This window comes from Eumetopias jubatus, unplaced genomic scaffold (genome assembly GCF_037043125.1).
Source record: "Eumetopias jubatus isolate StellerSeaLion01/CBP00866 unplaced genomic scaffold, mEumJub1_p1.0 scaffold_10, whole genome shotgun sequence".
Classification (NCBI taxonomy): Eukaryota; Metazoa; Chordata; class Mammalia; order Carnivora; family Otariidae; genus Eumetopias; species Eumetopias jubatus.
The window spans coordinates 100,710,057-100,848,717 of record NW_028274816.1 but is presented as its reverse complement, the minus strand read 5'-3'; the positions used below and the strand labels follow the sequence as shown (position 1 = coordinate 100,848,717).

General features: G+C 51.9%; 7 protein-coding genes and 1 non-coding gene across 12 annotated transcripts; 3 read left to right on the top strand and 5 right to left on the bottom strand.

Annotated features, from left to right (window-relative positions):
• Positions 1 to 6,824: 6,824 nt before the first annotated feature.
• On the bottom strand, positions 6,825 to 26,979 carry MPP2 (MAGUK p55 scaffold protein 2). Of its 2 annotated transcripts, none has more exons than XM_088028249.1 (12): positions 26,919 to 26,979; positions 21,832 to 21,950; positions 11,997 to 12,149; positions 11,727 to 11,876; positions 11,223 to 11,450; positions 10,351 to 10,482; positions 10,142 to 10,247; positions 9,988 to 10,056; positions 9,597 to 9,758; positions 8,727 to 8,929; positions 8,234 to 8,362; positions 6,825 to 7,001 (listed from the first exon to the last, which is right to left on the bottom strand). In XM_088028249.1, the coding sequence occupies exons 1-12, from the start codon at positions 26,947 to 26,949 to the stop codon at positions 6,825 to 6,827; spliced, it is 1,659 nt and encodes a 552-aa protein (XP_087884375.1). In that variant the 5' UTR covers positions 26,950 to 26,979. The 2 variants fall into 2 exon arrangements, with proteins under 2 accessions (XP_087884375.1, XP_027948594.1); XM_028092793.2 differs by lacking the exon at positions 26,919 to 26,979 and adding an exon at positions 23,510 to 23,591.
• An 18,260-nt stretch (positions 26,980 to 45,239) lies between these two features.
• Positions 45,240 to 46,779, bottom strand: PPY (pancreatic polypeptide). Its single transcript, XM_028092717.2, has 4 exons — positions 46,678 to 46,779; positions 45,737 to 45,927; positions 45,417 to 45,488; positions 45,240 to 45,264 (listed from the first exon to the last, which is right to left on the bottom strand). Exons 1-4 carry the CDS (start codon positions 46,777 to 46,779, stop codon positions 45,240 to 45,242), a joined length of 390 nt encoding a protein of 129 aa, XP_027948518.2.
• Positions 46,780 to 53,457: 6,678 nt separating this feature from the next.
• Positions 53,458 to 59,171, bottom strand: PYY (peptide YY). The gene is made up of 5 exons (XM_028092828.2): positions 59,085 to 59,171; positions 54,602 to 54,729; positions 54,061 to 54,248; positions 53,879 to 53,959; positions 53,458 to 53,701 (listed from the first exon to the last, which is right to left on the bottom strand). Exons 3-5 carry the CDS (start codon positions 54,246 to 54,248, stop codon positions 53,677 to 53,679), a joined length of 294 nt encoding a protein of 97 aa, XP_027948629.1. The 5' UTR covers positions 54,602 to 54,729; positions 59,085 to 59,171; the 3' UTR covers positions 53,458 to 53,676.
• Positions 59,172 to 88,602: 29,431 nt separating this feature from the next.
• LOC114200622 (small nucleolar RNA SNORA61) lies at positions 88,603 to 88,750 on the top strand. The gene has a single exon (XR_003607489.1). It is a non-coding gene; the product is annotated as a small nucleolar RNA SNORA61 (small nucleolar RNA).
• Positions 88,751 to 89,397: 647 nt separating this feature from the next.
• On the top strand, positions 89,398 to 93,013 carry NAGS (N-acetylglutamate synthase). Its single transcript, XM_028092712.2, has 7 exons — positions 89,398 to 89,823; positions 90,384 to 90,658; positions 90,771 to 90,984; positions 91,256 to 91,436; positions 91,773 to 91,944; positions 92,043 to 92,225; positions 92,860 to 93,013. The coding sequence occupies exons 1-7, from the start codon at positions 89,398 to 89,400 to the stop codon at positions 93,011 to 93,013; spliced, it is 1,605 nt and encodes a 534-aa protein (XP_027948513.1).
• A 1,423-nt stretch (positions 93,014 to 94,436) lies between these two features.
• On the bottom strand, positions 94,437 to 98,098 carry TMEM101 (transmembrane protein 101). The gene is made up of 4 exons (XM_028092815.2): positions 97,720 to 98,098; positions 97,239 to 97,419; positions 96,230 to 96,376; positions 94,437 to 95,453 (listed from the first exon to the last, which is right to left on the bottom strand). The coding sequence occupies exons 1-4, from the start codon at positions 97,854 to 97,856 to the stop codon at positions 95,145 to 95,147; spliced, it is 774 nt and encodes a 257-aa protein (XP_027948616.1). The 5' UTR covers positions 97,857 to 98,098; the 3' UTR covers positions 94,437 to 95,144.
• Positions 98,099 to 109,612: 11,514 nt separating this feature from the next.
• LSM12 (LSM12 homolog) lies at positions 109,613 to 131,159 on the bottom strand. The gene is made up of 5 exons (XM_028092764.2): positions 130,949 to 131,159; positions 129,003 to 129,136; positions 113,521 to 113,630; positions 111,988 to 112,114; positions 109,613 to 111,200 (listed from the first exon to the last, which is right to left on the bottom strand). The coding sequence occupies exons 1-5, from the start codon at positions 131,070 to 131,072 to the stop codon at positions 111,108 to 111,110; spliced, it is 588 nt and encodes a 195-aa protein (XP_027948565.1). The 5' UTR covers positions 131,073 to 131,159; the 3' UTR covers positions 109,613 to 111,107.
• A 2,383-nt stretch (positions 131,160 to 133,542) lies between these two features.
• On the top strand, positions 133,543 to 138,081 carry G6PC3 (glucose-6-phosphatase catalytic subunit 3). Of its 4 annotated transcripts, none has more exons than XM_088028244.1 (6): positions 133,543 to 133,632; positions 135,968 to 136,074; positions 136,425 to 136,515; positions 136,714 to 136,832; positions 137,022 to 137,163; positions 137,397 to 138,081. In XM_088028244.1, the coding sequence occupies exons 3-6, from the start codon at positions 136,445 to 136,447 to the stop codon at positions 137,758 to 137,760; spliced, it is 696 nt and encodes a 231-aa protein (XP_087884370.1). In that variant the 5' UTR covers positions 133,543 to 133,632; positions 135,968 to 136,074; positions 136,425 to 136,444; the 3' UTR covers positions 137,761 to 138,081. The 4 variants fall into 4 exon arrangements, with proteins under 4 accessions (XP_087884370.1, XP_027948562.1, XP_027948564.1 ...); XM_028092761.2 differs by lacking the exon at positions 133,543 to 133,632 and adding an exon at positions 133,719 to 134,057; XM_088028243.1 differs by lacking the exon at positions 133,543 to 133,632 and adding an exon at positions 134,497 to 134,702.
• Positions 138,082 to 138,661: the final 580 nt, after the last annotated feature.

Genomic DNA, 138,661 nt, shown 5'->3' with positions numbered 1-138,661 from the left:
AAAATGGGTGGGGTGGGACCTTACACACTTAGATAATTTGTGGAACTGTCAGGCACTGTGCCAAGACTTGTGAAAGTGAAAAAAGAGGGAAGACAAATATAAGCCACATCCAGATGCTGCCTACACTGCCCTTTCTCCTTCCTGGGCGGGGATGATGGTCAGAGAGGCATACTCATGCCTCACACCTGCCACATCTGGTTCTCACTGTGGCTCCAGCATGGTCTTTTTTGAGGACATCTGGCTGCTCCCATGAGCTGGGGTTAGATCTCTCAGTGGGTTTAATTACACAGATGCCTTGCGTTTTGTACTGGGGTTGTTATTGTGAACAGGGGTCTTTTTTTTTTTTTCCTATTACGTCTTCTCATAAATCATCCAGTTCCTTAAAAAATAATGGCATGGTACCTTAAGTATTAATTCAACACCATCTTCTGAGCACCGTTGAGTGGGGCACGGTCCCTACATCCAGAGGCCCAGAGTCTGAGGGAGCAGAGAGGACAACAGTCCCCAACAGGACGCTGTGATAAGCTGTTTCAGGAGCGCCAAGAAGAGGCTCCTTGATCAGATCAGCCCGTGGAGGAGTCACAAAGCATTTCCAAGAGGTGATGATGCTGGAGTAAATTCTCAAAAATAAGGTAATGTTTGATAAGCGAATGAATGAATGCTTGTTGCACACTGAAAAACTATTGGTATTTTGGCTATTGAATTTGCTTGCCTACTACTGAATCCTCATCTGAGTGTGTGTGCGCATGTGTGAGGTGATGGCAGGGAACTGGAGCTTCTGCTTAAGGCACAGATCACCTAATTCTCGTCTACCTTCCATTCACAAATTTTTAAGTTAGTAAGGGAACACCCATCACCCTTAGTCTATCAGCCTACTTTGGCTTTGGGCCAGACTTAAGACACTTAAAATTGCCGGGATAGACTAGGGCCCGTATTTTGGCTGACCTGGGGGCTAAGGTGTGTCTTCATATACTTACTTAATGCAGAGAATGAAACTGTGCTCTCCAAAGTGGGGCAAGAGACCAGGAGGGAATGAGAATCTACGAAGCCAATCTCAGCTGTGTTGTGCCTTCTTCAGCTCTTGTTTCTTCTCTGCGAAATGGACTCTCGGACCAGCGCATGTGTGGTCTCAACTCCTAGGCATTGAGACTCTGAAACCCTGTTCAAAACACAGGGCATCTGTGGAATTAAACCCACTGAGAGATTTAACCCAAAATTTGAGATTTCACAGATCAGTAACACTTCCAAAATATATTTTGTCAATTTATACATCTAGAAACAAGCAAAAAAAATTTAAATATCTCATCCCTTTTATAAAAAGAAGACCATTTTTGTGGGGCGCCTGGGTGGCTCAGTTGGTTAAGCAACTGCCTTCAGCTCAGATCATGATCCTGGAGTCCCAGGATCGAGTCCCACATCGGGCTCCCTGCTCAGCAGGGAGTCTGCTTCTCCCTCTGACCTTCCCCCCTCTCATGTACTCTCTCTCTCTCATTCTCTCTCTCAAATAAATAAAATCTTTTAAAAAAAATGAAAAATAAATAAAATAAAGAAGACCATTTTCACCCCAAAGAGTAGGGGTTGGGGGGGAGAATCTCGGGATAAAGGGCAGTCCTTTCAAAGGAAAGAATTTTGCTTTATGAGAAAGTCAGTGTTCTTCTTGGTATCAGGCTGCTGCTGACTGGAGACCGTGCCAGTCTGACCAGCTCTGCTTGGCAGACAGGTGGGTGGGGGCCCTGGGCTGGAAGGAGACCCGAGTACAGGGGAGACAGACTATGGTCCTGCAGGAAAAGACTGAAGAGTAAGAATCCTCCCCAATTAATGTCCCAATTTCATGCAATTCCAATTAGGATCCCCATAGCAAAAGGGTGTACTCTGACCAAATGATCCTAGAGTTCTCTTTCTAGGAGAAATAAGAAAGTATTACTAAGAAAAATATCACTGATCAAAGGAGTAATTGGAAAGTTTTTTCACCAGATAGTAAAACATAGAGGTTTCTAAATAATGAAAACCTTGATAATAGCAATTAGATTAGATAAATAGATCAATGGGACAAGCTAGATAGTCCTCCCTGCTCCCTTGCACAGCCTGCTCAGTCTCTCCCAGAGCTGTGGGGTCACCACGCAAACCCAGTCCTGAGGGAGGAGGGGCCAGAGCTGTGTGGGCTTTAGGCTGTTGACGCCCTCAACCACCTGGAACGCCTGGATCGCTCAAAGAGTTGAATCTGGGGATGACAAGGTAGCCCACACTTCCCCTCATGGTTCCCTTTCTTAACCCACATTCCTCCTCCAACAGTGCCTTCCTCCGCTAAGTGCGCCCCACCCCGGACTCTATCAATCCCCCTCCATCTTTGGAGGCAGCACACAGGGAGAAAACCCCAGCCTGAGAACCAGGAGTCCAGGGGTCTGTTCCAGCTCTGCCAATGACTTTCTGTGTGACATTGGACAAAAGCCCATCACCTCTGTAGGTCAGTTTCCCAATTATAATATGATAAGAATCCATCTGGCCCTACTAACCATATGCTACTGTGCCAGGAAGGAAAAGGAATTAAAAAAAAAAAAAACTGGTAGCAGAATTCCTCTTAGAAATTCAAATATCTTTAGTAGGAAACTACCTTGATGCTAATTTGGGGCTAAAAGGAGAGTTCCTCCACTCCCAAGGGTATGACGAAAATGGATGAGCAGTGGTTGGCAAACTTGGCTACACATTAGAATCACTTGAGGAACTTTTAAAACATATAGCTTCCCAGACTCCAATCCTGGCTTGGCAGAGGTTGGCTAGATCCCGTTTCCTCTTCCTGAGCACCAAGGAAGACTACATTTCCCAGGCTCCTTTGCAATAACCCAGGGCCACATGACTAGATTCTGGCCAATGGATGTGGGCCGACTGTCCTAGCCCATAATATCCGTGAGCAATTGCCTGCACGCTACTCCTCTTCCAGGACACCTGTGGAGCCTTTTCTGAAAAATGGTGGTGTCAAAAATGGAAAGAGGCTGGAACCCTGAGTCACTGCTAGGAGTGCAACCCAATTCCCATCAGATATGATGTGAGCAAGAAATTCATAATAAAACTGTGTTGGGGGCGCCCAGCCGGCTCAGTTGAAGAGCATGTGACTCTTGATCTTGGGGTTGTGAGTTCGAACCCCATGTTGGGTGTAGAGATTACTTGAAAATAAAGATCTTAAAACAATAATAACAATAACAATAATAATAAACAACTGTGTTAGTTATAGTAGTCAGCCTTTCCAGAACTTCTGATTTAACTGATCTGGAGGAGAATCCAGGCAATTGTTTTTTCGTTTGTTTTTCAATCACTCAGGCAATTCTAAAGTGCAGCCAAGATTGAGAACCACTGAATTAGAACAGAAATACAAGTGCGGAGTTGCTAGGCGTAGTCATGAAATATTCCTTTTTCCAAGGACACCCCAGAGATGGGAAGAAGGTGGTTCAAAAATGAGAAGAAGAGGGGCACCTGGGTGGCTCCGTTGGTTCAGTGACCAACTTTTGGTCTCAGCTCAGGTCTTGATCTCCGGGTCATGAGTTCAGGCCCCACATTGGGCTCCACACTGGTTGTGGAGCCTACTTAAAAAAAAAAAAAAAAAAAAAAAAGATGAGAGGAAGAGGGTGCAGCAACAACGGAGGGAAGCAGGGCACCCCAAAGGGAAAGGTTGACCAGAAAAATATTCTATGTGCTGGGAATAATCAGGGAATATTTCAGAGTTGGGGTAGTTAATATTCAATGCTAAATTCTCATCAGACCTGTTAGGTGGGAGACATAAGTCCTTACGTTGTCTCCAAATCACCAGTGAAGTCTGCCCCACGCTCATCCCCATGTGAGTGGTTGCTTTGGGGGAAATCAAAGGAAGAAAGCCTGTTCCTTATTTGGTTGTTGCAGGGAGAAGAGAAGGGCTAAAGCCCCCTGCTGAGAATCCTCAGTGAACATTCTGGGGTCCCCTGAAGAATTCAAGGTGGGAAAGAAGGCTGATGCCTTACCCGTGAGGGATTTGACACACACACAGCCCCATGGTGACATCTGGGTGACATTTCAATGAGCTTTCTATGGCATGTATTGTTGAACGCCTAGAACCAATCCCAACATTAGCACCGGGAGAGTCCATGACATTTTTATAGAGGATGAACCTAAGCAGTACAGGGACCTGCTGAAGGCCACACAGCAAGTTCTGGGCGAAGTGGAGTGGATTAGCCTTGGAGTCTCTGAATCCCCTGGCCCCCACGAGTGCTCACAGACTCCTGGATACTAGCACTTAGAATGAGCATCTTCTGGGGACGGGGCATGTGGCATGGTGCGATGGGAAATTTTGGAAGACATCACTGGACACAAGACAAGTCACTCTGACTTCCATTCCAGAATCATCTGTGCTGGGTTCCCCACTCTCACCCCGTACCAGAGCCATCCACTGGGCCCCAACCAAAGACAAACAGAGCCCAGAAGCCTTTGTTTTCACATTTAATCAAAGGAAAAGAAAGAAAATCAGTCAGAGCAAAAGCTCAAGAATTGGCTGAGGGAGAGGAGAGGGGAAGGGCAACAGGGCCGGCACTGAGTGTGGGCAGAGTCCTCATTATCCCGAGGTGCCTCAAATACAAGCGTCCAGGGAAGGAGGATAGGGTCAGAGAGGTAATATGGTGGGCACACACCCGTTCCAACCCAGCCGTGGGCCAGGGAGTGAGTGGGGCTTGTGTAGGGGAGGTAGGACGCAGTTGAAGGGATGAAGACAGGAGAGGAGGGGCCCAGCCCTGCCCCCCAGGCATCACTAGAGGTGAAGGTGCCAGAACAGCATCCACACAGGAGATCTGCCCTACAGGGTCAGGTGCCAACTCCTCAGCAAGGTGCGCAGCACCCTAAGCCAGGCTCCCTCCACCTCCATCAGAGGATGCTCTTTCCTTCAGGGGATTTTGGAGGTTAACCAAGGGTAGGGGGGCTGCACCTGCAGATCCTCACTGCTTCTACTCCCAAGTGCCCCAGGTGAGGTGGGAACTGGCAAAGGAAACCACTGCCTCAGGCAGCAGGAGAGCAGCTCTTCCTCCCACTCCTGGGCCCCCTGGGCTGTGGATAAGGGTGATGCAAGGAAGAGCTGGATTGAGGATAAAAAGAACGCTGAGGAAAGGGAAAAGAGGAGTATAAAGGTGACTGCATAGTGGATGCAGAGCTATGCAAATGAGATGGGAGCAGGCTTGACCTTAACATCTCATTTGCATATCCTAGGCCAATGCAAATGAGATCCCTAATATAATAAATATATTTCTAACTTTGTAATAAATATTCTGTTTCTTCTCCCTCCCCTTCCCTAGGAAATGGGCACACAGTGGTTCAGGGGCCAGCTCGGGCTGAACCTGCAGCGAAGACTGATCAGACACTCAGAGAACTGGGAAGGACAGGGGCTGGCTGGTGGGGGGGGGGGGGCGACGGGGTGGTCCCTGCAAGAACAGCTTCAGCCCAGACGAGATCACAGAGAGGGACGAGGGCCAGATGCCTGGGGAAGTCTACGACGGCATTCTTAAAAGGGAGCCTCCTGTCTTACACAGTTGCCCTCCCCGAGGACTCGAGGGTGTCATATAGGATAGGGGGACACTAGGAGATGGGGAGAAAGACATCGGGGGAGGGTCAAGGCTCTGGAATCTGGGATAAGGGTCTCATAAGAAATGGGGACTAACGGGGAACCCCCAAAAAAGGGCCCCAAATAGTGACCTCCAAAGCAAAACTGCCCTTTCCTTCTCTTCTCCCAAAACCAAGACTGACACACACAACACCAACGGTACAAACACAGACCAGGTGCCCCAGCCTGCGGACCCTAAGCTGCGCAGGCAGAAACAGTGTGGATGGCGCCCCCTGGAGTTGTACAACAGGGAGCCGGCTAGAGCACAGATGTCCTCTGCCAAGCCCCTGTTCCATGGCCAGCTCACAGACTCCTCTCTGCACCCATCCTCAGCCCCCCAGGCAGACCTGATGCGAGTGAGCCACCTGGACCCCGCCGGAGAGACCAAGATGGACCGTGGTCCCCAACAGGGAGCCCAGACGTGCCTCCCCCCCCCCACCGCCCCAGGGACCATGGTCAGTAGTCGCAGGCTCCCGGTCACACGGCTCAGCCTTCAGCTCATCCCTCCCTGCGCTGAGCCCCGGCTGGCCCTGCCCTGCGGGGAGCTGAGCAGCCCTGTCAGGGGCACATCAGAGAAGTCCGTGGAGAGACTTCGGCAGTGAAAAGCTGTGCGTGAGGGAAGGACAGGGCGCAGTCCACTTGCGGGACTCCGCCTCATTCCAAGGGAGCTAGGACCGTACTGCCCCCTGGCGGCGGCAGCTGGCTTAAGCTTTGGCTCCCCCAGCCTTCAGGGGGGCCCCAGGCCTGCTCCTGGGCCCCAGGGGTGAGAGGTGGGAGGAGCCCCGGAATGGAGTGGGCGTGGCCAGTCCAAGGGGAAAAGGCGGCTGGAGAGAGGTGGCAGGGGGCCAGTGTACCTACTGGCCACAGGGCCCCAGAGCAGCTTTCCTCTTCTCTGGACTGACCATTATGGAGGTGACTCTGACACACTCCTGGGCACAGCCTGGCCCTCAGAGAGGGACATCTGGTGGCCAGTGGGCATCGGGAGTGGGCAGCACCTGGGCACAGAGGTGCCCCATGAACACCCACCTCCTCGGCAGTGCACACGCCTGTGCTGAAGCCAGATTAGAGCCCGCTAGGAGCCGTCCTCACCCAGGGAGAGCCAGACGGCCAGGGATGAGAGCTAAGGATCAGGGCTGGGGGTCATGGCTGGGGGAGGGGATGGATTCAGGGTTCTGGGTCACAGCCCGGAGGGGTGCGGTCCACATGAACAGTCTCAGTACACCCAGCTGACAGGCACCCACTGGGGCTCTGTCCGCAGCTTCTCCATGGCAGCCTGGAGCTCACGAAAGGTCCTCTCCAGGTTGGTGTTGACCAGGCTGAGGTCGAAGTAGTGCCCGTAGCCCCTCTGGATGCGGCTGCTCTCCTCCACGGTCCTCCTCAGGTCAGCCTCCTGCCGGCATAAGGGGACGTCCTGGCCATCAGTGTCTCCCCCATCACCCCCATCATCAGGGGGAATCTGCAGCCCCCCCATCTATCCCCCTCCCCAGAACCCAGCCATATCAGGTACAGACTCCCTCACTCCATCAGGTACAGGCTCACCCGCAACCCTGGACAGACACATGGGTGAAAGAAGGAAGAAAGGAAATAACTTTAGTGAGTGCCAAGCAGGGCACTAACCGCTTTGCAACCCACATAATCTTCCCTACGTCTCTGCAAGGCGGGACTCATTATTCCCCATTTCCAATAGAGAAAACTGAGGTACAGAGAGGTCGCCCGGCCAGCAGCTGCACAGGGTCTGCCTGACTCCAAAGTCAATGCTCCCTCCACTCTGACCAGGCGCCCTTACCTCCGCAGCCTGAGATACACCTCCCAAGCATGCCGCCAGGAGGGCAATCCGGGGTGCCCCCAGCAACCGCCACCCCTACCTACTCAAAGCTGGCCAGGCAGGGGTGAGAAGGGAACTTTGAATACTGACTTAAATAAGTTCAAGGTGGAAGTTCTAGGGCTGGCCCCACTATGTGCCCAATGGCCCCAGTTGGCTATGTTTGTGACCAGGGGACTTCAACCGGGAGCCCAGCCCAGGCAGCCTTTCCCGGGCCTGAGAACTGAAGTACCAGGTGTGGCCAGCAGATGGACCCCTGAGCTCAGAGTTCTGCAAACCCTACATCTGGAGAAGGCTGCTCCAAGGGGTACCTGGTGGGGAGGTAGGTGCCCTGGGGTTCTGGAACACCTGACTTGAAGCCTCTCCTCCCAGCGCTGCCTCCTCCCTCCAGCCAGCCTTCCAGCCTCCAGCTTCCTCTTTCCCTTCAGCCTTTCCCTCCAGCTGTAAACGCCCTCAGCCCACCTGGCCCATTCTGCCCACAGATCTCCCCCTGGCCCTCTGGACTCCCTTTGGTAAGCACTCTGTCCCCACAGAATGGACGGAGCTGTGGGCCTGGCAAAAGCTCCTGCACCCCAGGCTAGCCGCATCCCTGACTCTGTGAGACTTTGGGCACTTCACTTCCTTGCCCAGACCTCTGTTTCCACACCTATAAAGCAGGAATCACAAGTTCAACCTCACTGAGACCTTGGGTGGGCCCCTCTCCCCTTCCCCAACACCACCTTCTTCCCCTCCTCAGCCCCAGCCTGCCCTCTCTCCCAGGCAGTCACCAGACCCCTTCCACTGCATGTCAGAGCCCTCACCGTGAGCTGCTTGGTGGACACCCCACTCTCCAGGGCAGCCCGGTTCATGGCCCGCAGGGTCTCAAAGTCAGGGGCCTCGATGAACACCACATAAGGGACAAACTCAGCTGTCCTCAGTACTTTCACTGCCTGCAGGAAGAGAAGGGGATGGGGGAGTCTATCCCCCACAGACATCCTAGAAGGTGGGGGGAAGGATAGCTGGGGGGGCAGGTACTTGGAAATGGTGGGGAAATGGTACCTGGGGCCCCAGAACCTGAGTCCTGGGGATGAATGGTGGAGGGACACTGGAGGTGGCTAGAGGAGTGGGGGGCCTGGGAGGCTGAGAAAAAAATTCTAGGTGGGTTGGGTCCCTAGCAGTAGTTGGAGGGTTAGAGGGGGGCTGCTTGGGAGACCAGTGCCTGGAAACATATGGGGAGTGTGGGGGGGGGGGGAGGGTAGCAGAGCGCCCAGAGGGGATATGGGCAGGCTGGGAACAAGCAGGCTGGGGCAGTACCTGGGGGTTGACATCCAGCACGCACACCTTGCCGGCGGCGACCACACCCCGGATGGAGTCGACACGTGTGCCATACAGGTTGCCCTCGTATTCGCCATGTTCCAGGTAGCGCCCCGCGCGGATGTCGGCCTCCATCTCCCCGCGGGACACAAAGCTGTAGCCCTGGCCTTCCCGCTCCGAGTCCTTGGGCCGCCGGGACGTGTCTAGGGGGAAGGAGGGGCTGACTGAGCACAGGCAGGCCGTGTCCCACCTCAGACACGCGTGCACGTGTCCTACAGGGGCCGTGCAGCCCAGCAGGTGCAGCCCCTCTCCACCTTCACAGTACTGCTGCCTTCCCACGTTCCGTGCCCTCACCCTCACCACTGACACACACGGATCCGAGACATCCATATTGAGGGGACCTTCAGAGTCCACTGTTCCAGCCCAGCGCTCACAGATGGGGGGCTGAGGCCCAGAGAGGGTGATGTGCTCCTCAAAGCCACCCACCAAGGTCAAGCAGATCTGGGGTCAGCCCTCAGGTTCCTGCCTCCAGGAACCAGGAGCTCTCACCATCCCTGCTGGTTCTGTCACCACACGCGGGCCTGTTTCACATGGGCTCCCAACTGGGTTTTTAGCAAGTGAAACATGAGAGAAGACGAGGCAAGGCTTGTCCAGCCCACCCAGGCCACAGGTTCAAAGGACAGCTTCCCGAACACTCTCCAGCCTGCAGTTCCCCCATCAGCCGCAGAGGGCGCACCCCCCACACCTCCCCCCAAAGTACCACTTGACTTGATGCCCATGCAGATACCCACTCATCGGATGTGGCCCTGGCCCCCAGGGCAGCCCCGGCTCCTGGCTCCTCCCCCCCAGCAGGGCCCGGCTCCCACTCACAGGGCACTGTGGTGCCGTATCGATCTGGATCCCACATGATGAGCTTGTTCTTCAGGCTGCGCCGGCCCACACCCTGGGCTCCGATCAGCACCAGGGTTTTCCGGCGGAAGGGAGGCATGCGGGCCACCTCCTCATAAATGAGCAGCTCATGGCGGTCAAACTCTGAACACAGGGAGAGGGTACTCATCGGGCTACTCAAGTGGCACGGGCGAGGCCAGGGGCCAAGGATAAGAGGGCTGGGGCCAGGGGCAGCGGAGAGCGAGTAGGCAGGACCTAGGGACAAGACTGCAGCACCAGCACTGGGAGAGCATGCGCACAAGTCACTAGCGGGTGGAGGGAAGGGGCATGCCATGCCGTGTTAGAGGACAAGGAGGGGGCCTCCAACACCCACCTGCATTCTTGGTAGTCAAGTACATCATTCGCTTCTTTTTCTTTCCTGAAAGACTGCCACACAGGGTCCCTGGCCACAGAGAGATGGGCGAGTGAGGCCAGGCAGGCTTGCGTCAGATCCCAGATTAGGCGTTCCATCAGGGGGACCCTCATACCTGAGGTGGGTGTCAGCTCCAGATCCCGTTTGACAAAGGCTTTCCGCTTCTCCTCCAGCAGCTGGCTGGGGATGAGCCCAGCGCTGCCCCCTTCCACATGGCATGCCTGAAATGGGCAGTAGTTGAGGGGTGAATGCCTGAGTGAGAAGGCACCTCCTCAGCCCTCGCCTCCCCCACACCACACCTGGAGGCACCCACCGATTGCTCACCTGCCACCAGTTAGCGTCGTCCTGGTTTACAATCTGCAGTAAGTCCCCCGCATTGAAGCGCAGGCCCGCTTCCTTGCAGGGGATGAGGCTGTCTCTTGCAGGGTCATAGTCAAAGTGGCATTTCACAAATACCTGGCCCGAGGATCACAAAGGGTCAAGGGAAGAAGGGAAGGCTGGAGGGCAGTAGCCTTCTCAGAACAGCCCCCACCCCACTTCCCCCTCCTGAGGGTATGGGGGGTTGTCACACAGGCCACCGTCTTCCCCCTACCCTCACAAAGATGCAAGAGGCCCGGTCATGCCCCTCTCAAGGCACGCTGCCCCAGACCTGCCCAACTGCCTCCTGGTACCAGCCTCCCTTTGCATCTAGAACAAAAGGACTCAGAGTGCTGGGGCCCCTGCTCAGGCCTGGGGCCATGGACCCATCCACTGAGAAGGCGGGATCACTGGGTAAGGGACACAATCCTGACACCTAACGCAGGATCCCTCGGTCCACCCACACCCTCCGCTTGGCACAGGGGGCTCCGGCAGATGCAGGAAAGCCGGTAGGAGAAGGTGGACAGAGCAGCCAGACCCCCCACAGTCCGCCAACCAGGTGGCCTCCGTACCGGACACGCGGCACGCCGACGTTGCGCATGCGCGCACCCAGTACACGTAGGCAGGTGCGGGGGCTGCATGGATATCGGCCCTCATTGCGGTACCCCGGGCCTTAAATGTGCGCATGTCCCTTGCACATGTGTATGAGTGCCCACGACTAGGTCCAATGCACGAGCATGCGGGAGATGGGGGACTCCTACCCCCGGGCCTGTCACCCCGGCGGCAGCCCCTTGGGCCTCGGGCTGGGGTTGGGGGGGAAGCTTGGCGGAGGGACCCACCTGGCGGGGCAGGTGGGGCTCCTGGTAGCTGGGTAGGATCTTGAGGATGACGCTGCCGCTGGCACTGCGCAGGAGCTCCTGCAGCGCGCGGGGGTCACTGCCCACCGGCTGCCCGTTCACCTCCTTGATGATGTCGCCCACATGCAGCAGGCCTTGCTGAGCCACCATGCCCCCGTGCAGAATGCGCGCGATCACCAGTTCGCCGCCCTCCACACGGAACGTCACGCCCTGGGGCGATAGAGGGCGGGTATGATGAGGGCCCAGCTGCTCCAAGCCAGAATCTTCAAATGGGTCTCCTAAGAGACCCTCCATTCCCATCCTCCTGGCACAGTCTGCAGCTCAGATGCACAGTGCCTGTGGTCTCCTGGGGCTGCTTGGGCCCGTCCCGGGGCAAAGCTGGTCCCATCTTCGTCTTCAGCCCTCTCCTGACCAGATTTGGTCCCCGCTGGTTATTCTCAACGCCCCCTCCAGATCCCACCCCCCAGTCCTGCCTGGCGGCCTCACCAGATGCTCTCCAGCAGTCTTGCGGATGCCCACCATGCGCACTGCGTCGGGAGGCACCGGCTGGTTGCTGAAGGTGGGGTCCAGGCCAGGGCTGGGGGGTGGTGTCTCATAGGTCTTTGAGGCCACAGAGTCGTGTGTCTCCAGGAGGGACTGGGGCGGTAATGGAAAAAGGAAGGACCATGAGACAGTGTCCCATGGTCTCCTCCCATCCCGGCGCTAACGTCCTGCCAGCCCCGCTCCCAGCGGCCTGCCCCAGCCCAGGGCCGAAACCTGGAAATGGGGCTCCTGGAGGATGCGGGCCAGCTCTGCGGCGGTGCTGCTCTGCTCCGCCAGCTGGGCCAGGTCCCGGAGGATCTCCTGCACCAGCTCCAGGTTGTTGTCCCGCACAGCCTCCAGCTTGGTCTCCTCCAGCCGCTCATGGGCCTGGTGGGGGCGGAACAGGTGACACCTGAGGCTCCCCAAGAACCCTGGGGTACCGTACACTGTCCCCTACCCGCTCAGATCCCGACTTCAGACCCCACCCTTAGCATTGCTTCTGATACCAGCTTCAGATCCTCACTCACCCAGACACAAGCACCTCACACACCTGCACACACACCTTGTTTCCCCCTTTCTCCCTCCAAACGATGATTAGGACCCAGTTTCCAGAAGGGAGAATACAAAGGACAAACCTGCATTCCCATCCTCTTGTCACAAAGGGCCATTAAAATTATCAAGCTGTCCCCAGCCCCCCAGGACCTTATAAGCATGTGACTTCAAGGACAGCTTCTCCCACCTGACGGCATGGTCTTGGACATCCTGTAGCCCAGGATGAGGAAGCCAGGGAGGTGGAGTAACTTGCTCAAGGTCACAGGGACCCGAACTTGGGTCTCCAGACCTTCAGGCCAGTGCTCCCAGGGAGGGAGGGGACAAGAAATCAGTACAATTGACCCTTGAACCACATGAGGGTTAGACACACCAATCCTGCACCGTCAAAAATCCATATGTAAATTTTGACTCCACAAAAACGTCTACTGTTGACTGAAAGCCTTATGGATAACATAAAAAGCTGGTTGACCATATCTTCTATGTTACATGATTATATACTGTATTCTTACAATAAAGTAAGCTAGGAAAAAAAATGTTAAGAAAATCATAAGGAAGAGAAACATATTTGCAGCACTGAACTTTATTGAGAAAAAGCCACACATAAGTGAACTCACACAGTTCAAACCCATGTTGTTCAAGGGTCAACTGCCCACAGTACCAGAAGAGGGCCCTGTACCTACTTGTTGCTTCACTGACCCTGGGCTCCATGACAAGGTGCTCTGAAAGAAGGGAAAGGCAGCTTTCACCAGTGACCAGCCCAGCAGGGAGAGTCATGTAAGTAAGTAAGGAGTGCCATTTCAGGGATATACATGAAGACTTTTCTCTCTGAGTCATTTGAAAAATAAGTCACCTCACCCCAGAGTAGTTCAGCATACATCACCTAAAAACAAATAGGAGGTCTGCCACATAAACTACAATACCATTATCATACGCAGGAAGTTCAACATTGACACACTGATAGAATATCATCTAATAGACAGTCTCTATTTAAATGTTCACTGTTGTCCCAAAAATATCCCCCTTAGAGATTAGTTTTTGTTTTTTCCCTGATGGACAATCTCATCAAGGACCACATGTTACATTTGGTTGTCACATCGTTTTATTCCCCTTTAATCTAGACCAGATTCCAGTAACTTTTGGTCTTTCACGACATTTTTGAGTTCAGGCAAGTCGTTTGTAAAATGCCCCACAACTGGATTTTCCTGATTGTTTCCCCTTGATTAGACTCAGGTTAATCATTTTGGCAAGAGGTCTACATAAGCGATCTTGTGTCTTTCCCATGCCTCGAGACCCTGTGACTATTCTGTTCCCCCAACAATCTTTCTCTGATGAATTTCGCATTCATTTATGACTCAGTTCTTTTTTTTAAGTGGGGTGGGGGAGAAGGGGCAGAGGGAGAGAGAGAATCACAAGCAGGCTCCCATGCCCAGCACAGAGCTGGACGCGGGACTGGATCTCATGACCCTGAGATCATGACCTGAGCTAAAATCAAGAGTCAGACACTTAACCAACTGAACCACCCAGGTGCCCCCGTCAATTTTTAAAATTGGGGGTTGCAAAATGGTGATTTTCTAACTCCATTTTTCCTTCTACATTTATTAGCTGGCATTCTACTATAAAACAGAGCTTGTTCTTTTCCCCACCCCTCCTCCCTCTCCCCCACACCCCCTCTCTGTATCACTGTGGATTCTTTTTACCCTGTGTTCTAAACCATCACCATCACTATCTTCATTGTCTCAATTTATCCCAAACTTGTGCAGTGGGATCCCCAAACACGCCTGTGTCCTTTTGACATGTTCCCATCAGTCCTTGAGCACCTTCTTCCTTCTGCCACTACTTTCCCTACCCCAGGTCTGGGCTCAGCAATTTCTCCAAGTAACTCAGATTCCTTTTGGCAGGGAATGGTATTTAGAAACCAAGATCTGGGCAGTTGGTGCTCATTGCTTCTGGGGTGTCACTTATAGCCATCAGTCAATACTGATTGTTCCAATTAAAATCTAACTCTGCAAGCAATGTCCACAATAGCCAAGCTGTGGAAAGAGCCAAGATGTCCATCGACAGATGAACGGATAAAGAAGATGTGGCATATATGCACAATGGAATATTATGCAGCCATCAAAAGGAATGAGATCTTGCCATTTGCAACGACGTGGATGGAACTGGAGGGTGTTATGCTGAGTGAAATAAGTCAATCAGAGAAAGACATGTATCATATGACCTCACTGATATGAGGAATTCTTAATCTCAGGAAACAAACTGAGAGTTGCTGGAGTGGTCGGGGGTGGGAGGGATGGGGTGTCTGGGTGATAGACATTGGGGAGGGTATGTGCTATGGTGAGCGCTGTGAATTGTGCAAGATTGTTGAATCACAGATCTGTCCTTCTGAAACAAATAATGCAATATATGTTAAGAAAAAAAGAAGAAGATAGCAGGAGGGGAAGAATGAAGGGGAGTAAGTCGGAGGGGGAGACGACCCATGAGAGACGACGGACTCTGAAAAACAAACTGAGGGTTCTAGAGGGGAGGGGGGTGGGGGGATGGGTTAGCCTGGTGATGGGTAGTAAAGAGGGCACGTTCTGCATGGAGCACTGGGTGTTATGCACATACAATGAATCATGGAACACTACATCCAAAACTAATGATGTAATGTATGGTGATTAACATAACAATAAAAAAATTTTTAAAAATCTAACTCTGCAAGATTTTCCTCATCTTCTCTCATTCTGTATTTGTACCCCCCTTCTCCCTCAGTGATAATTTATTTCCCAAGAACATTAATACATTTATTTATTTGTCCTGTCCTCTATTATTAAAAAATATTTCAAAATTGCTAAACAACCGCTGCTACCTATCACAAACTTCAGTAAAAGTCAAGATTCATCTGCAGTTCTTTTTATCCTCCGAATAGTCTAAAAGCACTTACAGCATTTACGGAAATGTTCAACAACTGTGCTGCCCAATGTGGTAGCCACATGTGGCCACTGAGCAATATGACAACTACGACTGAGAAACTGAACTTTTAATTTTATATCAGCATTTTGGTTTACTTCGGTATTTTCATTTTAAGTATTTAAATAAATACTCACATGTGGCTTGTGGCCACTGTATTAAACAGTACAGCCTTAGAATATATCTCACATAGGGTATACAGTCAGAATATTGTGAGCAAAAGTAACTAGAATTAATTCCCTTTTCTGTATGCTTATGCTAACAATTTAATATGTGGATAGATTCACTTATCTGCACTTAGTTTCAGAGTTCGCTTTTCTCATTCTTTTTAATTTATTTGTATTGTTGGAATATGTACAACATTTACATGGTTCACATTTTAAATCTATACAAAAAGTAAATTGAAGGAAGTCTCCTTTCCATCCTCATATCTTCTACCCTATTCACACCCACACTAGAGGTAATCATTTTCATTAGTTTTGGTTTATTCTGTTTCTTTTCACAAAAATAAGTAAATATTTCTCTTTTTTACATAAAAAATAGAACACAATACACACTCTTTGATTCCTTGGGTTTTTGGTTTATTTGTTTAATTGGCTTGGTTTGTTGTTTGGTTTTTTTACTTAACAATATGCCCTGGAAATCACTCTAAGCTGCTACATGGAGATCTTCCATTATTATTATTATTATTATTATTATTATTATTATATTTTAATTACTACATTTGACTCACTTCATGACTGGAGGGCCATAATTTATTCAACCAATCTCATGGGTATTTACGTTGTTTCTAATATTTTACTATTGCAAATAAAGCTGCAGTGAATAACCTGGTACAGCTGTTGTCTATCTGTAGAGAAGTCTTCCCCGTAAGTTCCTGGATCAAGCAGGAGATACAGGTGTGGTTTTGTTAGATATTGACAACCCCCCTCCATGGGGATTGGGCCGCTTTGTCCTCTCACCAGCATTGGCTGAGAGACTTTCCTGAAGCCTTGCCTGGACCAAGTATACAGCTAGCTAATGGTGCAGCCGGTACTTGAATCCCGATCTGTCAGCTCCTGATCCACAGCCAGAAGCAGACTGCAAAAGCAGAAACACCACAGAGCCATTTCTTAGAGAGCTTTTCCCTCTGCCTTCCCATGCCAACCTCTCTGATCTTGGCAGAAGACAGGGAATTCTCATTTGAAGTCTAGGCTCATAATTAAATAGCTCAAACACTGAAAGGAGTCCCAGAGAATGGTGTGCCAGAGGGTAAAATCACTCTTACATCTGGAACTGACAATGTGATTTGTTTTGGTCAGTGGGACATTAGCAAATGTGATGCAAGCAGAGGCCTGGAAAGTGCTTGGGACTTGGGGCTTGTCCTCCCTTGCTGCTGGGACTGCCTTGGGGAGAACCCTGGGCCCCCTCCTAGAGGACAAGAGAGGATGCCATCCTAGACATTGCAGCCTTCCCAGCTGGGACACCAGTCATGTGAAGGAGAATGTCCTAGGCCACCCTGCCTGAAATGAGCAGCCCAGACCAGAAAAACCACCCAAATGATCAAAAAGATCATGAGAAATGAAACATGGTTGTTTTAAGCCACTAAACTGTGGAATGGTTTGTTACACAGCAGAAGCTGGCTGATACACTGAGCTCCCCACCACTGTAGCTTCCACTTGTCATGTCCCTTGGTCAGAGTCTCTATTTCAGTGACACCCCACCCACGCCATCCTTCATTCTTCTAGGACCCTGTCTTGCTTTGTCAATTGTCTCACCCCAGCCCTATCACAGGAGTGGAGTCTTCCCAGTGAACTCTAGCCCAATGGCCAAGACTGCATTGTAACAATTCCTTATGGTTTGAAAAGCACTTCTGCATCCAAGACTTTCCCCATGCCCACCATGACTCTGAAAGAGAGACATCATTATCCCCACTTTTCAGAAGAAATAACTAAAGGTCAGAGAGGTTGTTAGACAAAATAAAATCACACAGCCAGCCAGTGACTCTTCCATGTTCTTTCTATCTCATCTCATATGGATTAGATCACAGGCCTCCCAGCTGGCAGATGTCCCCACTGGTAACAGTTCACCTGAATTTCTGAATGTCACCTGACTTGGATTGCTCACCTTGGCTTTGCCTATTGTCGGAACACCTGCTGCTGGATCCAAGTCAGCCCTCCCAGATGTCACCCACCTGCTAGCGCTGCCACCTGTCGTCTGAGCCAACCCCCTGGATTTATGATCTGTTGGCCACATTTGACTTCCCTCCAGAGCCTTTACACTCTGGGTTTGTCCCCTCAGGCCCTGCCCCTCCCTGGTCCTATATCTACTCAGCCCAGCCCCTCCCACCCTGTCTGCACAGCCCCAGAGGGGAGAGGCAAGCTCCACTCCACAAGGGTAAGGGAAGGAGATTAATGGCTACCAAGGCAGTTCCAGTTTGACTATTCCTGAGTTTATGGGCCACTTCACCAAAAGAACCAAGTTTTTACAACTGGATCTTTGATCTGAGTACTTTTGTCTGTTAGGTTAGAAATGTATCTCTGTACACATAATCATTAAAATCGATGAGGCGTAAAAAGTAGGTCCCGTTGTCCAAAGCAAGTCATGTGGTCAAGCCCAGATTGAAGAATGGAGAAACTCTACCTTTTGATGAAGGAGTGACAAAGTTCCACTGCAAAGGGGCACACGTACAGGGATGGGAGGGATTCTTATGAGCTCAGAGGGGCGGTTAAGGAGATGCACTTCTTGCTTGTCTCACAGCTCGATGGAGAGAAGTCACAGGGTCCCCCTAGCCCACCAGCCTCTCACTGGGAGTCTCAGTATTGAAGAAAGGTCCGCACCGCCTTCTATTGTGCTTTATGCATCTGGAACCATCCTGGGAATCTCCTGGGAGGCAATTCCGACCAGCTTATCCCCAAGAACAATTCTGGAGAAGGGAGTTTATGTTTACAGTCTGATCTACCTCATCAGTAACTTCTCAGTTAGGCTGTACGGTGAGGTCCCAGCCCAACAGAGTTGGGTTCCCTCCAGAGAACAAACTCTCTGACAGCTCATTCCCACAGCCCCAGCACCACATCTGGTACTCAGTGAGCATGCCATAGATATTCGTCAAATTGAAGATGGATGACTGAGTGAGTGATAGTCATACAGGCAGCAATTCCCTCACTGGAGAGCTGTCGGGTGGATCAGACCAAGACACTGAAGAAGAACACTATCGAGGGCAATCATGCTTTGGAGGGGGCCCTCTAACCCCAAGATTCTGCCATCCTGAAAGCCCCCTCTTTCATTATCTGTCTCACTGTAGAAGCAACTGCTAACGTGACCCAGAGGTGATGTTAAATCCTGCTCCATCCAGAGGTCTAATAAATCCTACTCTGAAATCAGCTTTGGCAGGTTACAGGTGTGAAGGGTCAAAATGTGCATATTCAGCAATGCCACTGCCCAGTGTCCACCCTAGAGAGACTTTCACACATGTGCAGAAGCAGAGGAATTCAAGGACGCTCCCCGCAGCGCCATCCTGAATAGCGGAAAATCAACAACAACGTACCTGTCTCTCAGTAGGAGAACCAACAGACAAATACATCGGGCTCTATTTTGTATACTGGAACACCACACAACAGTTAAAATGAATCTCTCTGGGGCGCCTGGGTGGCTCAGTCAGTTAAGCGTCTGCCCTTGGCTCAGGTCATGATCCCAGGGTCCTGGGATCAAGCCCCGCGTCGGGCTCCCTGCTCAGCAAGGAGTCTGCTTCTCCCTCTCCCTCTGCCACTCCCCCTGCTTGTACTCGCTCTCTCTGTCAAATAAATAGATAAATAATCTTTAAAAAATAAAATAAAATGAATCTATCTGTATCTACATCTATACTTATGTCAATAATCATATTACTTATATGAACTAGAAATCTCACAAACCTAAGCAGCTTGCGCTATCTAATTCCATTAAGGAAAGTTTAAAATCCCATAGGCTAGCGGCAGATTGTGTACATCTAAACACATCCGTAGGCAAGACAGGCAAACATTCAGGGGTAGGACATCATCAACCTCAAGCCAGTGGTCACCTAAGGGGAGGGAAAGCTGGGGAAGTGGGACCAAGGAGGGGCACCAGCTGCATCACACTTCTTCTTTCTTACAAAGACATAGCAAGAACGCAAGACGCTGTGGCCAAGCATCCCCATCCTGGAGGTGATACTCACAGGGCTCTTAGGTTTTTTTCCTACACTGTTTGTATTCATTCATTGAGCAAATATTCCGTGAGCACCTACTGTGTGCAGGGCACTCTTCTCGGCCCCCAGGACACAGACAGACACACCTGCCCTGGTCGAGTTCACACTCTCTTTGTTTGAAACATGCTCGATTCCTTGTTTTTATTTTTAATCCATAAATACAATCCTTGACCACTGAATGGAAGCGTTCTGCCTTTCTCCAATCCCCCCCTCCCACCCCAGTCTGCTCAGTTTTCTCCTACCCAGAACATTCCACTTATACCCTCTGCCATTAGCAGCCTCCCTGGGGCTTCAGCCATTCTACACATGGAACGCTCCCCATGACCTGTGGGACACACAGGTGTCCCCGGGGACACAGCATCCCCGGCGCAGCTCTCTCCCGCCGGTGGGGCCTGTTGGCCCTCCACACCCCATGCTGGAGCCGGCCACAGCCGTCCTGTGACAGAGTCCCGACATCCCTACAGTGTGGAAAAGCTGCCACCTGGCTACCCTCTCCCACTGTCTCATCACCATCATCGCCAACTTCCTGGTCACCCCACCACCATTCCTGGAGACCCTGAGCCTGCCTCGGTCTTCTCCCACCCCGATGCCCACCGTACCCTAGATTCCAACGCCACCCCACATGCAAACCTTCCATTTCTGGGCCTCTTGAACATTGCTGACCACCCTGTCCACCGCAGCCACACCCTAAATTGTCATGTCACCCACCCCCCCACCGAGCTGTCCTCCTTGGAAACCTCCCACCTCCCTCTCTCTGACCTCTGCCTTCTCTTACAGCTCTCCACTCTCTCCCCAAACACTCTGCAACCCCAGAGAGCCCCCAGGCCTTCACCTCCGTTTTCTTCCTGCCTCTCTGTCTCCTCCTGGTCCCCTTCTCTGTCCCTCCCAGTCTGGGCCCCAGAGGTGATACTCTGAGACACCTCCTCTCCCCTGTCCCCTTCACACCAACCCGGCATCTCAGCCTCCACAGCCCACACCCGGCGCAAGACCTGGACCAAAGCCACCCCCCTTTACTCCCGGCATCCCGGGACTAAATCATCCCCACCCCAGAAAGTCAGGCACCTGCCACAGCCAGGCTGGGGCTCTGTCCATCCTGCTCCCTGGTTTTGGTGGGGTCCCTCTCCCCTCCCTTCAGCGATTGGTTGAGTCTTCATTTCCAAATCCACTGGTTCAACCCTGATCCCTAATTTCCAGCAGACAACTGCTCCCCTTCTCTGAAAAATCTGAGCAAGTAGACATGATTCCCTGCAACTCCACTGCCTCTACCCCAGGAAAGGGGGCGCCCTTCTACCCCACTCCCAAGCCCCAACCCTGCCTCTGAGCTGACGGTGGCACCAGCCTCTTACTTCCCCTGTACAGAATCCTGAGTGCCTTGCTACGCCCACCCCTCACCTTCCACACCCAAACACCAAGCATTGCCAATTCACTTCCTAAATACTTCTTTCATCCTCCCCTCCCTCAAGCCCTAGGTTACCACAGGTCTAGTTCAGGGTCATCCCCAATTCTGGCCTTCCCAGCTCCAGCCATGACCCTCCAACCATCCTCCATGTGGCTGCCAGAGGGATGCTCCTAAAACGTCCATGTCCCATCATCACGCCCCTGCTTAAAACCCACGAAAGTTTCCATGTCACTCACAGGACATCACAGGACAAGGCCCAAGCCCCCAGCACAGCCCCCTGTGCCCTCCACAACCTGTGAGCATGTCTGCAGCTTACACTCCCTGTCTCATACCTGAAGCTCCAGCCTCACACCCACACTTACAGTCCCCCCAAGACTTCTGGCTTTTTCTCACCTCTGTTTCTGCTCAAGCTCTTCCCTTGGCCCCAAATGCCCTCCCCCTCCTTCTCAGGCTTCCAGACTCAGCTCAAGCGGCCCTTCTTCCAGGAAGCCTTCCCTGGCTACCCCAGACCAGGTTAGGCATCTGTCCTTTACATTCCTAAAACACCTAGTGCATCTGCCTCTATCATGGCCATTACCAAATTGTTTAATAACTTTCTCTCTTAGTGAGTTTCTCCCCCACCTGAAGCATGGCAGGTGACCTTAAAAAGACATCTGCACAAAATGCCCAAAGGCAGAGGGGACAGGCAGGACGAACTCTTGGAGATTGCAATGCACAGGCACCAGTCCCACCCCCCACCAGCCGCAGTCACACGCATCTTCATGGGCATGTCCACACTCCCACCAGCCAGGCACGGGACAGCCGGCCACCTGCAGTCATGAAGACTCATCACCTGGGCACGGATATTCATGCAGAGCCTCTCCACGGGTATTCTGGGCCACATGCCCCATTCCCAGGCACCCTACCGCCAACACCCCATAAACTCCCTAGGCCAGTGCCCTTGTGCCCACCTCCCTAGAGCACTGTACCTTGGCCAGGGATCTCACTATGGGACTTTCCATAATGCCTCTAAGGAAGATCAGGTCCAGTTCTGCAGCCCCCGTGGCATTGGGGAGCGATCCGAGGTTGTCCAGGACTTGCTGCATGGCTGGGGAGAAGGGGCAGGCAGTGAGACACAGGAGCTAGCTGGGCACAGGAGACCAAAGCACACCAGAGCCATCCCACCCCTCCTACCCCGTGTCCCACAGAAGATGACCCCTCTCCAGCAGCACTTCCCCCCTGCCCAGCACAGGCACTCCCGGCCCCTGAATGTCTGAGGCAGGTGTCTAGGGGTGAGGGAGGGGGACAGTTTCCTCGACCTGTTCTCTAGGCCCTGGGTAATGCCAACCTGGCCAGGTGGGAGGGTCTAGGAAGCAGGAAATGGATTCTGAGGTGGGAGGAAGGGAGAAAGGGAAGCAGTTGTCAGGTTCCAGGTTCTGCCCTGAACTAGAGAGCCACAGACTCCTCGCTTGATCTCTGGATGGACTGAAGTCCCAGGACTCAGCCACCTGCACCTAGGGTGCTCAGGGATAGGAGAGAGAGTACTTGGAGCGTGTCCCTGAGTGTTGTCAAGCAGGCAGCCATGCAGGAGGCCAGAGCCTACACAGGATACCCAGTACAAATAGCACCACTAATTAATTCTGTGCGATTTTCCAAAAGTCATGGTCCCTCATTGGCCTCAGTTTTTCCCTCCTGTAAAATGGGTTAATGGAACTAGACAGGGTCTACAGGCCCTTCAGCTCTGACAGAGAGTGATCTATTATCATTGAGAAGTTAATATAGATCATAGGAAGCCAAAGCTGCAGCCCAGAACATTGACAGGAGCTGGGGAGACAGGCACCCTCGGGTGCTGTGGGCACCAAAGGGCAGAGGTTAGACCAAGTCAGCCCAAGGATCAGCAACCTCTCAGCCTGGCATGGGACATAACCAAGGACATGAGAACACCTGACACTGGGCTACAGCAGTGGCCGCTGAGGTCTGAGGTAGGGCTTGTCTGTACCCACCCACGGAGGTGGGAGCTCCTGGCTGTGGCAGGTTCTGGGGGGAGGAAGGAAGGAGCAGAGTGTGCCCAGCTGGGGGCAGAGATGGGCAGGGGGTATCATTACTCTGCCACCCAGCCACCCACGCCTGCATCTACATAACAGCGCTCAAGCCGTGGAGGGGGCCTGGGTACAGTCCCTGGCTCCTCTCACTACTCTTGTCAGTGCCCCCTCCTCCAGGAGGGAATAGGGATGAGGAGGAGGGGGCACTGAAACTGGAGAAGCAGACATGGCTTAGGGATCCCCTCTTCCCCACCTTCTCCAGAAACAAGATCTAAGCCTGCCCTCTAGACCCCTCCTGCCCAGGCCAGGGCTTGGTATTGATCAGACACCTGCAAGGCCCTTAGTGGCCTCGGAAAGAAGCCGGGGCAGGCACCCTTCCCACTCTGCCAGGGTATCCTGGGATCCACCCTCCCCAGCCATCCTCACCTACAGACTCACAAGCCTGTCAGCCTTGGAGGACAGAGCCCGGGCGGAGTTAGTGCCCCCTTGCCCAGGCCAGCTCCCTTAGGCTCCCGAGGGCCCGCTCCCGGGGCACCCTCTCCAGATGCCCAAACCCCGAGGAAGGACGGTAGATGAAGTGGCCAGTTCCCCCCGCCCCCCGCCCCCCCACCCCACCTTTCCCTACCTTCCCTCCGGAGATCAGCTTCCTCAGAAGAGCCCAGGGATACACCCTCCAGGGAGGCCCCGCTGCCTGGGCTGCCCGCCATGGCTGCCCCCCACCCCCGGCTCCGGGGCTCCTGGAGTAGCCTCCAGACAGCTGCCGCTGCCTTGGCAGCCCGAGGCGGGCAGCGCTCCAGGAGGCGGGACTCGGGGAGCGCCCTCTGCAGGATCAGCCAATAGCAAGGCTCAGTCTCCCTGACCGCCTTGCTGATTGGCCAAAGCCCCGACCGGAGCAGCCGGGTGGGGAGGGGGCGGTACAGGAGCTGAGAGGGGGGCGGTGGGAAAGAGAGTCCCGGTCCTCCCGGGGCCTGATCCCCCCCACCCCGTGTTCGCACCAGCGGGGGTCAGGAGGGGGCGGCTGAGGGGAGGTCTGCGGGGCAGGGGCTTAACCCCTGCTGCCCCTTCAGAACCGAGGCGGTGCTCAGAGACCCCCCCCCCCGTCACAGTCCAGGGGCGGGAAACCCAAGGCGGGGTGGGGTTTTGGCCCCAGCTTGTTCCCGCCCCACCCCTTCTGGAAGTCTCTCCTCTAAAACACGCATGCCACTTCCTCCTCTTGCCCTCGGACCTCTACGTTCCTTCTCCAGGCCCAGTTTCCTTTACAATGCCCTCCTCAGGATCAAAGGAAGCCCCCAAGAATGACTCTCAGTCCTGGGCCAGAAGCAGGGGCACCACTGTGGCACGGGGCAAATACCTCAAGTCCCAAATGTCTCCCCCTACCTGCTAGCCATGGGGGGGCGGAGGTTGGGGAGACAGGGAGGAAAAGGAGGGGAGGGGAGCGGCACCACCCTGGGCTCGGAGGGGTGCCTCACAGTCTGACCCCACATCTCAGCAGCGGCTCCCTCCCCTCCCCCATCTCGCACTAGCTCCTCCCCTTAGGTTGGTTAGGGACGGTGCCTGGCAGGCAAGTCTGGCATCTTGGAAGGGAAAAGGTGAGGGTGCATTCTCACATCAGGGACCGTGGGCAGGAGCAAAGGACTTGGCAGTTACCCCAGCCCAGGGCCTCCATTCCTCTGATACCCTGTACCATGAGGACACCATCAACTGCTGCTGCCTCCAGACAGCCATTCCCTGAGGAGTGACACCAGGTCAAAACGCACCCCTGGTTGCCATGGCAGCAGGAGGGCTTACACACCAGGACATTAACCCAGGGATGCAGGAGAGATTTAAAGGGACAGCTCCACCTCAAAACGGCCCACAACCCAGCCATGATTCAAGAAAAGAGGGAGTCAAGTAAAGAGGGCAGAGAGGGTAGCGCTCCAGGTCTGGAGACTCCTGGGGCAAGTTCTCTGAACACTGTCCATGCTATAGCCCACATATCCTTCAACCTGTCCTCAACCCTCAGGAAAGGGCCCCTGAGGGGTTTACTTCTACTTTACTAGAAGTAGACCTGGGTCTCTCTGCAAGAATACACTCATACCATCTCCCCTCCACAATGACAGTGGCATGTTGACCCATAGGGAAGAGAATTGTTGGCTTCACCCTGCAGATCCCAAGGCTGGAATCTCCCTGGGAAGGGAGCGGGGAGAGGGAGGGTAACCCTGACCTCAGAGGCGGGTGACCCTGACCACAGCTGTCTCTCCTATGGGGCCTGTAGGAAGTGTAATGGCCACCAAATGAGAAGAAGCAGGCCCATCATTAGATTTTTGATGCCAGGAGCCAATCCAGCCTAGGGTGGGAGCAGAGAGGGCCGCCTGCAGGAAGGGCCAAGAGACTCATAGCTTGGGTCGCACATCATCTTTTTACAGAAGAGGAAACTCAGGATCCTAGAGGTTAAGCAGCTAGTTCCTGTCCTCCTTCCTTTGGATATGGGAAGGCAGAAGTAGCCCAGGGCATAACACCCAGGGGCCCCAGGGGTCCTCAGAGTAAGCAGGCCCTGGCCTCCACTCCCTGCCTGGACCCCACTGCACCCCCACCATGCCCCCATCAAGTGGCCTACAGCAGGAAAGTCAAATTCTCCCCCCTCTACACCCCTGCCAGGCACTATTAATGGGTTTACTGGGCAGCCCCAGATAGAGAGGCCTTTAATCACAGGCTCAGAGATGGGCTTAATTAACCCCTAAGCAGCTTACAGTGGGGCCCAGGCAGCCTGGAGCAGAGGAAGAGCCCAGGGGGCTCAGCAGGCTGGACACAACGTGGGGGCACTGAGCCCTCCAAGGCTGCCAAAGCTGGGGGACATTAGTACAGTTCCTCTACTACACGGAGAAAAGGTCTTTCCTGGAGGGCAAGGGTATCACAGTTTAGGGTCTAGCCCACCCACAGCAGCCTTCACTGTCCTGGTTCACTTTCTCAGAGGGGAGGGACAGGAGAGACATACTAACCAAACTGGGAGGCCTGGAATGGCTTGCAGAGGCAGCAGCAGCCTTGGAGCAAGGGAAGGGGCTGCACGGGCAGGAGGCATCCAGGCAGGGGAATGTCAGACAAATCAGAGCAAACCCAGAGCTGATTGCAGTGTGAGGGCCCATAGCCTCTAGCATAGGGATCTGCACCTGGTAGGTCCCTGACAGCACACAGGGTGGAATTCCTGCATTCCCCAGAGTGGAATGCAGATGTTGTGCATAGAGAAGCATTTGTCTATGAGGAACGCCCACAGCTGTCATCAGATTCTCAAAAAGGGATCCAGGACCAAGAAAATTTAAGAACACTTCTCTTGTCCAATCACCTCATCTTACAGATGGGAAAACCTAGGTCCTAAAAAGGACCCAAAGTCACAGGCTAATTGAGGTAATAACCCAGCAGCACAGCATAACTGTGAATACTACTATCAGGAATATTCTTTCCGCCTCATGGCCTTAGAGTTTCACATCAACCTCTTTATAGAAGAGACACAGGCTCCAAGAGGTTAAGAAATTTGCTCCTGAGGCTTCCTAGCTCATCTGGGCGACCCGCTCCCTTGCCCTACAACCTCCCACAGAAGCAAGTGCAGGCTTCCTGAGCTGGCATTCTCCACGCACACAGCCACACGCCCATCTCTGGCACATGCTGCTTTAGTCTACCCATCTGGTGGCCCCAGGCTGTCCTCCACCCCCAAGCCATCCTCCAAGGGCCAGGTCCTAAGGGCCACCTCACCAACCAGCCTGGCCCCAGGCCATTGCCCTCTGGCAATACTGCGGATCATCTCTGGAGCGTACAGGCCTCTGCCCTCCACGGAGATGAGTTGAGCTGTGTCTCTGGCCCCACCCTGGAGCAGGTGCAGCGGGGGCCATAGAAGCTGCCTGCAGGAAAGGCTGAGTAGCAGGATGGAGCAGCGGTGGGGGAAGGGTTATTCTTACAGGTGGCTGCCAGAGTGCCTGATGGCTGCCGCTCTCCCCGCTCAAGTCCCTGCCTGGCACTGCAGGAACCACAGATACAAACGGACATCCTCAGCCCCTTCTTACCAGACTCAGAGTTGGTGGCAGCAACTGGCATGGTGAGGTCTGCAAGGGCCCTGAAATGTCTCTCCTGGAGGAGGGAAGAGAAAAGAATGAGAAAGCACAATGGCAAAGCAATGGGGGAAGGAATTAGGAAGGGCCTCTCCTCAGGATCAGGGCATTCCCCAGAGACTGCATGATCCCACAGTCCTGGGAGGCAGGAAGAGCAGATATTTCATGCCCCTTTCTCCCAGGAGGAGGAGATCGGAGGATCAGAGAGGTTAATTGCTTTGCCCAAGGTCACGAAGCTAATAAAGAGAGCTACATTGAACACCCAGGTTTTATGACTCTTTAAAAAAAAAAATGTGTTTCTGCCTGCCATTTGTCCTTTATTTATTTTGGGGGTGGTAGGAGTCCAGAATTTGAGTCAAAAGCAGGAAAGATGAGCATTCCTAGACTGTAAGCTCCATGAAGTCAAGAACTACATCTGTTTTGCTTCTGGATCCCAACCCTAGCCAGTGTAGATTCTCTACAAACATTTGTCTGTCTGGCTGACAGAAATGAAGTGATACTTTCCCAAGGCCTCCCTGACTTCCTCTTTCTCCCTTTGCCCCTTCTTAGTGCAGAGCTGAGACAAGGAAAGCACGGGGCTCCCTATTCTCCAGGGGAGGGTGCAGGGGGGCACCACTACCCTTCTTCCCCTTGCCTTCCGGGGTACTTACTGCTGGAGAAAACCCTAATTCTCAGTTGCCATGACAACTAGAGGCAGTGGCTCACAGCAGGAGTGAGGGGAGAAGAGGGAAGCAGCTGGCAGCGCCCACTTTAAGACTGAACGCCTGCTGGGCCCCGGGGATAGGGAGCCACAACTTCCCCTCACCCTAAGAAAGGATTCTACCCAGAGGGACCATCACCAGGTTTTAAGAAAACGCTCTCTAGCCCCATCCCTTCCGCCCCCAGGCCAGAGCTGGTCACCTGAGCTTAGGTAGCAGAAATTACAAAGGTTGGGGGATGACTCCCTTTCTTCCTGGGTCGTCCCCTAAAGACGTGGAAGAAAGGAGTTTTCAGGGAAAGAAGGGCACCCCCTGTCAGGCTAGCACCCACGCTGGGAGAAATGCCCAGGATCTCCTGTGCCAAGCCCTGCTGTGTCTATACCTTCCCTCCTCCCCCAGCCAAGGTCCCTACCACCTGGAACCTGGAGCCTTCTCCCGGCTGCTGCTGTTCTCCCTGACAGTTACTGGCAGGGGGGACTCCAGACATCCTCCTTCCTTAGAGACCGGAAGGTGAGAAGAGGCAGGGAGGATCCTGTCCCCTGGAGTCTTGCCCAGCCTGCCTGGGTTTTTCTCTGGGTAATCAGTTCCCACAGCGTCGGCTAGCTCTTCCCCACCCCCACCCCGTCCTCTGGGAGGGCGGGGCCTGGCTTGTGCCCACAGGAGAACGGCAGTGCCAGGCAAGCCAGCCTGGCTACGGGCCAAGGTCCAGGGCCCAGGCTTCTGGGAACGCGCACCTCGGCTTCCAAACGCCCGGGCCTCGGTGTCTTCTCACCCCTACCTCCAGACTATCCACACCACCCAGGGTCAGTTGGTGATGCGGACCAGGCGCGAAAGGGAGAGGTTTCCTCCAACCTCCCAGCCACCCATCCCTCCATTAATACACGTACAAAGAGATGTTGAAGAGAAAGGTCTGACAAAGGCACTTTGAAGACCGACAGGTCGTGGGGAGGGGTAGACAGACTGAGGGATGGCGGGGCGGGGGGTCTAGAGACGTGCGGACCTGCACGCACCGACAATCGGATAGCCCCCGCCCCACGAGCCGGGCCCTAACTGGCTGGGCGCTAGGACCTGGGGGAAGGGGGGCGTGTTGCGAGCCATCAAAGAAGGCTCTTTGCGAGCGCGCCCGCGGGAGACCAGGGGATGAGGTCACTGAATGGATGCACCCCCCGCCCCTGTCCTCACTCTCCCTCCCCCCCCCATAGTTGACCTAACTTTCTGACCCCGGCTCTACTCTCCTGGCACCGATCCGCCCTCAGGTCTCCAGACCCTAACCCTGGCCCCCGCCCCCGACCCGCCCTCCCTACAGCCTGGGAGGCGAAAGAAGCAGAGCGCCCCCCTTCCCAGGACCCCCTCCCAGGGAAGGTTGAGGTGTTGGCCTCCCAAGGGGGCCGGGAGGGTGCACCGGGACCCACACAACCTCTGTCGCGCGCCCCCACCCCCCGGAAGCGCTAACAGCGCGGTTCTTACGTAATGCCCGGCTCCAAAGTCCCCCGAATCCGCACAGCCCCCGAAGAGGCCTCGCGGATACCGGAGCCTCGCACAGCTCACCAGCTCTGTGCCCGATGTTACTCTGGAGCCCTAACCGCGCGGGCCAGCATCAAGAAGCAGCGGGGTTTGATTTCTCCCTAGGAGCCCCCGAGAAAGGAGGGAGGCGGGCGGTGGAGAGGGAGGGGACCGGCCTGAGGGAAGGGGCCGGGGGAGACCCGACCCGGAGAATAGGGCTGTGCCTGGACGAAGAGGAAACAAGGGCCCTAGGGTGGGCGCTGGCCCGGAGTCGGGGGGCGCCTACCTGCGCCCGGGGCAGCCCCTAGCTCGGTGCGGCTCCAGAGCAGCCCCGCGCTCCGCGTTTATTGCTTGTCAATCGCTACCCAGGCTCTTAAAGCGGCGAGGCCTCCTCTGCGCGAGGGGGCGGAGACCGAGAGGGGAGAAGAAGGGAGGGGGACCTGGATGCCGCACGAAAAGCCGGAGAAAGTCGTCTTTCCGTGCAGCTAGAGGGTAGGCGGGGAGGTAGTGGTTTGGGAGAAACCGCACAGCCCAAGACCCCGTGCTCGCGTTCCACTCGGGGAAGCAGGAGATAGGACCCGTACCCACTAGCGTCCCTCGGCGCCCCGCGATCCCTTAAAAGGGCGATGGTGAAAGATTACTCCGCTCCCTTCTCTCAGCTTAGAGCCATGGTTCAATTCCGGGCGTGCCTCACCTTTCCCCGTTATCCTGTTTCCCAACTGGGAAAAGGAACAAGAGGAGTTTAGGGAGATCCCCGAGGGGCAGGAGACCCATCCCCATAGGGTCTCGGGCTCAGAGGCAGCTTCGAAGGACTCGAATGGTGGATAGCTGGATCCCAGAGTCTCTGGAAGAATTTGCAAAGACGGGGGAAACGTCTTCCAGAGGGAGTTCAAGATCTTATTTTAAGTCTGGATGGGAGAGCTGGTCCATACCCCCTGCTTATGGAATACGGAAAGAAGTAACTCGCTATCCTTCTTCAGAGTCCCATCTCAAGAAGTAAATAAAGTATTAAACCCAGTTAGGTGTCTGCCTTCGCCAGCCTCCAGCTCCACCCCAGACCTGCTGGTAAAAGATAGTGTGTGGCCTTGGAATACTTGTAGGTTCAGCCTGGAGACCACCCTCCGCTCAGACAGCATATGGGGCCAGCCACGGTACTTCTCTGACCTCAGTGTCCCCCAGCTCCTCTAATTGTCTTCCAGAATATGCAGAGATCATCCGTCTTTCTTGCTAGCTGAACTCCTAAGACCAGAAATGGACCGCAGCGCCTGGCTGGCTCAGTCGGGGAAGCCCATGGCTTTTGATCTCAGGGCTGTGAGTTTGAGTCCCACTTTGGGTGTAGAGATTACTTTAAAATAAATTTATTATTATTATTATTTATTATTATTATTATTACGTAGGCTCCAGGCCCAACATGAGGGCTCGAACACACGACCCTGAGACCAAGAGTAGCATGCTGTACAGCCAGGCACCCCCAAAATAAAATCTTTTTTAAAAAAAGAAATAAAATGAAAGAAAGAAGGAAAGGAGGGAGGAAGGGAGGGAGGAAGGAAGAAAGGAAGGGAAGGAAATGGACCGCGTCTTGGAAACTTGCTTGGAAATCTCAGAAATGGGTTTTACTTGGGAATCCATCCAGGAAGCAGGAGACTGGTCCCCGGGACCCCAAGAGACTCAGTTCACCCCTGAGCTCTGGAGGGCATAAATTTGGGTATATAGATATAGGGAAAAGCCATAAAACCAGGCCAAACTCTGCTGAAAGGCCTGGCGCCTCTGAGCTCCCCCCACCCCCGTTACCGAGGGAGGAGAAGAAAGTTAGTTAGCGACCCCAGATGGTGGAGCCTGGAATTGCAGGTTTCTGTCTCCAACCTGAGGCTGGAGGGAGCACACTATTTCCAACCCTCTCCTCAGCCCTCAAACCAGAAGATCCTCCTAATTCAACTCAGAAAAAAAGTCCCCTTCCCATTATGAAGGCTACCCTCTACTGTCACCTGTCCACCTCTGGGCAGAGAATCACTCAACTAATTGCATTTGGTTGGGAAGTGGAAGGATCTTGAATCCCTCTGAAATATTAATTACTTCTTCTCAATCAGGCAACTATTATGCCACAGCAACCCACAGTAAACCTTCAATTCCATTCAGGATCCCCAAGACAAGGTGGAATCCCAGATTCTGGCCCACTAGGGAGGTGGAATCCAATTCATTATTCTTACAAACTGACTCCCCCACCCACACCCCCAGTAACTGTCAGTCGACGGGTATCAAGTATCTCTCTAAAAGGGCCTTACATAATGCCAGCCCTTCACATCTTTTCAGGACCTTACAGCTGATAAATTGTTTGATTCTCCCAACAGCCCAGTGAGGTTCCGGTGTGGCAAGAAGAATTTCTTGATGCAGAGTACCATGCTCCTATTTTGTTTCAGACAAGGTGCTAGCTTCAGTAGTACCAAGTCGGATACCAGGGTCAGTGGCTCCTGATCGCCTGGAGCTCCCAGTCTGGGGTGTTGGTCGAGGAAGGTGGGCAGTGTTAGACACAAAAAGGACTTTCTGGTCGGTAGTTGAATGTCCTACCAGAGGTGCAGTAAGTGGGCCCCAAGGAATGAGAGTGCTACTGGCGGGAAATAGAGTAGCTGAGAAGGGAAACAGGTTGGAAGGGTCCAAAATGCATCCCATGGCAGTTAGCGGCTGCCCCCTTGGGGTGGGGGGCCCGGGTGCAGGAGAGTGGGGGAGGCCGGTCGGGGGGGGGGGAGGGGGGATAGCGTCCTCTCCCTCTGTGGTCTGTAATTAGCTCAGTCTGCCTTCCTGCCTCCTCAGATCACAAGGGTGCAGTCAGTGTCTCTGCTTCCCCTAAAATCAAGGGTTTTCCTCGGGTGGATGTTCGTCGCAGGGCTTTGAGAGTCAGGACACGGAAAGAAATAAAACTCAAAGCGGCTGTTCTGAATTTCTAGCAGATCTGGCGCGGTATAGAGTGATGTTGCACTCGCGATAACGACCAGCAGGGGCCGCCAACAGCTATCGCAAGCCCACACCCTCACGTTCGCCCTGACCCCTGCACCTCGCCAGTCTTGTTCTGGAGACCTTTTCTCTTGGATGTACCTCTCAATGGGGAAAAAAAAAAAGTTTGAAACTCTCACTGCATATATATATATGTAGTCACATTACCTCTCTGAGCCTCAATTTTTTCATCTATACAATGGGGATAACCCCCGCCCCCCAAGGGAGAGGACCGATGTGGAGTGACTGCCACAATACAAGGCACACAGAAGGTGCTCCATAAATGCGCTCCCCTTTGGGTGTGGGTTGAACAGACTCTAGCTGGGTGCCATCTGGGCAGTGGGTGTTTAGTCTCTGTCTCTGGATATCTGGTGTGCCCATGACTGACCTCAGGTCCTCCTGGGGCAGGCAGGGGTGCATCCCAGGGCTGCTGGTTCCCCAGGTATCTGGTATGGGCAGTATGTCCTCTTCCCACTGCTCACACAACCATTAGTGGCATCTTGCCCGGTCCTATCTGTGCCACCCACTTTTATCCTCTCCTTCCTCCACTGCTCCCACCAAGTTGCCGAGGGCTTTGCTGTGGACACTGTATAACGGGGCCAGGAATAGGTAGCCCATCACCAGAGCAGGGATGAGCTTGCAAAAGGCAGTGCAGACCCTAAGAGTGAGAGGGAGTCTTGCTAGCGCCGCCCCCCCCCCCAGTAACCCAATATCCATTGCTGGAGACCCTCACAAGCCAGTGATGCCTCAGAGCCCTCTTGTAGACCCGGAGAGGGCAGGGGTGAGGGGTCAAAGGGAAGAGAGTGGAAGGAGGCTCTAGATGGTGGGAATACATGCCCTAAGGACTGTGTGAGGCACTCGGATTGTTGTCTGGAGACAGAAAGAAAGGAGAGAGAAGTGTCCCCACTAGGACTGGTGACCCGGAAGAGGGGCTGCGTGTGCAGGAGTGCACGCACACACGTACTCACACACGCCCTGTGCTGCTTCCCACCCCTGTGCTGCTTCCCACCCCTGTGCCCTGGGCCAAGGGAGCACTTGTAGAGTGTGTTGGGGCAGAGACGGAAGGGACAGGCACAGGGGCTATGGAAAGCATTAGGGCAGCTTGCTGGGTGACTTCAGGCAAGTCGTTTGGCCTGGACTGGGTCATATCCACCTCACAGACTCCGCATAGCCAGGAGGGGGTGACCCATATAAAAGTGCTTTGTGAGCCATGGCAGGAGAGCAGGGTTACCCAGGGCAGGCCCTGGCCATGTCCCCTTCCCAGGAAGGCAGGGAGGTCCCAGTCCCAGAGCCATTCTCTGCCCCTCCCCTGCCACACACAGCAAAATCTCTTTCCCCCTCCGCCCTGCTTGGTGCCAACTGATCAGCTCCAAGCCTCCCGGCCAGAATCTTCTCCAGTCCTATGCACTGGGGTTTAGCCACCGGGGCCCACGCTGTGCACCTCTCCTGTCTGAGGTGCCTGAGGGCAGAGTGGGGGACCTCCTACCCCTCCCACAGGGGCTCCAAGGCCTCTGGCTTTTCCATCTCCAGCTGCCTGCTCTGTGCTGCCATGGGGAGCGGGTGGGCCCTGAGAGGGGGAGAAGTCCGATCATCTTGGCCTCCCGCCACCACCATTGCCCTTCTCCAGGCCAGAGCCCTTGGGGGCAGGGCTGCCCTGTCACCTCCGATGCTACAGAGCGTGGGAGGGCTCACCATCCCCCAAAGCAGACTGTGAGTGTGTGGGTCCAGTGCAGCAGGCCTCAGGGTCTGTGTTGGAGGTGCAGGGAGTCGGGCACATGGTGAGTGCTTATGGCAGGAATACCCTGGGCATGCCCCTCTCCGTCATCCCCTGTCCCACTCAAAGACCAGCACTGAGGCTGGCAAAAGGAAATGCGCGGGTGGCCATGTTCCCCCAGGAGCTCAGGACCTTCCTGAGCCAGGTGGGCGGACACCTGGGAGATGTGCACAGCACACCCGAAGAGCCTGAAGTATGCGCAGGGATGTGTCCGGGGGTGTGTTTATGCGCGCATGAGCGTGTTTGTGATCGTTTGTGTGTCTATGTGGATGATGTACAGGTGCACACATGGGGTAACTGTATGCTATGTCTAGGCACGCACGCGCACACACACACACACACGTGTCTGCACCGATAGCCTGCATGGGTCTGTGTGCTGTGTGTGCTCTGTATGTGTTTGTACGCACACGCGTGTGTGCATATGTGAATTAGGGGAGTGCCAGTTTCTGCTACTGTGGAATTCTGAGCACCCTCCCCAGCAGCCCAAACCTGCTTCCCCCATTGCGGTTTTGGGGCTGGGGATAGGAGGCGGAGGAGGAGACCTCCCGAGGACCCTGAAAGTCTCCCAGGGCCCCTCACTGCCCTTCTCATGCTGACCATCTCCTTTCCTGACCCCTCCTCCTCAGCCCACCATGACTCTGTTTCCTATCCTCACCTTCTCCCTCTCTTATTTACTAGGATCTTAGGTCTTTTGAGGAGGGCTTGACCAGAGTCACTTGGCACCCTCCCCCCAGTCCCTGAGCCCCTGCCATCAGAAACTCAGTTGCTGTAATTCAAGGGTCCAAATGGATTTTCTCCAAAGGTCAGGCATGAGCTTGAGTCCGGAAGTTCTCTTTGGACCTTCTGTTCTCCCCAGTAATGAATCTTCAACCCAATGATAGTGTTGGGATGTGAGCTCCTATCAGCCAGCTTCAGAGCCTGAATGGGCCTGAGTTCCTCTGGTGGTTGCCTCCCTGTTACACACGTATGCACGCATGCACGCACACACATACACACATGTTCTCCCCTTCCTTCCAACCTACTGGCGCTGGTTCCTGGAGGGCTCCCCATTCTCCCAGTTGTCCTTCCTCTCCTGTTCCCTGTGCCCACAGGCCTGAACCCAGTCAACTTGCTTTCCAACCTCCTGACCCTCTAAAGAGCTCCCTCCTTCCTTCCCTCCCTCCCTCCCTCCCTTCCTTTGGTTCTTCCTTCCTTCCCTCCTTCCTTCCTTCCTTCCTTCCTTCCTTCCTTTCCTCCTTTCAGAAAGAGAGAGAGAGAGAGAGAGCACAAGCTGTGTGTGTGGGGGGGTGGTACAGAGAGAGAGGGAGAGAGAGAATCTCAAGCAGGTTCCATGCGCAGCTCAAAGCCCAATGCAGGGCTGGATCTCACGACCTTGAGATCACAACCTGAGCCAAAATCAAAGAGTCAGGCGCTTAACCAACTGAGCCAAGAGCATCCTTTTCTTGATTCCTTCTGTCTCTCTCCACCCTTCCCCTAAACCTGGCTCACATGGAGGGCTCAGCGAATCTAATAGTAAAGTAGAATTTCAAGGAAACCCTAGCAATCATGGTATACAGCTCCATGACACACAGTGGCAAAGCCTCAAAGCCAAAGCCTCCCAGCGTTCTTATCCACTGCTCTTCCTAGGTCACCACGTTCAGGGTCACAACTGACGGGCAAAGCCTGCTTGCCCTGAGCTGTCATGGGAGGGCCTGCCCCCAGAGTTCTCCTCTGACAGCATGGATGTGCCCCAGCCTCCCACTCCCTTAGCCAGCCGGCCGGATGGGCCCTATTACATTCTTTCCAGGGGAAGAGGGAAGATGATACAGAGTTAGGAGAAATGGGGGAGATCTTTTCTTCCCACTGTGTCTGGGGCATTTGCTTAGTTCACCCCACTGCTTAATTTACATTCGTTGATTTTCAAAAAGCTTATTCATAATTCAAAATCTTCTCCTGCAATAGGAGCTGCCACTCTGCTCTAACCATCATCCACATGAGCGCTGCTATGTGTTAGCCTCTGTGTACATTTCTTTGATCCTCATAACAAGTGTCCGAGGCGGTTGAGTACTATTACCCCATTTTACAGATGAAGAGACTGGAGTACAGAGAGATTAAGCAATTTGCCCATTGGCATGACGCTGCGAGGTGGTGGGGCTGGGATGTGACCCCAGGTTGTGTGGCCTCAGTCAATGCTATGCCTCACTCCATAGGTACTATTTTTAGCTTTCACTTCTTCATAAATGAAGAAACTAAATGACAGAGGAGCTCAATGACTTGCCCAGCATCGCACAGCAAGCAAATGGCAGAGCTTGGCTTAGCAGGTTTTGTTAGTAATGACACTTGCTTCATTTTCCATAAATTATTCTCCAATCTACAAAAATATGATAACTCACAAAAACTGCTGAACTTAAATAACATTTAAATTTGACTTAATTTGAGACAATGCATAAAATTATCAGCACTAAAAGAAATAAACATCTAGAAACAGTTTGTAATCTTTCTAGTTGATCCTTTGCTGTTATCCATCATAGTTTAATGTAATCTTGAATTTATCTAGATTTGATTAAAATACTGTTACTAATGTGTCCTAAATCTTTTATTAACTTGGCATCAGACACTGGGCTTGAGAACAGCTTAGCAGCTCTCAAGAGCAGCTAGCCCAAATGTCCTTATGGGAGAGCCTTTTGGCTTTCAGAGACTACCTTCCTCCTCCAGTGGAGAAAACCTGACTACTTGGCCTTGGTCTTCTCATCTGTAAAATGGGAGGTTGGGAGTAAGAACTAGCTTCCTGAATTCCCTTCAAACTCCATCAAAATATGTATCCCAGGAGACAACTTCCCACTCTGCTCATAAAGGAGATAAAAACCTTCATTCCAACAGGGATTTCCAAGAAGGGGTGTCTTGATAGGTATTTCTTGAAATATTAATTAGTCCACTCAATAAACACCTGTTCCTACTACTGTGAAGTTCTTTGGAGATAGTGACTATATCTTATTGACCACTGGATCTCCAGCACCTAAGGCAGTACCTGCCATCAAGTGGGTGCTCAGTTACAAGATGCAGACTCTGGGGGCAGAGCCATACAACAGTAGCTGGAAAGTTCTCCAGATGATTCCAATGCACAGCCAAGGATGGAATAAGTAAGGGATCGTCATCAGATGATGGGCCTGGTGCGTAGGCAGGTGAGGACCGCCAGGCAACTAGATGCAGAGAGGATCCAAGGAGCCCAAGGCAGTGCAGGGAGGGGCCCGGGGAGGCTTCGCAGAAGAAGAATTGCCAGAACCGAGTCCCACGATTTTGCAGGGCGGAGGAGTAGAAGACACTTGTTCCAGATAGAAGGAAGTGCACAAGCAAAGGCTGGGGGTATGAAAGAACTGTTCGGGAGGCCTCTGGAGTCTAGCAGGTAGCAGGGCAGACAGTTACGTTGAGGGAGGAGCCTATCCATGAGCAGGAGATGTGGCTGAAGAGAGTGGGTGGAAAAGCAAATATCCAGAACAGGGGAAGAGGTAAACAGATTGTGGCACATCCTCCTCAAGGAACAGTACTACTTAGCAATAAGAAAAACAAATGGCTTATACGCCTCACAATACGGAGGAATGTCAAAAACGTTCTGCTGAGTGAAAGAAGCCAGGAAGAAAAAACATGCTGTTTGATGCCATTTACATGAAGTCTAAGACGGGCAAAACTAATCTATAGAGATGAGCTCAGCCGTAGGGGGCCAGGTGAACTAGACAGGGGCAGGAGGGAACTAGCCGGGGGGATGGAAACGTTCTGTGTCTTGACTGTGGGGGGTGGTTACACATTTGTCAGAACTCCTCCAACGGTGCACTTCAAATGGGCAACTTTAATTGTGTTTAAATTATACTTCTCCAAAGTTGTTTTTGAAGGTTTGTTTTTTTGTTTTTTAAGTGGGCTGAGGTCAAATTGTGAAGGACCTCAAATGTCATGCTAAGAAGTTTGGACTTAATCCAGGAAGTCATGGAAGGCTTATTAGTCAAAGGTTTTTCAGTTTGCTTTGGTTTGGCTTGGTAGCAAGTAAAAATCCAATCTAAGCCAGATTAAGTAAAAGAATTTCTCTGAAAGGTCCTGGGGCAAATCACAAAGTTCAAGGAAGACTTGAGGCCAGAAGCCTGAGGAACCTTCTCTCAGCTTTGTCTCCCAATAGCCCCATGACCCAGCTCTAGTGTTCCCCTCATAACTGAGGACACTGTGCTCAGAGAAGCAAAGCAACTTGTCCAGGACACACAGCCAACAAGAGGCGACGTCAAGCTTCAAACCCAGGTCAGTCTGATGCCAATGCCTGTGTCTTGACCATCAGGCTTGGAGAAACAGGGAAGAGTTTACTCAAAAAGGCCCCTGGGAAAAACAGAGCCAAGAAGATGGAGGAAGAACGGGAGTGAGGAGGGGCCGCAGAGCATGGTCAGCAACCCCACTGGAGTCGGGAGGAGCTGGCAGGCCAAGGGACCAGGAGGTGATCGAGGGGAGACTCTGGACCGCAGATGGCCTGAATCCTGAATACACACAGAAAGGTGTGTAACTGACTGCGGGTATCTTTCCAAGAAGATAGGACTGCTTCTCCAGATCTGAGTCAGTCCTGAGCTTGAAACTCATGCCTCCTGGCCTTGGATAGTCTCCTAACTTCTCTGAGACTGTTTCCTCAAATGCAAAAGGAGTTAACACCTGCAAGTGTCATTAAAATCAGAGACACTGCAACGGAGTGCTTCTCCCAGTACCTGGCACTAGCATCGGCAGTAATTGTCAGTCATTAGTATATAACTATATGCTCCACAGAGTCATTATGATTGTGACAGTACCTTGTGATTGTGATTATTATTGTGATAATAATATTTGAGTGCTTCGTGCCTCCTCCCTCAACCCGCTCACCCCATCAAGCATTGTCTCATCTTCCGAACCAGGAAGGCAGGTAGATACACACCATCCCTCAGAACTTGACAGTTCCTGAAATGAGTGAGTGAGTCCAGAAGAGTGAGGGACTGAGCGCCCTCGGGGCCTTGTGGAGAAGCCCCGGGGTTTGTAAGGGCAGCTTGGGTCCTCACAGCTGAGGCTGCAAGAGGACACATCGTTGGAGCTCTTTTGGGAATGGATCATCAACACTGGGCTTGTGTCTAAGTGAAATAAAAGACAGCCTGTCTGTTGGGATTTGGGGCACACTGACACCTAGATCTCTCCTCCCAACTTGTACTATGGAATTTTATCATAGGAATCTCATTTGTTTTTCTTGAGAGTCTTGGCTCCGTGGAAATGCAGTCCTGTCTCACTTGGCTGCTGAGCCATCCCATAAACTTGGTGACATTGACATTGAGTTTCTCACCCCTTCCCCTAAGGGAGAAGTGAGGATGTGGGGGGGAAGAGTGCATCCCTGAGTTGAGGGGCTCATATATGTTAATCACCCTGTGCCAGAAGTTGTCCAAGGGCTTCAGCTACATCATCCCACTGGATCTTCATGACAGCCCTCAGGCTATAGATGTGATCAGCTCCATTTTGCAGATGAGGATGCGGAGGCTCGGGGAAGGTAATGTCCCTTAATCAAGGTCACACAGCCAGGAAGTGGTAAAGTCAGGATTCCTACCCAGAAGCCCTTGCTCTTTCTACTGTGTCTCTTCTGGGGGTATGGGGATTGGCATGAAAAAGCTTCATTCCACATTTTACAGCCTCGACACAGAGAAGCAGCAATGTTGAGCAGCTCGAGGGGCCCTAACGGCCACACAGCCAAGGTTCTGTGACCTGACGCAGCCCAAGCCCTGAGTTCATCATTCAGGCAGCTGAGACCCATCACACTCCAGAAAGCTCCACAGGTCTCCCATCAGGGTCTCCAAAGTAGCTAGGCAAGGCCACGAAAATCTCCAGAATGATCAGTAGGGCCTGCGATCCTAAGGCAGAAACCTTAATCTCACCCAAGCCCCTGCTGGCAGGCCTGGAAGCCAGGAGTAGGGGTGCTGAGCCCCCAGCTGGGTGGGAAGGGGCACCTGGTCTCTCAGCCTAGCCCCCTCCCAACCCCAAGAACAGTCCCTGGGCAAAGCACAGCCCCCTCTCAACCCCAGAGACAGTTCCTCCCTGGGATCTGTAGACTTGAGGCAAAAGGTGACCCGACTCCCCAGTGCCTCCCGCCTCTGCCACCCCCACCACTGGGCCCCTGGCACGAACTGTGCCCAGATCAGGACAGCCGGCAGCCCATGTGCCTCCGCCCCCACTTTCTCCCTGTTCCCAACTCCCAGGTTGGGACACGGGGCAGGAGGAGGCCAGGCTGGGCGTGGAGCCTTTGTGGGAAAGGGGGCATGGATCTGAAGGAATATAAAGGGCCTCGGAGGTCCTTGCCGGAGACCCTTCTGCTGTGCTGCCCTGCACCTGCCCAGCACCTGCCCAGCACCATGGTAATGTCTGGCAGCTGAGTCTGGGACCCCTGGCAGCTATGCTCTCCGGGAGTTGGGGACGGAGGGGTATGAAGGAATGAGACCATGGTAGCAGCCTCTGCCAGTCTGACGGCCAGGACGGCTGCCAGAGTTTCCTCTCCCTGCTTTGGGTGGTGGGGCTGAGGGGTTTTCCTGGTCAAGAGAGGGTTGAGGGCCCCAGGGGTGTGTATCACAGGTACAGGCATCATAGTATGTGAATCACTGGATGTGCCTGTGTGTTGCCAGCATAAAGTTCCCTGTGCACAGCTGGGTGCACATATGGGGCCCTGGGCCGGCATTCCAGTGCAGCCGTGTCAGTCGTTCACTTAACATGTACCACCGAGCACCTGCCAAGTGTCAGGCGCTGTTCTAGGTGCTTCTGCTACATCAGTGAGCAGAACAGGCGGAGTCCGGCCGTGATGGCGCTTGCATGGGGGGAGGAGGGGCGTGCCTCTTGGGAGAGATGACAATTTTTAAAAAGCAGAGTTAGAAGGTGACGCAGAAGGGGAAGGTGCAAGATGAAGGGATGGGCTGCAATTCTGAACAGGGGTGTCAGGGTAGGACCCATTTAAGAGGTGCAGTTGGAGCTGATGCCTGAAGGAGGTGAGGAAGTTGGCCGTGCAGATGTCGGGAGGACGTCTTCCAGGCAAGAGAACCGCATGTCTGGCATTTTTGTGGAACAGCGAGGAGGCGGGAGAGGCTGGAGTGGGGTGAGCAAGGAGTTGCGGAAGAGGTCGGTGAGGTCAGGGAGCTGACCAGCGGCTCCCCGCAGCCCCCGAGGGTCCATCCGAGGGTGTACCTCCCCGGCCGTCCCCACCGCACCATTCCCCCGGTGCTCTGTGCGTGGGTGCATCACTGCGCAGGTCCAGGTGCGCCCCACTCGGCCTGGGCACGGGGCTGCCCCTTAACCCGCGCGCGTCCCGGAGACAGACGCGTCGCTGAGTCCACCAGCCCAGTGTCAGCGGTGGGCGTCACGTGACACCCCGCGGCTCGGTCTGCTTCCCCCCCCCCCAGGCGCCGGCTCTGCGCTGCGCGTGCGCACTGGCCCTGGTGTGCCTGGTGCCGCTGCTGCTGTGGCCCCGGGGTGCCCTGGGGGAGGAGCTGCAACTGCAGGAGCCCCCCGAGCCCAGGGCGGCCGACTGGATGTCCAACTTCGCCCACTTCAACAAGTACCTAGAGAAGCTCTTCAACAGCAGGTGAAGGGGGGGGAGAGCCGGAGGGAGGGAGGACGGGCAGGGGGTGCGGGAGGAAACGGACATCGCCGGGCACCCCACCCACCGCCCTCGCCACCCCCACGATCTGTGCAAAGACCTGTTCCGCAGCTTGAAGTCTAAGGACACCAAGAAATCTAAAAACATTAAAAACCCCAAGAAAGCCGCGAACACCACGAAAACCGCACCAGCAAACACCGTGAAACCCCTACCGGCGAATGCTACGAAACCCCTACCGGCGAATGCTACGAAACCCCTACCGGCGAATGCTACGAAACCCCCCCAGCGGACCACCGGGAAACCCCAACCGCCGCCGTCCTCCCAGGGCCCCAGGTAGGAGAGCCTGGGCAAGCTGGCACCGATCTGGAGCCACAGAACTGGGGTCAGCTTGGGCTGGAAAGAGAGGAAGCCCTGGGGGAAGGGGGCGGATACCAGGGCCCCAGGGACTTCCTTCTCCAGGCGGGGCCCAGACCTCAGAGGCCTGCCTCAAGTCTCCTGGCCCACCGACCCCCTTTGTATCCTGCAAGGAGCCTTAACTCCTACCTGCCCACCTCCCTCACTCCCCCTCCCACCAGAGCAATAAAGATAAATATCTCTCCGGCTTGGTGACTTCTGTGGGCCCTAGGTAAGAAGGGACCTGTCCTTCAAGGGGAGAGAGGGCCCCGGAGTTCCGACTGTGAGAGAAGAAGACCTCCTGCAGGTCTGTCCTGCCTCCTCCCTGCAGCCGATGCACCTGCCCCCCACTTACACACGTTCACCACTTGGTGGGGGGCCCTCTACCCAGAGGGCCAGCAGAGGCGAGAGGAGCAGTTCCAGCAACCTCAAAGGAGGGACTCCAGCCAGGATCCCCTCCCACACAAGTGTCTCCACAGACCAGGGCAGCTTTGATGCTAGCCCCGGATGTCCTGTGTTGGCCCAGGAACGAGCAGCAGGGCTTCTGCCTGCCCCTCAGGGTGAAGATGTCCTGCCTGGGCCTCCAGGACCCTCTCAGCCCCACTGGCAATGAGCCCAGCGGGGCCTGTCCCTGAGAAGCTGGGTGGGAGGGTGGCACTCTCCTTGGGCGGGGTGACCATCAGAAGGCCTGGGCAGGGGGCAGGGGCAGAGGTGCTCAGCTTCAGAGGCACCTCTCACACACAAGTATGTCCTGCGCACGATCCTAATTCCTGCCCCTGGGAAGTGTCTACCTCTCTCCCTACTCAGAGCCTATCCCCTTGGCTGCCAGAGAAAATTCTGGGGCTTCAGCCTCCATCATCCAAACTCAAACTTTGTTCTGCTGAAACCGCATCCCGCCCCCCTCCCCCCACACCACCCCCACCCCCCGCCATTCCCTTGGGTGTGAGAATCATCCTGAGCCAAGCATTTGCCTGGTGGCTGCATCCTCTCCAGTCCTGTGCCTTTTAGGGCCTGGATCCACTTTCGGGTCATTTGCACACTCCAGACTCAGCCAGGACCTAAGGAGAAACATGATTGTCTTTGTCCTGGGATCAGGGTGAGGTGCTGCGTCCAGGAAAGGGGAGCCTCTCATCCATCAAACCCACAGCCCCGTCTCTTCAGGCAGAGCACTGAAGGGGAGGCCAGAGAAGCCATTCCAGGAACCAGGAAGGCTCTAATTCTCTCACTTCTCACCCATCCCTGCCATGACGCTCTCTTATCCACAGGTGCTCCCAGCCCCGGGAAAACGGGCAAGAGACATGTTCACTCCCTTTCTCTCTCTCTCTCTCTCTCTCTCTCTCTCTCTCTCACACACACACACACACACACACAAACACACTACCCCATCCCCACCTACTCAGGGTGCCCAAGAAGGGCAAGGCCTGGCAAAGCCCCGGGGGTCCACTGAGACTTGTCCTCCATGTGGCCCTCCCTAGGGCAGATCTGGGTCCTTACCCTCCCGGAGCTGGAGTGTGGGATCTGCAGATTGGACTCTTGGGGTGGCCGCATCTCTCGGCTACTCCACCTCCTGCCAGAAGGCCGAACTCCCCCTTGGGGCCTCCCCTCCTGCAGTTGCTCCAGGAACTCCTACACCCAGGCCTTCATTACCTCTCAGGAGCCCTGTCCTGGAGCCCCACAGAGTTAACTGTGCCTCTCCTCCGTCAGATGGAGCGTCTCGTGTGTGGAGCCCGTGTTTTCTCGCCGCTGCTCTTTCTAGCATGCCTCATGGCGACAGCTGGTTGGCCGGGGGCTACTCTGCCCCGGAGAAGCTCCCATTTACTGAGCATTTACCTGGGTCAAGGGGCCACGCTCAATGTTTCTTTTCCAGGAACCAGGAAGGTTCTAATTCTCTCACTTCTCATCCATCCCTGCCATGACGATCCCTTCAAATTCCAAAATTTGTTGGAATTCAAATTTCCAACAAATCGATCCTAGAGCATATGGGTGCACATAGAGATCATAATAGCACACCCATGGGTTCGCTTGCTGAAAGAAGAATTGTTCAAGGGATGCTCAGCATTTTCACTCCCTCCGGCTGCAAACACCTGGGTTGTTTTGGGTTTTTTAAAAAAGATTTATTTATTTTTATTTTAGAGAGAGTGTGTGTGAGTGGGGAGAGGAGCAGAGAGAGAGAATCTCAAGCAGACTCCCCCCTGAGCGCGGAGCCCGATCCCAGGACCCTGAGATCACAACCTGAGCTAAAATCAAGAGTCAGATGCTCAAACGACTGCACCATCAGGCGCCCCACACGCTCCATGTTTCATACTTGTTATTTCATGTCTTGCTCACGGCAACCCTATCATCCTTCTCTCCGGATGAAGAGTCTGAGGCTCAGAGAGGTTGTAGCAGACAGACAGACACACAGACAGAGAGGGGCAGATCTTGGGATCAGAGTCGAGTTCCTCTGATTCCGTAGCTGGTGCTATGTGCCTGGACTAGCTTGCTGTCTGTGCCGGACCTGGGAGAAGCTGCCACAGCTTGCTGAGCCTCAGCCTTGGCCTCTGTAGAGTGAGAACAGTATCTCCCTCACTGGGTCGTCAGGAGGCTTGCACGCCCTCGGCACACAGTAGGCTCCTTTTCCCAATAGTCTGTATAGGACACTGTCTCCAGGACCCTCCCCATCACAGTCCCCCTGTGCTGGCCGTGTTCCCGTGCCCCCTGATGAGCCGTGCTCCTACTGAACACACACAGTGACCCATCTCCGACCTGCCAGCGGAGGGCAGCTGGTGACTTGGCACCAGTCACTCCTCCGGGCTGGTCATTGCCTCTGGCCCGGTGCCAAGGACGCTTTAGTATACATTCGTACCTCACCCGGTGCCTAGGTATTGAAAAACATTGGTGGGGGTGCGTTTGGGGGCATGGTTGTCACCAGGCTATTGATCAGGAAGGTCTAGAAGTGCTGAAATGGGAAGATTCAAGCCTCACTCACTTGCTGAATGTCCTTGGAGGAGTCCCTGCCTCCCTCTGGGCCTGCCCCTCTGTGAAGCAGAGGATGAGCTGAATGGCTCTGACCACCCCCGCAGGCCTTCTGGATCCCTGACAATGCCCTCCTTTCCCTCCCGGGCCTCCCTCCCCTCCTCCTGGCTCTCCAGAGCACTTGGCCTGCTCCTGCCCCCACCAGGGGTCCACAGAGACACACACACAGAGAAGCTCTGACTGCGATTTGCTTTATTTAGTCTGCGCGGGAGCAGGGAGCAAGCTTCGGCCATTGCCAAGGGTGCAGAGCAGGGAGGTGGGCCGGCATTGCCCTTGGAGTCCGAGGAGGCAGGAGGTGGCGGGCGTTACAAGTCCATCGGGCTGAGCTCCCTGTGAGGAGGGGGCAGAACGTGGCAGTCGGAGGGGACAGTCCTCCCACCCTCAGGAGACCTCGGGCCAGCCCTGAGCCTTTGTTCTCCCCTCCCCGCACCCCCATCTCGGCCCCAGGGATCTAGGCACACAGAGCAGGGAAGCAAACCCACCTGGGGGCAGCAGTGCGGGGGGAGCCCCACTCCAGGATGTCCAGCGTTTGTTCTCTGTCTCTCTTCCCGTACCTGGCAGGGGAGAGGCAGCTGGGACAAGCACCGCGCCCACGTGCCAGCTCACCTGCCTCATGCCCACCCTGGGCACCCCCCCCCCCCGCCTGGGGCCTGAGGCCGCAGGCCTGGTCAGTGGAGATGCTCTGCTTTCCCCAGAGCGTGGCTGGGGCCGGGGCCGGGGGCGGGGCCCAGGGCCAACGGGACTGGGATCTCTCTCTCTCTCTCTCTCTCTCTCTCTCTCTCTCTCTCTTTCTCGCACACACCTGGGCCTGGTCAGCATGTTGATGTATCTGCGGAGCTCAGCCGCATACTGGGCCATCTGCTCTGGCGTGGCCTTGTCCCCAGGGTACACTGGCTCCAGCGGGGCCCCCCGGGCCCCCCGCGGCGGTGGCAGCCACAGAGCCACGCAGGTGGGCAGGAGCAGCAGGGAGAGGAAGTGGCGGGCGGCGGGCATCTGAGGAGCAAAGCGTGGGGAAGGTAGAGGCAGAACGGAGCCCACCTGCCCAGCTTCTTAGCCCCTCACCCATTTCTCCGAGCCTGGGGACGAAGGGGCGGAGCGAAGGGCCCCGTCGGACCTGCCCGCCCCACCTCCCAGACCCCGCCCCGGAGAGCACGGACAGCAGCCCCCCCATATGCAGCCAGGCCCTCGGCAAAGTCAAAAAGCAGAGCAGAGAAGGTGGGGACCTGGGGCAGGGGACCCAGGACTCATGGCACCCAGGGCCTGGTGGCTCTGGGGAGGCGGACGCGGGGTGGGATGAAGAGGTGCTCCAGCTTACCAAATGGATGGGAGCGCGCAGAATGAACTCGTGAACCAAAGGACAGAAATCCAGGGCCCGTGGGTCTGCCGCCCCCCGCCCCCCGCCATTCAGGGACAGGTCCTGGAGAAGACACTGTTGCCCGTGTTGCTCTCAGCTGAGAGGCACGGGCGCACCCTCGGACCATGTCACTCACAAGGCTGCAGTCACATTTGTGTGCACAACCACCACGCACTCCCCGCACACGTTTTCAGTCTTTGAGTCAGCAGACTGCTCTTCCAGGGTGAGAGATTCGTCCAGATGTGGAGCCAGACCCAGGCAGGACCCCAGACCTCCCAATACCACCTCCCTGCTCTGCAAAGCTCCTTCTTCTCCCACCCCGGCCCCTAGTCCCAAGGACCCCCCCCCAGGGCCCGGCCTCCCCCCAACCCCGGGCTGGGGCCACTTACCCTGAGTCCTGAGGGCTGGATGGGTGCCCCTCCCCTCCCCTGTGCCCCTTTATAGTCCTCAGCCCCCCCCCAGAGTCCCCGCCTCCTGTCAGCCTCTCTCATTCCCCAGCCCTCACCCCCTCCTCCCACCGTCTCCCTGGTACCCACAGCACCAGCCCTGGGACCAGGGCCGGGAGGGGGACAGGGCCGCAGTATAACAGGTAAAAGTGGGCCTCCAGGTCTCCCGTGGGACCCCATCTGCCTTTGGGCACCAGAGCAGGTTTGGTTCAAGAAGAATGGGGGGTTGTCTAGGACCTCAGGATGACTGAAAGGTTCTGGTCCCGGGCCTGAGAACAGCCCCTCCTGCCTCCCACGAATTCCCTCCAGGCATAAGATTGAGGCTGGGGCTCCGAGACCCCAGGATGAGGAGTCAGGACTTCCTTTCCAGGTGTGACTAGGACAAAGTGGGAACAGGGAAGTTGGGGGAGAGATGCCTTAGGTAACTAGACAATGTGGAAAGGAGTGGGGACCCAGGCACGGAGAGACCTGGCTGGTGTGTGGGGTGCAGAATGAGAACCCATGTGCCTGGGGTTAGGGGTATTGGAGTCGAGGGGAGCGGGTGCCAGAGCCATTTCCCGGAGCTCCTTTCCAAGGCAGTGATCAACCAGCATCATAAAGCCTTGAACTTTCCAATGTGCTCCTAGCTCAATCACCTCACCGAGTCCCTGCAAAGACCCATCTTACAGATTCAGAAACTAACTCAGAGACTTTAAGTAACTAGCCTCAGACCACATAACTAGTCAGTGGGAAATTCAGAGTTTAAAACAAAGTCTAATTCCAAAATCTGGACTCTTTTTTTCCTAAGTGAGGCTGTCAAAGTATTGCCATAATTTCACATGTTTTGGCTGAGCAACATGAGGCTCACAGAGGTGAAGAGACTTGCCCAAAACCACACAGCCACCTAGGACTCAAGTTCTAGCTTGGAATCCCAAGCCCACCGTCCCAATATTGCTGCCTCACCTCCACCCCCAGGAGCCTCCGAGTCTGCCCAGCTCCGCGTCCCTTCCTCCACCCCCAGCCCCCTCCCCAGCTCAGGCCAAGGAGCAGTAACTGGCTGTGTCTGAATGACACACTGAAGCCTGAGTAGGGAGTGGAGGACCTTTTGCCGCTGAGGTTCTACTGTCCCAGATCAAGACACTAAAAGTGTGTGTGTTATGGGGGGAGTCGTAGAGGGTATGATGGCCCGAGGTGTTACCCCGGGGATCTAGCATAGCGGGCTTAAAGGTCCAAATCCTGGCTCTGCCATTGGCTCTGTGGGACCCTGGGAAATAATTCCATTAGGCTCTCTGAGCTTTGATTTTCCTCCAGGTAGTGAGGATAAAGAAAGTCTCAGTAAATGTCTGTTCTGCCATGTTCCACTCAATTCTGGTTTCCCGTATCAAGAAGAGCAATAATGCTTCACAAGACAACAGCTTACATCCCAAAAACAAACACGGAGGTCGGTCTGTCCCGCCAAGTCCTGGGCTTGGTGTCCACTTTGCGAAACAAAGGTGGTGGGGCCGCAGAGGCTGCATTGTGCCACCAGGGGGCGCCAGTCTCCAACCCTAGTTCGGAGGGTCTGGCGTCCGGCAAGATTGCAGCCTGGTGGGACCTGTTCGGGCCAATACATATGTCAGGACCGGGCCCCTGCAGACAGATGGTAGATCTAGGAATTGGTTCTAGAGCTGGGGCCAGTTATAGTTTTGCCCTGTGCCTAAGAAATGACTTGTATTCCACGATGTCAACTGAACCTATAGCTGTCATTTTTCTCCTTTGCAAACAACAGATTCCCCTTCTGGGTCCTCTCAGGGATGTTGGGACAAAAGAAGAGGGGGAGGTAGTGGATGTGCTTTCTGAACTGTATGGCCAGATCCAGAACCGGGTGATGCTTCTCGCTCCTCTGCCTGTGTTCTGAGGGCTTGCCGTGGAGCCCTGCTTAGAGAAGGCACCAAGTACTTACCTGCAGGCGGACCAAATGAAATGGAAAAGGTCCCTCTCCACCTGCCCAGCCCCACGCCTTCTAGGGCGGGGAGGATGGATGGTCACTGGGCTGCATTAGGGATGGAGTGAGGGCTTCAGTGACACTAGGAGAGGAACACCCCAGGAACACCTGGGGTCACATGGTGAGGCCGAGTGCACCGTAGCAAGCGGGGTGGGGGTCCCCACATACAGGACTGCAAGGGCAGGAATTTGGCCAGCATCACATCTTCCATGCCCGCCTCTCACCAGAGTGCCTCCAAAGCAGCCTGGCCCAGCTCTTAGGACCATGTCTTATTCCTGCATTGGGTGGCAGCAGCAGAGGTGGGGACAAGTGACTGCCCCTGGATGCCAGTAACCCAGGGGTTCCCCTATTAGCTGGAGAAACCCTTAGGCTGAGGACCGCTTTCTCACACACACACACACACACACACACACACACACACACACACACAAACACCCTGAGCCCCCATCTCATTCCCTCCAAATCAATGCAGGCCTGACTGGGGACTCAGATCACTCATTTGGAGATTGGACTCTGCCCCCACTTCTCTCTTCCCAGGAGACTCCATCTGCATCCAGGGCCCCTGCAGGCACTGAAGTGTTCAGTATTTTTCCCTCCCTGCCACAGCACCTGCAAAAGCAAATCCTATCATTGTCAGCCCAGATTTTTCCTAAAGAGGGGCTGGGTGTGGAAGGAGGGGAACTTTTCCTTTGGGGGAGTTGAAGGGAGAGTTGCCAGAGCAGTTTTGAGAAGGGTTAGAAGTAAGAGAGAAGAGAGTAAGAGAGTGGGTGGCTCAGTCGTTAAGCGTCTGTCTGCCTTCGGCTCAGGTCGTGATCCCAGGGTCCTGGGATCGAGTGCCGCATCGGGCTCCCTGCTCCACGGGAAGCCTGCTTCTCCCTCTCCCACTCCCCCTGCTTGTGTTCCTGCTCTCGCTGTCTCTCTCACTCTGTTAAATAAATAAATAAACAAACAAACAAATAAATAAATAAATAAAAATAAACATGGGTCAGACTGTAGATTCAGCTGTATTTCTCATTAGCTCTACCACTCACTAGCTGTGTGACCTTTGGCAAAGTACATAATCTCTCTGAGCCTAAGCAGTGAAATATTATTATTATTTAAGGTATAACCAGTGTAACCAATGAAGAAAAACAGGCAGTGAAATGGAATGACTCGGCCAGAGTCACACGGCTGACTACTGGCAGACAGGACTCAAATCCAGATCTTTTGTCTCGGAGGTCCCGGGCCCCCTGCCCCCCTGCCCACCCGCCACCGCGGGACTCATGGGCGTAGGCCTGGGTGAGAGCTCAGATTCAGGCTGTTCAAAGGAGAGCGTGTTTGTAAGAGATAACGCGAGTTGCCCCAGTACCCTCTCTCTCCCTCTCTCCTGCCATCATAAAAGAGCCTGAGAACAGCCCTTGGCCCCTCCGCCCGCTAAGGACATCTCAGGGGTGGTGCCGGCCGCGAGCTGGGGCCACGTGACTGAGCTCCAGCCAATGAGATGAGCGATTAGGTGCCTCGCGCCGTTCGGCCCTGGGGGTGGACGTGCGGCCCTGAGGCCCACTGTCCACAGAAAGATGGCCCCAGAAAGACCTCCTCTCCCACATGTCGTTCTCCAGAGGGCTCCGTGTCCCCTCTTCTCGAATACAGGTGGACCTGTGACTGCTTGACCAATGGTGTGTGTTGGAAGATGACATGTGGCTTGTGAGACCAGGTCACAGAAGGCAGTTGTTAGGGACTGAATTGTGTCCCCCCCCCCAAATTCATATGTTGAAGTCCTAACCCCAGTACCTCAGGATGCAGCCTTATCTGGCAGTAGGGTCATTGCGGATGTCACTGATTAAGATGAGGTCACACTGGAGGAGAGCGGACCCCTCATCCAATATGACCGCTGTGTTTAAGTCAAGGGGACATTTGGACGCGGAAACAGTCATGCGGAGAGCGCAGCCGTCTGCGAGCCCAGGAGAGAGGCCTGGAACAGCCCCTTCCCTCACAGCCCTCAGAAGGAAGCAACCCCACCGGCCCCGGACTGCAGACTTCTAGCCTCCAGATTAAAGCACTCGGCTTGTGGTGCTTTGTTACAGCAGCCCCAGGAAGCCAAGGGCGCGCTGCTTCCTCCTGGCTCTCCCTGAGCCCTCACACTTTGGGGGGGGGCAGTCAGCTACCATGTGGGTCCACCTACCCCAAGAATATAGCACTGGAGGGGCCCCCATGGGTCAACAGACCCAGCTGAGCCCCCTGCCAGCAGCCAGCAGCACCCACCAGACATGTGAGTGAGTGAGCCTTCTTGGGCATCAACCCAGGGGTGCCCTCCGACGACCCCAGCCAACCTCTGACTGTCACTGCCTGAAAGACTTCAAGGGACAGGTGCCTAGTTGAGCCCTTCCCAATCCTGACCCACAAAATCATGAGTGAAATGAAATGATTGGTTGAAGCTGCTAAGTCTTAGGGTAACTGTGAACCCATCAACGTAACCAGCACACCTGCACTCCCCCCTCCCCTCCCTTCCCAGGGACTGGAACACAGAGGTGGTGATGGTGGGCCATCTTCAGTCACGTGGAGGAGGACATGGGGATGCCACAAAATAGGACCCTGGGCTTTTGGATGTCCTCCTGGAACAGAGCTGCTGATCCCCAGATGCCACTTGAATTTTATATAAAAGAGAAATAAACTGCTGTCTTGTTTCAGCCACTGCTAATTCTGCCTCTATTTAAAAAGCCAAGTCAATATTCTAGCAATATGGTGTGTGTAAAACAAATAGCTCGGTGTCTAGCACGTAAGTGCTTCTTTCAAAAGGTACCTATTGTCACCATTAATATCACATCTAAGGCTCCTGAGGCGGCAACGCTGGCTGAGTCTGGTCACCTGTGGATTAACGCTCCGGCTCAACACTCCTCCAAGTGAATGGGAGGTGAACCCATGTCACTGATGGCCAACCAGACAGGTCAAACTGAAATTGTCTGTGGATCACAGACCCCATACCAGGGGTCTCTTCCATCAGCCTCAAGCTGACCGAAGCCCTCCCAGGCAGATGGCGAGTCATGGGGCCATGGACACCAGCACCGGCACACACCATCCCGCTCCTCTGACCACAAAATGAACCGAAGCTCGCGGCAGCTCCTGTGCGTTCCCGCTCCTCCTCTCCTGGTGCAGAGGGCCTGGGATTGGAGGAGAGAAGCGGCAAGATGACATGGGAGGTGGATCTCAGATAATGACAATACAGCAGGGAGAGAGAACCAGAGAAACTAACTCTACCCTGAGAAATCAGGAGAGGCTTCTGGGAGGAGGTGAACACTATCCTGAAGATGTTTTCCAGACTGGGGAGGAGGGAAAGGGCTTCTGCGGGCCGGGGAGTGCCTGGACAAAGGCTTCGAGCGTCAGAGTCCACATAGCTTGTGATGTGTGCCAGACCCCGGACCTGCCTCCCTGGCACCCATTCCTCCCCTATCTTCAAAGGCAGGCAGCACAGGAGAGGATAGGAGTCAGAGCCCCAGGCCCCCTAGGGCAGCTATGACAGAGCCGGCTTTAGGATCTTCTCTCCCCGCCCCCATAGCCACCTAACTGCAAACAGTCCTGCGAGACTCCTGCCCCCCGAAGTGCCACACCCAGCCTTCCTGAACTGCTGACCCGCTCTGGGTCTGGGGCTTTGGCTTCAACCTGATTCTCTTCCTCAATCCCCAGCTCCCCACCTTGGGCTTGTGCATGTCCTGCTAAGCTGGAGGCCCAGGAGAGAGCCCACAGACTGAGGAGGCTGTGTCTGAGTGGGAAGACATAGGCCCTCCCTTTAGGGGTTCCTCAGACCAGGCACAGTGACATGGACAGAACAGAGCAAGGCCATGAGAGCTGGGCTGCCACAGAGGGCAAGAAGAGTGCAGATCAGGGACAATCAAGGCAGACTTCCTGGAGGAAAGGGGCTGGGAAGGAAGGGTATCGAGGAAGATCAGCGTGCAGGCAGGCTCTGGGATTCCTCCGTGATAGGTACAGAGTGGTGAGGGATTTGGGTCAGACTCCAGTTTAAACATCCACAGTGCCTTCAGTGTCTAGTGGGAATGTGGAGGGTGCATCGGAGGGTGTCCCCATAGCCTTGACACCAGGAAGGCACAGTGAGTGGCTTCTCCATGAGGAGTGGGAATTCAGCATGTCGGGGAGGGCGGTTGCTACGGGAAAGGGCATCCTCCACACTCCCATTGCACCTCCTGCCCAGGGAAGGGGGGTCGTTAGAAATGACCCGTCCCCCGGCACACATAAACCCACCTCACCCCCCAAATGACTTCCTCCACAGTCCTATCTTGGATCCCATCTCTACCCTGTCACTAGAGCCCTGGAGGCTAGCAATACATCTCCTCAAGAGGTAACTGTCCTGAGGTACTGGTGCTGAGTCCACGCCCCCAACGACCTGCACCTTCGGAGGCAGGTGGGTAGAGCACCTCTGTCCCCATCTGCTCTCCTAGGCTGCCTAGCAAGCTCCTTTCCATCCTCCCCGTTCTCTCACAATTCTTTTTCCTGCTCCTCCCTGCCCCTTGTCAAGAACCTGTCCCATTTCCAACCCAACTGGAGAGTGCCACAGAGGTCCCTTGCTCGGGCTCCGTTCTCCCCACCCCTGCTGGGCCGCAGTGTCTTCTCTTAGCTCAGAGCAGAGAGAGCCCCCCACTCTGCCCCAGCCTTGTCCTGGGAGCCTTTGGCGCCCGGTCTTCTCCTGGCTGGTGCCTCCACCCTCCACTCCCCCTGGACGCCACCTCCACGAAGGAGAAGGGAAAGGAAATAGAAACGCACACATTCCGTTTCAGTGAAATTTGCTCTTTATTTGGGAAGCAGGGAAAGACGACACACAGCCCTCCAGCCCAGGGGCTGGGGACACGGAGAGATGGAATGAGGACCCCATCCCGCACCCACCGCCCAGGCGCAGCAGGCAGGAAGAGGAACCCAGGTTCCGGGGTCAGGAGCAACCATGCAAATGAGGTCGGTGTAGTTAGCATATCTCCCAGGAGCCCTTGGGGTCGTCACCACATGTACGCGCCTTCTGGCCTGTAGGAAGGAAAGGAAAGGAATCGCTCAGAGCCCGGCGTCGGATCTGGCGAGGCTAGACTGGGGGAAAGCGCTAGGTGGCGGGGCCAGGGTGGGGCTCGGTGGGGCCGCACATCCCAGACCGAGCACTAGGGGACAGGATGTGTGACTGGCGGTGGGAGGAGGGGGCGCTTTTACCGTGACTTGACCCGGCGGTCCTCGCCGTCGGGGAAGAGCAGTTTCGAGAGGACGGCCTCGGGGCTGTCGCGTTTCCCATACCTGGGGGCGGGGCCAGAGTGGGCGGGGTCAGACCCGGACACGCCCCTGGGCGGAGGGCGGGAGCCCCGAGGACCCCGCGCCCTGCCGGCGCGCGCGCTCACCGCTGCCGAGTGACCAGGTTGAGGTAGTGGCGCAGCGACGCGTAGTAGCGGCTCAGCTCCTCCGGCGAGGCGTCTTCGCCGGGAGCCTCGGGTTTGGCGGGGTAGGCGTGGACCAGCGCCCCCAGGCAGGCGAGCAGGGTCAGCAGCGCTGTGGCCATGGCGGGCCACGGCCTGCGCACCGTCACCATCTGGAGAGGGGGCAGGGATCGTGGGTCATCCCCAGCCTCGACACCCGACGGCGGGGGGCTGAGGCGGCCGTCCGGCCCACGCTCGCCGGCCTGTGCGGGGCTGCTACCGGACCAAGGCTCAGCCACCGGCTCGCTGTGTGTTCTCGGGCACTGCACCGTCTCTGCCTCGGTTTCCCCATCTGTCAGAGAGGCATAAGCCCGGCCTCCCCAACCCCGACTCGTACTGCCCAAAACGGTAGCTGGAGGCAGACGGCTATGCTGGCCGCTCAGCACCAATTTTCACCATCCCAGCCTCAGTTTCTCCACAAAACAGCCCGGGTTCCCCCGCACCAGACTATTCCCGGGCCACTCACGGCGACAGCTCTGGAAGCAGAGATGAGCAAGTGGAAGGCGAAAGGAGTCCCAAGGGCTGGACTGCTGCAGGTCGGGCTGTGGCCTCCTCCTCTGCTCAGCGCTTTCCCTGCGGGGCTTATATCTCGGCCTGGAAAGGGAGGGAGAGTCCGAGGGGGAGGGGGAGCTCGAGGGTTGGGGAGGGCCTTTCCTCCTCCTTGCCTCCACCCCCGCCAGATCGCTGAGTGTACACCCAGACAGTGCATGATGTCTCCACCTTGCAGGAGATGAGGGGGCAGCCACCAGACTCAGACTCAGACTCTGGACAGAACCTGAACCCCATCTTCACCACACAGCCCCCCAACAGCAGGTGCAGCCCTCCCGAGGAAGTGAAACGTTTGTATCTAGACTCCTGGGGCAGCCCCTAGGACCAGGGATAAGATTCCATCTTCCCTAGCCCACCCGTGGGTGGGAATGAGGAGCCTAGGCTGGCCACTATCTCCAGCCAGTGGGACCTGTGACCGGTCCATGGAAAAGGCACCCTTTTCAGCCCTCGCTCTGCAATTCCTTGGAGAGGGGCTAAGGAGGGGCAGAATCTTTCTACTGGAGGCGGGGTAAGAGCTATAGCTTTGGCTTTTGACCTAATGTTTATAATGTCCTAGAGGAGAGGCCTCTCTGGACACCCCACTATGTCCCTTCTCTGTGAAAGAGCTGGGGAGAGGGTTGAGAGGAAGCCAAGGCCAGTCCCCACCCCCAGAAGTAGCTGAGTCTGCCACCTGTGCATCCAGCCGGACACACACAGACCCAGGCCCAGGCAGGCCTGGCATAGAGATCCCTTCCAAGGCAGCATACCCCATCCCCATCCAGGTGTCACTCAGGGCACTGGTGTCTTCTGGGGTTAAGTGATGCCAGGGCTGCCCGAGCACGTGCCACTGTCCCCAGCCCACTGCAGTCTCCACTGGGCTCTGGGGTGAAAATCCTTGCCCAGGGCCTTTGAAAGAAAGAGGAAGGGACTCTGTTCATTAGGCACCTACTGTGCACTGGCCATACAGGATCGCAGCACAACCCAATGAGCTGAATTTATTCCCATTTTACAGATGAGGAAACTGAAGGTCTGAGAGAGGAGGGAACCTAGGATTCGAACAAGAGGAAAGGGCTGGGGGAGACCCCAGGAAGAGGCCATCTCAGCAGAGGGGCAGAATGCCTCACTACCTGGAACGACCATAGGGCTCAGAAGTCGGGCATGGGAGCAGGGGAGGGGAGGCTAATTTGGGAGCCTGCTACCCTCTCTGAGAGGCCAACCACATCAGACCCACCTGCCCCCACTGGGAAAAGAAGGTTGTTGAGGCGTCTCCCCATAAAGTCCTTTCCAGCTCCCTTTCTCCCAGCCTGGCCAGAGCCTCCAGGGCTTCCCTGCGTCCCATCAGCCCCTGAGGGCAGAAGGCGCCATCTTGGTTCTGGGCCAGCCCCTCCACCCTCCAGGACAGATGGCCATGGGTGTTATTTTTAGAGCTCTCTCAAGGGGGAGAGTCTAGGCCTCCCTCAATCATCTTTTTATAGGTTCAATCACCTGCATTCTCCGGAAACGGCTCCCTATCAACCAGTCAGGCCCCATGGGCCCTGCATACCCCAAGAAAGGTGAGGGCAGCATGCTGAGCATGGAGGCAGAAGAGGGGACCTGGACCCTATACTCAGGGGGAGGAGAAAAATCATTCACCAGGACCCCCAGTCTCAGAGGAGAGTCATGGCCATAACTTTGGGGATCCCCAGTCTGAGGGGAGGGGAGCAGCAGCATCACAGGGGAGCCCCAACCCAAGGGAGGAGGCACACCACTATCCTTGCAGAGCCCCAGTCTGGGGAGTTGCCTGGACATAGAGACAGAGAGGAAAACAGAGGGACAAGCCTGGGTCCAGCTGGGGGAGCAGATGGCAAAAATAAAAGTACACGCCTCCAGAGGCCATGGAAGGACGGGGGCAGGTAGTCACCCTCGGGATGGAGAGGAGAGCCAGCGGGGCTGGTTGGGGCAGCTGTAATCCCAGGGGTCAGGGCCTAGACAAGGCCCCGTGCAGTCTACAGGGGACAAGGATATCTGAGAGTGGGGGCCATTTGCTCTTCTGAAGACCTGGCGGGGGTGGTGACAGGGGCTTTCTAGCGTATTGATCCCCGGCAGAGAGAGATGACAGGGACTGTGAAATGCCCAAAGGGAATTGATGGCTTCTCATGCTTTGGGGAGTGGGGGGGGGGGGGTCTGAGGGCAGATGGGAGCAGAGGAGAAATAGTAGAAAAGCCAGAAGCTGTGGGGGAAGGCCTGGATTCAGGATAAAACCTCTAAAAAAGTCGCTCCCCTATTTGCGTTTAGAACGACTGTGAGAGGGACCAGGAGCCAGCCCCCCACAGCCTACAAACTTCCCATGGTCCCACCCTGCCCTCGGATTCCACTTCCCAATTACAGGGCAAGCTGATTGGTCCATTAATCACCACCTCCTCATTGAAGAGTTTATTAACTTGTTCCTTAGTGGGGAGGATGTCTCAGCCCGTGATCAATGGGCTCAGTTACCCCCACCCACACACCCACCATCGTCATTGACCCATGACTCAGTTACTATTAGACATGTCTGGGAGGTGGGGGGCTGATATATGTGAAAGGAGAAACTTCAAAATAATTGTTATTGTAGACTTGGGACCGGCACCTGCCTCCACCTTGTCCTCAAAGGGCAGGGGGGACAGAATCACTGGGGTTCCCTTGATCCCCATTCTCAGAACACCTAGTAAGGCCCCTCCAGGGGTCAGGGAGGCCAAGAACTTGGACTCCTTGCTCAAGGGGGCTCAAGGGCCACTCGTCAAGATAGGATAACCTATGGCACACATCCCCAGAGGCTTAGCATTCTGTATCCCACCCCACTGTCCACCACTGCCTTCCACCCTCAACAAGGCCTCATGCCCAAGGTTCTATGGACAGCAGGTTGCCATGTGGCAATTATTAAGCCCCTACTCTGCCAGGCACTATGCTAAGCACAGAGGACAGAGCCACGAACAAAGGGGCAAAATCCTTGCCCTCATGGAACTTACATTCTAATGGCAGGAAACAGAAAATCAATAAAGAAAGCATGTAGTATGTCTGATTATGATAAGTACTATGGAGAAAAGTTAGGGGACAAGGGACAGAGTACTGGGGTGTGGGGGGCTTATTTTATGTTGGGTGGTTGGGGAAGGCCTCACCTATTAGATGGCATTTGAAGGAAGTGAGGAAGCAAACCATGAGGCTACCTCGGGAAGAATGTTCCAGGCGGGGGAAAGAGCAAGTGCAAAGGCCCTGAGGTAGGAGTGTGCTTGGCAATTTGAGGATGGCAAGGAGGTCCATGTGGTTGGAGTGGAGTGAGCAGTGGGGACAGTCAGAAGGAGAGGAGATCAGGGAGGCAGCAGGGGACTGGATGATGTAGGGCCTTGTAGGCTGCTATGAGGACTTTGGCTTTTGCTCAGAATGACACAAGAGCTTCAGTCCAAGGAGTGACATGGTCGGACCTAGGTGTTATTTTTTTCATTTATTTTTAAAGATTTTTTTTCAAATAATCTCGACACCCAATGTAGGGCTCACGAGACCAAGAGTCCCAGGCTCCACTGACTGAGCCAGCCAGGCGCTCCCTGACTTGGGTTTTAAAGGAAGCATCCTGGCTGCTGTGTTGAGAATAGACTGTAGGAGGGTAAGGCCAGAAGCAGAGAGGCCAGTTAGGAACCCACTGCAATAATCCAGCCAAGAAGTGATGGTGGTGCACGCGCGTGCGCGCGCGCACACACACACACACACACACACACACACACACTCCTCACAGGTGCAGATATCCCACACATGTTTCACCCAAGGACAACTCCCAGTTACATCCAGACAGTACTGATAGCCTTGCATCTAGCTAAAAAAAAATCCCCCGGAGGAGACAGTGGAAAATCAATGGACGTCAACGGTAGTTAGGCGGTAGATCTGTCTGCTCTCCGATGGTTAAGGCTGCTTGTGTATTGCCCATGTGAAACTCTATGCTATCTTGATTCCCAGCCACAGCCCGGGAAAATACTGGCTACCATGATGGTGCTTATCGAAATGCAAGCCTGTTCATTTTGTCATGAGTACAAATGTCCTGTTACCTAAAAACACTCTGGCTCTTTGCGCGGAATGAAGCAAAGAATGAGGAATAACACGTTGCCACCGTTGAGAAATGGCCACCTCTCCAAAGGGTTATTAGCTGCATTCAAGGAAGCTTTGTCATCTGCTTGGATTAATGGTAGGGGAGCAGATAGGGCCACCCTCTACTTCCCATGATCTGTCACTGTCAAAGCCCTGTGAAGGGCAACGGGGACCGTGGGTGAGTGAGTGAGGTCAATGAGAAATGGTTCAAACTGTAACACCGTGGATTCTGGTTATATCTAGGGGGTGCCTTTGGGAGGTAGTAATGCCAAGAAAGAAAGGATTTTCGATTCTGATGGCAGGAGTTCTCCTAGGAAAACTTCCCTTACCCCAAGTCGTCGGTCCTTCCGTAAATCGCGGCGACAGATACCTGAGGCATGGTACACTCCCAAGCTTCAGGCTTCTCTCTAGAACAGGTGCTGGCAAAGCCTTTCTGAAAAGGACCAAATAGTAAATATTTTAGTCTCTGTTCAGCCATTCAGCTTGGCTACTGTCACACAAAAGCAGCGGTAGAACTAGGCGCCCCCCCAAAAAAAAGAATGGGCGTGGCTGCACTCCAATAAAACTTTATTGGTGGATATCAAAGACTGAATTTCACATCCACTTCACATCATGAAATATTCTCCTTTTGATTTTTTCCAACCATTTAAAGATATAAAACCATCCGTCGTAAAACCATTTGTACTCAGGACATACAAAAACAGGTTCGCGGAACCACGGTGCGCTGACCCGTGGTCTCAAAAAGCAGGTAGTTCAGTTACCCCTGGGGGTCGGGCTGCCTGTTTACCAAGAGTCAGCTGGATCTCTCGCCTCTTTCAGCCAGGTATACTTGTCATTGTAATCCTATAATCCTATTATCACGTAATTCACTTAAATATTACACAGACTGATGAAATGTGAGTGCACAGAATCACTTCCTTGAAAACTAAGTTGGCTGCTCTGAATCGACCAGAGAATTGCCGAAATGTTGCATGAGGTGTGAAGGATAACTAGAAGTTCTTCGGAGAAAATTCTAAAAAAAATCTAAGCGGTTTCTGCACCGGATAGTTTCACTCATGTCCTTACATTCTCACCCCATTTAAGGAAACTGGAAATAACAGGTGATGGGTTGTGGGAATGATTAATGCGAGGGAGACAAAGACAACTCCAGTCAGGAGCCCAAAGACAGCCTAGTGCCTAAATGTGCATTTATATGTTTGAAGTCAAAACAAAATGACAAGGGCATATATGTTTCTATTTTTATGATTGCCCACTTGGGCCAGCCTTTTCTAAAGACTGGCTAGTGACCCAGTCCTGCTTATCTCTAAGCAAGGATTTCTCCAGCAATTTACCTATATTCTGTATATTTTGAATTTGAATGTTTTTATATGGTGTATATATTAGTTTAATAATTTTTTTAAGATTTTATTTATTTATTTGACAGAGAGAGACACAGCGAGAGAGGGAACACAAGCAGGGGGAGTGGGAGAGGGAGAAGCAGGCTTCCCGCGGAGCAGGGAGCCCGATGCGGGGCTCGATCCCCAGACCCTGGGCCATGACCTGAGCCGAAGGCAGATGCTTAACGACTGAGCCACCCAGGCGCCCCTCTATTTCTTTAATAATTTAAAGAACTAATAAAGGGGCGCCTGGGTGGCTCAGTTGGTTAAGAGTCTGAGTCTTGATTTCGGCTCAGGTGATGATCTCAGGGTCGTGAAGTCGAGCCCCACGTTGGGCTCGGTGCTGGGCGTGGAGCCTGCTTAAGATTCTCTCTCTCCCTCACCCTCTGCTCCTCCCCTCCCCGCTCAAGCTCTCTCTGTCATTAAAAAATAAAAATTTAAAAAACAAAATAAAAAATAAAGAATTAATAAACTGGAATGTCTGGGTGGCTCAGTTGGTTAAATGTCTGACTCTTGATCTCAGCTCAGGTCTTGATCTCAGGGTCGTGAGATCTCAGGTCGCATTGGGAAAAGAAAGGAAGGAAGGAAGGAAGGAAGGAAGAGAAAGAGTAAAGAATTTTCTAAATCAATAAAGAGAAAATGCTAGTATGTGTTGTGAATCCTGTAACCAGGTAGCTGGGAGGGGCCCCGGGCTCCAGCCCCCGCCAGGAAGACCTGTGCACATCCCCCCAGCCCCACCCCACGGCAATGCTCCCGTTCCTAGGGATGAGCCTCCTGTCTGAGTCTGGAACGTCTCGGGGACCTACAGTCACAGGAAGTCTGTGCTGCTGGTACAGAAACTCAGATTCTGAAAAGCGGCGTGATTATGGGGAGAGAAATGATAAACCAGGCCATGTGAGACCTTGTATCTATGACTCCGGACGTCTCCCATGGTGCGCCAAGGAAATGGTTGCCGAATCAGTGAACAAGTGAGAATATCAAGTTAGAATATTGGTGCGGCTGCCTTGATAGAGACCAAATAACAGTAGCTTCGATGCCACTGAGGTGGATTTCCCTCTCATATAAGGGTCTGAGCTGGCAGACGGTCCAGAGGTAGGGGGCTCTGGCCCCCAAGGAGCCCAGCACCTTCTATCTTGTTACCCCGACACAGCTGCATTCATCTGTTTGGCGGAAGAATGATCATCTCCCCACATTCACATGCCAGCTCATGGCAATGAGTAAAGAGAAATAGAGGGTGAGCGTTTTCCTTTTAAAAATCTAATGGGGAAGCTGCACACATGACTTCAGCTCTTACCCCAGTGTCCAGAACTTGGTCACATGGCCATTCCTCGCCAGGAGGGAGCCTAGGATATGTGGTCCCCACCCCGAGGATATCATCTTCCCGCATGGTTTTAGCCAACTCAGTGGTGTTTTCCCACCTCAACAACCAGCTCTCTGATTCTCCTGACACCAAGTGGGTGCTCAGCAATTTGATTCAATTCTGACACTAACTACCCAAGGTTAGCTCCCACCACCCACGGGCCCAGTGACCCAGTCCTGCCCCCTACTTCAGACACCATCGAAAGTCCTGGGCCTCCCATGCTTCTGACCAACTGGCTATAAATCTGGGACTCCCACGACCCCATCCTTGGGTTTGATAATTTGCTAGAACATCTCCAAGAACTCAGGAATACACTTTATTTACATTTACTGGTTTATTATAAAGGATGTTATAAAGGATACAAATAAGCAGCCAGATAAAGAGGTACATGGGGCAAGGGGTGGAAGGGTCCCGAGGTCAGGAGCTTCTATCTTGTGGAGCTGTAGTGCACGGCCCTCCTTGGAGATGGGGGTGGGGCCGAAAGTTCCAGGCTTCCCATCAAGGCTTGGTCTTTCTGGTGGCCAGTCCCCTTCCTGAAGTTTTCTAGGGGCCCCCTCACCAAGAGTCCCCTCATTAAAACAAAAGATGCTCCTTGGGGCGCCTGGGTGGCTCAGTTGGTTGAGCGACTGCCTTCGGCTCAGGTCATGATCCTGGAGTCCCGGGATCGAGTCCCGCATCGGGCTCCCTGCTCAGCGGGGAGTCTGCTTCTCCCTCCGACCCTCCCCCCTCTCATGTACTCTCTCTCTCTCATTCTCTCTCTCAAATAAATAAATAAAGTCTTTAAAAAAAAAAAAAAAAGATGCTCCTCTCACCCAGGAAATGCCGAGGGCTTTAGGAGCTCTGTGTCAGGACCTGGGGACAAAGACCAAATATGTATTTCGTCTTATGCCACAGCCCCGTCTGGGAATAAGCCCCAAATCTCCGTCACTTGCTTCCCTGTCGAGCTCCTGACCCATATCATCCTCTGTCCCAGACATACCCATTTGGATGTCTCCCAGTCAACTAAAACTCAGTGTCAGCCAAAATAATGAATCAACATTTCTCAAGTGCTTCCAATATACCAGGCCTTTTCACACATTAACTTAGTCTTCACTGCAAACATATTTTGCCCCATTTTTGCAGAAGGTGGAATGGAAGCACAGAGTGTTCAAATCAGTAGCTGGCCCTTGACTTAACCCCCAAATCTCCAGGGATTTCCGGCTCCATGAACAGAATTTCCAACTCTTCCGGCGGCTGAGTGGGAAATCTTGGCTTCCCACCACAAATGACTTGACTCACTCGTTGGAAGTCCAAAGAAAGAGCAGTGCAGATCTAAGAATGGGCAGCAGGTCTTGGAATTGGGGTGTAACCACAAAGGGATTCTTCAGAAAGGGTTTAACTTTATTCTGTCCCCTGCAATACGAGAGAGCCACATGGAATGCACAGTTGAGGCGGTGCCCTCCTCCTTAAGGCTTGTAGAACACAGTTTTACCATAAGTAAAAAATGGAATATGCTGTATAGACTGCGTTTTGTCTTACATTTGTTGTTCAATGAGACATCGCAGGGCTCCTTCCTTGCCAATAAATATACGTCCAACCCTCTCCCCCAGCGCTCCCGATGCTCCTCACCCATCCTGTTTTTTTCCCCACAGCACTTGCCACTTTCTATCATACTATACACTAACTTATTTATTATGCTTGTCTGCCTACTTGCGACAGACTGAATGTCGTATGTTGAAAATTCGTATGTTGAAATCCTAACCCCTAATGTGATGCTCTTAGGAGGTGGGGCCTTTGGTGGGTGATTAGTTTACGAGGACTCATGAATGGGATATCAGAAAGCTCCCTCAGCCCTTCTGCCATGTGAGGACATAGCACGAATCGTCTTTATGAATCAGGAAGGGGTTCTCCCCAGACCCTGAATCTACCGGTGCCTTAATCTTGGATTTCCCAGTTTCCAGAATTGTAGGAAATAAATTTTGCTTTTTAAGCACTATCAAGTTTATGGGAATTGGTCATAGCAGCCTGAACAGACTAAGACACTCCTAGAATATAGGCTCCATGAAGGCAGGGGTCTTTGTTTTCCTCACTGATGTATCCCCAGGGGTGGGGGATGCCACAGGGGCGGGGGTCAGCAATATTTGCTGAACGAATGAATCCACCCCCTCACGTGCAGGGGCTGCATGATTTAGCAACCACACATACATGTGTATACACATACATGTGTGTATACACACAGACATGTACACACTCCGAAAGACAAAAGTGTATTCCTGTCCCATTGCACTCTGCACTCTCCCTTTGCCCACCCTGCAGGCTAGGCAGTGGGGGACACGGGGCCCTGCCCACTATAGAAGGGGCACCAGACCTCACTCCCCAGGGCTAGCGTGCACCTGCCTCCAAGGCTGCAGAACTAGGGGCTGAGAACACAGACTCCAGGGCCAGGAGGACTGGGTTGGCCGCTTACGAGCTGCGTGACCTTGGACAAATTACTCACCCTCCATGTACCTCAGTTTTGTCATCTGTCAGATGTAGATGACAACAGTATCTACTTTGTATAGTTGTGACCATTTTATTTTTTTTAAGATTTTATTTATTTGAGACATATAGAGAGGGAGCGAGCCAGAGAGAGGACAGAGAGCAGGAGTGGGGGAAGGGGCAGAGAGAGAGGGAGAAGCAGACTCCCCGCTGAGCAGGGAGCCAGACATGGGTCTCGATCCCAGGGCCCTGGGGTCATGACCTGAGCCGAAGGCAGACACCCAACTGACTGAGCCACCCAGGCACCCCCAGTTGTGACAATTTTAAAAGCGATTAGGTTCCAGCTGAGATGGAGTAAGGCCAGGCCGCCCTGTCTGTCCCACTGAACGCAGCTCTACAACTTGAACAGCGATGCGTGGAGTAGCCATCTGGGGAGTCGGAGAAGCAAAGGGCACTGGGCACGCTGAGGAAGAAAGGCAGAGATCGAAGCACTGCTCAACACAGAGGTGGTGACATCCCGGTTTCTTCTGGTGGCCCCCAGCTGGGACACAAGACAGCCCAGAAGGCAGACTGGGCACGGCAGTGAAGAGAGAGGTCGACAGCAGAACCTCTCTGGTTCTGCTCGAGGGGGGAAAAGGGGAGCCTAACACTCAGAGAGAGTAGTGCAGCCCCCGGGTTTCTCTTCTGCATTCTCTCCCGCCCTGGCCCCCAGACAATTCCGCGGCAGTGGCAGTGGTGACGGTAAGCCCCCCCCCACACCTTAAACTCTAAGGGAGGGGAACGTCCCCCTCTGATCAAAGAGTTGTGTCCCCAAGAGGGTGGGGTGAGCCTGAAGTCGGGCACAGTCACAAGGAGTGTGCAGCAGAGCAGGGTAACCCCCATTTTCTCACTGGAGAGCAAAACAGGGAATCCCCAGGGAGTGAGAAATCACGAAGGAAATCACAGACAGGGAAGAGCAAGTTCACCAAGTTCACGAGCTCCTGAGCTCACCCCTCAGGCTGTACTCGAATGGATCTGGTCTCCAGTGTAAGCGTAAGACTGGGCTAGAGGATAGACCACCGCCCAGGTCCCAGACTGGCCACTGGATGTGACACACATGGCACCAAGCTGAACCCCACTGCAAAAGCTTTGATGTTGAAATGACATTGAAACTATCACCCACGGAAATCTGGTCAGGACTCACAGCCTGAAGCCACCCGGGTCAGTTGCCTGCTAAAACGAAATCGCCCACATTCTCTGAAGAACTTTAACAATAGCCAGATTCTTACAACATAACCTTTTTAAATACCCAGGATACAAGGGAGCATTATGCAGCATACTAGAACCAGGAGAATCTTCAACTCAGACAGATGCAAATGCCAAGATGACCCAGAGGCTGGATTTCTCTGACCAAGACTTCAAAGCAGCTATTTTATTTTATTTATTCTTTTTGGACTTCTTATATTTTATTTGAGAGAGTGAGCAATCAAGAGAAAACATGAGTGGCGTGGGGAGGGGCAGAGGGAGAGGCAGGAGCAGATTCCCCGCCGAGCAGGGAGCCCGATGCAGGGCTCCATCCCAGGACCCTGGTGTCATGACCTGAGCTGAAGGCAGACGCTTAACTGACTGAGCCACCCAGGCGCCCCCAAAGCAGCTATTTTACATGCTTCAGGCAAATACTCTTTGAATGAATGAAAAGATAGAAAGTCTCAGCTATTAAATTAAAGATATAAAAACAGGACCAAATGGAAATTTTAGAAGTGAAAAAATAAAATAACCAAAATAGAAATTTCCTGGATGGGATCAAATAGCAGAATGGATACAACAAAGGAAAAGAACCAGTGAACGTGAAGATAGAGCACTAGAAATCATGCACTGTAAGCCACAGAGAGGGTACCTGGCTGGCTCAGTGGGTGCAGCGTGCAACTCTTGATCTCGGGGGTATGAGTTCAAGACCCACCTTGGGTGTGGAGACTACTTAAAAATAAAATCTTAAAAAAAAAACAAAAACAAAAAGAAAAGAAATTCTCAGTGAAAAAAAGAACTAAGGGAATTTGCTCCCAGCAGATCTGCACTAAAAGAATTGTGAAGGAAGACTCAGACAGATGCCTAAAGATTTTGGCATTTTCTTCTGAAGTTAAACTTGAGACCCTTTAGACCCTCTATGAAACCAGAAATCCCACTCCAAGGCATTTATCTTAGAGAAACGAATACATATGTCCACACAAAAACCTGTACATGAGTGTTTATAGCAGCTCTGCTCATAATTTCCCCAAGTTGGAAACAATCCGAATATCCTTCAGTGAGTGACCGAAGGAGCAAGCTATGATACATTCCTACACTGCGATATTTACTACTTAGCAGTTAAGAGGAATGAACCATTGAGATGCAGAATAAATTGGATTAATGTCAAAGGCATTAGGCTGAGTGCAAAAAGCCTGTCTTAAAAGGTCACATACTGTATAATTCCACTTATAGGACATTCTCAAAAAGATAAAACTATGGTTGATAAAGAGCAGATCAGTAGTTGCCGAAGATAGGGGTAGGAGGAAGAATGACTGCACGGGGGCAGAGCCTGGGAGCCCTTCAGGGTGACGTAACTCTTCCGAATCCTGACCTGTGGTGGTGACCACAGGAATCTACACACGTGTTAAAAGTCAGAACTGTACCCTAACCAAAAAAGTCAATTTTACTGTATGTTACTTTTTAGAATCATTTTTTTTTTAAAGTTACTATCTCTAAAGAGCTTACCACAGTGCCTGGTAAATAGTAAGCTTTCAAGAAGTGTTAAAAATAAAATAGATTCCTGGCTTTTTGAACCTGAGACACCTGCCTGTATAAGGAACATATGAGAAATGCCCGCTGGCGGTTGCTGCTTAAAGACCAGGAGAATATCCTGCTCCCCTGGGGTCTGTGCCTTCTGGGAGTTCACACCTTGGTGGTGTCCCCAGAGGGTTCTGTACAAGCAGAAGGGAAGCAGCATGAAGACTCATGACCACCCAGCACAAACAGCCCCCAGGAGGTGAGGTGAGGAGGGGAGGACTGTGGGGGAGCACGTCCAGGTGCAGTTAGAGAGCGTGGGGTCTCCTAGATGCTCAGAGTTCCACTCCAGAGCCAGACAAATCCCGGTTCAAACTCTGCTTCATCCACTCCCCCAGCCTCTGTGGCCAAGCTACTTTATCTCTGAGCCTTGGCGTTGTCATCTGTGAAAAGTAGATCATAAAACTGCCCGTAAAGGGAGATGATGATTTAATGATATGGTGCCCATCAGACGCTCAGCACCATTGCCAGCTCATGGTAAATGCCCCATAAAATGCTACAGTTTATGGCTATTATTTGCAGTAAAGCGATTGGCAGGATACACCCAAAATGTGAACAGTGGGTCACCTTTTGTTGAGAGATTTTTTTAAAGATTTTATTTTTAAGAAATCTCTACACCCAATGTGGGGCTCGAACTCACCACCCCGAGATCAAGAGTCCCACACTGAGCCAGCCCAGTGTCCCTTGTTGAGGGTTTGTTGTTGTTGAGGGTTTTTTATCCCCAACATTTCATTCTGAAAATGTTCAAACTTACAGCAAGTTGAAAAGACTGTTGGGCGAATGTTCTTAGTAAGATCCAGGATGCTTTTTCTTTCTTTTTGTTGATCCATAGTTTACATTTGTCTACAATAGACATACATTACTTGGGTAATGAGAAATAAATACAAGGGAAGGGAAAAGGGAAAAAAAAAATGTGAAGGAGAACAGGACCAAGGACAGAGTCCCATGGGCCAGAGTCGCTGTCCCCACTGATAGCCTCAGCTCTGCCATCAGCTATCTTTAGAATTGGCCCCACATCTAATTAGAAATTCTTCCAGCCATTGAGCCATTTGCCCATACGTCACCCCTGTGTCCACAGGATGTCAGGAGAGATTTTGCCAAGAGCCTGTGGCACCTCCACCCCCGACAAGTAATTCCATTAATGAGGCAAATTAGATCAACCCAGAGTAATCTGTTCTTAGCAGTTTCTGATCGTGTCTTCTTTTTTTTTTAAGATTTTATTTATTTATTTATCAGAGAGAGAGAGAGAGAGAGAGAGAGAGAGCACAAGCAGGGGGAGAGGCAGAAGCAGGCTCCCCGCCGAGCAGGGAGCTCCATGCGGGGCTCGATCCCAGGACCCTGGGATCATGACCTGAGCCGAAGGCAGACACTTAACGACTGAGCCACCCAGGTGCCCCTCTGATCATGCCTTCCCTTCCACATACTTGCAAAACTGAGGGTGGTGGAAAAGGCATGGATTCTGGAGTCAGGCTGTTCTGGGTTTGAATCTCACTTGCATTTCTCAGCTGTGTGACTTTGGGCAAGTTGCCTGACCTCTCTGAGCCTCTTTGCAAAAAGGGAATAATAAAGCCCATGTCACAGGCTTCTTTGATAAATACAAAAATGGGTATATCTCTCTCCCTCCCCAACCAAACTGTGGTCTCCTCGGGGCCAAGGCCTGGCCTTCCTATCTTTGCCTCCCCCAGTGCCCAGCACCAAAGGGGACCCTCACCCCATCCCCTGCCCCCAACACCCCTTCCACTCCCCTCTCCACTTCTCTGCCCCCTGCATCTCCCCATCCCTCTCCACAGCTCTCACTAAGCCCCTTTCCACACATTGTCCTCTCCTCCCTCACCCGGAACCTCCCACTTCTCCCTCTCCACCCCCTTCCCTCCCTTGCCCGGCCCAAGCAACAGGCTTCACCCCTACTCCATTCCATGTCCCCTGTGCAGCCCATGGCCTGCTCCATGGCCCCCAGTGGAGTGATAAAGTGGTGTCGACTCATTTGCTCAATCACTTGTTAGCAGCTTCATTAGTTCTGAGGGCTCCATAGAAAGCCATTAGTGTGACTCAGTCTGTGCCATCCACGCAGGGAGCAGGGAGGTGACAGCAGAGAGAGGAGAAAACAGAACACAACCCATCATCCGCCCTGCCGGCGCCTCCCGGGGAGACTGAGGTCCAGGCCAGCTGTACAGAACCTAGGGTTTGGTGGGGGGGGGTGTGCCTCTCCTTGACACCCCCTTGCACCTTACAGGATGCGGGGGGGTGCTGCCCCCAGCCAGAGGGCGCTGGCCTGAAGCCCATTCTGGGCCTACCTACCCCCACCACAGGCACCACAGACCTGCTCATTCCTTGGCGTGACACATTCGTGGCCCTCCCTGCCTCCCTCCTCCTTCGCCCCTCCGGCCACTTTCTCCTGCCTCACCTCTGCCCACTCTCCCCTCTCCTCTGCCCAGCTCTGAGGTCCCCAGAAACCACAGTCCAGTCTCCGAGCCATCCCTGCCCCTGCCACAGGGGTCTTCCTGCTTGCGGTCCCTGCTCCGGAACGGAGCTATTCAGGAAAACCTCTTGAAACTGCTGTCCCAGAGCCTGCGGCTCTTAAAAACCACCACTAGCTGAGAAGATTTTTCTCTACAGTAAAGATCCCTTTTTTTTTTTTTAAAGATTTTATTTATTTATTTGACAGAGAGAGACACAGCAAGACAGGGAACACAAGCAGGGGGAGTGGGAGAGGGAGAAGCAGGCTCCCCGCGGAGTAGGGAGCCCGATGCGGGGCTCGATCCCAGGACCCTGGGACCATGACCTGAGCTGAAGGCAGACGCTTAATGACTGAGCCACCGAGGCGCCCCCCCTTTTTTTTAACTTATTTGAGAGAGAGAGAGAGAGCACATGAGTTGGGCGGAGGAGCAGAGGGAAAGAGAGAATCTCAAGCAGATTTCCCACTGAGTGGGGAGCCTGCCTCAGGGCTCGATCTCATGACTCTGATCGTGACCTGAGCCGAAACAAAGAGGAGGACGCTTAACCGACGGCACCACCCAGGCACCCCTACAATAAGTTCTTAACCAGGGTCCTTCGATGGGCTTTGGGAATCTGTGAATCCCTTAAAGTTGCATGACAAAATCTGTGTGAAGGGTCATCTTCCTGAGGAAGACTGTCCATGGCCTCCATGAATATCTGAAGCCCCCACCACACTCTCCCCCAGGTCACCTCCCTCTCCTGCTGGTGAGGCGTGGCGACATTGGGAATTACTCCCCAGACACTCCGTTTGGGTCTGTCCCTCAGAGAGAAAAGCCACACATTCTCCACAGTACTTAACTATTTGTAAGTCACACACGCATGATTTGTATCTGTTCCTACAACAGTAAAGGTAGGAGGAAATGTTATTCGTAGAGGTCACCCCCACTCCAACTCTGCGGCTGGGCTCCCCATCAGAAGGGCAGAGGTGTTTGTCCATCTGCCCCCTGGACTGTGCGCACCTGGCATGAAGTGCCCTTGACTTATTTCTCTCCATCGTGGCCCCAAGCCCAGTGCCAGGCCGCGGGAGAACCTCAATAAAGGTATGTTGGAATACAGATATGAATGAGTCTCTATTTCATAGACAAAAGATATGAGAAACAAAGAGGGAAGGTGACTTGCCTACATGAGGTCACCTAATCTTACCAGCTGGGCCTGGGCCTCTGGCACAGGCCTGGCTCCCTGGCCCTGGGCTGATGGGGTGGCTTGGGATATGTTCTCTGACTTGCTGATTGTCCCCAAATCTATTCTTCTCTTCTTCGTTAGTCAGATAACCTCAGACTTAGCTGAAACCTGGCCATCCAGAATAAAAACAAAAACAAAAACAAAAACAAAAAAACCCCACACATAGTCCCAACCTCTCTTGCAATTAATTATGTAGATATGACTAAGTTCTGGCCAATGAATTACAAATGAAAGCAATGTTTAAAATTTCCAGGAAGTGTCATTCAAGGCATTTTAAGGCACCATAATGGTATGTGTTTTGTTTTGTTTTGTTTTGTTTTGTTTTCCTGCTTCATCCTCCTTTCTGTTTGCTGGAGGAAGACCTAATGGCTGGAGCTCCAGCAGCCATGTTGGACCATAAGGCAAAGGACACCTTAGACAGCCAGTGTGAAAAGCCTGACAGGCCCTGGATCCCTGACAATTCACCACCACACCAACCCAGGATGCCAACTTCTGGGCTTTTTAAACAAGAGAATAAGACCTTGTATGTTTACGGCAATCATTCTCAAAGTGTGGTTTCCAGTTCAAGAGCTACAGCATCACCTCACAACCTGTTAGAAAGACACATTCTCAAGTCCCATCCTGAGAACTAAATCAGAATCTGGGGGTGGGGACTGGGTTTTAACAAGGCCTCTTGCTTGATTCTGATACACACTCAAGTTTGAGAACAACCGGGTTGAGACATTATAAATTTGAGTTTTCCTTCACTCTCAGCTGGACCTAATCCCCAATAATAACACATCCAAAGGGGAAACAAGACTTCTGGGCAAGGACTGCACTTGTGTATACGGCATCCTTGTGGGAAGAAAAAAAAAAAAAAACAAACTTTTAAAGCACTCCCGTCTCTAATAACAGCAACAAGAAAAAATTTAGAAGTATTTGAATATAATCCCATGACCTGAGCAACCAGAAGCAGGCCAAAAGGGAAATGAGGATGTGAGCATCCAGATGAGGCCCAGGATGGAAGGGGGGAGATAGGGAGGAGAGGAAAAAAAACAGGGCAGAGAGTTTAGTCAGTGGCAGAGGGCTTAAATTCACCCAAATGGTAGTTCTATAATTTTTTTTTTTTTTTTAAGATCTACTTATTTGAGAGAGAGAGTGTGTGCGTGTGAATGGTGGTGAGGGGCAGGGGGAGAGGGAAAGAGAGAATCTTAAGCAGCCTCTGCACCCGGCACAGAGCCCGACTCCAAGCCTGACTAGGAGCCTGAAGAGGGCTTGATCTCACGACCCTGAGATCATGACCCAAGCCGAAACCAAGAGTCAGACATTTAACCGACTGCATCATCCAGGTGCCCCCCTCCAAATGCTTTAAATTTTTTTCAACTTTTTTTATTGGAGAATAGCACCCATACATTATTGTGCACAAACTGTAAATGTTCAACTCGATGGGTTTCCACAAACTAAACACACCAGTGTAGCCAGCACCCAGTATAAGAGAGCACATTACCAGTCCCCCAGAAGTCCTCCTATTGCCCCCTTTCCTGTCACTTCCCTGCTGAGGGTAATCACTTACCCTTACTTCAACCATATCAATGGAATCACATGGTAAGTGTTAAGTGTCCCCCTCTTTATGCACCACATTATGTTTGTGAAGTTCACCCTGTTGTTAAATGTATAACATATAGCTTGTTCATTCTCATCTTACATAATATTCCATTTTGTGAATATGTCACTATTTTTTTAAGATTTTATTTTTGGGGCGCCTGGGTGGCTCAGTCGTTAAGCGTCTGCCTTCGGCTCAGGTCATGATCCCAGAGTCCTGGGATCGAGTCTCGCATCGGGCTCCCTGCTCGGCGGGAGGCCTGCTTCTCCCTCTCCCACTCCCCCGCTTGTGTTCCCTCTCTCGTTGTCTCTCTCTCTGTCAAATAAATAAATAAAATCTTTAAAAAAAAAAGATTTTATTTTTAAGTAATCTCCACACCCAACGTGGGGCTCAAACTTACAACCCCGAGATCAAGAGTCGCATGCTCCACGGAGTGAGCCAACCAGGTGCCCTGCCCACTTAATTCTCATACCGTAAGGCCCTGGGTGCCGGTGTGGTATTTTGTAGGCGGGGGCTCCCCTGCTGATCAAGCATTTGATGGAGAGATCACCGCATGCTCATATACACTACTCCATGTCTACAATGTGAACGGTGCCCCTGAGATTTGATGCTCTTTTGCAGTGCACGAGCTCTATGCTAGTATTTGGTGGCTTTGCTTTCGGGCAGGAGTCAGGCCAAAAACACAGGGTTTAGCCAAGGTTCTGGCAAAAGCAGGAGTCCTGGGAAATAAAGCAGATTTGGGCATGTGGCAGAAACAGGCATGACTGGACAGAACTGGACAGTCTTTCAAGCTAATGAGATGTCAGTAAGACATGCTTGAAGCTGGGCCAAGCTGGATTCTGTGTTCAACTGGGAGCCTGGGCAGGATGCCTCTGACCAGTCTGTTGAGTAGGCTTCCCTGGTCTGGGGGCAGCTGGTCATTTTCTCCTAGATAAGATGGTTTGTCCCTCAGACAACCTTGGCATGGGGTACCCTAAGAAGGAAAAGGATGGTGGTGGCGCCAAGCCCGTGGTCTCCAGCAGCATGTTGAGGTTCTGAAAGCAGCTGGGAGTGGAAAACAGGGTTCTAAGGAGAGTTTAGGGGGCAGAGCTGAGAGCCCTGGGATGAAGGAGGCAGTCAGAGGGTGTGGTCACCTTCCAGGGGCTCTCCCAGGGAAGCCCCTCTCTAACTTAGCCCCCAGCTCTGGAGCCTGGTCAGTGTCCCATAGACCCAGCCCCGCCAGGACACAGGTGGCCTGAGCCCCGCAGCTTCTGGGACCCTCCGGGTCTCGGTGCCTGTCCCCAAGGGGAGGAAGGCAACACCTGGTAGGGAGTAGTGGATAGATCCCTGGGGCCTGGCTGGAGGCGACACGGTTGGGTGTGAGGGCCCTTACCCCAAGGGTTCACACATCACAGGAGGACTCCTTCAGATACCCACCTGCACCCACCGCCCACCCTGCCACGCGGGCACGCACCCAGCTCTCACACTCAGGGACCCAGAGGCCGCAGGGGGACACCCGCGCGCAGGTCCGCCCACTCCACACGCTTTCCCACCGCTCACCCCACACCCTGGCGGCTGGCGGGTGACCGCCCCCGCCGCACGCCGCCCCACCCGCGCGGGGGTCCTGCGCCGGCCGCCAGCCCGAGGCGAGCGGCAGGTGTTTGCACAGCTAAGTGGCGTCTGTGTACAGAGCCTACGAGCGGCCGCGCCGCGCTTATCTCCCGCAAACACATTATCTCTCGCAGGGCCAGCAGCGCGCAGTGCCGGAACCCCTCGCCCCGCCGCGCTCATCCGGCCCGGCGCTGATAAGGACCGGAGGGAGCGGAGGGCACCGCCACTTCCAGGCATCCTGCCCGCTTCCGATCGCCCGGCGGATCCGGAGCGATGATGGGGTAGCTGTTAGGAGGGCCCCAACCCGGGGGAGGCCGGAGACTCCCCAGCGCACTGCCGCGGCTGCTGCGCGCCCCCCCCCGCCCCCCGCCCAACGGCCCTGGTCCCTCTTCTCCCGGGGGAGTCCCCCTCCCCCCCAACCCGCCAGGGCCACCAGCCCTGGCGGCCCGGTGCTCGTCTGTCTGCCCGGGCCTCCTTCCCCTCGTGGAGGCGACACAGCCAGGGACCCACGTCTTGACCTGGATTCCCAGTGGGTGGCAGCAGGAGGCTGGTCAGGAATTCCTAAACGCTTCTACTAGTAGTACTAACTAGTATCTGATTCGACCGAGGCTTAACTGGGGCGCGGGGCTGCATCTGATTTCATTTTCGCAACAATTTCCCAACCACTTGGCGAGGGAGGCACTGCTACTATTCCCATTTTGCAGAGGTGGAAACTGCTTACTTAGGTGGAAACCTTAGCATATGGATTTGAACTTGGCGCCCTCTGAACCTGGAGCCTGCAGGGACCTCCTCCCGAGAGGCCCCCGGGTTAGTCCAGCCTCGACGGTTTACAGAGGAAGACACTGAGGCACAGCGGAGGAAGCAGCTGGTATCTGGGTGGCAGGCACAGAGTAGGCTCTGAGGTCACCGAAATTGATTGCCGAAGTCTAGACCGGGGCTTGGTCAGATCGTTAAGTCTCGATTTTGCTCTTAATTAAATCCAGTCTGGTTGCATGAGGCGGTGGTACCAGGCATGACTTTGTTCCTCCTCCAAACTTGTAGGAAAGTGGTGATAAAAGAAAAGGCCCTTCTCAATACAAAAACAAGTGAAATAAATATATTAAAAATTGTATAAGTTGGACTACATTAAAATGTAACACTTCTCTATATAATAAAAAAAAAAACTAAATGGCAGGCCTCAAACTCAAGAAAACATATTTACCACATACACAACCAAAGAAGCATTGGGTCTGGAATATAGAAAGAGTACCTACAAATCAATAAAAAAAATGACCCAGATCCCTGTTTGAAAAAGTGAGCAAGGATGAAACGCAAGTAACTAGTAAATGTGAAAAATATGTATTCTATCTCACTATTAATCAAAGAAATACAAATTAAAAGAAAGAGATACTTTTTTCCCAATTAAAAAATTGGGGGACGGAGATTTTTTTTTTCCAGCACTAATACCCAGTGCTGCCCAGGCCATGACCAGCCCCTTGGCGAACACTAGAGAGGAGACTGTAGGAGAATTTTCAGAAGGCTGATTTAGAGTCATGGGTGTTTACCTTTTATCCAGGTTCCCATTTCTGTGAAGGTAACCAGTAGGTATATCCAAGGGTAAGTACAAGGATAGTCCCAGGATCTAGGCCCTTGTCAGGCTCCCTGCTCAGCGGGGAGTCTCCTTCTGCCTTCCCTCCCCCCACACACACTCCTGCTCGTTCGCTCACTCTCTCTCTCAAATAAATAAATAAAATCTTTAAAAAAAATGTCAAGGATAGTCATCTCTTGGGATGGAACTACAGGTTATTTTTTCTTTATATTTTTATGTAATTGTTATAATTTGCAATGGATATTACTTTTATAATCAGAAAAGTTTTAACTGAGAAAATTAAAAACAAGAAATAATTAAAATAATTCGAAACAAAATGTATAATCCATAAAACATTGTTCTCTTTATTTTCTTGGCACTCTAGCCCCAAGCAGGGAACCATATTTTTGACATTTGCATAGGGTAGGGGTAGGAGACCCCACTTCCTCCTCATGGGATCCCCAGACTTTCTGAGAGCTGCCCCTAGGCTGGCCTGCCTGGCACACGGGTGTCTCACCTAAACCCCACCTGCTGCCACCCCTTCTTTCCTGCCTGCCCCCTGCAGGGTGGGAATTCTTCCTGTCCACCAGCTCCCTGTCCCCTCTCCCCATCTTGTCAGAAGGCCCCAGGACTATAACCTAATGTCTTCTGCCTGTCACCTCCCTGCCCTAGAGCCAAAGCCCGGCCCCTTCTCCCCATTTCCTCCAGCCTCCAGCCAGGAATGAGGCCCAAGGAAGGACCAGAGCCCAGAGGGCTGTGGTCTCAGCAGAGAAAAGAGCAGAGGCCAGGCTCAGTGCCTCGGAGGAGGGGAGACCCAAGATTGGCCAGGAGTAGGCAACAGGGTGGACCCCTTGGCCCATAAAGAGAGGTGAGTGTCCAGCGCTTTCTCTCCTGAAGACACATACCCAGATGTTTGTCCAAGAGGGGAGGCATTTGGGGTATCTGTGGAGGAGGCTAGGTGCCCCCATTGCTCCCCATGGTTCCCCCCAAGACTGGGTTTCTTGCAGCCTTAAAGGAAAGGATCCTTTGAGGACTGTGGCCCCAGACAGGCCTAAACTGGAATCTCAGTTCCACAGCCCACTGATTTTGCCTTTCTGGGCCTCAGTTTCCCTCATCTGTAAATGGGAATAATACCCTTGCAAGGCCATTGTAAGGACCACAGAAAATGGAGAAAAACCCCAGAGCAGGTGTCCGTTAAACCGTAGCTGAGGCTCTTATGTCTGCCCCAGGACTCAGAACCATGGGCCGCTGTCAGGGGAGCCTGCACGCTCCTGCCCCTCCACCCCGTCACCCACTCACATGTGGATGGATTCTCACGCCCACCCACCACAAACTGTCTCTTGAATCCCAGCTCCACGTGTGTCCGCGGCATGCCGGGCACCCTGCTGAGAGTGTCACATTGACGTCCCACTGCAATCCTATAAGGTCTGCGTGTTTAGCTCCGTTTTACTGCTAAAGAAACTGAGGCTCAGAGAGGTCAAGCAACTTGCCCCAGGTCCCACAGCAGGTAAATGGACACCGGGGCAAGAGCTCAGGCCAATGGGGCCCTGATCCATGCTCTCTTCTCTGTCTCAGGCTGCCCTCATAGAGCCAGATGGCAACATATTCCTCGGGCCTCTGGGTCCACTCCTCCGGTGGTCAGCACAGATGTGGGTGACTCCGGCCCTGAAGCCATGACTCTGTTACCAATATTCCCAGACTGGGCAGAGCCCTCCCCTCCTCTGCCCTTATTAATTTTACCAGGAGCCTCCTGAGAAAACCAGGCCTCCCTCTCCCCCCACCCCTGCTGCTCTCTGGCTTAATTACTTCTCCTCCTGGCTGTAATGAATGTCTCTGAGCCCCTGAGACAGGAAACTTCATCAGGAACGGCCGCCTTCCTGCCTCAGCCCTGCCTCCCCCAGCCCCGTCCCTTTGGACCCAGACAGAGGCCCAGCCTCTGCCTCATCTCCAGCCCAGCCCCAGCTTCAGCTAAGAGGGCATCTGTGGGTGGGAGACGCCCTAGGCCCCTCAGCCCCCTTGCCCCTCCCATAGAATGCAGGAGCGCAGGCGCTAAAACCAGACCATAAGGGGTCTGCCCCAGATTCGGGGGTCCCAATCCTCAGACCCTCATCCAGCAATCCGCCCACAGGCATTGGAGCAGGCAGCTCAGATTGGCAGCTCATCCTGGCTTCCTTCCACCCCCAGGGGTCAGCACAAAGAGGTCATTCTTTCCTCTTATTCATTCACCCCATGCCCAGGAGCACCTGCTCAGTACCAGCCCCTACTCCGAGCACTGGGAATACGACAGGGAACGAGATGGACAAGATGCGTGCCTTCTAGGAGTTTATGGTCCAGCAAGAACACAGCCCAAAACAAGTGAACAAGCAGATAAATAAAGTTACCCGAGACCCTTGAACAACACGGGTTTGAACTACACGGATCCACTTATACACAGGTTTTTTCGGTAAATACAATACAGTACTGTAAATATATTTTCTCTTCTTTGTGATTTTCTTAATAGCATTTTCTTTTCTCTAGCTTACTTTATTGTAAGAACACAGGATATAGTACATCTAACATATAAAATATGTTTATTTTATCGACTCTTTATGTTATCTATAAGGCTTCCTGTCAACAGTAGGGTACTGGGAGTCAAAAGTTATACATAGATTTTTGACATCCCTAAACCCCATATCATTCAAGGGTCAACTGTATTTATAAGGAGGGGGAAAGTGGGAGCTGAGACAGAGTGATAGCTTATGAGTAGCAGCGATGGCACATATGCTTCCATCCCGTCCTGTTCGATCCCTATATTGGAAGTCCTTACTGCAGTCTGCCCTGCATCTTTCATGCTTCAAGGCCAGCAGGGTCTTACTGGATCATCACTTCCAATCACCCAGGGCTTCTGCTACATACCCACCCCACCCATCAGCTCAAACAACCACAGGGAGGAAAGAGGGTCAACGGTGTAGAAGTCCCAGAGTCACCATGTCAGGAAGGAGGACAGCAGAATGAAGACAGTATCAGCTGCCCGACATCCCCTTTCTGCCTCTCCACCCTCCCACTGGGGTCCCTTATCCTCCCCCTGGACCCCACGCCCATCGTCGAAGTCATTTCCAAGTAGACTAAGGAGTTACATGTAAAAATACATTGAACCACAGAAAATCAGGAAGAAGGCACAGCGGGACCTCTTGAGGGAAGAGGGCTTTATGAGTATAAAGGATGGGACGAAATCACAGGAGAAAGGTCAACAGCTTTGCCCACAGAAGCGTTAAACGCAGGTGTGTGTCATATAAGCGTAACTGAAATGACGCATGAACCCCCTCTTTTTTGCCAGGCTTGCTCCTAATCTGTCCCAGATGGAGCCCGCCAGGAACTTTCCCTCCCCTCACGCCCACCCCTCACCTCACCTGGTCTGGGTTGGCTATCGCCCCTGAATGCTCCCTGGCACCCAGCTGCTCCATCCTCCACATCCTCTATCAAAGCGTAGACAAGACTGTGTTGTGAATGTTGGTTTCCGTTTGGATACTCATGGTGCGTGGGCACCTTGACATCTTATTGTTTTATAATCTCCATGCCCAGCTCACAGAAATCCCTTACACGGGGTAAAATTCATTAAGTTTTTTAGTGGATATCTGTTATATTTTCTTCTTCCCTAGGTTTTCTTTTCAAAAATTGTAGCAAAATACACATAACATAGACACCAAAAAAAAAATACACATAACATAAAATCTACCAGCTTAATTTTTTGAGGAAACTCCATACTGTTTCCATAGCAGCTGCACCATTTTGCTTTCCCTCCAACAGCGCACAGGGATTTCAATTTCTCCGCATCCTCACCAACCCTTGCTACTTTCTGGTGTTTTTGACAGTAGGCATCCTAATGTGTGTGAGGTGGCATCTTACTGTTGTGGGGGGTTTTGTTTGTTGTTTTATTATTTTTATTAATCTCTATGCCCAACATGGGGCTCAAACTCACCACCCCAAGATCAAGAGTCGCTCGCTCCACCAACTGAGCCAGTGAGGCGCCCCTTGCTGTTGTTTTGATTCGCATTTCCCAATAACTAGTTTTTAAACGAGTCAACAGACTAAAACATAATCCATATGGCAGATATGACAAAGGGTAATATCTTTTCTATGTAAAATGAATATACAGATCTCTATGTAAAACATTAGGATCCAAAAAGACAAATGGACATGAAGAGACAACTTCCAAAGGAGGAAAGGTAACATAAGAACAAATGGCATCACAGGCCTGTACCCCTGAAACAAATAATACATTATATGTTAATAATAAATAAATAAATAGTGCGCCTGGGTGGCTCAGATGGTTGAGCATCTGCCTTCGGCTCAGGTCATGATCCCAGGGTCCTGGCATCAAGTCCCGCATCGGGCTCCCTGCTCCTTGGGAGCCTGCTTCTCCTTCTGCCTCTCTCTCTCTCTGTCTCTCATGAATAAATAAATAAAATCTTTAAAAAATAAATAATAAATAATAATTTTTAAAAAAGAACAAATGGCATCGCTGGTCACCAAAAAACACAAAACAGAATACCATGTTTTACCTGGGAAGATTTCAAAACTTAAAAAAAATAAATAAAAAGATAAAACTCACTGCTGGCAAGGAAGGTTGGCAAATAGACATATTCGTCCTTTCATAGCTTGTGAGTGTGCACTGGTACAACCCTTTTGAAAAGCAACTTCCAAAGACTCAGGAGCCTTTATGCACTTTAACCTAGGAATTCATTTTCTGGGCACTTACTGAAATAAACTTATTTCAGCAATATATGCATAAAATGTGTACCACAGTTTATTTATAAGAGTGAAAACTTGGAAGTATCATAACAGCATATTCAATAATAAATTTTAAAAATGTTCCTATAGTGTAACATTATGCAGTCACCCAAAAGTTGATCATGCAGTTTATGAGATGAGAAGCTGTTTAGGACTTTAAGGGGAAAAGCAGAATACAAAATGTTACCTGCCTTAAGATTTTAACTCAGAAAAAAAATAAGGGTAGTAAATGTATATAAAAATATACAGCAGGGGGCGCCTGGCTGGTTCAGTTGGTGGGCCTGCGACTCTTGATCTCTGGGTTGTGAGTTTCAGATCCACCTTGGGTGTGGAGATGACTTAAAAATAAAATCTTAAAAAAAAAATACGACAGACTCGTGGAAGCTTTCTCTGGCTGATGAGCCTGTGGGTAATTCTTTTCTGTCTTGTGCTTCATCTCTTCACACCATATACCTGAAAATGTACTCACAACCTTTCATAAACTTTTTTTTAAATTCTTTTTTTAAATATTTTATTTATTTATTCATGAGGGACAGAGGGAGAGAGAGAGGGAGAGAACCAGAGGGAGAAGCAGGCTCCCAAGGAGCAGGGAGCCCGATGCGGGGCTCGATCCCAGGACCCCGGGATCATGACCTGAGCCGAAGGCAGACGCTTAACGACTGAGCCACCCAGGCGCCCTCAACCTTTCATAAACTTTGATCAGATATTCCCTCTTCTGAATATTTATCCTTAAAAAATCATTCAACAGCATAAAGGAAAATGTTATGCATGAAATGCTAATTACATTTATAATCATATATAAGTTGGATGCAAATCAAATGTTTAATAATAGAAATTAATTGAATAGATGAGGAAATTTCACCCTTATTGAAATCTTAGTCACTAAAAGGCACAGTTAGAAAGTGTGACAGGTTGAATTGTGTCCCCCAAAAAGATATGTTGAAGTCCTAACCCCCAGTACCTTGGATTAGGACCTCATTTGGAAAAAGGATGTTGCAGTCTTTTTTTTTAAATGATTTTATTTATTTATTCATGAGCGACAGAGGTGGGGAGAGAGAGAGAGAGAGAGAGAGAAGCAGAGGGAGAAGCAGGCTCCCAAGGAGCAGGGAGCCCGATGCGGGACTCGATCCCAGGACCCTGGGATCATGACCTGAGCCGAAGGCAGACGCTTAACCATCTGAGCCACCCAGGCGCCCAGGATGTTGCAGTCTTAATTCATTAAGATGAGGTCATACTGGAGTAGGGTGGCACTTAATCCAATATGTCTGGTGTCCTTCTAAGAAGAGGAGACACGCACAGGGAGAGGGTAGCCATGTGACCCCAAAGACAGAGATTGGAATGGTGCACCTACAATCCAAAGAATGCCAAGGATCGCCAGCAAACACCAGAAGCTAGAAGAGCCAAGGAAGGATTCTCCCCTACAGGTTTCAGGTAGCCCTGCTGACGTCTTGATCTTGGACTTCTAGCCTCCCCACCTGAGAGACCATACATTTCTGCTATTTTCAGCAACCCAGTCTGTGGTACTTTGTTAGGGCAACCCTAGGAAACTAATACAGGACATAATATGAAAAATGTTCCTGATATCCTAAGTGAAAATCAGGAAATATTTATAGGTACAAAATAACACAGCCATCTTTGTTTAATGTAAAAGAGCTTAGAAGGAAAGACCGACTGCAAAAGCAGCTATATTAGTAGGGTAGGTAGGTTTTATTTATCCAGTTTTCAGTAATTTTCCTAAATTACTTTTATAATGAAAAAAAGAGTTTGCTGTTTTGGGGTTTTGGTTGTTGTTGTTGTTTTATCAAGTATACCCTAATTGTAACCACCAGCTCCTCTTTCCACTCTCACTGTCAGACCCCTGGTCTCTGCCTGGGATCCACCACCTCTCCCCACCATCCCTTAACTTCTAGGAGCCCAGCTGAGATTGGGCCAGTCCTCAAAATCTTGCAGTGGCTCCCCTGGTCTCCTTTAGCTGCACCCACACCACTGGCCTCGCTACCCTCGGCTTTGCCCTTCCCCGCCCCTGACCTTGCCCTGCCACACTAACATTGGTACCTTCCCTGGGGTTTCTCAGTCCGACCTACGACCGGTGAATCGGGAGGGAAGCCAGCTTTCTCCCCACGGAGAAGATGAAAAGGAGAACCCCTGCAGTGGGAGTGAAGGTCTTGCCCAAAGCCAGCCCGAGGCCAGTATGTGAGGCTGGGACTCGAAACCAGGGCCCCCGATCCCAGGTCAGGGCAAGGGCCGAGCCCTGGGTCCCCGGGTCCACTCGCCCAGCACCCTGTCCGGTCCACAGTGGGCGCTCCCTTCGTGTGTCCCGATTGAGGAAGCCTGAGACCCCTCCTCCCAACTTTGCCCCCAATAAAACCTCCCACTCCCCTCAACGCCTTTGCCCCTGACTCCCCCTTTGGCTGCATCCTCACTCCCTCACACCCGCCCCCCCACTCCCGGGCTGGTCTACTTGCAGGAGGGTTGCGGGTATTGGGATGCGAGATCGGCGCGGGAAGATGGGGTGGCTCTGGAAGGGCGTTGGCTGGGGTAGAGGCAGCCAGAGCCCGGGGAGGGGGAGGCGGCAAGCCTGGACACAAAGGCACCAAGAGTCGGCCCCCCAACCCGCTGCCCCGGACCGGTTCTCACTCGCCCCCTCGAACGGATTGCTGTAATTTCGCAGGGAGCTCACTCCGTCCTCGTATCCCCGGGCCGGGCCGACACCGCCCTCTCGTGGCAATAGTGTGTAATTACAAACTGCGGACGGACAGCGGAACCCGCGTCCTTCTCCACGGAGGACAGGTCGGGTAGGGCCCTGAGTTCCCTGAGTCCAGCAGGAGGGCTGTTCAAGCTTAGGACAGTTTGCTAAGCCCTGATACTCCACAAACCCCTGCCTACACATCAATTTCGCCTTGGGACATACACATAATAGGATGGACCGTATGAAACTTCGATTTGTTGACTTCTAACTTATAAAAACACAAAAACATACAAAAGATACACATGAGCTCCGCCCATCTCCCCCCTTCATACATGCCAAAACCCTCAAACACACACACACACACACACACTCACCTCTACACATTCCTCTTTCCAACACACAGATGGATATCCCCCCTCCCCCTGGGGAGCTCTCAGCCATGGGACAGAGAAGTACCACCCAGCGCTACACCCCCTAACCCTACCCACGAGTCCCACACAACACCCAACCCCCACGAAGCCATAAACACAACACCCCCGAGTTCAGCTCCACCCCAGGGTCTTCACCTCTCCCTCCATCTCCTCCTTGACCTCAAACTCACTAGGGACATCCCCATATTGAATGTCACCTCTCTTGACTTCTAGAGACCAACCAACATCTCTGCTCGAGTACTTCTCAGATTTTAATGCCCATAGACTCTCCTGGGGACCTCATTAAAATGCAGATGCTAATTCAGTAGGCCTAGAGCAGGCCCCAGATTCCACATTTCCAACCAGCTCCCAGGTGATGTTATGAACCAAGCTTTGAATAAGGAGGCTCTGCTTCTTTCTGCAGCCACAATTCCCCCGAGTTCCCGTGGGCTCATCCCGGGTCCCTCCCCAACCATCTGCCACCTGGTTTTCCCACTCTACGTCCCCCCCCACACACACACCAAAATGGGAAAGTCAGTGGTAAGTGAAACCAGTGGGCTTTTCTCAGGTTTTGAGGCATCTATGCCGTGGGCTGCCCCTTTCTTCTTGAACCATCTCTACCTGTGGATTCTGGGTGACTCCTGCTGGGCCCCCTTCTACCTCTCCAATGTGCTCTCCGCTTTCTCCGGCCCCTCCCTGGCAGCTAGCTTGTGGCCACGTTCAGGGCCTCTCCATCCCTGACCTCTCTCCTGAGCTCCACAATCTTTTTCCACCTGTCCGCTAGGAATTTCTACTTGTGACCTGAAAGTATTTTATCTCCACTTGTCTAAAATCGTCTCCTGGGATCTCTGTAATCACCGTCACGCCAACTTTGTGGTGTGAGTGTGGGAATTAAATAAGTGGATACATATCATGTGCTTAGAACATACCTGACGAAGAGTTTGCCATCATTAACTTTAAGACAGTAGCCTTTCCTAAATACCCCCAGTCCCCAGAAATTGTAGATTGTAGGAAGACTCTAACCATCATAGGGTTATGGACAGGTTCTTCCGTGTGTGTGTGTGTGTGTGTGTGTGTGTGTGTGTGTGTGTGTGTGTGTGTGTGTGTGTGCCATCTCTAGAAGGTCTCTAGCAGATGCAAACAGGCCAGCAACATCTCCCTCACACTGCGGATAACTTCCTCCTTTTCACAAACCTCAGCAGCAGCAGCCAGAAGACGCGGAGAGTAGGGAGTCCCCTGCTGGACAAGAGGCTCATCGCACAATTGGAACGGAAATTCTTTTTTTGTTTTGTTTTTTTTTTAAGAATTTATTTATTTGACAGAGAGAGACACAGCAGGAGAGAAAACACAAGCAGGGGGAGTGGGAGAGGGAGAAGCAGGCTTCCTGCAGAGCAGGGAGCCCGATGCAGGGCTCGATCCCAGGACCCTGGGACCATGACCTGAGCCGAAGGCAAGACGCTTAACGACTGAGCCACCCAGGTGCCCCTGGAACCAAATTCTTAAATCCATAAATTATGTATTTGTGGAGTATTTACTATTTCACATCTTTGTGCCTCGAAGGAAAACTACTCATGGAAGAAGCAAGCTCGCTTTTGTGGAGTGTTTTACCTGTCAGACTGGTAGCTTGCTCCTACGGGAATTCATTGAATTTTCTCATTTGTCCAATCATACATAGCAGTGGATAGATAGTATAATGAATCCCCTGTGCCCGTCGTCCAGCTTCAACAAATACCAGCTCCTGACTCAGAGCGAGTCTTATTGCATCTGTCCCCCCACCCCCAGTTTCTCCCCTCCAGGGTTATTTTGAACGAAATGCAAGACATCTTATCATTCCATCTATAAATATTTAGGATGCACACTATATGGAGTAGTTTTAAAAACCTGACACACAATTATAGCACACCTAAAAATTAATATATCAAATATCCTTTGTGGTCAAATTTTTCCAATTGTCTCATTTTTTATGGCTTGTTTGATTCAGAATTCAAATAAGGATTAAAAGAGACTTTAAAAATACATGTTTTGGGGCTCCTGGGTGGCTCAGTCGTTGGGCATCTGCCTTTGGCTCGGGCCATGGTCCCAGGGTCCTGGGATCGAGCCCCACATTGGGTTCCCTGCTCCACGGGAAGGCCTGCTTCTCCCTCTCCCACTCCCCCTGCTTGTGTTCCCTCTCTCGCTGTGTCTCTCTCTGTCAAGTAAATAAATAAAATCTTTAAAAAAGTACATCTTTCGAGGGGCGCCTGAGTGGCTCAGTGAGTGAAGTGTCTGCCTTCGGCTCAGGTCATGATCCCAGGGTCCTGGGATTGAGCCCCACTCCATGGGGAGTCTGCTTCTCCCTCTTACCCTGCCCCCCTGCTCGTGATCTCTTTTTCTCTCTCACACTTTCTCTCTCAAATAAATAAATAAAATCATTTTTAAATAAAATAAAATAAAAATACATCTTTCGGGGGGGCACCTGGGTGGCTCAGTCAGTTAAGCCGCCAACTTTTGATTTTGGCTCAGGTCATGATCTCAGGGTCGTGGAATTAAGCCCCACATCAGGCTCCACACTCAGTGTGGAGTCTGCTTGAGATTCTCTCTCTCCCTCTGCCTCTCCCCCGGCTTGCACTCACTCTCTCTCTCTCTCTCTCTCTTTCAAATCTATCTGTCTGTCTGTCTGTCTTTTTGGCACACCTGGCTGGCTTCAGTAGAGCATGTGACTCTTGATCTCAGGGTTGTGTGGAGATTATTTAAAATAAAATCTTTTTTAAAAATACATCTTTTCATTTAATTCCTCCCTCCTCTCTCCTACTCTTTTCCTTGTAATTCATTTGTTGAAGAAACCAGGTTGCTTGCCCTATAGTTTCCCACGGTGTGGATTGGCTGACTGCATGCCCATGGAGAGCTTTTCATCTTCACTACTATGCAGTGAGATTAAGTTTTATTCTCTTTCCCCCCTTTATTACAAGTGAGAAAACGGGAGCCCAGAGAAGTTAAATGCCTTGCCCAAACCTTTGCAGCCAAGGAAGTGGCAGAGCCAGGCCTCCTGACCTCCAGCCAGGGAAAATGGGACGGCATGCTCAGAGCGCGCCATTCACGACCTGGCACATAGTATGTGCTCACAAAACGGTGGTTGACCGAGGTCTGTGTACTCTTCCACTGGGCTCTTCCTCCTCACAGATGGAGAGGGCCACCTTGGGGTTGCTGGGAAGTCCTAGGGCCAATCCCATGATAGTCCACAGAGCCAGGCTTCCCTTTCCACAGGGCCCTACGTCTTTCCTTCTGTCTTCTCTTCATTCATTCATTCAGTGTTTACTGGCCACTTCGCCCATGGCAGACACCATTACAGCATGTGAATGAGTATGGCTCTGTGCCTCTATGTGGGTAGATGAGTATGACCTCAGGAGGGGTGTCTGCTTGTAACTCTGTATGTAGTGTGTGTGTGTGTGTGTGTGTGTGTGTGTGTGTATCTCCCCTCAGGTGCTGTGATTGGAACCGTCAGCTGTCACCCCTGTCCCCTCACCTGCCCGGCTTCCTGTCACTTCCACGCCCACCTGTCCTGAGTGGCAGCCGAGGGGGGCTTTAGTAGGAGGGACAGCCTTGGCCCTTCAAACCAGCTCCTGTGCTCAAGGCTGCGGCCTGTGCTGAGGGGAAGTATCTGGAGGGGTTGGAAGGTTGTGTCTGATCCCAGCATCTCCATGACCCAGGGCCTGGTGAGAAGACAGCATCCTGATTCTGGGCACACTGACAACAAGAAAGATTTGCTCTGAAAAACACAACGACGGCCTGCTTCAGAGGGGAACAAAGAAAATTCAAGCTGGAACCACAGACCCACAGGGATCCTGCAGGCCTTTAATTCAGAGGGGTGGGGTCAGGTAGGGGTGTTGACCTCATACACCCACACTCATCTCCTCCACAAAGCAGGGCCAGTTCTCCAACTGGAGGCTGGCCTTCCCCCAGGGAGAGGCAGTGGGGACACAGTGGCCCCAGGGTCACTGGACCTGGAGTTAATCATCTACCCAGGGTATCCCTGGGCTCATTGGCTGCCTGGGGACACGGCCCTCTGGGCTAAAGCCCAAAGCAGGGGGAAGCAGCTCCCCAGCCGCTGTCTGCCCCACCAGCCCAGGGAAAATGGGGCTGATGCTGTTGGCTACTGAAATGGGTGGGCCCCTGGTCTGAGGAGGGAGAAAACAGCCCTGCCCTCAGGGAGCCCCAGTCCGAAGGGAGAAGACAGCCTTACCCTCACAGAGGCCCTGAGTTGGCAGGAGGGGGAAAGGGCCTGGGAGAGGCATACATTTGGGAGAGAAGGAGTGAAGAGAGGCCAGAGCTGGGGCAGAGAGACGGAGAAGGAGGAATCCTGAGTGGAGAGGGGCCAGGGAGGGTGGGAACGCTGAGGGGCTTGGAAAATGATTAATCCCCCAGGAGCTAGGACCACCTCCTCTGGTGGATTCTGGGAAGTGTAGGGAAGTAGGGGGTGGGCCCGCAGTAAACTGGGAAGAGAAAGAAGGCCTTAGAGATGACCCCACAGAGTAGGGGGTACAGACCTTCCATGCTTCCCTCTCTACTGGAACCCAGGATTTCTAAGTAGGAAAATGGAAAAGTTAGTGGACGAGGTCACAAAGGTCAGCTCCCCCAACCCCTGCCAGGAGTCTCCTGCCTGGGATAGTGCATGCGTGTGCTGTGTGTGCACACGTGTTGGTGCATGCCTGAGTGTGTTGGCAGGGGATGCTGGGAAGGGGTTGGTGTGCTCACCCAGCATCCTCTGGGATGCTCAGGAGAGAAGCAGCTCAGGCCACTGCTCACCGTTCAGGCAGAGCCCCAAGAGTCCTGACTCCCAGCACAGGGAGCACAGAACTGCAGAGAAGGAAGAAAAGAGCAGTGGCGAGAACTTAGGATGCCTAGCATCTGGCCGTGACACTACCAGCTGTGTGACCTTGGCCAAGTCACTGCTCCTCCACACTTGCTTTCCTCCTCTACAGTGACAGAGTGGGGGGGGGGGCTCCAGCACCATGTACGGGAGCGCAGGATTGCAGGATGTGTGCAATGGATAGTGTACTGGGCGCTTTCTGGCAGCAGGTGGATACAGTATCAAGTCACAGTGAATCACATCCTGGGAAAGTTTTCAAGCCCTTTTCAAATCTTGTTTAAGAGCATGCATCAGAAGCAGAACTGCTTTGCTTCAAAGAACAGCCCCACTGTTAATGAGCCCAATGACCTTGGCCCTCACATAGTTCTGGGCCTCGATTTCCTCATCTATAAAATGGGCAGAATAATAATACCCATCCTGGCATCATTGTGAAGATGCAATGAGTTACTATATGTGAAGTGCTTTGCACAGGGCCTGGCATTCCACAGGTCAGGAGAAAGCCTCCCAGGCTGCCAGGGTGCTTCTGACACTGTGTACTTGGTAGCCTTCTGTGCTACCAAGAGAGCAGGCAACACTAGCCAGCTGGAACTTAATAACATTTTGTTTTGGCTTTATTCTTAAGGCTTTCTTCTGTTGATAGCAAGTGATACTGGTTTTCTAGTTATAATCTTGATAGGGATAAATTTTAAATTTAAGAACCTTAATACTAATAAGGGGTGATTTGCCCTCCGGTTACCTTTCCCATTGGATCTGAATGCTGGTCTTAGTGGAAGGGGGCATATGTTTGGGGAAAGGAGGAAAAGGAACACCGAAGCTGGCCTCACAGTGCTTATAGTCTGGCATATAGCTTATGGCCTAATTTCAAACAAGGTAATAAAAGTAAAAAGTAAAATAAAATAAAATAAATAATAAGGGGTGATTTGAGACTATGACAAAATTCTTCAAAGTGGTACCCAGGGTCTGGAGCTTGGACAACCCTGGTAACCTCACGATTCCAATATTCTTGGAGCTCAGATCATAGGATAGAGGCATTCCCCGCCCTCCAGCAGAGCTGGCACACCTCCACCCTCCTTCCACTCCTCCCCACCTCTCCTTGCAGTCTCCTCCCTCAGTCCCAGGGTAACCGCCACTTGCTCTCCCCTCTTGCCCTCCTCACACTCCCGTTTAATCATCCTGAACCCCGCAGACCGCCAAAGCCACCCTGGGTCCCCTGAGCCCTTCCTGGAACCGGCCTTGGCAGCAGATGAAAGACACCCCGCCATCACTTATCTCTGCCTCGTGACCCGCACTAGTGGGTTCCGTCCCCCCCGCACGGGGGCGGGGTATATTGGTGGCCCCGCCCTCCGACCCATGGCTTGTCCCTCCTCAAATGCACCCAGAGACGACTCTGCGCCCCCAGTCCGCGCCCCGCCGCGGCTGGCCCAGCCCCGCCTCGCAGCAGGTTAAGAGCCCCCCAGAGCCGGGAGCTGCGGACAGAAGCGCACTCGTGGGGGGGGCCCCCCCGCCGGTCTGGTTGTCATGGCGACGGCGCGGCTGGCCTGGGCCCTACGGGCCACCTCTGCGGGAGGAAGGCTGCGCGGTCCCCGAGGCACTGGGGGCGCCCGGAGACTGAGCGGCAGCGCGCGACGGCGGGCGGCCAGGGGTGCCAGCCCGGGGCGCCGGCTCAGCACCGCCTGGGCGCCGGCCCAGGCCGCACGAGAAGGGACCGACGGCGCAGAGGACGACACCCACTCGCCTGCCGCGGAGGAGCCAGAGTGGACGCCGCCCCCCGCGCCCCCGGTCCCTCCCGACTCCCCGGGGCCCCCAGCCGGCCGCTCGCTGGTGCAGCGGGACATCCAGGCCTTTCTGAACCAGTGCGGAGCCAGCCCCGGGGAGGCGCGCCACTGGCTCACGCAGTTCCAGACCTGCTACCACTCCGCCGACAAGCCCTTCGCGGTCATCGAGGTGAGCGGAGCCCGGCGCCGGCCATGTCACAGCGAGGGGATGGATGGGGGTTGTACGGCGACGTGTCGCCAGGCATGGCGGGACCGGCTTCGGACTCTGCACAGCGGAAGCGGGAAGGGGTGCGACGGTGCCCGGACGAGTGCCCGGGACTGGGTGAAGCTGCGCGCTGCTCTAATAGTCTCACGCCCAGCCCAGGCGAGGAGAACGGGGACCCTAATCCGCTAAGTGTGATGCGCTGGAGAAGTACCCACCCCGACCATGGGCGCAGTTAGGGGTTCAGATGGCAAGTGGGGAACCTGGACAGGAGCCGCCTGGGTCACCCCTCCCCCCAAGAAGTCAGAGAGTCCAAGGTCGCCGGGAGGCACAGAGGGAGGAACACCAATGTGAGATAAGGGGATGGCAAGACCCAACGGGGCAAAGGGCGGACCAGGTGGGCGCCCTTAGCCAGAAATGGGGCCTGACTGCTCCTGGGCACGGTAGGGGCACCGACAGGGCCCCGGGGGCCAGGCTGCAGGAGTCAGAGCCAGCGTTGGCCCTCCTGAACACGCCCTCCCCCGCAGGTGGACGAGGAGGTACTCAAGTGCAGTCGGGCCGTATCCAGCCTGGCCTTCGCCCTGGCATTCCTGCAGCGCATGGACATGAAGCCGCTGGTAGTCCTCGGGCTGCCCGCGCCCACCGCGCCCTCCGGCTGCCTTTCCTTCTGGGAGGCCAAGGCACAGCTTGCCCAGAACTGCAAGGTGCTGGTGGATGAGCTGCGGCACAACGCCGCCACTGCCGTGCCCTTTTTTGGCGGCGGCTCAGTGCTGGGAGCCGCGGAGCCAGCCCCACATGCCAGGTTAGTGCGGGCCCCGCCTGGCCCAGCGTGCTTGGACCCGCTCCACCGCGCGCCCTACCCGAGTCCAGCAGGCCTGGAGGGGGCCCTCTTGAGCACCACGTCTGGCCCACAGCTACGGCGGGATCGTCTCAGTGGAGACCGACCTGCTGCAGTGGTGCCTGGAGTCCGGCAGCATCCCCATCCTGTGCCCCATTGGGGAGACGACCGCCCGCCGCTCTGTGCTCCTGGACTCGCTGGAGGTGACTGCGGCTTTAGCCAAGGCGCTACAGCCCACCAAAATCATCTTCCTCAATAACACAGGAGGCCTGCACGACAGCAGTCAAAAGGTGTGTCCCCTCCTTACGGGCTCCACTCCCGCGACTCCGGGCCTGGATGAGTCCCTCTCGTGCTCCCTGCTCGCCTCCCAGACGGGCCCCAGAGTCATTCTCAAGCCGGGTGGGTGGGGAGCGGCGTGGGGCCCAGATCCGAACTCTCCCCGGCCGAGGACTCTGGGAGGAAGTGAGGGTAAAGGGGTGGTTGAGGAAGGGTCCGTGGGGCAGGGGCGCAGTTCGTGGCAGGCTGCAGGCCAGAGGCTCACCCCCTGCCGCCTGGACGCAGGTCCTGAGTAAGGTGAACTTGCCCGCCGATCTGGACCTGGTGACCAACGCCGAGTGGGTGAGCACTAAGGCGCGGCAGCAGGTGCGGCTCATCGTGGACGTGCTCAGCCGCCTGCCGCACCACTCCTCGGCTGCCATCACCGCCGCCAGCACGCTGCTCACCGAGCTCTTCAGCAACAAGGGTGAGGGCCGCGCCTGGGGGCGGGGGGCGGAGACCAGCGAGACCCGGTTTCGGAGGAGGGAGGCGGGTCTAGGGGAAGTAGGTGGGACTCCGGACGATGGACGGAAGCTGAGGGACAAACTGCCAGGGGAAAGCATCTCCCTGTGTGAAAATCATGTACATATCTATGCCGACCACAGAAATCACTTCATTGTGAAGATCTTACAAAGAGGGTCACTGCCCCCCCGCCCCCGGCCCCTGTCGTATCTGGACCCCCCACCAGGCAGGGCAAATGCAGGAACGGATGGGACCTGGCTCTTGGGCTAAACTAACCCCTCCTCCTCCATGCCACCCCCAGGGTCCGGGACCCTGTTCAAGAACGCCGATCGGATGCTGCGGGTGCGCAGCCTGGACAGCCTGGACCAGGGCCGCCTGGTGAACCTGGTCAACGCCAGCTTCGGCAAGAAGCTGCGAGACGACTACTTGGCCTCGCTGCGCCCGCGGCTGCACTCTGTCTACGTCTCTGAGGGGTGAGCCTGCGGGCCCTGGAAGGCAGGGACCAAGGGACAGAGTTGGGCAGGTTGGGGCCAAGGAGAGGTCCCAGCCTGCCTCTCCCCTGCTGCGCCAGGTACAATGCGGCTGCCATTCTGACCACGGAGCCCGTACTGGGGGGCACCCCATATCTAGACAAGTTTGTGGTGAGCTCCAGCCGCCAGGGCCAAGGCTCGGGCCAGATGCTGTGGGAGTGCCTGCGGCGGGACCTGCAGACGCTTTTCTGGCGCTCCCGGGTCACCAACCCCATCAATCCCTGGTAGGTCCCGCTCCCACCCCAGCCCCAGGTCTCCAAAGCCACACCCCCGGAAGGCCCGGCTTCCCCCAAGAAAAAGGCCCCACTCAGTGTGGCCCCACATTCCCCAGGAAGCAGACCACCCACGGAGTCTGAGATTTCCCCAGAAGCAGAGCACACTTAAACATGCTCTGCCCCATGGCAGTGGATTCCTTGAAGACACTCCTGAACTCTCCCAGAGTCCTCAAAAATCCTGACCCTCCAGGTTCTATTCCAGGCCCAGTTGCCAAGCGCTGACCCCAGGCCCACTGCATCTCCAGCGAAACATTCTCTCCTTTCTCTTCCCTTCTGCAACTATCCCCTCATCCAGCTCTGTGGGGACCAAGAGGTGAACAAGAACCCCTCCCCTGGAGGCACAGAGAGCAAAGGACATCCTCAGTCTAACCTTCCTAGCTTTGGGACTCTGGCAGGTCAACTAACTTCTCTGAGCCTTAGCTGCTTCTCTGGGAAAAGAGCAAGCCACCACCAGACACCTGGCTGCTGCTGTAAGGATGAAACCAGTAATATCAGGGTGTCTAGCATGTAGTAGGTCCTCAAAATAACCAGTGAGTAGTGAGCACTGGCCTTGCCCTAAAAGCTGCCCCCTTCCCCCCACCAGGTACTTCAAACACAGTGATGGCAGCTTCTCCAACAAGCAGTGGATCTTCTTCTGGTTTGGCCTGGCTGATATCCGGGACTCTTATGAGCTGGTCAACCATGCCAAGGGGCTGCCGGACTCTTTCTGCAAACCAGCATCTGACCCCGGCAGCTGACCCTCACCGCCCACCCTGCAGGCCCTGGGACAACCAGGGTGAACCAAAAGCCATGCCTGCGGGAGGTGATCCCAGGCAGCCACAGGCTGGACCAGGCTTGACGGCTAAGTGATGTGCAGAGGAAGCAGCTCCCACTCTACTCTGCCCAGAGGGGGGCGCCCAAGTGGGGACAAGCACAGGAAGAAGGGTGTGACCCAGACAGCCCTCCCCCACCCTCACCACTGGCTCCAAAGCTATAACCGGGGGCCTTCAATTTTCAGTCTAGAGATATGGGAGGTGAGGGTGGGGGGCTTGCCTTCCAGGGCTCTACTCAGGGATAACCCTAAAGGTGGCCAATTTCTGTGGCCTCTGTTTTGAGGCTCCCTTGCCCAAAATATCACCCCCATTTGCTTGATATTCCAGCACTTATTTTAATTCCTTTGGGTCTTACAAATTTTCAGGAGGCCTTGATTAAAACACAAATACTTGTCTGAGAGTCAGCTCACACTTGAAAGGAATGAGCAGTGACCTTCTGGGAGCAAGATCTTGAGGGTTGGAGAACCAGGGGGCTCCCAGAGGGAAGAGAAGAGCTAAATGAGATGGAGTGCCCCCAAGATGAATGCTGTCACTGTCTCCCTCACCTGGGTGTCAGCAGCCCTCCAGAGGGGCTCCCCTCCATCCCACAGACCAGACCAAAGGCAGCTCCAGCTCTCTTTCCAAGCAAGGCCCAGACTTGGATGTTTTCCCCTCGATCCTGCTGGAGGCTGTCTCCATTTGTGGAAACAGAACACCTCAGGCGGCAGGAGTCCAAAGCCAGAGGTTTCATTCTGCATTTTTGACCCCCACAATGTGCCAGGCCCCCATACTGGTCGCTTGACTACTTTCAATCAGGAGGCGCATGGACAAGTACAGAGAGGACCATCGTGGCACAACGGGGCCACGACAGAACCAAACCCCAGGAGCAGCCTCTGACTTCCCTTAGGAGAGGGGTGACAGAGTGCACCACTGTGTGTGGGCATTAGATAGGCCCAACCTGGAATCCAGCTGTGGCTACATTTGCTCTGTGCCTTGAGGTAAGCTGCTCGCCTTCTCTGAGCTTCCATTTCCTCATCTGTAAGATGTAGAATCCTCATAGTGGACACTTAATGTTAGTCCCCCCCACCCTCTAGCTGCCCTCACCAAAGATTTCTTCAAAAGAAACCAGGAGGATAAAAGGGGAGGAAGACAAGCTATGACACACGGACTGAGGGGATGGATCAAAAGCAGACTGCAGGGAGGATCTTGACTAGAGAGCCAAAGGCCTGTGGGAACTCTCAGAACAGGGCAGAGATCACGGGAGGACCAAAGTGGGGCTTAACCAGATGTGGTCTTTCAAGAAACCCAAGATCAATCCCAGCCAATGGCAACATGCCCTGTGGGGAGAACATAGAAGCAAAGCCAAATGTCTATATAAAATGTTTATTTTTGGAGGACTGTGTGGTCTGGTGTTTGGGAGGGCACTCACCCCAAACAGGCCAACCATAGAGCTGGAAACAGAAGGCAGGAGACAGGAAGTTGGCCACTGCCTACCCTACCCCTGCACCCCCAGACTGGGGCCTGCTCTGCTTTCAAGGTGGGGCGACAGCTAGTGCTTCGTCTGCCCCTGGGATACCCTGAGAACTCACGTGACTTCTGTGGTGCCCGGCCTCTCGGCTCCTCCCAGCCCAATCCCCGCGTCAACACACATACTCACTCTCAGTCTCCAAAAAGCACTATAGAGCCTAGCTGCACTTGCCAGGTTCAAAAAGGAGTTTTTCACATTTGCTCACTTCCAGTTCATGGTCTTCCTTTCTCTGTCTCCCACTCTCAGTACCCCCACCCGAGCCCTGCCTTACTCCCTTCTCTGAGACAGGAGACCCAGGGAGCAGTTGGCCTCAGGTCTCCTACTAACGAACAGGAAAAACCCCGGTAAGGCATCATAATCAGGGCTCCCACCCCCCCAAGGGCTGAGCCCAGGCACCGGGGAAGAGACCTGCCTCTTACCAACACATATACAAACAGCAAAGAACCAAACCAACAGAGCAGAAAGCATAAAGAAACTGGGCCAGCAAGGAGGAAGGCAGGGTGGCCCTCGGTGCCTCCCTGCGCCCATCTCAGCCTCTTGCCATGCCACTCAGCCATCAGTGGCCAGGATGACGGCGGCCCCGAAGATGCCCACACTCTCTCCAAGGAGCTTCATCTGGTTCCAGAACTCAACGCGCCGTGTGTTGTGCCAGTAGGCAACATTGCCATCAATGAGCAGCATGACTGGGGGCAGCAGTATGGCCAGGATCTGGGCAGCCAGCGTCACGTAGTAGCCTGACAGGAAGGCCAGGGCCAGGACGCCATACAGCACGAAGAACAGCTGGATCATGAGCTCCCCTCCCGGGAGATGGTTCAGATAGGCCAGCCGGTCCTCCTTGCTGTGCTGCAGTGAGTAGGCCTAAAGACACACCATCCTCTAAGTCTCTCCGGCGGGCTGAGGAGCCTGTCTGGGGATGGCTGCCCCTGAGATGGCACCTGCAAGTCTGCCTCTGCAAGGTGGGCTTCTGACTCCCGGCTCAGAGTTGGGGCTCTTGGAGAGGAGGGCCTGCATCTCCCCCCGCCCCCAGACTAGGGAGCTCATGGAGTTAGGGCCTGGCTCTCCTCACCTTCGGGGCTCAGGAGGGCAGAAGTGTGTCTCCACTGCCAGACTGGGGCTCTCACCTCTGAATACAGAGCTCTGCACATGGGATATGGTGCCCAGTAACTAAGATGAAGCCAAGTGACCTGGAGCCTGTCCAGGTCCCCATCCACACTGGCTTGGCCTAGGTCCTCCACTAGGGAGTACCATAACTTGCTACCCTAGGCAACCCCCACTGACTCTAAGCGATAGAGCCCCATCCGGGGTCTGAACCCCACCAAACCTCTCCTTTGCCCCCTCTCTCAGTCCTCTGGGGGCTGGAGCCATGAGAGGACCAGTCCACCTTGTTCTCCTCTCAGGCTTGGGACTGAATGGTCCATCCAAACTCTTCTCTCCCTGGTGGCAATAGTGCTGGAAGAAGGGACTCTCAGCCAGGTCTCAGGCACTTGAAGGGCCTCTGAGGCCCCAAAGCTGGCTGGGGCAGTTCCCAGGAGGCAGACCGTCAGGAACTACATGCAAGGCCTTATTCTGCCCACCTCCCTGGGTTCTACTTCACTCCCAGGCAAGCACTTCCAGCCAACAGCCCCCCAACCTACCACGCAGATGAGGTAGATGCCCAGGAACACCTGGCCGGTGGACTGGAGGGAGCGGCTGCGGGGTTTCCGGCGGTACAGCTCCCCAGCACCGCTGGCCAGCACAAGAAAGCCGCCGATGATAGCAACTGTGCGCGAGTACATACGGACCTGGACCAAGGTGAGGGGACCCCAGTCAGGAACTGCAGCCACCACATTTCTCCTGGCTGTCCAGAGCACAGAAGTGCCCATCTCTATACATCCCATTCCATCTGATGAACCCTCTTACAATTTCCAAGTGTGGTGGGCAGGTGCAGCAGCGATAGAGAACTCTTTTTATCAGAAGTGGAAACTGAGGCCCAGAGGGGTTACTAAAAATGTCCAAGGTCCTACAGAAAGTGGCAGAACCCAGACACCAAGAGTTGCCCCCTCTGCACCTCCAAGTGTACAGACTCGAATCCCAGTGTTCTTTCTGCTATAAAGTATAGTCTGTCCCATGAAAAAACCATCAATCCCACTGTCTGGTAGCTGTTCACACATCTGCCTCCCCGACTGGACTGACAGTCCCTGCCTTTGTCCAGGATTATCTACAAGCTTGCAGCACCTGGCACAGGTTCTGGCACTTTCACGTTTACATGCTGCACTAAATTAATTAAATTTCATAAGATCAGATGGTTGGAACCGGTACTCTCCAAGGTCCCTTTAGCCCTACAGTCTGACATTACTAAACTAATGGTTTAAAGGGTTCTGGTCTCACCTGCAATGCTAACTGTAGTGTGACCTTGGGAAAGTCTGTTTCTCGCCTTCGGACCTCAGTTTTCACACTCTGAAAGGCAGTCTTGTGTGGTCTCTAAGGTCCTTTCATCCTTGCAGTCTGTAATAATCTCCACAAGCCTGGGGGTTCTGCCTTCCGGGGCTTCACACTATGCACCTGGCTAGCACCATGCATTTCCCAACTGCGGCGCCGCACAGGGCACTGGCCTCGGGCTCCCCATCCCCCTAGCGAAGTCCCGCCTTGGGCCGAGGTGCTCACCTTCAGCCAGTCCCCGTAGTGGACGTAGCCCCCGATGTAGGCGGCGTAGGTGCTAATGGCCAGCTGAAGGGCGGCCCCCAGCGCGAACCAGCGCCGCTTCACTCCAAAAGACATGAAGCTGGCGCACAGCACGGCCGCCCCCAAGTCGAAGTACAAGTAGGGCACTGGGATGTCGGGCTTCCTGCGAGCCGGATAGGGGAAGAAGCAACGAGGACAGAATGAAGCGGGAGAAGGCCCTTGCGATCCCTTGAGTTCCCACAAGCTCCATGGCTCCCCTGAACCGGAGGCCCTTCTCACGGCCAGGACCCCTGCACTACGCTCGATGCCCACCTTGCCCCAGACCAGAGCCCCTAACAAGCCCAAGGTCCTAACTCCTCCCCAGCCCAAGGGTCCCACCTTCTTCCCCACCTCACCGCACCCCCGTTCTTGGGACGGGCCGTACCGCCCCCACCGCGCTTGGCGGCCGCGTGGGTCCGCTCACCGGCGAGCTTCGGCCCTCTCAGCGTACAGCATGAGCTGGCTGAAGCAGCCCCAGAAGGGGCAGCGTGTGAGCAACACCGAACCCAGCTGCATGATCAGCTGCAGCATCCACCGTCGCGAACCCATCTTCGTCGCCATCTTGGGGAAGGGCAGTCCGCTGCGGCTTCACCCCCGACAGGGAGGCCGGCGCCGGGATGCGAACACGCAACTTCCGGGTGTCGCGAAGCGGCGGGGGTGGGGGGCAGGAGCATCACTTTTCCCTTCCGACGGGAAACAATGCTCTCGCTCTCTAGTTCCGGCCTGAAGGATGTGTTCCAGCTGCGGAGTTCAGCCTTTCCCTCTGCTCAGGGACTTAAGGATCCCTCCTCGTGGCTCCAAAATTGAAAACTAGACTAGAGGAAGAAACAGTGGGTTCAGGTTATCAGAACCGTGGGCGAACTAGTCTTTGCTGCTAAACCTGGGCTCCAATTCTAACTGCAACCCTAACGGACTTTGGGCCTGCACTTTCTAAGACGCATCTGTAAAATGGAGAGGACATGTACCTCACAGCGTTGTTAAGAGGTTTAAATGTGGCAGTGTTGGTACCAGCTCATAGTAGGGGATAAATAGTGTAAACACACACACACACACACACACAAAATCTCTCTACTTCTGTTTAATTTCAGAGTAAGGTGTTCTCTTGGCTAAGTCACTTGTAGAGAAGTTTGGTCTGGGTCTGTCTTCCCTCTGTCCCTTGAGAGAAGAGCAAGATCTGATGTGGACACATGGGACATCTCAAATCAGTCTATCCTCTCCAGCTCCAATGCTCCGGCTAACTACCATCTTCTGTTGGTTTAACTACAGCAGGCTTCAAACTGGCCTCCCCAGCTTCTTCTTTGGCCTCCTTGTTAATTCTTAGCTCCCCTATTTTATGTTTCTCTAACATCAGGTACCCTTCCTTTGAATCCCTCAGCACAATGGTAATTATGTATTTTAGATTCTTTGTTAACAACCAGATTAACCCTAGATTGTGAGCTTCATGAGGGCAAGGACAGTGTCTGGTTTGTTTACTATTATATCCTCACAGCATAGTGTATGGGATGCATTCAGGAAATACATGCTAAATAGAGAAATGAGGGGCGCCTGGGTGGCTCAGTCGTTAAGCGTCTGCCTTCGGCGCAGGTCATGATCCCAGGGTCCTGGGATCGAGCCCCGGATCGGGCTCCCTGCTCAGTGGGAAGCCTGCTTCTCCCTCTCCCACTCCCCCTGCTTGTGTTCCCTCTCTTGCTGTCTCTGTCAAATAAATAAAATCTTTTAAAAATAAATAGAGAAATGAACAAAAGATGTTGCCACTAGGTCTCATTCAGAGTAGGTATTCTGTAATTATTTGTTCAATAAGTGGGTGAAAGTTCTGGGCACTCCAGGATTGCCACTATCTTCCTGCAGCCCCTACCACCTGGCAAAACACAAATTCATCTTCCAATATTGAAGTTAAGACTCCACAAGCCTTCCCACCAGGCTATTTAATTCAGGTCTGTTTGCTTCCCGTTCCCTGGGGTGGGGAGAGGAGCCTCAAGTGAATTAAAAATTCCCACTCAGCCAGTAAAAGCTACACAAAACACCTCTCACATCTTATTTTTCATAGTCACTGGGATAAAGCCTGGGCATAACAGAAACATGAGAGAAAGATATCTCCATGCAAAATCTAGGAAATGGGATTATGTACATATATGCTGGGGTGAGGGTGGGGGAAAGGAATGTCCAGATGAAGGGAATGAGAAAAAACCTGGATTAAAGGCCATTCTGTCTACCTCCCCCCACACACCAGTCACAACCACATGAGGTAAGTTTTCCACAGGCACATAGTACAGAATCAAATTTTCAATTGGCTTTATTTTGCCATCTCTTCAACCGATTCCCAATTCAAATGTGACAAGAATGCACAGCCCTCAGGAAAGAGCGAAGGTGTTGAGGAGGACCGGAACTGGGACGGTGTACGCCCATAAGATAGTTGTAGGAGCCTGGCTGGGTTGTGCCCACAGGAGCAATACCCCTACCCCATCCCACCATCCTCAGGACTTTAGCAACAGCAGCGGCCAGGGACACATGTGGGGAGGGGCAGGAGACTGGGATTCATGAAGCTTCCCTTGGTACCCATCACACCCTAATTCCCTCTGGTCTTCAGTCTCTGCCTTCTACTGCCCTAGTCCCCAGAAGGTTGTTGAGAAATACTAAGGGCCAAATCTCTTTCTAGGGTTGGGAGAGATGCTGGCATTGTGCTAGGTCAGAGAATAGGTGAGTGGGAGGGTCAGAGGCCCTGCCAGAGGAACACAGCCATTTGTCCCCCACCCCCATTCCTGCCCAGGGTGACAACTCAGCTGGAAAGACTTCTGAAGAACAGCCCTTTTTGTCGTCTACATCTCTACCTGCCGTCCACATCTCTATCTGCTCTCCTTCCCCAGCTCCTCTGGAGCCCCGCCTGCGCTTGCACTCTGCCACGACCACAGCCACAGTGACCAGCATGGTGCCCAGGATACCCTGCACAGTAGCTCTCAGACAGGCAGAGCCGGGCCTCCACATTGCTCAGCAACCCCCCCCCAACAGCTGAGGGCAGGACAAGTCAGGTTGCCCAGGTTGGCACCCACAAGTGCCACAGGTGGTCCAGGCTTCCCAAAGGCCCACTGCAGGTCGCAGTCTTGCACCCAGGTGTTACTGGCCAGCAGCAGCCACATGCCCACCATCCAGATATCTGCAGTCACCTTGAAATTCAATGTGGCAACAAGTTGTCTACAAGAGAGGATGCCCAGCGCCAACAAGGCCACCGAAACCTCAGCCTCCAGCTCACTGATGTCATTCCCAGCCAGAGAGGACCTCCAGGCCTGGCATGGTGGCCAGGCCACACGTAGCAGTTTCTAGCCAGCAAGAGCCAGTGTAGACAGAAGAGGCACCCAAGCCTGGCTGTGCCCAGCTTGGTCAGCCAGTTGGAACTCAGGTCGAACTGCTCCAGGTTCCCCAGGCCCCACAGGCTGCAGGGGTCCAGGGTGATAAGCAGGTTGTGAGAAAGATCCAGGAGGAGCACAGAGCCCAGGGCGGTGAAGAAGTCCAGAGGCAGCAGGCCAGCTGGTGGTGGCTGAGGTGCAACCGCTCCAGGAAACCCAGGCCCCCCAGGGCTCCTCCAGTCAGATCCCACAGGGCACTGTGAGAAAGCAGCAGCACCCACAGTCCCCACGGGCCCTGGAAGGAGCCATGTGGCAGGCAACTCGGATTATTGTGGCTCAGCTCCAAGAGCCACTCTGCCAGAGAGCCTGAGAAGGAGGCTGAGTGGGTGGAGGCCCCCCCAGTCCACCACACTTCCTGCAGCTGGACAGGTGCACAGTGCTGGGAGCACTGCCGTCAGATTCCCAAGTAAGGCCACGGCCACTGTGAGGGAGGAGTGGCCACACCTGCCCCCTCCTGCCCCATGAGGGGCTGGGATGACGATGGCCTCAGGCCTGCATCAGGCAGGCACAGATGCACAGAGCTTCGTGCCTCACTCCTCCACCCAGGGCTCTGGGGAAGTGTGGGCGGGCTAGGGAGAGGAAAAACAGATACCATTCAGGGGTCTCACCATTTGCCATGTCTCCCAACATGGTCTTATAGACACCTCCATCGCCCATAATTTAACCTGCTACCAAGGCTCTGGCAAGAGCCGTCGCAGCCCAAGACCCCAGCATTTTGATCCCCCACCCCAGCATTTTGATCCCCCACCCCAGCCACCTCTCATTCCCTTACACCTACTAGGATGAAGAGCAATCAGGGAAGGGGCGCCTGGGTGGCTCAGGTCATGATCCTAGAGTCCTGGGATCGAGCCCCACATCGGGCTCCCTGCTCTGCTCCCTCTCCCACTCCCCCTGCTTGTGTTCCCTCTCTCGCTGTCAAATGACTAAACAAAATCTTAAAAAAAAAAAAAGAAAAAAGAAAAGCAATCAGGGAAGATGGTCTTTTAAACCCCAGCACCCCTTCTTTCCTCTCACTCGTACCCATCTCCACTTATTTCCCACATAGCCCAGGAGCAACTCTGCCTTCTCCTGCCCCTACACATTCCCTGGGTCACTCAAGCAGCCAACACTTGCAGAGTCCCTGTTCTGCAAGAGGACACAACCTTGGCTAGATCCTGGCCTAATCTGGCCACTGAGGTCAGAAGTTCAACAGACTCACCGGTATTCCTGGCACCACCTGCCAAGTACAGCCCCAGCCCAGGAATAACAGTGAAAAGAATCTCAGCTCTAGTTACCTGCCCTCCTGGCCTCCTGCCCCAAAAGATCAGCTCTTAGAGAAGCCATAGCACTGAGGGTGGGGATGGGGGGCAGGGTGGGTGGGACAGTTTGAGGACATCTCCAAGGCCTTGTGGCCGTAATTATAACCAGGGGAGCAGGATCCTGCCCTGCCTAAGCACACCACTCCTTACTCCTCACACCATGGCCCTCTCCCTTTGAGCCCCACACCCTGGTCTATCACTTGTCAAGATGGCAGCCTGAGGCCCCTTGGAGGCCTCAACTTACCACACCTCACATCCACAAGTCCAAAAGGAGCCAGGTATCTTCTCTTTCATTCTATACTGCCTGTCTAAGAAATCTGCCGTCAACTAAAATTCACCTAGGTCTTCTCTGGACACAAAGGAGGGAAATACTCTCTTGTTCTCACTAGGCCAAAGGTCAAAATACTCCGTTCTGGCCTTTGAAGAGTGTCCAGCATTGCTTTCTGAAACAGAGGGGTCTGGGGACAGGGTGTCTATACCCAGCACTTCTGCCATGCCCTAGGAGGCCAACCAAACAAGTTTCTTTCTAGGTTCCCTAGTGTGCTCACTAGCCCCACCCAACAAACTCTTAAGAGAATCATAATGGCCATATTGAAGAGAAGGTTACCAAGGGCCAGGCATCTCATTAAAGGCTTCATTTAATCCTCAACTGAGACACTTATTTTAGAGGAAACTAATGCCTGGCAAGGATAGAGAGGCTGCCAACTCATACTGCTCATCAGTGGCAGAGATGAAATCTGACATTACCTAGACCCGTCTGAATCCAGCCATGCTCTTAACCACCAAACCACAGTGCCCAAAGACTGTCCCAAATACCAGCCAAACACCTCTCAAAGAAGTTGAGGTCTACGGGTGAATCACACAGATTATCTCCAAAATGGGAAAAGCAGCTGAGCCATCATCAATCAGATGTGAGCCCCTTTGAATTAGTTCAAGTGATCTGGTTGAACGAAATTATAGTGAAAAATTTGAAAAATCACTGTCAATAATCTTTGAGGGGTGCCTGGCTAGCTCAGTCGCTGGAGCGTATGACTCATGATCTTGGGGTTGTGAGTTCAACCCCACACTGGGTGTTGAGATTACTTAAAAAAATAAAATGTTTTTAAAAAAATTATAATAATCTTTAATGGATGCCTGGGTGGCTCAGTCGGTTAAACGTCTGCCTTCAACTCAGGTCATGATCCCAGGGTCCTGGGATCGAGTCCCACATTGGGCTCCCTGCTCAGCGGGAAGTCTGCTTCTCCCTCTCCCTCTGCACCCTCCTCTCCCTCTGCCCCCTGCTCATGATCTATCTCTCACCCTTTCTCTTTCCAATAAATCTTTCAAAAAAATTTTTTTAAATTAAGAATGATAATAATCTTTGAGAAAATATTATAAACTGAAGGTTGCCAGAGACTTGAGCTCATCAAAAGTTCCAATTTTCAAAAGTCAGACAAGTGTAACAACAGTTAACAAAATTCAGAAAGGTTCACTGAACATGTTGTATAAGCAGTTACCTAGAATACAGTGACCACCAAGGGCCTGCATGAGCACACCAAAAATAAGTTAGAGTCAAACAACTTCAATTCCCTTTTTGATAGGGTAACTAGATGACTATCATAAACATCTGGATCTTATTAAAGTCTCTATCACATTCCTTGGGATAATGAAAACACAGAAGATAGTTTATATAAATTGGAATTAATACAACATTGGGATGGATAACTACTATATTACAGAATCAAGATTTTTTAAAAGCTCTTAATAGGCTGGAATAGTTAGCTGAAAAAACCCATTTCACTGGAGAAGACAAGACAGCTCCCAGGCACATCTGTGTGCCCCTCATCCGGAGGCTGCGAGGAAAGGAAACATCCTCAAGAGCAAGGACTAGCGTCCTGGAGACTTCAGCTCTAGCCACAGCTCTAGAAATGAGCTGCAGCTTAGAGGGCAAAAGGACACAGCACCACATGTTTCTCAAAGCAGTGAGTTCCCCATCAATGAAAGTGTTCAAGTAGGGAGAGTCTGTCGAGGATGCTGGAGAGAGGATGTTTAAACTGGAAGACAGAGGTGCCTGGGTGGCTCAGCTGGTTAAGCGTCTGCCTTCAGCTTAGGTAATGATTCCGGGGTCTTGGGATTAGAGCCCCGGGTTGGGCTCCCTGCTTTCCCCTCTGCCCTCCCCCCACCCGTGCTCTCTTTCTCACTCTCTCTCAAATAGATAAAATCTTTTTTTTTTAAGATTTTATTTATTTGACAGAGAGAGCACAAGCAGGCAGAGTAGCAGGCAGAGGGAGAAGCAAGCTCCCCACTGGGCAGAGTCCAACATGGGACTCGATCCCAGGACCCTGGGATCATGACCTGAGCCGAAGGCAGACGCTTAACCAGCTGAGCCACCCAGGTGCCCCTCAGATAGATAAAATCTTAAAAAAAAAAAAAAAAAAATTATAGGAGTGCTGGGTGGCTTAGTTGCTAAGTATCTGCCTTTGGCTCAGGTCATTTGATCCCAGGGTCCTGGGATCAAGTCCCTTGTCAGGGGCTCTGCTCAGCAGAGAGCCTGCTTCTCCCTCTCTCACCCCACCCCTGCTTGTGTTCCCTTTCTCGCTGTGTCTCTGTCAAATAAATAAATAAAATCCTTATTTTTTAAAGATTTTATTTATTCATTTGAGATAGAGAGAGAGAAAGAGAGCATGAGCAGGGAGAGAGGCAGAGGGAGAGGGAGAAGCAGGCTCCCTGCTGAGCCAGGAGCCCGATGTGGGGCTCAATCCCAGGACCCTGGGATCATGACCTGAGCCGAAGGCAGACACTTAACCATCTAAGCCACACAGGCGCCCATAAATAAAATCTTTAAAAAGAAAATTATAAACTGGAAGGCTGGACTATTCCCTATGAGCTGCAACATTCCTGGTATTTCTAAGTCAGGATATCTGTGCTGAGCTTCTGATACCACCTGGGCCATCCCTGGCCCTGGAAACATCCTCTATTTTGCACACTGTTCACATGCTGACTTCTGGCTTATCCTTCCCATAGCCAGGACACGAGGATGACAGCAGGACACTTTCAGAAAGGCCAATCTGAACAAAAACCAAAGTGTATCTGAGGACAGCCTCCATCTGTAGGGGTGAAGGGTCCATTACTATAATCACTCCCTCGCAGATATCTGTGGCCGAACTCCCTTCTCCCTCTACAGCGCACAACCTAATGAACACCCTTGGTTGCACCCAGCTCTCCACCTTCTGCATCTGCACCTCAGTCACTTGATGGGACTACCACAAAGTCACAAAATGGGCATCTGGTTACACCCCCAATGCACAAGTTTGGACCTCAGCAACCATGCCATTTCTCCCATTTACTGAACCACTGGACACATACTCCTTCACCCTCACCTCCCCGTCAAATCTATGAACTCACCACCAGCAACTGTATGGTCTTCTCTTTCCTTCCTCTTTATAGTGGAAGAAAGGCCCCCCTCCCATCAGAGGCCAAAACATCTTCTGTGGCCATGGATCTCATCTCCCATCTTCTGGAGTTCACGATGAGGTAGTGACTCCTAAACATCCAGCTCCAGCCCAGTCCTCCCTGCTGAACGCCAGGCTTGTCATCCACCTGCCCAGCTGCCATCTGCTCTTCAGGGCTTCATGGGTAAGACAAACATGGCAAAATAAGACTCTCAATTTTTCCACAAACCTCTTCCTCTCTCATTGTTCGCCATCCACATGGAAGCCGCTCTCGGTTCCTCTCCCCCTCACCACCTCGGCCTCAAACCTTCTCCATCAGCAAGCCCTATCAGTTGTGAAGTCATTCGTGTCACCACCACGTCCTGCCTAGATGACCGCAACAGCCTCAGAATGCAGCGGTCTGTTTCCACCTTTGCCCCCTGACAGACTAAAGCCCTCGACAGCTTCTGACCCTTGAACTGCTCCCCACTGTGCCAAGAAGAGATTCCAGTCCCTACAATGGCAACAAGGCCCTGCATGATCCGGCTCCTGCTCATGAGGCTTCAGCCACCTATCTTTTAGTAGTTCCTAAACACCCCAAGCTCTTAGCACTCTCAACTTAGCACCTGCTGTTCCCCCTATCCAAGCACTCTTGGCTGGCACCTTGTTCAGATTTCAGCTTACATGACATCTCAAGGGACCATCCCAGAATATTCTCTGCAGAGCAGTACACGTACCTCCCCACAGTGAGCATGAGCAGCTCCTTGAAACTAAGACAGAGACCAGAATAAAGGGGGCCAGATTCAAAAAGAAGCCTCTTGTTAGTCCCTCCACTAAAACTAACTGTGGGAGTCAGCATAAGGGTTAATGGAGAGGTTAGCTGAGAAGTCACCAGAAATATGCCTCACCCTCACCTTACTTTACCAGTTCAGGAAGAGATTTAGTTCCCCTTTATAGACTTTTCAACAAAGTTGAAAATGACAGGAAAATGGGACAGGGAGGCCACAACCCAACCAGGGTTGGTCCCAGCTGCCAAAGTATGCTCTCAAGAAACCTGAAGGAGAGCCCCATTGCCCCCACCTTGCTCTTCATCTCCCATGTCCTTTACTGATTCCCTTGTCCTCTAAGCTTAACCTCAAGCTTTCCTCAAATCCCACTCCGTCCTGGATTGCTTTTCATCTTGACTCAGGCAACTCATCTAGTTATTAAACTGGTAACTTTCAAACTTCTACCTTTAGTCATACTCAACAGCTGGGTGCTAGGGAATAATACAAAAATGAGTAAGTCATTATCCCTGCCTTGCAGCCTCCCATCAGATCACTCAAGGAAAACCTAAACAATAACTATAATGCAAGGCATACATGCCGCATGACATGAGTGATAACAGAAAATTCTAGGAATCGCTTTCCACTTTGTTGAGGATGGCTTCACAGGTGGCTTTGAAGCAAGGCATTGTAGGATAAGGCAGACAAGATAAAATAAGATGGGCTGGGAGTGATCTGAGAGATCACCCAGCCCCATACCACTTCTATGTAACAATTCTAAGATGCTAAGATTAGAGTGCACTTCGTGAGCTGGGGATGAGGCAACCAGTTGGCAAGTTTCATCTGACATTGTGAAGTACACTGCATTGTCAGAAGTGCAAGGGGTGGGGAGAAAGAAATGTTTTAGAATCTAGAGGATATGAAAGATGTTCGCAATCGGGGGTGGAAGCGGGAAACATTTGCCTTATTTTCTAGATTTCTCTAATGAGCCATGTAAGGCTTTTATAATAAAAAAGAATAAACTCGTTAGGAAACTTTATTACGGGGCGTGTGGGTGGCTCAGTCGTTGAACATCTGCCTTCGGCTCAGGTCATGATCCCGGGGTCCTGGGATTGAGCCCCGCATCGGGCTCCCTGCTCGGCGGGAGGCCTGCTTCTCCCTCTCCCACTCCCCCTGCTTGTGTTCCCTCTCTCACTGTGTCTCTCTCTGTCAAATAAAGAAATAAAATCTTTAAAAAAAAAAATTAAAATTAAAATTAAAAAAAAAAAGAAAGAAACTTCACTAGCCAGCAGCAGTCTATGACCAGCAGATGCCATCCTTCTCTCCCCCATAAGGTACCTGGTGCTATTATGTCCAACCCCTTAAGTTTAGGTAGTACATGCTGATGATTTCAAGTTTCTCAAAGGACAATTCTATGGCATGAGCAGCCTCCAGCAGCGATGAGAAAGCAAACCCACCATGTAAACAACGACCATCCTCCAAGCCAGATGACCAATCCCAGTTCCCAGACCTGACCCTGCCACTACTCACCCTGCACATCGCAGGTCCTAGCCTCATACGTTCTCACCACCGTGTCCCCCATGTCAACAAGACAGGAGCTTCTATCCCTGTGTAGGACTGGAAGATCTCTACATCTTCCTTTACTAACTAGGTCTTGTGGAAGAACAGATTGCAACACACGTATTCTTAACTTCAAAAATATAAAGGAGCCTTTACCCTGAATCACTGGTTCCAGGCTGGAGCCCCTGACCGAATACTGCAGCGTCTGAGCAATTTTCAAAGCAACAAGAAGCTCTTCACAGCACAGACTCAGTATCACTCACTGTGGGAATGCTACTTATACCCTAATGACTGCATCTTCACCACAACAGCAAACCCAAAGGCATGTGGCCACAGGGAGGGAGGTCATCGGGTGCTGGGGGGTGGAGAGGTCTGTGTGTCCTGGGGGAGGGAGACACTGCAGAGCTACCTGTACATGTGTCCTCAGAGATGCGAGCCCTCCGCACCACACTCTTCAATAGTTCGTGTTCTTCCAATCTAGCGGCCCATTTCTGCCACTCTCCCCTGGTCTATGTCCCATCCTGCACCTGGCAAACAAGTGAGCAGCATACATGCCATCAGTCTGGGAAGTCAGAGAGCATCAGGAGCCCCCAGGTGGATTTAAGCCTGGGGTTTTGTTCCAGCTCTGCCACCACAGGTAGCAGTGGTTGTCGGGACAAGTCACTCAGCCCTGTGGAACCCACTCTCCTTCTGTAAAAGGAGTGGTTCTCCTATTATAATCAAAGCAATTCCCCACGACTGCAGGGCAGAGGTAGAGGTGAGATCTGAGAGACAGAAGGCAGGACCGAGACAACCCCCCTCCCTTTGCCCAACTGCTTTACGTGATCAGCCTCATTTAAAACGCCATCCAAAGACAGACTTCTAAAACAAAGCCGGAGCCTCTGACAATCATCTAATCCAGGCTCATCCCCAGACTCAACCATCCCAGGACCAAGCTAACATTTACAGAGCACCTTCTAGGTAGCAAGCATTTTAAAGATCTTTAGCCTTCCACACCAACTGTAGCAGACGGGTATGAGTTCCATGTTGACAGTGGGGAAGCTAAGGCTCAGACTGGTGAAATGACTTACCCACAATCTCAAAGTGAGGAAAGGGAGGTTTGGGGATTTGAGCCCAACTATTTATGCCTCCAAAGCCCTTGTTCTTTCTTCTTTACCTCACTGCCTTTCAGTCTTAACTCCACCTCTTGGAAGTGCTTCAAGTTCCCCCACATCTATTTCATAAAGAGTCAAAAGCACTCCTTACCAGAAATCGTTGGTACCTATGGTCTTCCACTCACAGACTTAAATGGGGAGGAAGTGATGATGTGGATACATGACACAAAGCTTCCTCCCAGGCTTCTATTTTCCATTAATCCCGTTCATGCCTTTAATGGCATCTCTTAGGGTTTCTAGAGCTTACAAGGTCTCTCTTCTGTCTCCCTCTTTCACCTTTTCCAGCTTACACTTCCATGCAGCCTAAATTAAAGGCCTGGTACTTTAAATCTAGCTGTGGCCAATAGCAGATGAAAGTACACTTCTCGGTCTTGTTTTTCTTCCAAACAGCCCATAACAAATGGCCTCATGTACGTGCCCAGCTCTCTGTGCCTCTACCCCACTCACACACTCACCTCCCAACCCTGGATCCCCTTCTTAAATTATACACTTTGCACTCTATCTCTGGGTGAGCTCCAGGGGGTGGAAGGAGAGAGGGTAAGGGTAAAGAGTAGGAAGCAGAGAATCTAAATGGAAAGATTACGGAACACCCCCCGCCCTTACACCCCCTCCCTCTGGGGTCTCTAAAGCACGTACAAACCTGACACATGAGTGATGGTTAAAAAAATTTGGGTTTTATTGTTTTTGCTAAACAATACTAAAAAAAAAAATTTCATTTTGAAGGCAGGGCTTGAATTATTTAATTTTGATCCATTTATTTAATTAAAAAAAAAAAGGAAGGGGAAAGAGATCATGGCCAAAAAGATAGTAGTTAACCCCCACCCCACCCCCAAAGCTCTAGCCAGTCACATGAGCATCACCCACTTCCCACTAGGTGCCTGATATTCAGCTGGTGGCACACTCTGCCCCACTGGACTGCCCTGAAGGCACAGGGGCACCGCGTGCCAGTTTTCGCGCTCAGGTTAGTCAAACCAGACAAACTGGTGGGCTAAAGTCCAGAAGTTCTCTCCAGGTTTTCTGCCCATCGGCTGAGCACATACAAACTATCGTAAGCTTGTAAAATTTAAGGGGGGTGGGGAAGGGCATAAAAGCAGGAGGTTGGTGGGAGAAGAGAAACTATAGGTCACCCAAGCTTTCTCCTGGGCTAGTGGCTCTGGACACAGACTTCGAGAGACCGGGAGATGTGGGCTCCAGGTTTCTTATGGAAGAAAATCATCCTTCGAAGAGCTGAGACGTGCCATGCAAAAGAGTTCTTCCTGCAGAGGGCACAGGAGACAGGGCAGCGGACTCTCCCATCTAGGAGATGGGAGAGTGGTGAGGAAGTTCTTCTAGTACCATGAAGTAAGACAAAAGGCAGAGGGAGAATCCTGAGGTTCTGGCCCAATGTGAGACTGGTACACACACACACAGTTAAAGACTAAAAAGCCATCAGGAACCCTCACAGCTGAATCCCACCTGCAAACACTGGCTCTAGAAAGTGCTGCAGAAGATTCTTGCTGCGAACCAAGTCAAGTTAGTTGCCTGGCTATAGGTGGTGGGGAGGGTAATACGTTTTTATTTTCGAAGGGATGAGGTGGGAAGAGCGGCCATGATCTAGTAAAAAGAGACCTGCAAGAAGCAGAAAATATTTAGAGAACATTTTAATATATATTTTCATATATATATTTAAAGTTAAGAAAAATAAAACTAATTCAAGCCATGCCCTGTGCAAAAAAAGAAAAAAAAAAGAGAAAAAAAAAGACAAATTTAAAGTGAGACCTGTCTGCTGCTCTAGTCTCAACTTAAGTATCACAGTCAGCTTGTTACTTTTATTTTGGAAGAGAAGATGTAAAAGTTTCTTTCGATCACTCAGAAGGCAAGTGTAGCCACTTATAAAAACAGAATGGCAGGGACAGACTAGGAAAGTCAGAGGTGAAAGGGCAGAGCAGGAAAGGAATTTTCAAAAATAAAATTAACAAGGTGACTGTTCCAGAAGAGGGCTGTGAAAAGGACATGGTGGACCAAAGTCTGTTAGTCAAGTAATGATTCAACTTTTAAATTATTCTCTTGTTCTTTTTTGTTGGGTGTTTTGTTTGTTCAAGTCTAAGATTTGGAAATGCTGACCCTTTGTTAACAAGAGCCAACAGGAAATATAGGATCCCTTCCCTCCCCCGGCCTGCCTCCGCCGAAGCCACCACCACCGCCTCGTTGGCTGGATGCTGGAAGAGTCCTCCGTGTGTGTGGACTCAGGATGACAGGGCAGCCTCCTTCTGTGGTTGCTGGGCTTGTGAACGCTGCAGTATCTTTTGGCTTTCCACGTCTCTAAAATGTTTTTCAACCTGAAAGAGACCAGTTCAGCCTAGGTCAGAACAGGAGATGGGCACCAAGGCCTCCCAAACAGTTCATGCCAGGCCTCGGCAGCCGGTCCTGGCTGTCCAGCTCAGGGACCACTCAGGCACCAGAAGGCCCTTGCTATCTGTGGGCCTTCCCGGCCGAAGGTAGGCAGCGGCCTCTTGTTTCAACCGCATGTGCTGCACCTTCAGCTAAGACTGTCTAAAAGAAAGTGAACCGATAAGCTAAAACACAGTGTGAAAGGAGATTTTTTGATCCCAACTCCCACTCCCCTCTTCACGTAAGTGCAGAACGAAAAGCTGACAGGGAATTAATAGTATTAGACTTTTTATATCCAGTAATGCTCAGAATGTTTTTACAAATGCGGCAACTCAATCGAGACAGTCACATGACATATGCAGGGTCAGAGACGCCAACAGCAACTGATTTATACCAACCAGCCCTTCCTGAGAAGAACCCAGCCTGGGATGAGAGGAACTGCTCAGGCGCAATACCATGGAATGGTCTGGCTAATTCCAAAAAGCCACACTGCCGAGGACACGGGGCTGCCCACTCACTTTATTGCACACTGCCCAGTGGGTTCCAGCCCCACAGAAGTGGCCAAGCCAGAGCCGCAGAGCACTGCGCGCAGGGGCCGGGGGGCTAGGCAGGGCTGCTCTCGGGCTGGCAGGTCAGAGCAGGCAGGGATTGCAGCACAAGGTCCTGCCCTGAGGCTGGAAGGGTGAAGGCCAAGGAATCATCCTCTCTCTCAAGGTTCATGGCTCCTTTACTTACTATTTTGCGTACATGGCTCAGTGCACTCCCCTCTTTGCCTTTACAGTTTTCCACTTGATATGGGGGTGTAATAACAACTTCTTCCATGACTACGATGTTTTTTTCTTGCCATTTACAGTCTTTAATGCTGGAAGGAGAAGAGAGCAGGTGAAAGTTGCCTCTTGCAGGCATCCCAACACCTCCTGCCTGATGAATAAATAACTCCAGAAAACTGACCCCAACTTCTCAGCTCACAGCTCAGCCAGTAACTAGATGCTAGCAGCCCATAGGGTGCAGTAGCCAAGAAACACCTCCTGGACACCACTGGCCAGGAAAAGCAATGACATGATGCACATTCATTCCAAGGAGAGCCCAGAAGACTTACTCTGAAGCATTAGGGACCTGGAAAACCATAGAAAACTTCGTGGCAGCCTCAGAAGTCCAATCCAAATTGAATTCAAACAAACATCTAGGCTCATCAACTTAAGTAGCAGCCTAGGGCAGGGGCTGGCAAACCTTTTCTATAAAGAGTCAGACAGTAAGTATTTGAGGCTGTGAGGGCCATACAATTTCTGTCACAACTACTGAACTCTGCTGCTGTACCTACTACAAAAGCAACCCCAGATGATACATAAATGAGCTGATCTGGCTGGAGTTTGCCAACCTTTAACCTAGGGGGGAATAGCACCTTTAAAAAGACAGGAAAAGAAACTCCATCTTACTGTGATCTGCACTCTGCCCCCCACCTCCCGAAATGGAAACTGCTCCTCAAACTGGACCCTCTCAATTATCAGACAGCTGGGCACTTGCCAGACTGTGAAAACCCATTCTAGGTCACACCTGGGGAAACGCAGGGCAGCCGATATTCCTCAGAGCCCCTTCACATACCTGTAACTGCTCAGACACTCACACCACGGCCTCCAGCAGCTCTGATGCCAGCTGCCATCTGTGCACCAGACCCAGGCGGCTACACAGGGCAACAGAAGGCAGCGGGGGGGGAGGGGGTGCCAAATGTTTCCGTTTTTCAGCAGCTAGGGAAGCTAGTGGAGGGTCAAATGACTTCTGCTGTGACAAAATGTCTTTTCGGAGGTGGTAATAAGGTGGCCTTCTGCTCTCCCTAACTCCCTACGTACACCCCAATGTACAATTAATTAGAAAGAGACAGAGAGACACTAACTTCCCCTTAGTAAAACTGCATCAGCTTCTGGAGAAAGGTACAACAAGATCAAAATAACGAAAGAGAAAGAAGCCACGAATTCTGAATTCTTGAATACCAGTTCTGAAAGGGATCTTTAGGATTATCTAATCCCAAACCAACTTTTACACATGAAGAACCTGAAGGCCAGAGAAGACAACTTGTCCACGATCACACCATTCTCCTGTACGAGAAAGGCAACAGACACCCACATCCCTGGACACCGAGGTGCTGTCGACACACTAACCAGCATCTCTGCTGACTTTCAGGAACACGACTATCCGAAAGCTGGCTACCACACAGCACAGCCAGGCAGCATCGCCCCCGGGACAAGGGACCCCTATGCTCCCCCGACTCACGTCTTGTGTATGGTCTGGAAGAGCTGCTGGCCCTCTAGGGAAACACCAGCGCTGATTGCATAGGCCTGGCTCAGCTTCTCCTCCTTCTCTGTCCGTGCTTTGCTGGCAAGCTAGGGTGGGGGAGAGGAAAGAGACTCAGAAAAGCATTCACCTTCATTCTTCCCAACAGTCAGGACCTGTTGAGGAAAGGAGGCTGGAAAAGACTGGTTTGGTAGATTCAGTTTTCTCAGAGTCCAAAAGTGAAACAAACACACACCCAAGATGCCTGAGTAGTTACTGCTATGGTGGCAAACATTCCTTCCATCCAGGACTTACTGAGTGCCCACCAGGTACGAGACACGCACTGGGCTAAGCTAGAGATACAGCACTGAAGTGGGGACCGGACAGAGACCACAAACAAAAACACAGAGTAACTTCAGACGGTGCCAAGGAGCTAGGAAGAAAATAAAGCAGAGCAATGTTACACGGTGGGACTGGGAAGTGACGGTCAAAAAAAAGATAACACACATGTGTATGAAAGGAAAAAATTAAGAATTTTTATCAGCCACTGCTAGAGTCTCGGGTTTAGAAATTAATGTCTATGACATCTTCAGAAACCAGAATTTGAGGTTCTAAAGACTACCTTTCTGGTACCACTATCTGTGCTCACATGGGGAGCCAAAACTCAAGTACACCTAACCCATGGATACAGTCCACCTTCAACTTGAGCTACCGCTATCCTGCTCTTTAGAAAATGGAACGGTCTGCATTCTACTTTACGTTAGTTCCTTATCTGCCCTCTAGTGGAATGCTCACAAGCTGATCAAAAGAAATTCTAATAAAATCTAGTACAGTAGTTCCCCACCCCCCCTTATCCAGGGTCAACCTTGGTCTGGAAACAGATGATCCTCCTCCTGACATATCATCAGGTCAGGTCAACAGTAACCTAATGCTACATCACATCACCTACATCATTCACCTCACTTCATCTCATCACGTAGGCATCTTATCACCTCACATCAGCACAAGAAGGGTGAGTAAAAACAATACAATGAGGTATTTTGAGAGAGAGAGACCATACTCACGTAACTGCTATTACAACATATCGTTATAATTATTCTATATTATTAACAGTTATTGTTGTTAATCTTTATCCTGACTAATTATAAGTTAAACTTTATCATAGTTATGTATGTACAGAAAAAAAAAAAACCTAGTATATATGGGGCTCAGTACTATTCATGGTTTCAGGCATCCTCCAGGGTCTTGGACTGCACACCCTGCAGATAAGGGGAGACTACTGTACCGTAGTCTACTAAAATCCAGTAAATCCCTCCCAACAGGGGTGGGTTGCCCTGTCAACCCCTACTGCCCCTCTAATACACTTTTAGTCCCCACCCTACAGTATTAGTTGCTAGAGACTCCAGAAGTACAAATTTGTCTAAGTGTAAAGCAAAACAAATATGCTGGACAAGACGCTTAAAATGAAAAGGCAGAAAAATGCGTCTGAAAGTCAAACAAATAATTTGGAGATTGTTCAGGCCCAAGAACACAAACAGCTTAGTATACTGATGCTGCAGCTAGCACACTAAAGACATATGCACAGACACACAAGTGAGAATACATAATTTGTCTCCAAACAACAGCTCCTTAAAATAGGGAGATCATACCTCACACACATCCCCAAAGTACCTAGATATTTGGAATTCTTAAACATTTCCATTCTGCTTTAACAATGACCCTTCAAACCATAGACCAAATACAGTTTTAGAGGCAACGTGTCTAACTGTTAGCAAAACAAAGCACTTTATTAAGGCACAGGTTTGACTATCAAGAAGAGAAAAAACGACCTTCAATTGGGTTATGGGGAGTCCTGCCTCTGAGTTTCAAAGATCATTTGAGGGGCGAGGGGTGTGAACAGAGAAGAGAGAGGTCACGCATGCTGTCATTTCAGTGTCCCTAGGGGAAAGAGGAAAGAAAGGCCAGAACTCTGCAGTGATTTGAAGCTGGAGCTCCTTTTTCACATGGTCCCCAGTACATGGAGAGAAGACAAATACAGCAGCACTAAATAATCTTTCAAGCCTGGTCCTGCCATTCTGGCCCCACCAGGCTAGAATTCGAGAGAGAAATAAACGCACATGGCTGACAGTATTCCCCTGAGCCTCAGCAATCCCAACTGCAGTAAGAAAGCACTCAGTTTCTATGGCAAGAGAACCACTGGTGGTATATTTTAAGCAGCAAAAAGCAAAACTTCGTCACCAAGAAAACCCTGATAACAAGGAGTTTCCTTGAATCTCACTTTCCAAACAACCCTGTAGAAAATATGAAGTCTCCAAGGAAAGGAGGAAAAACCAGGGGGCAACAGAGCTCCCCTGGATTAACCACGCTCTTGCAGGGCTCCTGCAGAACGCAAGTGACCAGGCACAGGTTTACTGTACCCCATGAACAGGCATAAGGGTCTCACTTGGAGGTCTTTTTAAAAAAGTTTATCCCTGGGCGCCTGGGTGGCTCAGTTGGTTAAGCGACTGCCTTCGACTCAGGTCATGATCCTGGAGTCCCGGGATCGAGTCCCGAGTCGGGCTCCCTGCTCATCAGTGAGTCTGCTTCTCCCTTGGACCCTCCCCCCTCTCCTGCTCTATCTCATTCTCTCTCTCAAATAAATAAAATCTTTAAAAAAAAAAAAAAAGTTTATGCCCGGGTGGCTCAGTGGGTTAAGCGGCTGCCCTGGCTCAGGTCATGATCCCAGGGTCCTGGGATAGAGCCCCACATCAGGCTCCCTTGCCTCAGCGGGGAGCCTGCTTCTCTCTCTCCCTCTGCTCCTCCCCCTTCAAAGTTCTCTATCACTCGCTCTGCTCTCTCTCAAATAAATAAAGAAAAATCTTAAAAAAATAAAATGTTTATCCCTGAAAACCAAAAACATCTCCTGGTGTTGGGTCAGACAAAGCTGCTTCTATAAAGCTTGTGTTGACTAGATAATATGGGATACCCACAGCAAAATATCCTTGTCACCTACATAGTAGATTAAAAACGTGAACATCACCCATTCAGTAAGAGAGGAATGGCTCAGGGAAACCAGGCACCTATGCAGAATGTTTAAGATGGAACTGACAAATTTAAGCTAGAAGAGGAAAAAAGGCTGGGAGAGGAGTCACTTTTGAATTTTTGCCAGAGGCAAAATAAAATGTGTATAAATCTCAGCCAGAAGTGATTCCTTTGGACAGCCTGAGTAACAGCAACACAACAGTTAGAGAACAAGGAGTTCAAAGTACACTTCTAGCCCCCCAAAATACCAGTTGTACAATCCCCTCTAAAGGCTCTGAAAGCAAAGGAGAATAGACTAGATGATTCTCCATTTCAACTCATGGTGCACAACAGGTCCCAAATGCTAAATGATAAAGTGCCTTAGAGGGGCACCTGTGTGGCTCAGGTGGTTAAGCGTCTGACTCTTGGTTTCAACTCTTGGTTTCGGCTCAGGTTGTGATCTCAGAGTCGTCGTGAGATCGAGCCCTGAGGCAGGCTCCACGCTAAGTGCAAAATCCACTTGTCCCTCTCCCTGCCCTTCATCACCCCCTCTCTCTCTCAAATAAATAAAATCTTTACCAACAGGGGGAAAAAAAAGAGCCTTAGAAAAGTCAACAGAAATCAGAGTAAACTGACTGTATTTCAATTTGCCCCAATATCCTCAATTACTGTACCTGTACCTGCAATTGTGCTTTGCGGAATCTGGACGCAGTGCAAACCCTGAAACCTCCAGCTGTCAGTTTATGAACTGTATTTTCATGGCAATCTGAAAAATGTTTAAATCTGATATTCAGCCAACTAGATCTGCTTTCACCAGGAACTTGTACAAAAGGGGTGAATTTCTCCCACAGAGGAGTCTATCAAATAAGCACAAGGAAGGCTGCCCTCACAAAAGGAATCTAGAAGTCTTCTCTCAAAACTGGGGGCAAGATTACCTTGCTCTTTTTAGGCATGTTCCTGAAAACTCATAAAAAAGTAAATAAGCCTCCTTTTGTAAAGCAAATGACTATCACTCTACCCTCAACTTAGCAGTTATACAGATTGAAATCTCCCACCTCATGTTTTTTGTAAACTCATGCATATGTATAAATGGTCCAGTTATTCCAAGAGAGTAAGTTCAGAGTTATTGTCAAACCACTAGAGGGAACCAATAAAAGCCGCCCTCAGTAGAGGTGTTGGGTGTGCCTTTTAAGCTTGGGAGGATTACCAGGATTGCAATTTTTTAAATTCAATGACTACCACCATACTGCATCTATTTTCAATGCAAACATGCTAGCTGCTCGCCTCTTCCAACCAAAACTGAAGCACTAACTGGTTAGAATCTCAAAGAATATTCAAGACACCACTTTACAAAGTGAAGTTGTCTGAACAAGACAACCTGTGCTTACCTGCCTCTCCTTTTATTTTGTATGAAACCCAGTGAAAACAGCTCTTCCTGTCTACTAACCAGTGCTTCCTCCCGTGGCCATTTTATATATAGCAACTTGATGTGGGCAACGGAGAAGAGTACACGAACTTGATACCAAAGCACATCAATATTAAAAGGCATCTAATCATGCCTGCTGTGGGGTAACCCTTGAGTGAGTGAATTAATGCACACACCTCTCCTCCTACACTCAGTGACACGGAGAAAAAGCAGCAGCCACAACAACAAAACCCAAGCGATACGCACTTCATCTTGTTATTGAGTCACCAGCTGGGCCATCTTAGTCCCACACACCCAGACCAGGGAGGCACAGGTGCTGTGGGGAATCCAGAGGGATTCCAACCGCAAGTATGTAACAGGCTGTGACAGCTGAGACAACAACGGAAGCAGAGTCCAAAGAGGAACACGCTGGATGTGACCTACTGACTCCAACGAGCCACTCTGAGTTTGTCTTCTGCGTGCATGCGGGCTGTCCAACCAGCTGCCCTCACAGAGCGGTGAGGAAGCACCGCAGCTGCCGCCCGGGGCCTGCCGCCACTGGCCGCGAGGCCTCTGCTGGAGGCGGAGGGACGGCGGACCACAGCGGCCAAGAACCACCGGCATCCTGAGGGCCCGCACTGGTTTCTGCTGTTTCCATCCTGGGCTGCGCCCTCAGAAAGCCCTCCTTCCTAGCTAGCAACAAGCGGGCTCTCAAAAAGATTTCTCCCAGCTATCAAATCAGTATCCCCAAGTCTTCCTGTTCCCTAGCTGAAAGCTCCTGTCTGACAGTTTCAATAAAATACTGTTCTTTACAACTCTGGATAGTGGGGAACTCCAAAAATAGAGTACCCCACTTGTCGCTGTGTCTTAGAATACATAATAATGAATCAAAACATTGAATCAAACAGGAACCGTAGAGCTTAAGAGGCCTGGTAGTGAATATCAAAATTCTAAGAGCCAACCTGTTGAGAGCCTACTCCATCCTAGGCACCAAGCTACACATTTTACATGTCTTAAAACGTTTAATCTGTACAACAGGGCACCCAGGTGGCTCAGTCAGTTAAGCGTCTGCCTTCGACTCAGGTCATGATCTCAGGGTCCTAGGGTCGAGCCCCATGTCAGGCTCTCTGTGTGGAGTCTGCTCCACCCGCCCCACTTACGCTCACTCTCTTTAAAATAAATAAATAAAATCTTAAAAAAAAAAAAACTACAAGCCTATGGAATAGGGACTAAAATTCCTCCTACTTAATAGATGGAGAAACTAAGTCACAGCTGTTAAGAAACTTGCCCAAGTTTACCAAGCCACAGGTGGGAGTCTGGATTTAAACCCAGTCTGACTCCAGAGCTTACATTCTTAACCCTGTGCTACAAACAGCTCCACATAAGAGAAGTCTAAGTTATTGTTGAAACATAAATTTGAATGCAAAAGAAAATATTTTCAGAAAAGAAAAATTTTTTTCCAGAAAGGAAAAACATTTAATTTTTTTTTTAAAGATTTTATTTATTTATTTGACAGAGAGAGAGCCAGAGAGGGAACACAAGCAGGGGGAGTGGGAGAGGGAGAAGCAGGCTTCCTGCTGAGCAGGGAGCCCGATGAGGGGCTCGATCCCAGGACCCCGGGATCACGACCTGAGCCGAAGGCAGATGCTTAACGACTGAGCCACCCAGGCGCCCCAAGGAAAAACATTTTAAAACTCAGCTGCCACCTTCTCTTTGTCAGTGCATCCTGGCATTTCCACCAATGTCCCCAGTGCAGAACACAGCTGGTCTGCCTTCTAGTGAAGGACCTCTCTTTTCTGAAAAGGGCCCCAGTCTCACCCTGAACCTCAAGGACATCCTTTATTTCTTTTGTTGAAAAGGTAAATCACAGGAATGCTTTTCAGAAAACAGATCTTGTGTGAGAAAGCATTTCAGGCCAACAATGGTAAGCATTCCCTGGACCCATCATTTTCCATTTTTTAAAAAATATTTATCTATTTAAGTAATCTCTATATCCAATGTGGGGGGCTCAAACTCACAACTCCAAAATCAAGAGTCCCATGCTCTACCAACTGAGCCAGCCAGGCACCCCCTGGACCCATCATTTTCTGATTGGGCCAAGACTAGGGAAGCTAAGTCAAGCAAGTCTCCTGCACTTGAATGTTAAGATACAGTTGAGTGCTGGAGAGCCTGGGTGGCGCAGTCCTTTGAGCCTCGGACTCTTGGTTTCAGCCCAGGTTGTGATCTCATGAGTTGTAGGACAGGGCTCTGCACTCAGTGGGGAGTGGGCTTGAGGATTCTCTCCCTCTGCCCCTCCCTGGATACATCAAGTGCTCTGAGCTAAGATGAAAAACACCCTGCAAATCCAGGGGGCCACAGTGACACGATACTTGTTAAACCATCATATTGCTACTGTACAAGACGGACCAACCTCACGTCACAGCCAGTCCACAAAAGCAAGGGTTTTTCTCTCACCTGGTTTAAAACAAAAACTAGCTTTAAGTCAGTGGTTTGTTAGCTATTTGTAATTATGTCACCAAACACAATTCATAACCACAACAGGAAACTAAACTTCCAGGACACTAAATGAGTAATTCCTACTCCAGAGACCCTGAAACCAGTATTACTGTGGAACCTCCACATGGCCCTTCCAGAGAGAAAACTGGCTGAGACAGAAGCTAAAATCTGACCCCAACAACCTATCTCAAAAATTAGCCAGCTCACATGTGGCTGTGAGGATTAAGGGAGACAGCCCAGGTGAAAACACTAGGGGAGCTATAAAGCACTGTACAAATATTAGCTGTTAACACTGTTATTATAATATCATTATTGTTAGCACAGAGGTGGCTTGTGGGTCATTTCAGAAAAATTCATACACTCCAACCTTCCTTTAGCCAATGAGCTCAGTGCTCTCCCCTTTCTGGTTTCTATAAGAGCTACTAGAGAAACTGTAAGTCCTAAACAGAACATCTTCCAAATAAAAAAAATATATTCTGATTTAAAAAAAAATCTTCCAAAATATAACTAGAACAGTAAGTGGGAAATGTCTTTAACTTTATGTGCCCAAATGGGGGCATTACCTATGGAATAAAGAGTTGATTTGGGGGCGCCTGGGTGGCTCAGTCGATTAAGCGTCCAACTCTTAATTTTGGCTCAGGTCAGGATCTCAGGGTGGAGAGACTGAGCCTGTGTCAGGTTCCTCGATGGGCGTGGAGTCTGCTTAAGATTCTCTCTCCCTCCCTCTGCCCCTCCCCCCCATTCCCACCTTCCCTCCCCTGCTAGGGAGGCACGTGCACTTCTCATTCTCTTTAAAAAAAAAAAAAAAGTTGATTTTATTCAGTGATAGTGAGCCATGCCCTGTTTCCTGGGCTCCGAAAAGAGAGAAAACAAAGTAAAAGAGAAGAGCCACACCCCCTTACTGCCTCAACAAGAGATTCTGGCTCAAACTCTTGCCTACCACACACTAGCTGCATGAACCCGAGCACAATGCATAACCTCTCCAGAGCCTCAATTCAGTCATCTGGGGCCCATCCTGAAGGGTTATTGTTGGAATTCAGTAAGCATGTACAGCACCTAATATCAATATCGGCATGTAACTAGTCCATGCCCTCCCTCCAAGAATAACCTCCAGGTTAGCTTACTGACAGAAGAGCAAAAGATTCTAAATTGCAGATGGACAAACTGAGCACCTTCCAAATTAGCTTGATGCCATTTAACTTCCTTCCTTTTATCTAATTATTTATTCTTCAAGATCCTACTCCACTATTACATCAGAAAAGACTTCCCTAAAATGTTTACTACTCTATGCCAAGGGTTGGCAAACTACAGCCAGTGGGCCAAATTCAGCCAACCACCTGTTTTAGTTATGCTATATTGGAAAGACCACACCCATTTGTTTATATATCATCTATGGCTGCTTTTGCTGCAAAGGCAAAGTGGAGTAGTTGTGACAAAGAATGGATATCCCACAAACCTAAAACATTTACTATCTGGCCCTGTTTCACAGAGAAAGTTTGCTGGCCCCTGCTCTATGCTCCCATAGCAACTTGCTCACACCTCCACTAACACTGATCCTGCCATACTGTCAGCACTAGTTAAAAATGCTGCCCTCCTTCACCACTGCCAACAAACATGAGATTCTTGAGGGCAAAGGCAGTCTTAATCTAACAACCCCAGCACCTGGAAGGGAGGGGTAGTGAGAGGAAAGGAGGACAAAAGGAAAAGAAACCTCGACCATTAGAATTCCACAGAACAGTTCTCAGTTCCAGTAAGTGACTAACACACAGTCACACAATTCATTAACAGCCCAGCTGTTGAAAGAACCCAGTTCTTCAAACTCCCCACATTCTACCACACACACTGTTTGTTAGCTTCTGACACAGTGTGCAGATCCTTTCATTTTCCACTTCAGGTACAATTTGCTGGACTCTCCAGGGTCGTTTCCGGTATTTACCTAAGCTAGTCTCAAAATTCCAATGCTAGAACTTGACTGCATCACCCTTTTCCCCACAAGCCTGTTCTGTAGCAGGAAGACTAACAGAATGCCCCTTAACAGCAGAAGCGATACCACCACCGACCCACCAGTAAAGTCCTCATTTTAAATCACCTCCATGTCAGAGCACAGAGGTGGCTTCAATAACACACAGATGGCCCACCTCAGCCAGTAACTCAGGCACAGCAATTGTCTCCACACCCCGTGATGTCAAGAAAGCCCCCTTCGGAACCAAACCTTTAACCTAATGAAGGCTCACGGGATCGGCTGGCTGCCATGCACTATAGCCTGAAATGAGTCATGAGCCCTAGCCCGGACACTGCATCCCCAACTATGGCTCTGTCAGTTTGACCCTAAAGTTTGAATGCCACTGAATGTGACATCCTTCAAAAGGCTAGTGATTTTTTTTAAGTAGACTCCCCGGTGAGTGCGGAGCCCAATGCAGGTTTTGAACTCACGACCCTGAGATCAAGACCTAAGCCAAGGGGCGCCTGGGTGGCTCAGTCGGTTAAGTGTCTGACTTCGGCTTGGGTCATGACCCCAGAGTCCTGGGATTGGCCCCGGATCAGGCTCCCTGCTCAGCAGGAAGTCTGCTTCTCCCTCTTCCATTCCCCCTGCTTATGTTCTGTTCCCTCTCTCGCTGTCTCTGTCAAATAAATAAATAAAATCTTTAAAAATAATAATAAAATTAAATTAAATTAAATGGCAGTCAATTGGGGCCCCTGAGTGACTCAGTCAGTTAAGCAACCGACTCTTAATTTCAGTTCAGGTCATGATCTCAGGGTCCTGGGATCAAGACTATGTCAGGCTCCCCACTCAGCGGAAGTCTGCTCGAGATTCCCTCTCCCTCTCCTTCTGCTCCTCCCCGCCATGTGCTCTCCCTCTAAAATAAATAAATAAATCTTTTTAACAAAATAAGTAAAATGGCAGTCAATCATTCTACCTTGCTAACTTCATCTGATACCACTCACTACTTAACATGTCCCGTCACACGGTAGTAATGGGCTCTTTCTTTTCACCCCCAACCTATACCTTCATGACACTATCATAAGCAAACAGCTGTGTCTGCTCACAGCCAGGTGCACAACACTGGTGGATTCTAATCCGGTACTGGAGCCTTTACAATATACTCTAATCAAGTGAGCCAATAGGTTATATACAGCTTCTAGAAGCTAGAAAAATTTTATCTGACAAAAAAGTCTTGCTTTCTCTAGAAAAGTAGTCGTTTCCCTTCCCACATTTACACATAATATGAACTCCTACCAATATACACATAGCCAAACAGTGTGGCCAGGCCATCTGATTCTACTTGGTGATAACTCCATACCTCAACACATTAGGGTCACAATATGGTCAAGGGCCCACCTAACAAGATAGATCCATGAACAAAGGCCACAATGCCGCAGCTATTAACTACTCCAGGAGTTTACTCATACCGGAGAATTAACGCTCAAATCACTGGAAAGTCTATGGTTATGCTAAACTTTAGCTTTGAAATTGGGAGAACACAAAACAAAAAGTCAGCTCTTCCCTCAATGTGACATCATACCTAAAGGTGAACAATTTTTTTTTTTTAAACTGAACTCTGTGACTCTTCCGTTTTCTCAGCCTTACCAGAACCGCCCCCTACCACCCCACCCAATCTCCAAATACCCTTTTTATCCAAAGGCTGCCAACTCCTTCTTCATTAGCAGGGGCTAATGATAAGCCTTTTGAATCTCTTCTTCCTGGTTGCATTTGATAATTCACTGCTTGTTAGTAAGATCTAAATGGGTAATAATGGATAAAAGAGGCTGACAAATTAGTCCGTGGTTTGGCAAGGGAGGTGGATGCCTTATATGTGGATTTCAATTTTCTATGCTTTGTCACTTTTCCCACCTCCCCCCACACTTTTCCCACCTCCCCCCACAACAAGTCCCACACAAATATCTCTTTAAGATAAAGTCTTCTCCGACTCAGCAAAGTGAGGACGACTTACATCTCAGTCAATGCACTGGATGCATTTATCTCAACAAATACATACACTTGCCTTGGCTGTGTCCATGAGTTCTTTCCTAAGGATCTCAGAAGTTGAAAGCACAGCCTCCTAGGTTCTGTGACTGCTCACTCTAAACTCCAGTACTCAGCCAAGTGTTCACTTAACTACGCCACCTGATAACATTGCTCTCAATGTTCAAGTTAATTCTGGTCACCAAGAAGAGATCTCTTAAAAACATTTAACTCAATTACATATTAATGGTATTCAATACAATTTTGATTTTCCCCAATATGGGTTTGGCAAGTTTGGATAACTGAACGAATGTCCGTCCAAAGCCAAGAGAGACTGACATAGTAATAGCATGCATATTCTTGGCTGCCTTCCCTCAGTCATAATGCCCCCCTTCCCCCCACCTTGCCCCTATGCCTATTCAAGGAACATCAGCTGGCTACACATAGCTAATGCAGAAGAACAGAACTAACATCTGCCAATTCTAGTCAACTGACCTAATCCCCATAACAACTCTATGAGATAGGTACTAACATTATCCCATTTTTACAGTGAGGAAACTGATGCTTAGTAAGGTTAAGAGGCAGAGAAGTGACTTTAAAGACTTACCTGCTTGATTCCTGCTTTTTCTACTAGACCACAATGCTCCTGACCACATAATACAGAGGTTTCTCTACATAGAAATATTATTAACATGGGACTTTGCAGTTAAAATATCAGACCTGAGTTCAAATCCCAGCTCTATTACTTAGTAGTCGCATGATCTTGAGCTAGTGACTCATTCTCTCTGACCCTCAGTTTACCCTCCTATGAAATGCTGATGGTACCCACACCATAAGAACTGTTAGAATTAAATGAGATGTCTACCAGTTGCTAGTTCAGAGTGGCACATAAAAACATTAGTTCCCACACTACCAGCCATATAACCCAGAACAAGTCACTTAAAACTAATAAGCCTGTCTTCTTACCTATTAAACAAAAAGGAAAAGAATACACTCTAAAGATCACATGGTGTGACTGTGAGAATGGAATGAGAGGTGTCAAAGCTCTTTGTAAATTGTAAAGCACAAGACAAATGTAAAATGTGGTCCCCAGCAGAGCTTACCACAAAACCTTGCACAAAATAGATTTCAGGAAATGTTTTATAATGCTACACAGGAGAGAAGCTTGTTAATGTTGACATGTCCCAAATCATCTCCTGAGAACACTACCAACCCATGGGTAATCCTCATTCCCAGAGAACCAGATGCAGAGTCAGTTCAAAGGAACTTGTTAAGAAAAAACACCATACTTCATTCTGCCACGTGGACCCTAGGGTTCTTCTTGTCCTAAAGCAATATTTAAACCTTCCTCATGACAGAATAAACTAATAAGCCACAGGGTGAGTAACTTGAACCTCACTTATGACTGGCTTTGATGTGCTTTTGTACTTTTATTGAAATGCTTCTGTCTTAGAGTCAGGAAATTCAGAACACTTTAACAGGGTACAATGGTACTGTGGAGAAGATCAAATGATACTCGTAACTTCCACCTTCAGCAACCCCACTGTCCTCTTCCAAGCTGCCCCTCACATCCCACAGCTGTGGACAGACACAGGACTTCTAAGCCTGCAGTGAACTGTAAACGGAAAGCAAAATGGGCTCATCTCTAAGAACTGCTAGTTCGTACCTTCTCTAGTTGGGCTGGAATTAAGTATTTTCTTTAAAAGTCCTTCTCTTCCATTTCCTGCTGGGTCAGAGTAAACAAATATCCAATTTATATCAACAGGATTAATTAAACAAAGCACTTACTATATCAGCAACATGAGCCAACATGTGATGGTATCTTCCTACTGGAAGTGGAGCACACAGGTGATGCTCCCCAAGACTGTGAGCAGCAAGTTTTCTTCCAGGGATCTCTGAGCACTTCAGTTCCCTTCTAACATACTTAAACAATCCTCCATCTTAAAAAAAACCCAGTCCAGGGGCGCCTGGGTGGCTCAGTTGGTTGGGTGGCTGCCTTTGGCTCAGGTCGTGATCCTGGAGTCCCGGGATCGAGTCCCGCATCGGGCTCCCTGCTCAGCAGGGAGTCTGCTTCTCCCTCTGACCCTCTTCCCTCTCATGCTCTCATTCTCTCTCTCAAATAAATAAATAAAAAATCTTAAAAAAAAAAACAACCCAGTCCATGCTCTTCAATGGGATGAACTTTTCAGGTCATTCAAGCAATATGTAAACACCTGCCCAGATTAAGTTTCCACTAACAGTGCAGCAGGCTCTTCTAAGTCTAACCGATTCCAGGGAGCAATCACAAAGCATCCTCAAATATGGGAAAGCCAATATAGCTTACTCCTAAACATGTCTGCAAATGAAAGAGCGAATAAATGAAGTCCAGAGATAGCCCTCCAACCTAATTTCTGACTCCTCTTCCCAGCAAACCTTTTTCAAGACTTGGCAAGCAGGCCACAAAAAAAAAGTAAAAATTTCCAGTCTTCCCTAACCTATTGATTCCTGCTTTCTTGAAAGAGTGGGTAAACAACTAGTTTACAACAATACTAATAATCTAAAACTGACCAGCAGAAAGCAAAACCCTAAAGACAAAAATACACTGCAAACTCAAAAACCAAGAACTATATATATTTGAGGTCAAACATAAGTAAATTACCTTTTAACAGCTCCCGCTTAACTGTCCCACCCCTAATAATCCAATTCCTCTCAACTAAATGGTGGCACATATTGGTTCCAAGAACAGAAACTTAGGGGGCGCCTGGGTGGCTCAGTTGTTTGGGCAACTGCCTTCAGCTCAGGTCATGATCCTGGAGTCCCAGGATCAAGTCCCGCATCGGGCTCCCTGCTCAGCAGGAAGTCTGCTTCTCTCTCTGACCCTCTTCCCTCTCATGCTCTCTATCACTCTCTCTCAATTAATAAATAAAAATCTAAAAAAAAAAAAGAACAGAAACTTAGTCCTTTACATTTCAGAAAACCATCCCTCTTTCAGATAATCTTTCCTCTACTACTCACTGAAGATCCAGTTATTTAGTTAACAAACTTTCATACCCTATAAACACTAAAAGTAACTGTGTTTTCTCTTCAATATACCAGGAATAAACTATTTCACTTGAATCTTTTAAAATCTCTTCAGCCAAAAAAAAAAAAAAAAAAAGACAACCACTCCAAGAGCTCCTACATTCTAATAGGAGGTACCTAAGCCAGGGTTTCAAAAATCTATAGATTTCTAAGAATGGGACATTCTATATGCAACAGCCTTTAATATGAAACCCAACACCGTTCCGAATCTGTCTTCAGCCATCACTAAAAAACAAGTGGCATCTCCCTGGAATCTGAAAAGAAGGGACCTCCAGATAGGAGGTAACTATATTCTGCCAGCCTCAGTTACCCTCTACTGTTTCAGCTGCCTAAGTGTTTCCTTGCTTTGCTGAATTGTAGCCAACATACCACATTCCCGAGAGAAGCAAGAGAATATACGTTATTACAAGACTCCTCCAGAGGGAAATACCTCCACCACACTAATTCAAGAGACTTAAGGCAGCTGCTACTAAAATCGAAGGTCTAATATTCATTCAAAAAATATTAAGCACTTATTTTGTGCAAGGCTCTGTATATTCAGCCATGAACAAAACAAGTATGGTTCCCATCCTCACAAAGTTTGGTGAGATAGAAAAGCAAACAAATGATAACACAATTATAAAGAGGCTACGAATAGGGTAACCTTAAGTTCCAATGTGCCCAGGACACACTGATCTATACTTGTCCCAGTGTAAAACAAAAGCACTCTGCTTTACTCTCAAAAATGTCCTAAGTTGGACTATAAATGCTATGTCACTTTAACTCTAAAGGATAAGGTACTGTAAGAGAGAATAATGGGAGCAAACTACTTTAGCCTGGGTGATCAGAGAAGACTTCTTGGAAGAGGTGCCATTAACTAAGTCCTGAAGGATGCGGCTCCAGACATTCTGGAAGAAAGAGTGTTCAAAGCACAGGACAGCAAAGACTCCAGGGCATGGGATGGTATTATTATTGTTATTATTATACATGAACTTTCACTCATAGAACTAAAGAGTCAAAGTGATTTGGAGGCTCCCAGATTATCAACATGTACGTCCAAGATTAAAATATCCTAAGCCTCTAATTCTGTCAGACCTCAAAAATACAAAGACACAAATGTAGCTCTAAGGCAGTAGTTTTCCAAATTTTTGTAGGTCATGAATCAGAGATCTGCAAAATACTCCATATGTTCACCAAAACCACGTCTATTCATGTGTGCACACACACAATTTCAGGAGATTCACGGGCAACACCCCTACCCAACCCCACCAATACCGAAGTTCACGCATGGACTCCAGTTTAAAAAAAAAAAAAAAGTCCTCTTTCACAAAGGACAAAAGCAAGCTCGCAACTTTATTTCTCTATTTGGGCATTAAAAGGTTTCTTAAGTCTTCTGAAGATATCCAGGAATAAAGAGAAAACCTAAACTGACAGGTTTTCCAAAAAGGTGTCAAAACAAACAATTTTAAGTCAATGAAAAAATGAAAAACAATGGACAATATATGTATCACCAAGAGTCAATGAGTCTCAATTTTCCCCCACCATTTTGGAGAGCCAGAACTGCCCTCAAGTCCTTACCTTACTAACATTGAGTGAAGCTAGGGGAGGAGGGGTTTCTGTTCGGTCATTAATTATTTCCACTTCTGAAACATACTGTAAGTTTATGAGCAAGATGTCTGCATGGTTGGGCTTCCCACTGGAAGAGGGACATTCTGGTGAAAAAATAAAGTTAAGGAAAATAGGGGCAAACAGAGCACTGACACATCCCAAAAGGGGCATGGAAAACACAATTCACACAGGCTGGTGTAACAGGTGTGCCACGATCAAGAGGAGGGAGCCTCACAAGAATCACAGCTCTCCTCAGGAAATCTCTGCCTATCACCTTCCGCCCGCTCAAAACCCGAGAACCAAAAGATCTCAAGCTTTTCAAAGCCAAATACCACCCAAAATTGGAAGCCTCAGAAAGGGTTTCTGTCACCTCTCTACTGGTTGTATGGAGGCATAATGCAGTGTTAATGCTGTATATATAGTTTGTCTTGGCCCTAAGGAACCACACAGGAGTGGCAGTACTTTCTGTTCTTGGTATAATACTCCTTTCATCTATATACTGCTCTTTTCACTTTTTTAGATTTCAGATTTCCCATTCTGCAGAGGAGGAAACTATAGCACTGGAAAGGAGGCTCACTCCAGGTGAACCCAGCTAGATAACCCATTTATTTATATATTTATACGTTCATTCATTCTTTCTTTCTATCACTCACCCGTCCTCCAACTATTTATCAAGAGCATAATATATGCCAATTAAAAGTAAAGTAATTCTTCATGCCAAAACCCTTCCAATTAAACCACTAATGTAAAAGGTCTATTTGGCCCAGATCTGAGTTTTTGTATTTTACAAAAAAAAAGGCAACGATTCCTGCCTGTAGTTTCAGAGGACATCTTCCTAAGCTAGAAATCTACAACTAGTGGTATACTTGACACTCAAATGCAGCACTCAGTAGGAAACTTCCTTTTGAAAGATGCCATAAAGGATTACTCGAAAAAATAAAAAAATAAACCCACCTGTGGCTCAGAAAGGGGAAGGGGTGGGTGCATATTTATGGCAATCATATTTTGTTTCCAAGACTGAGTTTCCTGGAGTAATTCAGAAATCATTTCCACCCCAAAGAAGCAGGCCTTCTTTTCTATTCTGTTTAACACCGACACTTCCAAAAGGGGAGGGAACTACTAAGGAAAAGTCAGGACTCCATGTGCTGGGCTGAGCAGGAGAAGATAACTTACTCTTTCACCTGTAACCCACACAAGCTTACCTGAGACCCTGAAAAAAACGTAGTCTTCTATCTGGACCAGGTTTCCAACGCAAACATTCTCAAAACAGCAATTTTCAAATGACTGAGAAAGCTAATTCAATACTCCCCGCCCCCAAGAGCACCACGCACACACACTCACCAGCAAAACAAGCCCCTATCCCCATTTCAGATACAAACTCTGTCCTGCAGTTACTCTCCCCCAAAGCAAGCAAGGCCCATTTGGGCACCACCCCACCGCCCTTCCTTGGACCGAATCCCACCAGAAGACACCCCCTCTTAAACTCCATACCCTTGCGCTACTAGCAGTTCCTTACTCTGCACACCCCCTCCCCACATGATTCTACCCGCCCCCCTTCCATCCGGGCTCCAATCCACCAGCCCCCTCCCACGACCACCCTCTCTCCCGATCACTGAGTCCCCTCTCATAGCGTTTCCCCGAAAAGGCATCCGCGTGTCAAGCCCCCCTCCACCCACTGACCCTCGCTCGGGGCCCAGCTCCCCATAAGGGGTGGGAGACAGGGTCCCCTAAGCGGACCAAGGGACACGCGAAGAGGGGGAGGGGAGCTCAGGCCCGTGCGCATGCGCTCCGGGCGCCGCGGTAGCCGGTCGCCCCTAGGCCCGGAGAGGGCCCCAGCCGCCGCCGTCGTCCCCCACCCCCCCCACCACCGCACATACACGCCGGCCCGGCCTCGGGCTCCGCGCAGCGAAGGATACTTAAAGCCAGCATTTTGGACTGGTAGTCGAAGGCTACCACCTCGCCCTGCAGCCGCTGCTCCTGGCACGTCCGGCACGACACCTGGCTCCCAACGCTGAAGTACTCGCCCGGAGGAGCCGCCATCTTGGGAGAGCAGCCGCGGCCGGCGGCGGCGGCGGCAGCAGCGGGCGAAAGCCGGGCCCCCAGTGAGCGCCGCGACGCGACGCACGAGGCGTGCTGACGTCACACGCCAGGGCGTGGCCTGGCGCTGGGTGGGGCGGGAGCCTAGGTGGAAAAGGAAAGAAGAGGAAATAAAGGGGAATCTGAATGAGTGTTTGTGCATCTGGGCCCGCTTGGTAAGGTGCTTGCAGACTCCATTTCAGAAATTAAAGATAAATGACCTACGTGGAATGAGAAGGGGAAGGAGGCGGGAGCTGCAGTCTCCATATGAGCACACCTTGACAGAAGAGTTTAATGAATGAACTCTGTATTTTATATATGAGGAATCTGAGGACCAGAGGATTTAAGGAAACTTGCCCAAAATTATTATACCCAGTTACAAAGTGGTAGTGGAAAGAACACTGCCTATAGGATTAGCTAAACTGGGATCGGAATCCCAGGTCTGCCACTTACTAAGTTCTATGACGTTGAGCAAATTACTAAACCTGATCCTGCATCTTTATTTCTTCTGTATTATTACTTACTGAACACCCAACAATCTTTTGGTGTAGGAATCAACACCTTCATTTTACAGATGAAGAAACTAAAGTCTTAGACTAAACTTGGCTGGGGTCGCACAACCAGAAAGAATTCGTTCTACCTGTTTCCAAAGACGGTGCTATTTACTGCTCTGCTGTATTAAATAATGCCTTCTAGAGGAGTTAGGTGGTTAAGTGAGATGATGTGTACAGATGAATGGCATGCAGTAGGTCTTTAATAAATGGTAGTTACTCCATGATCACCCATCACCCTTGGAACTCGAGATGCCTCCCCATCTCCCATCCTGCCCTCTCTAGAAAGCCAGGCAAAGGGCAGGAATGAGAAGCAGTAGTGACAAAGGTGGCCTTGGGGCAGGAGTTTGGGCCCTCCCCGCTTAGTGTCCATCAGATATACGAAAGTTTTAACATGCAAGATGCATTTTCAAGCCCTGTCATCACCAATTTCCATCCCTGATCCACCTACTCCGCCCCTCCCCCCATAGAAAATCTGGAGCCTCACATAGTAACAATAGGCTGACCTTTCTCTAGTCCAGAGGGAGGCAAAGGGCCAGCGCTGGTGCTAGTTAACCTGAACACAGTTCAAAAGTGTTTCCTTGCCCTGCAGGAGACATCAACTTCCTAATGTTGGGCGTATATTAGTATAATCATTGTAATAGGAATAAATATACTGCTCCCTCTTAGTTGTGTTTTTTTGGATAACTTTCAAGTCTGACCCTCATAACAAATCATATGTAACTGCCGCTCCACTTTTTATATGGCATTGTGATTATAGGTTTTCATATATATGACTGCCACGTACTGTTAGGAAAAGCTTCTTGGAGGAAGAGAAAAAATCTGAGACCTAAAGGACAAGCAAAATCTCTAAAAGGAGAGAGAGCTTGGTGATTTCAAGGAACATAAAGTAGTTCAGAAATACTATGAAATGGAGTTGTGGGGGTAGGCTGGTAAAGGTTGTCTTGCTAGAGCCTGAGCAAACTTTGAAAGACCTAGAAAATGTAGGCTTTCTCCTTGGGGCAATTGGAAAACATTTAGCAAGGGAGTGAAATGACATTTATATCCAGCTTCCCTTCCCCACAGCTTTTTAATTAGTGAAATTAATCTCTTTCCAAGAAGAACCATATTTACATTCTCATTTTCATCCACCCATCAGAAAACTCTCCAAGAACAAAGTTGCTTGAGGTAGGAAGGAACTGGGGAGCCACTCAACAGTATCCTCCCACCCCAACTCTGCCTCTAGTCAGGACTTCGCCTAGAACAGCTGAGGTTTCTATTTTGTGTGTGTGTTTCTCGAGAGGATTATTCCAGATTTTGTCGTGGGTGTGTGCCCCTCCTCTTCCCATACCAACCCAGCTACTACCTCACGGTTTACCTGCCCAGCGAGGTTTTGGAAAGCAAGAAAACGGAAGGAGGGAGATAAAGCAAGCTTAGAAGTGGGAGTAAGTGTGACTTAGGCTGCTACGTGTAAAAATTCGCAAGTGTTTAGGGAAGACTCCTCAAAATTAAGAGGCTTATCTGTCAGCTTCCAAATCAATAACGGATGAATTCGGGCGGGAGATTCTTGAGCTGGGGAAGAAAGGCAAGGTTTGATCAGCGGTGTATGCAAATTTAGGGTCCCGCTTCAGCGCCGACCGGTGATGCCTGGCTCCTCCGATGAGGGAGTGCCCGTAAACCTTTCTCCAAGAAATCTCAGAATATCTTTGGAGGGTAGCGGTACAGGAGAAAAGAGGTCCGGTCTCGAAGGAATCCTGACGTTGGAGATTACACATCCATCTTCGCTGCAGCAAAGCAAGAACGCCGGTCGCGTCGCCGACCCGCAAGTTAGTCCTTCCTTTGACCCGGAACAGCAGCGGGAGCCGCCTCTGCGCCCAATGCCCACGTGCCGGCAACAGCGGCCACGTGGGGCTCTGCGGAAACGCCTTCGCAAAGATTTGTCCCCTGCGCTGCCCAGTAGAAAGGAAGGCCCGGGAAGAGCGCTGGAGGAAACGGTACCGGCTAAAGGCCGGGCTCGCGCGAGTCTGGGCCAGCCGAGGGGCGGGGCGGGGGCGGGGCCTGCGCCGGCCGCTGGCAGGGGGCGGGGCCTGGGGCTCAGAAAGGTGGGCTTTGGACCGCAGTGGCGAGCCGCTTTCTTGTCTCCGCGACTCCTCGGCTTCCGCCTTAGAGCATATCCCCGCCCGGCCGGCCCCTGGGTCGCCATGGAGTCCACGCTGGGCGCGGGCATCGCGATGGCCGAGGCGCTGCAAAACCAACTGCCTTGGTTGGAGAGTGTGTGGCTCTGGGTCACCTTTCTGGGCGATCCCAAGAGCCTCTTTCTGTTCTACTTCCCCGCGGCCTACTACGCCTCCCGCCGCGTGGGCATCGCAGTGCTCTGGATCAGCCTCATCACCGAGTGGCTCAACCTCGTCTTCAAGTGGTGAGACAGCGAAGCCCTCGGCGTCCTGGTCCCCCACCCCCAAGGGCCCTGAGTCCTGGGCAAGCCCTGATCTCTCTCAGCAGGTGCCTTAAGGGCTCGGACCTCCCCCACTACCCCGCCCCACTGAACCCATAGCCTTAAGACCTCCTCACCCCTACCGCATGGCCCCTGACTTTTTTCCTTTGAGCCTCATTGTTTATCTTGGTCTCAGGCCTCAGAGTCCCCATCTTACTCATTAGACCAGTGTTTCTCAGACAGGCCTGATAAGAGAAATCACTTAAGGGGCGCCTTTAAAATGCGGGTACCCCATCCCACCTCAGACATACTGACTTAGAAATTTCAGGGGAGGGGTTGGGAATCTGTATTTTAAGAAGCATCTAGGGCGGCTTAAGTAGCAAAAAGTCCTGCTTCTCAGCTCACTCTTTCATTCATCTAGTCATTCATTTGACATAGTTGTTAAGAAGCATGCTTTGTGCCAGGCTTCACACTAGCTGCTAAAGACAGAGAAGGCTCGAAAATTAAGGTGCGTTTCCCAGACGGTGACCAGCAGCACAGGAAGCCCTTGAAAACTTGCTAGAAATGCAAGAGCTCAGGCTCCTGGCCAGAGCTACTGAATCAGAATCTGCATTTCAACGAAGACCTCAGGTGATTGGAGTGCCTAGTAAGGCTTGAAAAGCACTGCCTTCCAGGGAACTCTTTCTTCTTCCTTTTCTCCTCCGTTCACTAGTAGGCTCTTCACCCAGACTTAGAAGCCGGGAATCCCAGGCAAGTGGGTGGGGCCCTCAGGGCTTATCTGTTTGTGCCACCTGTTCTCTCTTGGGTGAAGAGGGGAGCTATGCCTCCCGCTGGGCATGAGCTGCCCCTCCCCTCACCTCAGCCTCCGTTGCCTGATACCCTGCCTGGGGGAGGGAAGGGAGTTCAGAGGAGACACTTGAATGGGCTGGAATGACTTGCGGAAAAACAAAATAGGAGTTACCTTCCTCTCCTCTCTTCTCTGCAAGGGTTTCATCCCTCCTGAAAACGGAAAAGCAACGGTCTCATCATTTCCCTTTTGCCTAATTGCCCTTTGCTTTATGCTCTCTCTCTGCTCAGAGTCTGTGTGAGCTGTGTGAGCCTCCCCCTCTACTGCTCCCTCCAAGACAGCCACCCCTTTGGGTAGACCCTCTCAATGCCCCTCCCCGTGACAAAGCCCCTATTCATTGCCTAAGTGTCTGGAGCACCTGGTGGGTGAACCTGGTGGTGAGGAGAGGCGGCTCCCTTTTGTGTCCCTCCCCAGCAGCATCTTTTCTGTTCTCCCACCTTTTCTCTTTCTGGCCCCAGCAGCCTAGCCTCTTTGGTGCGCAGTTTCCCAGGGTCCAGCGAAGCACCTGCTAGGCCAGGGGACTTTGAACTTTTGGTCCTCCTTGTTCTTTCTCAGTTTCCTCTGTCCGTTTCCCACTCCCGGTTTCAAATACCAGAGACTCGCCTAAGGAGTTCACGTGTAGGTAGTTGTGGCTGGAATTTGGGGAATGGAGAGAGGGAGAAGCAGGAGCATGAGTGGGGGTCTGGGAGAAAAAGGAAGAGGCAGGTCCTGGGCTCTCTAGGAATGAGAAGAGTAGGGCTGGCCCTGCCGCGGGAGGGCTAAGAGCGGGACTGATGAGCATTTCAGAGTGTGCATTTGCGCACGCACACGCACACACACACACACACACACACACACACACGGTCTCTTGTCTCCTTATCACTTCTTAAAAAATAGCGTGCGTTCTTTTCCAAGGTAAAAAAAAAAATCATTGCATCAAGGTGATGCACAGAATTGGACTCCCTTTCTGACTCCACCGTGCAGGCCTTCCAGAGGCATCCTTCTGCTCCCCGCCTGTTCCCCTGGCTGTATGCGTGTGTAATGTCATCTCACATCTGTTCTCTTCTAGGTTTCTGTTTGGAGACAGGCCCTTTTGGTGGGTCCATGAGTCTGGGTACTACAGCCAGGCCCCAGCCCAGGTTCACCAGTTCCCCTCTTCTTGTGAAACTGGTCCAGGTGGGAAGCCCCAAACCTCCCTGTCCCGGTGTGGTTAGGGTTTGGTGAGTGTTTCAGAGTACTTTTCAGCCGGGGTGGCCTACCCAGAGAACAAAGAGAGCCCGGGGAAGACGGAGTTGAATTCTGGGAGGAGCGTGCCCAGGCCAGCGTGCCAGCTGCCTACGTTGTTTAGAGTAGATCCAAGAGACACAGGGCAAAGCAGGAGCCTGAAAGCAGTGGCCTCAGGCAGGGCTGAAATAGGCTGCAGGGCAGAGAGAGCCATGCACCAGTGTGGGGCCCCGGGGGCGGGGCCAGGGGCTCCTGAGTTCCACTCTCATCCTCTCACCTCAAGCTTCTGGATCCCCCGGCAGGCAGCCCTTCTGGACACTGCATGATCACAGGAGCAGCCCTCTGGCCCATCATGACGGCCGTCTCTTCCCGGCTGGCCACTCGGACCCACAGGTACACCTCGGCATTGCCTACCAATGAGGGCAGGGGGGATGATGGTACCCTGGATCCAAGAGACCTAGCAGCAGGGCAGCCTGGGAGCTGGAGTTCTGGGGGGCCCTGGGGCATTTGGTCAAACCTTGAAGTGCTTGGGTGCTGAGGGAAGCCAAGCTGTGTATGGAACCCCCCTGAACCATTTGCTTTTCTTTGTAGCCACTGGGTGAGGGTGATACCTAGCCTGGCTTACTGCACCTTCCTCCTGGCGGTCGGCCTGTCCCGGATCTTCCTCTTAGCACATTTCCCTCACCAGGTGTTGGCTGGCCTGATAACCGGTGAGCAACTGGGGCCACAGGGTGGGCCTGGGGTTGCCACTGGCAGTGAGAGGACCGCTGTAGGATCTTCCCATCGAACAGCAGACCCCAAGGCCCCCTAATAGCTCAGTCTATTCTGCCAAGCTGTCCTACAGCTCCGGGGCTCATATCCCCAAACTCCTTGAAGCTGCCGTTACCCTACTTCCCTAGGTGCTGTCCTGGGCTGGCTGATGACCCCCCGGGTGCCCATGGAGCGGGAGCTAAGCTTCTACGGATTGACCTCACTGGCCCTCTTGCTGGGTGCCAGCCTCATCTATTGGACCCTCTTTACACTGGGCCTGGATCTTTCTTGGTAAGTCCTGCTTTGAAGCTTGGGCAGGCTGGGGCCTGTTTGGCTTCGCCTGTACCTAGCTTGATGGGTCCCTGGTTTGCTGTAGCTAAAAAGGGACACGTTACCTGCTCACAAACACAGACTCTCCTGGGGTCACAGCAGAACATGGGGGTAGACCCCAAAGGAGTAAGAGCCATTGGCCCTCTTGCTTCAAGGGGAATGTCTTTCCTGGCAAAGACCCCTCCTCCCCATAGGTCCATCAGCCTGGCCTCCAAGTGGTGTGAGCGGCCTGAGTGGGTACACGTGGATAGCCGGCCCTTTGCCTCCCTGAGCCGCGACTCAGGGGCCGCCCTGGGTCTGGGCATCGCCCTGCACTCTCCCTGCTATGCCCAGGTACGGCGGGCATACCTGGGACATGGCCAGAAGATAGCCTGCCTTGTGCTGGCCATGGGGCTGCTGGGCCCCCTGGACTGGCTGGGCCATCCCCCTCAGATCAGCCTTTTCTACATCTTCAATTTCCTCAAGTACACCCTTTGGCCATGCCTCGTCCTGGCCCTTGTGCCCTGGGTGGTGTACACGTTCAGTGCCCAGGAAACACCACCCGTCCGCTCTTCCTGACTTCAAGTGCCTCCTATTGCCACTTGCGCCCCCCTTCCCCCAACAAAGCCAACACTCCCTGACCTCCACACTCCGGAAGGCAGCCCCATCCCGTTCCAGCTCCCAGCAGGCCCTGCTCGTCCTCAGTCTCCCACTGCTCCACCATCTGGTCTTAGCCCCAGAGAACAGCCTTCTCTCTTCCCAGAAAGGCTGGTCGGCCTGCCTTCCCCGCCCCCAACCCCCCCGCCGAGTCCCCAGGGAGCTAAGGCAACATCAAGACCAGTGGGCTCCTGTAACACTGTGAGGGGCTCAGAGCGGCCCCAATAAAGCCCTTGAACACTTCTGGATTCTTTTCTTGCCTGTGCACACATTTCCACTGAGCTTGCTTGTGTGTGTGCAAGTGAGACCCTTGCCAGGCCACCTGTTCTGCACCCCCTGCACCCGTTTCCACAGAGACCTTGCACCTGGGCCCTCTCCCCAGCATCACCACCCAGGCCACAGGAGAGGTCCCACGAGATGCTATGGCTGTGTTCGGTGAAACCTTGTCTCTAACCTACGAGGACAGAGACTCCACTCCACTCCCTCCCCCCCAGCCCTTTGTTTCCTAAATTGGCTAGTTCAGGGACTGGAGAAAAGAAGAGCAGCTTTTTTGGGCCAGGATGGGGAATGAGAACCTCTACTCCATTTGGAAGCCCAGAGAAGAGAGACATCAGCCCCAGAAGGCACTGCCAGAAACAAGTTTATTTACATAAGGACACACAGTGTAACAGATTACAAAATACTTAACTGAAATCCATATCCAGGGAGACAAAGCAAGGAGTGGGTTTACATGAGAACCAGACCAGCCATGGGAAGAGGGAGGATTAAGGGCCCGGAGCTGGGGCTCAGCAAGGGGAGGCTTGCTACACTGGGCCTAGCCCCA

Excerpts from the sequence above, each read along its gene's own strand:
- MPP2 (XM_028092793.2), bottom strand. The coding sequence starts at position 23,591 with ATGGCGGGCAGCCCAGGCAGCGGGGCCTCCCTGGAGGGTGTATCCCTG. Across the intron at positions 11,451-11,726 it reads AGACTGCTGGAGAGCATCTG|GGCGTGACGTTCCGTGTGGA; the intron begins GTGAGGCCGCCA and ends CTATCGCCCCAG. Across the intron at positions 8,930-9,596 it reads ATACGGCACCACAGTGCCCT|ACACGTCCCGGCGGCCCAAG; the intron begins GTGAGTGGGAGC and ends CCTTCCCCCTAG.
- PPY (XM_028092717.2), bottom strand. The coding sequence starts at position 46,779 with ATGAGAGAGGCTGACAGGAGGCGGGGACTCTGGGGGGGGGCTGAGGAC. Across the intron at positions 45,928-46,677 it reads TCCAGCCCTCAGGACTCAGG|ATGCCCGCCGCCCGCCACTT; the intron begins GTAAGTGGCCCC and ends TTTGCTCCTCAG. Across the intron at positions 45,265-45,416 it reads CCCCGCACTGCTGCCCCCAG|GGAGCTCAGCCCGATGGACT; the intron begins GTGGGTTTGCTT and ends CCCTCCTCACAG.
- PYY (XM_028092828.2), bottom strand. The coding sequence starts at position 54,248 with ATGGTGACGGTGCGCAGGCCGTGGCCCGCCATGGCCACAGCGCTGCTG. Across the intron at positions 53,960-54,060 it reads AACCTGGTCACTCGGCAGCG|GTATGGGAAACGCGACAGCC; the intron begins GTGAGCGCGCGC and ends CCCCGCCCCCAG. Across the intron at positions 53,702-53,878 it reads GACCGCCGGGTCAAGTCACG|GCCAGAAGGCGCGTACATGT; the intron begins GTAAAAGCGCCC and ends TCCTTCCTACAG.
- NAGS (XM_028092712.2), top strand. The coding sequence starts at position 89,398 with ATGGCGACGGCGCGGCTGGCCTGGGCCCTACGGGCCACCTCTGCGGGA. Across the intron at positions 90,659-90,770 it reads GAGCCAGCCCCACATGCCAG|CTACGGCGGGATCGTCTCAG; the intron begins GTTAGTGCGGGC and ends TCTGGCCCACAG. Across the intron at positions 92,226-92,859 it reads ACCAACCCCATCAATCCCTG|GTACTTCAAACACAGTGATG; the intron begins GTAGGTCCCGCT and ends TCCCCCCACCAG.
- TMEM101 (XM_028092815.2), bottom strand. The coding sequence starts at position 97,856 with ATGGCGACGAAGATGGGTTCGCGACGGTGGATGCTGCAGCTGATCATG. Across the intron at positions 97,420-97,719 it reads GAGAGGGCCGAAGCTCGCCG|GAAGCCCGACATCCCAGTGC; the intron begins GTGAGCGGACCC and ends TCCGGCTCGCAG. Across the intron at positions 95,454-96,229 it reads GCATCTACCTCATCTGCGTG|GCCTACTCACTGCAGCACAG; the intron begins GTAGGTTGGGGG and ends GTGTGTCTTTAG.
- LSM12 (XM_028092764.2), bottom strand. The coding sequence starts at position 131,072 with ATGGCGGCTCCTCCGGGCGAGTACTTCAGCGTTGGGAGCCAGGTGTCG. Across the intron at positions 113,631-129,002 it reads CTTCACTCAATGTTAGTAAG|CTTGCCAGCAAAGCACGGAC; the intron begins GTAAGGACTTGA and ends CCCCCACCCTAG. Across the intron at positions 111,201-111,987 it reads TGAGCCATGTACGCAAAATA|GTTGAAAAACATTTTAGAGA; the intron begins GTAAGTAAAGGA and ends GGTCTCTTTCAG.
- G6PC3 (XM_028092761.2), top strand. The coding sequence starts at position 133,840 with ATGGAGTCCACGCTGGGCGCGGGCATCGCGATGGCCGAGGCGCTGCAA. Across the intron at positions 136,075-136,424 it reads TTCTTGTGAAACTGGTCCAG|GCAGCCCTTCTGGACACTGC; the intron begins GTGGGAAGCCCC and ends ATCCCCCGGCAG. Across the intron at positions 137,164-137,396 it reads CTGGGCCTGGATCTTTCTTG|GTCCATCAGCCTGGCCTCCA; the intron begins GTAAGTCCTGCT and ends TCCTCCCCATAG.